Raw genomic sequence first — 144,179 nt, forward strand, 5'->3', positions numbered from 1 at the left:
CTCACTCAGAGCAACACATTATATAGATGTCAAAATGGTTATTATCAAGTAGAAAGATGTCTACATATTTGTTCTTAATAACTTCTACTATTTATTGAGCATTTACTATTAGGCACAATGCCTCACTCTTCATAAGAACTTTTTCAGGTAATCTGTTCATCAACTGTTGCCATTTTCACTGGAGGAAAACAAGTTTTAAAAGTTGCAAGAAATTGATTCAAGTTTATACAAACTTGAAAATTGAAGAAGAGTGGTCTGAAGCCAGTGTTTGTCCTGTCTCTAATCTATTCCTGTTTCAAAAAATTATAATACCATCCTAAGGATATGTGTTGGTTACATTTTATGTGTCAACTTGCCTAGGCTATAGTGCTCAGTTGTTTGGTCAAACAAGAGTCTAGATGTTGTCAAGATATTTTGTACATTTGATTGACATCTACAGTCATTTGTCTTTAAGTAAACAGATTACCTTTTAGAATGTGAGTGGGCCTCATTCAATCAGTCAAAGGCCATAGGAACAAAAACTGAGGTTTCCAGAGAAAAAATCGTGTTTTAAGATTGTAACAGAAATCCTCACTGAATATCTTGCCAGCCAGCCCTACAGCCTTCAAATTCAAGACTATAATAGCAACTTCTCTCTGAGTATCTAGCCTGTTGGCTTGCCCTATGTATTTTAGACTTGCCAGCTCCCGCAATTGAATGAGCCAATTCCTTAAACTTTATAGTGTACACACACACACAAACACACACACACACCCTATTTGTTCTGTTTCTCTGGGAACCCCTAACTGTCGTAGAGTCTATACAGTATCTTTTTATTAGGATAGCTTACTTTAACTTCCTCAAGGTATTATTTTACTAATTATTATTTATTTATTGATTTATTACAAAATTAATTATAACGTTACTTTTACTTTATGTTATAATGTTATAACATATGTTATAATTAAATGTTATAATTACTTTTATAATAAGTACATATAATCACTTGTAATTAACAAATAGAAGTATAAGAAACCTTACTCTCCCTCATCCAAAATATAAATATCCTGTTTATTTTGGGTGTATAGTTGAAGCTAGCTTCTGAACAGTTTTTCACTTCTATTTTGTTGCTAACTGACTTGTGTTACATATTATTTACATTGGAAATTGTTAAGACTGGGGCCAATAGAAATGTTTCTTACCCGCCCCCAAAACCTGTAGAATACTATACTACACTTGGAGCTATTTGATTTCAGAATAAGCTAATCTACTTATAATCTACTTCAACATTTTCCAAACTTCACTATTTGAATACTACTTTATATTTTTTCTATAACTGTTGCCACTATACTCTCATTTACTTAATATTTTTAAGTCATTTCACATTTTATGCACATAAACTTATTTAAACAGTAAACTTTATATCCTATCATAAGTGAAAATTTAAAATGATTTCCATAAATAAAAGGTAATGATGAAAACGAATATGAAGGTAACAAAACAACAAACAGGTACACCTTGTTTTGTTGTGCTTTGTAGAATATAGTGTTTTTTACAAATGGAAGCTTTGTGGCAACACTGTATCAAGCAAGTATATTGGTGCCATTTTTCTAACAGCATTTACTCACTTCATATTTCTGTGTCACATTTTGGTAATTCTTGCAATATTTCAAACTGTTTTCATTATTATTATGGTCTGTTCTGTGTTCATTGATATGACTTGCTGAAAGCTCAGATGATTATCAGCATTTTTAGCAGTATTTTTAAATTAAGGTATGTACATTGCTTTTTAGACCTAATGCTTTGGCACACTTAACGGACGACCATATAGAGTAAACATAAGTTTTATATGCACTAAGAAATCAAAATATTTATTTGTCTCACTTTATTGCAATATTTGCTTTCTTGCAGTAGTCTAGAACCGAACCGTAGTAACTCTGAAGTATGCCTGTAATTATATCCTAGTGAATTATAATTATCCCTTAAATACTCTGAGTCTGAGGCCTGCATTCTTCCAGTTAAAAATACTATGAATTATTGGAGTCATGCTAGCCCTGAATGGAATTTTTCTCTCCTTGGGACCTAGGAAGAGTGAAGAATAACTTCGTTATATAGTTAAAGTTCTTAATGCTACCAACTAAAATTATCTCATATTGTCTTCCCCATTGCTGACTTTCACTTGAACATACTTGATAAGTGGCTACCTATTCTAAGAACTTGATATTCCCAGAGTCAAAGGTTTCATGAGACATCACATTCCCTTTTACTAAGTTAGTTTAGTTGTGAGAACACTTCTGCTAGTGAACTAACATCTTTTCCTTTATCTATCAGTCTTAGATCAGCCATCTGTATCCAGAGCAAAGAGACTAATCTCTTATTCATAAAAGATTTTTTTCTTCATTATCACCTCCATTTTCTACCTTATAATTTCTCACATGCCGTGATGTCCCTCTTACTGAACTCATATGCACATGTACCACAGCATTCAAAATGGGTAAGAGGGCAGCTTCCTTGGCAAAGAGAAATTCTTTCAGGAGGTAAAAGTTAAAGAAGTTTCGTTGTTGTTGTTGTTACTTTCCCCTAGAAGAGATACCATGTTTACTGTTTCATAGCATTATTTTTAAGGTTTTAATTTTAAGAAGATGCAAAATAATAAACACAAAAAGGTAAAAAATACATACTTATGCTACAAGTAAAGGTAAGATAGGCCAGCAGGTGATATGATGGTATTTGTTACTCTGGAGTAGACATATCTTTGCTGTGGTGAGTAAATTAGGCAAGATTTAGTGTTTAATCCTTGCCACATTGCCTAGTATAGAAAACATGCTCAGTAAATTATGCTCTAAAACACTCATCAAATGAGTTTTTTTTTTATTTTTTTTAACGTTTATTTATTTTTGAGACAGAGAGAGACAGAGCATGAACGGGGAGGGGCAGAGAGAAAGGGAGACACAGAATCTGAAACAGGCTCCAGGCTCTGAGCGTTCAGCACAGAGCCCGACGTGGGGCTCGAACTCACGGACTGTGAGATGATGACCCGAGCCGAAGTCGGACACTTAACCGACCGAGCCACCCAGGCGCCCCTAAATGAGTTTTGTTTTATTTAATGAAGAATTTTACAATTTCCTTGTGTGAAATACTCTTAAATTTATCCTGTTAAACCCAAAGTCTAAGGTAAGTCATATATAGTTTTTTACTGTAGAAAACATGGCAACAGTGGACAGGTTTTTTCATGGATATAAGAAAAAAAAATTCACTGTGGAATCATTAGTCAAGAATTCTTGTAGTCTTATTAAGAAAGGAAGGGAAGAATGAAGGAACAGCCTTAATATTAGTGGACACTAGGGAGTTGATACAGACGAACTTGAATATCTATTTGAAGATAATTACTGAAACAAATCTCTAAGGTACAATTTGTTTATGTTTTCAAATGCCCTTGTCAAAATATGTAACTAACATAATTAGAATTATGGTGATGATTTTTAGATACAACACCAAAGGTGCAGTACAAAAAAGAAATAATTGATGAGCTAGACTTCATTAAAAAACAAAAACAAGGACACCTTGGTGCCTCAGTGGGTTAAGCTTCTGACTTTGCTCAGGTCATGATGTGGTTTGTGGGTTCAGCCCCATGTTGGGCTCTGTGCGACAGCTCAGAGCCTGGAGTCTGCTTTGGATTCTGTGTTTCCCTCTCTCTCTGCCCCTCCCCCACTCACGCTCTGTCTCTTCTCTCTCTCTCTCAAAAATAAACTTAAAAGAAACAAAAACAATAACACCAAACTTCTGCTCTGCAAAAGACAATGTCAAGGAAGGAGAAGCCACTTATTAACAGGAGAGAATGTTTGCAAAAGACACAAAAAGGTCCTCCTATCATATGTCATCAGGGAAATGCAAATTAAAACAATAGTGAGATACTACTATACATCTGTTACAATGGCCAAAATCCAGAACACTGAAAACACAAAATGCTGATTAAGATGTGGAGCAATAAGAATTTTCATTCAGTGCTGGTGGGAATAAAAATATCCTTCAGTAGGTGAATATGTAAGCTGTGGTTCATCTAGACAATGGAATATAATTCAGTGCTAAAAAGAAATAAACTATCAAGCCATGAAAAGACATGGAAGAACCTAAAATGCATATTACTAAATTACTAAATGAAAGAAGCCAATCTGAAAGGCTACAAATTTTATGATATTCTGGAAAGTTTAAAATAGTCAAAAGAGACACTGAAATGATCAGTGGGTGCCAAGGGTGAGGGTGGGGAGAGGGATGAACAATTGGAGCACAGAGATTTTTAGGGCAGTGGATATACTCTTTATGACCCTATAATGATGATGCATGTCAGTGTATATTTCTCCAAACCTAAAGAAATTACAACACCCAAGTGAACTGTAATGTGGACGTGGAGGTGACAATGATATGGTATAGGTTCATCAGTTCCAACAATTGTACTACCCTATGAGAGGTTATTAATGGAGGATGCTGTGCCTTTGTGGAGGCAGATGTCAAAAGGATAATACATTTTTCTCTCAATTTTTCTGTGAACCTAAGAATGCTCTAAATTTTTTTTCTTTAAAAAAATATAAGGGACCCTTACAAGTTGAGTTACAACCTAATATTTTTGTCTTGGTTTCACGCTAATTATTTGGGTCAAATAAAAACTTGGTTTGTTGATCTATTTGTACCTCGTGAATACAGCAGTACTGACTTGAAGCAAAGTGTTTTGTGCTGGAATAGAGGATGTTAATCACTTACTCTGTGATCCCTTTGGGTCCTACAAGTGTGAAATCAACAAAACGAGTCTTGAAAAGTGCAGTTGGTAGATGTAGCTTAAACAAGGCCTCTTACAACTCTTTTTGAGTTGAAGATGTCCAGGGCCCCAGGGAGCTCTCTGTACCACTCTATACAGGCACAAATAGTGACTAGCTGTGCTTTAAGACAGTCTCTAACACAGACCACTTTACTTCCCATTGGACAGGGGGCTCTTTCAATTGGACATGAGACCTCTTGTCTTAGTTTTAGTTAGTCACATTTCTAATGTCATGAAACCCCTCTTGTTTAATACCTATGCTCATGCACTATCACCCTGTCTTTGAAATGAAATACAAACCCTGACCATAATAATTTACATAGTGTTTATCTGTGATGCAGACATACAGGGAAAAAGTAGTGTTCTTAATAGCAAGGCTGGTTTCTTTCAAGGATACAAATTTTCCTTGATCAATGCCAAAGATTTTTCTAAAGGGTTTCTGATTTCTGTGACACCTTTAAAGAATCTTAGCAGGGCTTCACACGGGGGAGGTCAGCAGCAAATTTTGAAGGTTTTGATGTCTAGGTGCAAATAGTATAACACAAGTGTTTTAAGGTGGGAAACTAATTAGGACAGGACAAAGTTCCTAATATAGTAGTTTATCATGGGTGATCACAGCAAAGTGAGAGCCTTGAAGTGAATTTGACAAATGAGCTGTTTGCCCACATGAGCAGTCTAATGTCCCAATAGGAAGTCTATTTGCCCAGGTGAGCGAAGTGTTTGTTCAAGTATATTGGTTTATAGGAATTTACAGAAGCAAACAAGGAAGGTATCTCTTGATTTACAATCTTATCTTTCTGGGCAAGATTGCCCTGGAACAAATAGTTATGCTGATGGAGGTCTCCTCATTTCTCAGGTTTGTTTGGTTAACCTGAACTAAACTATGTAGATGCAGGTGGCCCCAGTTCTGTTACCTCTGCAATTTCTTCTCTGTCACTGCTCCCCATTCCAACAAAACATTTCTGCTGTTGGGCAGTGACTTTTTTTGTTTTTTTAGTAACAAGTTTCTTATCTTCTCTTACAGTTTACTTATGTGTCAAGCATTAGGTACACTTAGATTGTGTCTTCTTAGAGGATAGGGATAATGATTATTATTATTTTTTTGATCTCCACCTTTTAGATCAAAGTTCAACCTAATTCACAGAAGATTCTTCAAAAGTTTCCTATTGTATTTAAACTTGGTTACTTTTTTACTTCCTTATCAGTCCTTATCTTATGGTTGTCTCATATTCTTAAGCTAGGCTTTCGTTCATACAACAAATGCTTCTTGAGCATCTGTTTTATGCCAAATATTAGGTGAAGTCAGATTTTTTTTCAACCTTGAATTCCATTTGAAATGTGCTAAAAGCTTTACAAATAAAATACTAAGAAACTTTAAGTAAAAACAAAAACAAAAACAACTGATAGCCAGATCAGCACTCCGGGTTTCTGATTTATTTAATCCTGGGGCATGGCCCAGACACCAGGATTTTAAAAGTCTCTCCAGGTTATTTTAATTCGTAGCCAAGAGTAAGTACCATGTGATGAAAAACACACATGTGGGTTCAGGGAACTTGATGGAGGAAGAAACACATCACACAGATATTCACAGTTATAACTTTGAATAAAATTGTGGTAAGTGAGACGAAAGAAAACTTCAGAGTGCTATGAGAGCTTATAACATGGCTACCTGACTTGTTAGGGAAGTCAGAAGAGGATGCCCTGGAACAGAGACGTGTAGGGTAGACTTGAGGATGAGCTGGAATTAACTGGAAGACAAAGAAAAGGAAGGAACAACATGCTTTGAGACTGAAAAGATCTTATGAGTTAAAGGATCACTATGAGTGAATACGGAGCTGGTTGTAGTATAATGATCATGATAAGATAAATCTTTCAGGGGATTGCAGTGCAGTGAGTGATTTTTGACTTTATTCTAAGAGTAATGGGAAGCTGAAGGTGGATAGTTGATTCAGAATATACTTTATAAAACTCCCATAATCAATGAACGATATTAAGTGGTAGGTTTCATTGAGGGGAGATGGAACAGGAGGGGCTATGGAGCTAGAATTTGAAGATTGGAGGCTATTGCGGACTGTGTGGAAACTGCCAGATTTGGGTAGGAGTGGTAGAAGTGGTTATTGAGACAAATGGAAAGATTTGAGCTATTCTTTGGTGATGTAATCATTAGGACTTTTCAATGTCTTGGATATGGCTTTTGTTAATAATTGTGTTGATAATGTGAACACCACTAATTCTAGCACTCCTTTCTATAATTACATCATTTTAATTTAGTCAAAAAAATTTTGAGTCCAGCATACTAAGGCATGTTGAGCTAGGTATTTAGAAGTTCTTGAGGGGTGCCTGGGTGTCTCAGTCTGTTAAGCCTCCATCACTTGATTTCAGCTCAGGTCATGATCTTGCCCTTTGTGAGTTCAAGCCCTGCACTGGGCTCTGTGCTGACAGTATGGAGCCTGCTTAGGATTCTTTATCTCTCTTTCTCTGTCTCTGTCTCGAAATAAATAAATGAACTTAAAAAAATTAAAACAAAAAGTTCTTGAGCATTCCATATATTCCAAGCACTGGGTGAGTAAGTCAGTACAATTTTTTAGATGTATTGGGAAAAAAAGGAGCTTGAGAAATTAAAACTCCTTATAAATATCTGATAAAATTCTAAACTGTTCTTTTTAAAGCAAGCCAGTATCAAGAAAGTTGTCTCTTTTGGTACATTCATATATTCAAAGTGAGCTCACCAGTGTGAGCTAGATTGCTTAGGTGCATAAGTGGCCTAGCACAAGAGATTTTAAAATAATAAAGATCATTTTGCTACAAATTAATCTCCTTAGTTGAATAATAAGAATGAAAAGGTCATTCTTCCATTTGGAGTAAATACAAAATTTGATCTTTACCTTGCTACATTAATGTTCATAGGTCTGTAGTAAACAAGGTAATAATTACAAAAAAAATTAAAACTTAGCATAGAAACAATAGAAACAATGTAGACTCACTCTGGACTCCCATGAAAAATTCATTATTTTTATGTTTAAGTATGTGTACTTAATACTGGAACATCATATACATTTCCTGAAGCAGATTTTAAGACAGTATTTAGAAATGTTGTGAAGGTTGTCAAAGCTACACTGTTGCCTAGTACCTACTGCTCTTATGCCTTTTTATGAATTCCTACTCAAACATTTCATTAACTGTATGGTGGCCCAAGATTTCTATAGCATGTGAAGATGCTTTGTTTTCTAAGACAAACTCTAGTTTGATTTGCAATTGCTATCGAAATCTGACTCCGAGTCAGATTTGTAATTGCTAACTCAGAATCTAGATGCAGGCAGTAACTATAATGATAGATATGTGCCATTATATATTTGTGAAAAGTCACAAAAATATATAATAACAGTGAACTCTAATGCAAACTATGGACTTTGGGTGATAATGATGCGTCACTGTTGGCCCATCAGTCATAACATATGTACCATTCTGGTGGGGGATAGTAGGGGAGGCCGTGGGGGTGATAGGTTGGGTATACAGAAAATCTCTATACTCTCTGCTCAGTTTTGTCATGAACCTAAAACTTCTCTAAAAAGTAAAATCTATTAAAAATGCAGGAAATATTCAAATTCAAGTGCTCTATTGAAAAGAACAAACTGTATACAATGTATGTTCCCTAACTTGATAATAAATTATATTAACAAAAAAAAAAGAAAAGAAAAATTTGCTTAATGAAGCAGAAGTCAAGACTAGAAAACACGTAACAGAATGCAGGTATCCCAATCAAGAAGTTACAGGCTAACCTTGGTGTTATTTTATGGTATTGAAGCCTCATATAAATCTGTGTGATAATGGTGCTCCTAGCCTATCTCTAGTTGTTTATTTTTTGTCTTTGCACTGGATTTGTATCTAAAACTCTGCAAATTTATAAAAAAGATGAGTCTTGCCATTTGCAACATGGATGGGCTAGAGAGTATAACAGTAAGCGAAATAAGCTAGTCGCAAAAAGACAAATACCATATGATTTAAATGCAGAACTTAAGAAACAAAACAAACAAGGAAAAAAGAGCGAAACAAATAAACAGACTCTTAACTATAGAGAACAAACTGATGGTTACCAGAAGGGAAGTGAGTGGTGGGAATGTGTGAAATAGGTGAAGGAGATTAAGAGCACACTTTTGATCAGAACTGAGTAATGTATAGAATTGTTGAATCACTGTATTGGACACCTTTCATGCTGTTACAGAACCAGGCTGGAACGCTGGTGGAAAAACCAAGCGGCACTCGGAGATCTTGGTGGATTGGAGATTTATTTAACACCTGTGGGCTCAGAGGAGACCATTTCTCCAAATATCTGGGCCCCGAATGAAGGGGGGGAAGGTAATTTATAGTTGTCAGCTTCCATATCTGTGGCAGGTTTTCGTGCACACGGCAAACAGGGCAAGAAGAACCTGGAGGAGGGGTCTCTAAGCTAGAGACCAGAGCTTGTTTTAGTCCTGTACTAAAACATCTTTGGCACAGTACTTTATTCATTTTTCCAACATTCCCCCCTTTGATGCCTTTTAAAAAAACTTTTAGTAGGCATCACCTTTCAATTTTACAGGTTGGTACTCTCGGAGGGCTAATATATGTGCTGTAGTTTGGTGAGCAACAGTGTTTTCAATACAACGTACCAGGGTATTTAGTATACAGGGGCCAATGGTCACAAGTAAAATTATGGAAAGGAGGGACCCTGCCAGGACAGGGAGCCAGGATGCCCAGTCTGTGAGATCCCATCCTCTCCATTGACTGATATTTTCCTGTTGTCTACGTTGAATTCTTTCCTTGAGTTCCTTAACCTTAGTCCTGACTATTCCTGGTTGGTTTACAAAATAGTAACATTCCTCCCCCAGAAAGATACAAGTCCCTCCTTTTTCTGAAGTGAGGAGGTTGAGAGCTTGCCTATTTTGGAGGGACACTGCTGCCAGGGAGTTTATTTGGCTTTGTCAGGTTAACAGGGAGTCTGCCATCCATTCCATGTCCTAGTTTGTTGGTGCAGTCTCTATTAGCCCAACAGCAAGAAGTGAGATCAGGGCTATGACACCAGTAAGGGGTAAGGGCTGGCAGAGTTGCATCTGAACCTCTGACTGAAGTTGATTCTTCATGTTGATTCCTCAAGCTTCTGCCATGCACAGGCCAGCCAACTTCCAGGTTCTGGCTGGAGCAGGTCTGGAGATCTCAGGGGCTACTGTCTTTTTGAGGGTCAGTTTAAGTGGGTTGACTGGATCTGGGTCACTTCGCCAGGTTGAGGGTTCCTCTGAGTTGGCCTTCTTAACTCTGGAGTGATGGACCCATAGGGTGATACCTGAAACTGAGTCCTCTATTTGGTTGTATATCTGTAAAGTCTACCTCCAAGTCTTCGAAAGGGGTGGGTTTCTGGTAACTGTCAGATTAGGTTTAGAGAAGACATGGTTTGCATATACAGAGATCCATCCTATTTTCCAGTTGTTTAAATAACCATATGCCCATGGGGTCTTAATATTATCCCCACAGAATAACAAGCACAGAAGATTGTCTATACATGAAATACTGTGACAATTTTTCTGAAGTTTGCCTCAAGTTGTCTAGTTGAGGTAAACAACAAACATTTAAAGACAATCATAACTAGAATTTAACACCCATCATGGTGGATTGTTGAAACATAGTTTTTTTTTTCCTCTAAAAACCCCCCTTTCTTGAGATAGCCAAATTGAGACCAATGCATTTGTAGAACAAGTCCAGTGTTAATAAACCTTGCCTAATTTACATAAGCTCAGCAAGAATCCTGATTGATCATGAGGATCTTTTAAAGTTTGCTTTGCTGGAACCTTTTATAAGGGATCTCCGGGTTGAACTTATAGTAGCCTTTCCAGGCCAGAAGCCAAGCCAAATACTTGCCATCAGACAGGCCTGCAATACCTGTAGAATTGGGCAAATTCCTCTTCATGAGGTCCCCAAGATATCCTGAGGTTCCTGCACCTGCCAGGAAGTGACCTTGTTTACTCACCTGGTGAGGCTGCTGGGAACTCTGTAAGCAAGACATCGGGCCAACATTTCCAAGGGGCTTTATGGCTCCACATTTTACAAAGCCAACCCTAGTTCCTTAAAGCTGTCTGGTCATATCTGAGTCTATGAATATCACTCTCACATATGACATTCCAGTCAAAGCCTTGGTAAAATAACCAGTATTTCCAACAGGTGACCTGTTACAAGATGAACAGATTCTTATTGAACTTATGCAAACAATTATAATTGCCATGAAAGAAAGAATACTCACTGAGAGTTTTGGAATTTCAAGGGAGTTATGTAGAGAAAAAAGATAAGTGCTTCAGTTTACAAATGAATACTTTATGACATTTCTGTATATCATAGATGTCTTAAGAGAGTTTCCTTAATTTGGAAGAGCAAACATTAGAGAGCCAGCAATAGTTTCCATAAGAATCACAAAACTATAATCTTCCTCGGTTCATTTAATCCCATGTTCCTAATTCTTGTTCAATTTGAATGCAGCTTTTTAGTACCAGAAATTCTTACCCATTTTAGTATTAATTTTAAAGATGTCAAATACCTGTATTTGTCCCCAAAGTCCTTTTTATAAATCTTCTTGAAGAAGAAACATGTTTTGTGAGAGAATAAGAACAATTATAAATGACAAAATCTCACAAATAGACATTGTTAAAGATCTGATGAAAGTTCATTATGATGCAATTGACAAAGAAATTCAGTTATTTCTGTGACACATAACACTTCAAGTAATCAGAATACTAAGTGATGACCTTATACCAAAACATTAAAACTTTAGGAATTGCATATATATTTGGGCAGTTACAGCATTTACCTTTGCAGTACAACCTAAGGTTTACCACTGTACAACAATGCTTTTCTAAGTAACTTAGCATCCCAAATAAAAGGGCCTAATTGGTCAAAAAAGACTTCATTTACCATTTAAATCCTGGGAAGTTTGTTAAAACCTGAGGAAGTTATAAGTACATCCTAAATAGGATTACAGATCATTACAAATCTTAAAACTTTATTTATTCAACCAAGGTGGCAATGAAAAATCCTAAAGGTGAATGTATAGCATTATATAGTTGTTACCAAAACCTAGCTCCTTTAACATTGAGAAGTTTTAACTAAGTAATCAAAGACCTGATAAAGATGAAACCTAAGACTTTGGTTTTCCCAGAAGACAAACCTTTGTTTGCATTGTTTTATCAAGAGCAGATCAACAGTCCAAGAAAACTTTGTCATTTGAGCGAGAAAAGCAGAATTTCAACCTTATACCAGTGTACTTTAAAATTCCATTCATCTCAACCTTAGTCCGTCCTGAGCACACATAAAATTCCTTTCCAAAGATTTCCCTTCATGAACCTTTTACAACTTTACTTTGCCTTCAAACTTTGTCCCAAAGCCATTTCTCTCTAAATAACCAGTCTCATTTAGTATAAAATTACTTTCTTCTACCCTCAACAAAAAATGTATTTCCATTCCTTCTATCCTTCTATCTTTCTTACATACCTCCTATTTTCCTACATACAGGGTTGCTTTCCTTAATTTCCATCAGTCTTAAGTACACTTAACAGAATTTTAACTCTTAGGAAACCTTAGTCTCCAATTGAGGACCTAGTGACCAACTGAGAGGTGTTTACACCAGAATTTTTTAGATGGTAAATTCATGAACCAATTAAGTACAAATCGTGTTTTCCAATAGGTCCATATTGCCTTAATTTCTCTGCAATAAGAAGTTAAAAACACAAACTTATGTTCAGTAATCAAAGCTTTAGCAATTTATTCTATTTGGAAAAGACCTAGATGTCCAAGGGGGTGTACTTTACTCCTTGACCTTGAGGATGGGAGGAGGAGCCAATGGTGCCTGAGGCACTGAGGAAGGTAGAGGAACCAGTTATATAAACCACACCCAAGTTGGTGCAGAAACAGTAGGGGGAAGGGAAGGCAGAATAGGCAAGGTGCCAGTAGAAGGCAGAGAAGGAAAACCTAATTCAAAACCTTAACTCAGAAGAACAGACACCATGTTTTTTTCCTGCAAAGTGGAAATACGGAGTCCACATTATGCCAGAGAAGACCGGTAATTTCCCCAAAACAGATGAGTTTCAGCAACTGCTTGGGAGCATACCTTAAAGTCCCCATCCTGAGGTAGACTAACCACAGTTGGCTCCAATTATAGCTGTTAACCTGGGAAATGAGGGGAGAATCCCTCACATCTATTAGGCAGAGGAACAGGGAGAGATAGTGTCCCCTTCAGTCTGATTCTATCTCGGCCAGACCAATAAGGTCCCCTTCTCGAGTTTCCTCCTGATATCAGCTGGGTTTCTGGGACTTTCCCTGGTTGGGATATTTATTCTTTTAATGTCCTTTTTCCTTGCAGTAGGCTCATTGACCCTTTGCTAAGGAGGTTCTGGGCCTCCCCCCTTTTGGTGGCTAGATCTTCCCTGTCCTTTTGTCATGGCTCTCTTTTACCTCTGGAGCAAACAGGGTATAAGCCTTGCATCTCATAATAATCATTGGGGTTATCCCCTTGCTGCTGGTCGTATTCATGGGCTTCTCAGTCCCTGCTCTGATCCCCTGGAGGAGAGCCTCTTGGTATGGGCGGATGTGGACCGGCATCTGGAGAGTACCTGCGTCTGGCCGAGGGTACAATCTGGCTGCTGGTTCTTGTGGGGGAGGGTTCTCCGGGTCCAAGAGGGGAGGAAAGATGGCAGTGGTGTTGGCAGTAGTGGTGGAGGAGAAACAGACGGGGGAGCAGTTTCAAGCTCAGGGGCAGGGGTGAGGGAGCTCCGTGAGTCATAAAGTGGTAGAAAGAAGGGATCTTCCTCCGGGTCTGCTGCAAACACTAGGGGAGCAGTGGGTTGCTTCTTTGGCTCCCTGGGTGAGTCTCTGGATAAAGTGGCTAAAACCTTTGCCTGGCTCTGCTTGCTATGGATGAATTGCACCCAAGTCAGTGGATTTTGGGCAATTTCAAGCCAGGAGTCGATGTATGAAAATTGATCAGGGTGACCTGGGTCTCTGGAGACAACATGCCAGATGCAGCAGACCATTGGGACATCCACGGTTCCCTTAGCTCTCCTACACCAAAAGTGGGTCATTCTGACTCACATAGGGTCTTTAACGTGCTGGGGGTTATCTTAATTCCATAGTCTCCCCCAAAACCCTTCTTTGAGACCCCATAATGTTCCCATGAGGCAGAGTTGCAAAGACAGACAGAAGGATAGGGATGCCCCCTCTCGTGAGGAGACCAGTCAGATGCCCATCTGGCCGTGTCCCAAAGGAATATTGGTGATGCTTAGCCATAGCAGTCTCAGCTTTGTGACTTACGATTGGAAACTATTCCAATGCCACCATAGACTGTGTGCCATTCACCTTGGAATCACAGACGGGCCCACTCAGACTCTGTAGGCTTTTGGGGACCTTAAGGGTGCCTGCCTGTGGAGCCACAGAACCAAACTTGGCAGGCAAGCTAGACCGAGTGGCACATTCACACTCACATACACACCAGAGGTTATTACATTCCCTCCCACAGAATTCCTATCTCTGAGACCTCTGAGGTCTCCAGGGAGTGATCAGGTCCGTCTTCCACTCTTGCTAGTAGGCCTGACTGGATTGTGCCCTAGCCTTACTGGTTCCGATGTCAGGTCCAGGTCCTCAGCTGCCAAGTCTTCTCGAGTCCAGCAGGAACAGTGGAGCAGGGCTGGCCCAAGATAACTGAGAAGGAGACTGCCAAAATTCAGTCAGGGCACACCTTCTCCCTTGCGATTCCTTGTTCTGTCACTGCCTTGCAATTCTCCCAAGCTGGTGGCAACAATGGGCCAGCGTAGTTGGGTTTCCCAGTCAGGGAACCAAATATGTTACGGAACTAGGCTGGAATGCTGGTGGAAAAATAAAGTGCTCGGAGATATTGGTGAGTCTGAGATTTATTTAACACTGGGGGGCTCAGAGGAGACCGTTTCTCCAAAGATCTGAGCCCCGAATGAAGAGTGGGAGGGTAATTTATAGTTGTCAGCTTCCATATCTGTGGCGGGTTTTCGCGTTTGTGAAACAGGGCAAGAAGAACCCGGAGGAGGGGTCTCCAAGCTACAGACCAGAGCTTGTTTTAGTCCCATCAGCCATCTTTGGGACAGTACTTTATTCATTTCTCCAACAATACTGGAATTAAAATTTAAAAGCTTAAAAAAAATAATGCTCAACTGAAAAGAAATCCATAGTTCTTTTAACCCCTTCAGTGATACATTATGTAGTAGAACTATGTTATGTTCATGGAGAGTTTGATATCGGGTGTGTGTGTGGCATATGCATGTGTACATGCATGCACATGTGTGCATATGTTTGTGTGTATGGTATGTGTATGCATGTATGTGTGTGTATGTGTAAGACAGAGAGATTTTGAAAAAATTAAGAGAGAATGGACTCAGAATTCAGAGAGTTTCATTTCAAATCATACCTCTGCTATTTTCTACTCTGCTTCCTCAAGCAAAATTAGTTCACTTCACTTAGACACTTCTCTTACATATAAGATTGTGATAATAACATGACCTATAGGGGTTGTGTTGAGGAATTAGTGATAAGTGCTTTTATTTGACTAAGCACAGTGGGTGGTGCAGAATCAGTGTCATTCACTGTGTGACTTTTGATAAGCCCCCTAACTACTTGGGGTCTCCATTTCTACATCTGAAAAGAAGGTCATTGTATGAAATTATGGTTTGATCCCTTTCAGATGTAAAATGTCATGATTCTTTTCATTGCTAACTGGACCTTCAGGGAAACAATCCCGTGACCTACTTTCTCATTAATATCATTTGGTGAACAACAGGACTAAATATTCTACTAGGCTGGAAAAATCAAAACATCATTATTTTACAGTTAGGTTTTCATTCTCCTTCTGAAAGTCTGGCAGATATTGGAATACTTGGAATATAGAGAAGGCAATTTCTGTTACATTTCCTGTGTGGTAGTAGGAGAGCTTATTTTACTCTCAGATAATTGTGCAGGTATAGCTTCCCAAATCCCAAAACCAGACATGGTCCAAGACTTGGACTTCTGGATTAAATTCAGTATGCTCAGTTAAATTTGAATTTCAGATAAACAACACATCATTTTTTAGTACAAATACTTTCCACATAGTGCATGGGATATAAGTTAAATTTATAATTTGCTTATCTGAAATGAAAATATAACTAGGAATTCTTATTTTTATTTGCTAAATCTGACAGCCTTATAACAAGAAAATTCACATGACTATTTTATTAAACTTCTGCCAGAAGTAAAAAATTTACAACTACCCTCAAATCTGTCCCCTTCTCAGTATCCCTACTATGCCTCCTGGTTGAGACTTTTTGGATTGAATGTTTGTACTCCACTCCCATTCATATGTTGAAGCAATACCTGCCCCCACAGTTGTGATGGTATTTAGAGATGGGGCCTTTTAGAGATAATTAGGGTTAGATTAGGTCATGAAGTTGGGCTCTTCAGATGAAATTAGTACTTTAGAAAAAGAGTCTAAAGAGCTAGCTCTCTCTCTTTCCTGTTTGTGAAGCTCCAAGAAAGGAGGTTATCTGCAAAACAGAAGGAGGGTACTCACCAGGAACTTAATCAACTGGCATACTGATCTTGGACTTCCAGCTTTCAGAACCATGAAAAATAAATGTTGTTGAAGCCACACAGTTATGGTATTTTGTTATAGCAGCCTGAGCAGACTAAAGCTCACAGTATCATCTCTGAGGCTAAAATAGCCAGTGGCTTCCTAATCTCTTTGCTTTCATTTTGTCTTCTGTTTGCTTTGATGGAAGTTTCTAATAAAAAAATGCTAAGAGGATGAATTTTTTCACACCTCAGTAAAGTCATAGTTTTTGCGGTTTTGTATCCTCCAGTTCTTCATTGTCCTCCAAATTCATTAACATAGCATAAAGGTAGTAAATGGTTATAGGAGACAATCACATTTTGCAGTTTTATAAGATAGTCTCTGAAATGACAAGGTTTTTTTTCCAGGGTCTTCCACTTCCTACCTCTGGGGACTCTTTAATTTTTCTGAGCCTCAGTTTCCTTATTTGTAAAATAAAAACAACTGATACTGTCTGACATATATTCCTGTTACAGTGGTTGAATACATGAAATACATTGGTAGGTTGGAAATACTGAACACAGGGCTTGATAGAGAGTGAAGTGTTAGAAAATATTAGCTGTGATGTCATTTTCTTGATGCCCCTGCCTTTTCTCCCACCACATGACTGTACTCTCCAAGTTTATCTGTCATCTTATCTCCACTCCTGGAACAATTATACTTCTGCTATTCCTCTCATCCTTTTCACATGTTCTTCTTTCTGTCTGACATGCTCCTTCTTGTAGAATTCACTTTTCTAGGCTGGTAAAATATCATTTATTTGGGAGATCTTTCCTTGACCTTAATGAATATTAGTCTCTGTCTAGAAGTACACTACTCAAAATGTCTTATTGATCTCTAAAATCATACATGAGAGGAATAATTTGTTAAGTCTTTCCTCTAAAATGCTCATTCTGGCAAATCATCAGCAAGGTATAGCATCCTCATTTGAGTTCCTTAGGAACAGAGCTAGAGGCAGCCAGAGGCTGAAATTTGGGTGCATTATTACTATTGAGGAAGTGCTTTCCAGGAAGTGAGGAGTGAAGGAAGCAGGACAGGGAAGAAGTAAATCCAAAAAATTATGTGGACTCAAAGTGTGGGTTTAGTGTGATACTGTGGGAGTGAGGGGATATACTGGGACATAATTTGTACCAGAGTAAGAGGCTAGCTTGTTGTGTGCGACCATCACAGGCCGCCTCAATAGGTGAGGATCAGGAAATGGGACTTGTATAATCTCTCAAGGAGTGTCTCCCTTTCTTGGCCAGGGGTGATTTTCCAAAGAAGTTCACAGAATTACCTGCAGGTCATCTGGAGGATGAGTACACTGGTCTGAAAAGAGGATGTGGGCAAGGCACCAGACATCTACTAGAGTCTTTTAACTGGAGAGAACTTAAGACCCTCCAATTTAATACCTTTATTTTACTACCAAAGAAATGAAAAACTAGAAAATGATTTGTCTAGGTCCATTGTATATTAAATCTGAGCTGGGACTAGAATTTGGGTTCTCTGTTTTCTAAATCAGAGTTCTTTCCACTACAAAAAAAGAACATTTATTTCTACAGTATTTTCTATTAATGAACGGGACTTCATATCCACTTACTTATTGCCATACTTTTACCCAGACTCTAGGTCCCCAAGGCATGCTAGCTGACCTATTTGAAAGGTACAACCTTTGATCAAGGCAAGGAAACTAACCTGCCTGCCTTGAATGAGTCAAGTTCACAATGCTCATGGAGGATAGTTTCAACTTGTTGTTATTCCAAGGTTAATACCAACCAGGTTAATGAGGTCAAAATTGCATTTGTTGGGTCAGAGAATGAAGTGGTGTTTAGATGAAAAGAAAATTGTTAAAACTGACAAAGAGAGCTAGTGATAATGAGATGCTTAATGGTGTGATGGAGGAGAGAGACAGCTGTAACACTCTCCTAATGGAAGTTCAACTGATTTTTGCTGAACTTTCTCTTAATTCCTTTGCTCTTGCATAATGTATGATTTATCACAACTAAAACTGAGCAAGTGGATAAGTCAGGATTTTGAGATATGCCTTCAGACAGTCTTTAATCAGTTTCAAGGTTTTGTGATGTATAAGCTCCCTTTCCTCTTGAAAATAAACTTAGGTAGTACTTATAAGCAAGTACTGAGGAAATGTATTTGTGGAAAATGACCAATCCTGATTGTGATTATTAGGTTCATTGAAAAAAATTACTTTTCTAAATTATTGCATTGGTGGGCAGAAATATCCAAAACCAAACAATATAATATTTATTGGGAATTAATTTGTCTTACAGTGTCTCCTTTCTTCATAAAATGGCACAACCTGTCACTTATTTCCATTCATTACCACCTCAGTCTTATAAATTTATTCTTCTGTGTGCTTTCTAGAAAGTCAGCATCTTAATGCATTTAAGTACTCCAGAATTAAAGGTAGGCTATATTCATGGCTCTGCCACATTGCTGCTTAATAGCTCTTTGACCTTATAGCAGGTACTTACCTTCTCTGACCCTCAATTTCCATTTTTACAATGAACATATATATAATCTGCACCTTGGTATTGTAGTGAGGACTAAATGGGTTGTTCACATACAGTTGTTTGTACATAGTAAATTTGCATTATCATGCAAGAACATAATTGTTAGTATTGGTTTAAATGTGAAATATAAAATAATACTAGTATTAGGAAAAATGGGTAAATTCTACTATAATCTTGGAGGGGAAAAATTGTCTAACTGTGACCCAAAATCAAAAATAAGAAAACGGAGGGGCACCTGGGTCGCTTAGTTGGTTAGGCATCTGACTCTTCATCTCAGCCCAGGTCTTGGTCTCAGGTTGTGAGTTCAAGTTCTTTGTAGGATTCTGTGCTGAGCATGTAGCCCACTTAAACAAAACAACACCGACAAAAACAACAACAAAACAAAAACAACAAGAAGAGACAAGTTGAACTTAAAACAAACAAACTGGGGTGCCTGGGTGGCTCAGTCAGTTAAGCATCTGACTGGGTCTGATGATCTGGCTCGGTCAGATGAAAGCATCTGATAATTTCAGCTGTGGTCATGGTCTCACACTTCATGAGTTCGAGCCCCTTGTAAGGCTCTTTGCTGACAATGCAGAGCCTGCTTGGGATTCTTTCTCTTTCCCTCTCTCTCTTCTTCTCTCTCTGCCCCTCTCTTCCTTATACTCTCTTTCTCTCTCTCTCTAAAAATAAATAAATAAGCTCAAAAACAAACAAAACAAGCCAGCCTTTGCTTTGCTTAGCAATAATCAGCATAACTAAAGTTAAAACAAACAAACACCAATATCCCTGATGAGTATGGATGCAAAAATTCTCAATAAGATACTAGCAAATCAAATTCAACAGCATATAAAAAGAACTATTCACCATGATCAAGTGGGATTCATTCCTGGGCTGCAGGGCTGGTTCAATATTCACAAATCAATCAATGTGATACATCACATTAATAAAAGAAAAGATAAGAACCTGATATGATCCTGTCAATCGATGCAGAAAAAGCATTTGACAAAAATCAGCATCCTTAATAAAAACCCTCGAGAAAGTTGGGATAGAAGGAACATACTTAAACATCCTAAAAGCCATTTATGAAAAGCCCACAGCTAACATCATCCTTAGTGGGGAAAAACTGAGAGCTTTTTCCCTGAGATCAGGAACACGACAGGGATGTCCACTCTTACCGCTGTTGTTTAACATAGTGTTGGAAGTTCTAGCATCAACAATCAGACAGCAAAAGGAAATCAAAGGCATCAACATTGGCAAAGATGAAGTCAAGCTTTCACTTTTTGCAGATGACATGATATTATACATGGAAAACCCGACAGACTCCACTAAAAGTCTGCTAGAACTGATACATGAATTCAGCAAAGTCGCAGGATACAAAATCAATGTACAGAAATCAGTTGCATTCTTACACACTAACAATGAAGCAACAGAAAGACAAAGAAACTGATCCCATTCACAATTGCACCAAGAAGCATAAAATACCTAGGGATAAATCTAACCAAAGATGTACAAGATCTGTATGCTGAAAACTATAGAAAGCTTATGAAGGTAATTGAAGGAGATACAAAGAAATGGAAAAACATTCCGTGCCCATGGATTGGAAGGATAAATATTGTTAAAATGTCAGTACTACCCAAACCAATCTAAACATTCAATGCAATCCCAATCAAAATTGTACCAACATTCTTCTCGAAGCTAGAACAAGCAATCCTAAAATTTGTATGGAACCACAAAAGACCCCGAATAGTCAAAGTAATTTTGAGGAAGAAGACCAAAGCAGGAGGCATCACTGTCCCAGACTTTAGCCTCTACTACAAAGCTGTACTCATCAAGACAGCATGGTGTTGGCACAAAAAGAGACACATAGACCAATGGAATAGAATAGAAACCCCAGAACTAGACCCACAAAAGTATGGCCAACTAATCCTTGACAAAGCAGCAAAGAATATACAATGGAAAAAAGACAGTCTCTTTAACAAATGGTGCCAGGAGAGCTGGACCACAACATGCAGAAGAATGAAACTAGACCACTTTCTTATACCATTCACAAAAATAAACTCAAAATGGATAAAGGACCTGAATGTGAGACAGGAAACCATCAAAACCCTAGAGGAGAAAGCAGGAAAAAACCTCTCTGACCTCAGCCGCAGCAGTTTCTTACTTGACACATCCTCAAAGGCAAGGGAGTTAAAAGCAAAAATGAACTATTGGGACCTCATGGAGGTAAAAAGCTTCTGCACTGTAAAGGAAACAGTCAACAAAACTAAAAGGCAATCAATGGAAAGGGAAAAGATATTTGCAAATGACATATTGGAACAAGGGCTAGTATCCAAAATCTATAAAGAACTCACCAAACTCCACACCCAAAAAACAAATAATGCAGTGAAGAAATGGGCAGAAGACATGAATAGACACTTTTCCAAAGAAGACATCCACATGGCCAACAGACACATGAAAAGATGCTCAACGTCACTCGTCATCAGGGACATGCAAATCAAAACCACACTGAGATATTCCCTCACATCAGTCAGAGTGGCTAAAATGAACAAATTAGGAGACTATAGATGCTGGCGAGGATGTGGAGAAATGGGAACTCTCTTGCACTGTTGGTGGGAATGCAAATTGGTGCAACCACTCTGGAAAGCAGTGTGGAGGTTCCTCAAAAAATTAAAAATAGATCTACCCTATGACCCAGCAATAGCACTACTAGGAATTGACCCAAGGGATACAGGAATGCTGATGCATAGGGGCACTTGTACCCCAATGTTTATAGCAGCACTTTCAACAATAGCCAAATTATGGAAAGAGCCTAAATGTCAATCAACTGATGAATGGATAAAGAAATTGTGGTTTATATACACAATGGAATACTACGTGGCAATGAGAAAGAATGAAATATGGCCTTTTGTAGGAACGTCGATGGAACTGGAGAGTGTTATGCTAAGTGAAATAATCCATACAGAGAAAGACAGATACCATATGTTTCACTCCTGTGTGGATTCTGAGAAACTTAACAGAAGACCAGGGGGGAGGGGAAGGAGAAAAAAAAAACGTTAGAGGGAGGAAGCCAAACCATAAGAGACTCTTAAAAACTGAAAATAAACTGAGGGTTGTTGGGGGGTGGGAGGGAGGGTAGGGTGGGTGATGGGTATTGAGGAGGGTACCTGTTGGGATGAGCACTGGGTGTTGTATGGAAACCAATTTGACAATAAATTTCATATTAAAAAACAAACAAACAAATGAAAAACTGTCAAACTAGAAAAAAATTGAGTTCTGCTGAGGGAATACCTCTAGGTAGGCACATGCTTCACTTCCCTCTACTTCAGGCTTCTTCCTAACATCCACATGATTCCCTCTTTCTTGTTCTGTCTACCTAGAACAGTCCTGTACATTATATCCTTCTCTTTCTAGAAGATACTTGTATCCACCCCTGCTTTTTCTCTTTCTAAACCTCACCAGAATGCATCCCCCAGCTCCCCAAAAAAGAAAAACCTAAATGGGAGGTATGTATTTTATAAATAGCATACCCTTTGTCCTTGGCTGAGTAAATTTCCAAGAATATGACCACTCTGTGTTAGAACCTATTATCAGGGGTTGTGTGTCTTTCTTCTCATCCTGAGAATATTTACAGAGAAGTAAGAAAATGGTTAGAGGAAACGGGAGATAGATCCTAAGAATCCTCCTCCTTCCAGAAGTGGAATTTCCTGAAATGAAAGAGTAGTGAGTTCCCTGGGTGGATTCTAGCAACTATCTCCTTAATCTCAGTTGCTCATGGGTTGTCTTTCTGACTCACAGGATAATAAAAATTGGGCGCTCAGCTTAAATACTGATCAGATAGCATTTGTATCTATCCCATTTTAACTTTTTTTTTAAGTTGACCTCCCCATTTAACACTTGCATTTACATTCATATTCCAGCATGACTATCCTGTGAAGTAATCATGTGCTGGCTATTTCCAAGAACTAGTACCTACCCTTCACCCAGTCATGTGGGATTTTGTTTGCCCAAACACCAAAGATGGACAATGGTTTTAAATCAGTTAGGTACATTCTCCATGTCACATGGCAAGAAAGTAGAAAGATTGGAATTTAAATAAAAATTTCTTGACTCCCTAAAGGAAGCTCTTTCTACAAAGTTGAATCTTAAATATAATGTTACTCTTTTGTGTCAAGGAATTTGCTGATTCTAGGTTTGTGTTTGAGTGGGAAAAAGATGGAAATACTCTCACCAGACTGAACCTACCTTCAGATTCCTTTCATCTTGCTGCCACCCTCTCCTTTTCTCTGGCTTGATTCAAAGACAGGGCCATTGATATCTCTGGAGTTGCTTCTAAATGGATATACAATTACACTGTAAGTGAGATCTTGAGTTCAATTATCTTAGTCTTTTCCATTTCAGTCTGTGCTTTGGATGCCTATCAAAAACTTCCCAACCTGGCTGTATGTAATTACGTTTTATATTCAAGTATTGAACTTTCTATCAATTCAATTGATTTTGTAGAACCAAATCCATAGATCATTCCCAATGAGAGAAAAGTGGTCTGACTGGTATCAGGGTCACTTCCTTTGCTCTTATCCTTAGTGTTATGAAATAATTTAAAGAGAAATGTAAATGAAGCTCAGAGGAAAACATGGAACATTTCAGCAGAACATCTCTACTTAAAGCATTAATTGTAATGAAGCTTTGACTCAATTCTACTATAGCTTAGATGTGGGAGTTTGCTAATAGGATATATTCAGTAGAGGAATTCACAGAACTCACAGGTGGTTAACATAGTATATGGTTCTTCACCTCCTTGGTGACTCATGGGCCCATGGACCACAAATTAAGAACCAGTTCTAGGAGATCAGTCATGGAGAGATCATAAATGTCCTGTGAAGTTTGTTTATTACCTCCTTGAAATTATTTGAAAATTGCATACATGTGTATAGTCAGTATTTGGGGGGATAAGGTCCAAGGATTTTATCAGTTTCTTGACCTCGAAGCAAGTATCACAGATCAAATAGTTTCCTTAAACTCACAGTTTTATGAAAAATAGTATTTTAGATTTTGCAGTTTACAGTTTATTATTTACAAAATAAATAAAGAGATGTATTTGTTTACCTCAGTGTTCAAAGAACCCTTTTCAGACACCATATGCATATTGTTTTGGAGTGGGACAAATTATGAGTAGTAGAGGAAAGCCATGCAACACATGGCTACTTAGAGGTTTTCTTGAGACTGAAATGTTTGTTACTATGCTTAGGCTTCCCAAAATAGAAAAGCAGACTCAAAGTAGTTTTAAAAATGTAGAGAATTCGTTCATACAACTGAAAAGTACAGGGATAAGGTTTCACTGAGGTATAACGTTATCCAAAAGTTTATTTTGTGATTAGGGCTTTAGCTCAGCCACAATTAGTGGATCAGCTTTGTCCTCAAGCTGGCTTCTGTGTATGGACACAAATGGACATGGCAGGTCTATGTATCATGTTGTGTCAGCACAGTGAAGAGAAAGAGACCTCTTGATTGTAGCATTCCTTGGATAGTCCCAAGACTGTCTCTTTTGGGCTAGCTCATTAGTTCACATCCCAACTACAGAACTCACTCATTATGGACAGAGGTACCAAATATGCTCATTGTTTTAGCTTAGTCATTGACTGTTCTGGAGGAGCTGAGAGTAGAGTCATCCTCCCTGGGGCCTCCTGGACATCAAAATGGAAAACTGGCAGTCTTAGAAGAGGAAGGGAAATGTATGAATGGTAGAGAAGCAGGAAGGTGATCATGACACTGAGACCATAGGCACATGGAAGAGACAAAGGCGTTGACAACAAGAACAAGGAAAAAAACCTGGTGACATAAGTCGTAACAAGGCTATTTAAAATGAAGATGCAGAGGCTGAGAGTATTGGAATAGTAGCCAAAATGCATGCAGCTGGTCAGTGGAGGATCTGGGGCTCAAACCCAGAACTTCTAACTCCAAATCTATTGTACTCTCTACCATATACTGTTACTTTTACAGAGAACCTTTGAGTAACAATTTGCGAAGCCACTTTGGCTGTACCCCTGGCAATAAGGTGTGGAGTAATGTATTGTATAGACCAATGGCAGCTGCTAATTTTAGTTTCAGTTCCAAATCCAGAGAGTTCAGGGAGTGGCATGATTTTCACTTGCAGGGCACAGTAATGCTTTGCACTTCTCAGAGGCTTTTCAGCTGAGACTGTCAAAGGTCTCTGTAGAGATGAATCATCTCCTACTCGGTAATTGAGGAGCCAGAGGCAAAGGGTGGTGAATTAGCCAAGCCACCCCTCGAGCTACCCAGATGGCCTTGGTCTCCAATGAACGGTTTATGGTTGTTTTCTACTATAAATAAGTACACGCACTCAGGAGCCTTGAGAGTCCAAAGACCAAGGGTGACCCAGAGAACCTGTGATTAACTTTTCCCTGGCTGGAGAGAGAAAATGGAAAAATTAAGTAGGAAAGTATATCTTTGCTAACATGAAAGTGCCATGACTCAAGGCAGCAGATTGAATTCTGCTCCTGGCTCAGGAAGAACATGACCTTGGGCATATTACTATTCCCCTCACTTTCAGATGAGGTGGCTGGGTAGACCACCAGGGAGGCCCATTTTAGCTTTAATAACCTCTGTTATTCATTTTGGATCTCTTTTCCTATCTCAGCAGCTGGGGTATGGAACAAAATATCATTCAAAGCAAAGCAGACAGTGCTTAGATCAGTGCTGCTCATACCTAATGTGAAAATGGATCATTCAGAAATCTTGTAAAAATGCAGACTCTGATTGATCAGGGTGCAGGGGGAGCCCAAGAATCTGCATTCCTAAGAAACTTCTGGTTGATACCACTGTGGCCCATTCTCAGCCCATATTTTGTACACTAGGAATAAAAAGGCTTTAGAGTTTAGTATGCTTACAGCATATCCATCCAGAGAAGAAAACAGAAGATGAGAAAGGGGATAGAAGAAGTGGTGACTATCAACACAAAATTAAAGCATGTATAAGTCAAATAAGAGTTTGAGACCTACAGATGAAAAAACAAAACTATACTTTGATAAAAGTATTAATCCAAACCAAAAAACTCCATTGGAAGAAGTTAAATGAATTATTAATGTCTTCAGGATTGCTTGTAGTGATAGCTGATGAGGAGAACTGCATTTGGTTCTCTCTTCTTTAATTGGCATGATACTGAGAAATATGAAATAGGTTTTATTTTTTTTATTTTTAAAAAATTTTTTCAATGTTTATTTTTGAGACAGAGAGAGACAGAGCATGAATGGGGGAGGGTCAGAGAGAGAGGGAGACACAGAATCTGAAGAAGGCTTCAGGCTCCGAGCTGTCAGCAAAGAGCCTGACATGGGGCTCGAACTTACAGACCGTGAGATCGTGACCTGAGCCGAAGTCGGAAGCTCAACCGACTGAGCTACCCAGGTGCCCCTGAAATAGGTTTTAAAGGCTGCCTGCACTGAGCAGATGAGGGCATTCCCTATTATAGAGGTTTTATTTTATTTCTTAAGTGGCCTGGGGTTGTACTGCCAGGTAGACATGTATGGAAACTCCTACCAGGATCTCTAATTCCTGGTCCAGGATGATTCCTATTACATGGCACTGTTCCACAAGCTGAGTCATTTCCTCTATGCCCTACATTCTTTTTTTCTTTTTGTGTTAATGGAATTATTATATCCCTGCAATGAAATGCAAATCATTTTTTTTAAGTAATGACCCTGGTGATCTTGAAGCGTTTTGTGTGGACACCCTTCATTTATCTTTCACTGTAATTTCACTAATGAGCAGAAAAGGATCTGGACAAAAATTTGTGTGAAAATACCCAACATAAGATCTCGCAGTGACTCATTTCACAAGCTATCTTTTATTTCTCCTATTCTTGCTCCCTGGGTCATTGATGATCTCACAATGAGCCTAGTTGCAGGCCTTGCTTCATATGCTCCCTCTTGCATGTCTTTCAATAATAATAATTAGAGCTTCAAATAAATGCATATCCTAGAATGAATGGACTGTCCTTTATTCACCAAACCAAATGTAATTCAAGATTCTCAATTTTTTCATCACCATTTTTATTCTGCACATCCTCTTTGTTCTCTGCAGTGCTTTATCGACCCCTGTCAGGTTGAAAAGAAGCAGATAAGACAGGCAGCCAATCAGGATTTGGGAAGTATGTGCTGTGTGAATGCCACCTGGCTCTGAAGGAGCAGTAGGCTGCAAGCCTGGGCATTGCTTTCTCCCTGGTTTCAGTAGATTGCACAAGTACATTAGGTTATGTATTTACTGATAATAATATCACACTCACGCCCTTAATTTAGAAGGACACTGGGAAGAACATCATTCTGTTGGCCATTTTCGGGTATCCTGGTTACCTATTTCAAGTAAGTTTGATTCCAGGAGAATATTTTTGGTTATTAAAACCATAACATTTATAAGTCATAGGAAGATGGTTGGTAGTTCTCAAATACAACTCAACTCCATACACATGTTATTAAATCCAGTCCCTAAAAATAAAAGTATTACCTCATTTAGTATTCTTGGTGAAAGTATAAAGCAGTTACTAATCATTCATCATCATATAATAATAGCAATATTAATTATTATTATTGTTATTATTATCAGCAGCAACAACAGCATCCCTTGTCTATAGGTGAAAAATTTATAGCCTGAGGAAGAGTAAGTAACACATCAAAAAGTCAGGTACTTATTGGTTCTAAAGCCAGTATTGAAACTCAGCTCCAGAAATTTTGCTCTTAACTCCTATAGTTGGGCTTCCCTGGCTAAAGCCTAGTATTGCTTGTTCTGTTAAACGTTCTTCCTCATTAGAGGGACTCCCTGAGAACAGAGGTCCTGACTATCCTATTCCTGTAGTGATACCAGCACTTAGAATTGTGCTTACCACATAGCAAGGACTTAATGACTAACTGGAGAGACTGAGTTAAGAGGGTGAGATGAAGAGGAGGAGAAGGAAGGGGAAGAAGAAGAAACCAAACAAGAAAACATGTGAAGCCTTGAAAGACTTCACTGTTTTCTGTTTAATCTGCATCTCTCAGGAAGCCACTGAAGGAAGGGCAGAAAGAGGACATGATAATGATGTTTGAGGAAAATTAAATCAACCTGGCAATACTGTAGGTAAAACTTTCTGCAATATTGGGTTTAATGCAAAATAGTATTTTATAAAATATTCATTTAAAATCTGTCACACAGGGGCACCTGAGTGGCTCAGTCAGTTGAGCGTCTGACTTGGGCTTAGGTCATGATCTCGCGGTCCGTGAGTTTGAGCCCTGCATGGGGCTCTGTGCTGACAGCTCAGAGCCTGGAGCCTGCTTCAGATTCTGTCTCCTTCTCTCTGTGCCCCTCCCTGCTTGCCTTTCTCTCTCTCTCTCTCTCTCTCTCTCTCTCTCTCTTTCTCTAACGTAAATAAACCTCAAAAAAAAAAATCTGTCACAAAAATTGGGAAGATACCTCAAAATGCTTTATGTGGTATAAATATATTTATAAGTAGTATAAATATATTTGCAGATATATGTATATACACACACACAGATAGATATATATAGATTATATACATATATATACAGATATATATGTATATATATGCAGATATATATATTATATATATATATATCTCACCAAGAAATTTTGATTAATTGATATTTTAGAAGGGCAGATGAATCAGTTTATGTCATCAGTAGTTGCAGTTGTTCTTTTAAAAATATAATTAAGGGGCACCTGGGTGGCTCAGTTGGTTAAGCATCCTATTTCAGCTCAGGTCATGAGCTCACTGGTTGTTAGCTCGAGCATCGCGTTGCGCTCTGTGCTGACAGCTCAGAGCCTGGAGCCTGCTTCGGGTTCTGTGTCTCCCTCTCTGTCCCCTCTCCCCTGCTCATGCTCTGTCTCTCTCTCTCTCTCTCAAAAATAAAATAAACATTAAAAATTTTAAAAATAAAGATGGTAACTAAATAAAGTTATTTTATGTGACATAAAAGTACTTTTATTATTTGATTATAATGGTTTATACAAATGCTTTTTTTTTTTAACTTATTTTCTCTCCCTCTCTTAGTAAATTTTAGTGTCAATATAAAAGATGCTGAAGAAAATATACCATTTGACAATACATATTGTATTTCATTAAGTTATAATTGCTTCTCACCTCCCTGTTCCTCTTCCCCTTTACCTCTAAAATTCCAATAACCAGTGTTGGCATAAAGATTTGGATTTATCATCACCTAAAGCAAAGTGCAGTGAGATTGCTTACAATGATCCAGGAGCTTGGAAAAAGGAAAGGGGTAGAAGCATGCATATTTATATATTAAACCCTTCCCTTCTTTATGCCATTAAAATGTAATCTTTTATGTTTGTAAATTCACCAGAGAGGGTGATATTAACTTAGCTCCTCTCCCTGGGAATGTGATATCCAGCTGTGTTTTCATGATGAACTTCCATCACAGTAAACACTCCAGATGCCCTAAAGGTTTAGATGTAATGGGATTTGATCCATATCAATTTTTCATAATGTATTCCATGTTGAATTTTTAATCCTTCCCTCTTCAAAAACATTGGGATGTACTCCACCCTATATGGCTCCCTTCTGAGCCACTCTTTTGATAATTATAGAAAAAATTACTCATCATGTTTTCATTAACATAAATCTATCTCTGTTTTCATTACCACAACCAAGTGAAATTTGTCAGCAGTAAGAATATAGGTAAATAGAAACTTTTAAAGTCCTCCCAAAACCATATGCATTGTAATTTTGAGTTAAAGCCACATACAAAGTCAGTTTGAGATAATTCAATATAAAAAATAAAGAACTAGATTTAGCTGGAGAGCTTGAACTCAAAAGACACCTAGTCCTGCTAACTCAGAATGAATATAATAGTCTGTATTTTTATTCAATTTAACCTTTCATTGTTCAACAAATAATTGTTCCAAGTGCTGGGAACCTAGAAGTGAACAAGAAAAAAAAAACAAAAAAACAAAAACAAAAACAAAAACAAAAGACAACTGTGCCTGCATAGAACTTATGTTAATATTTGATATTATCTAAGAAGGGTGTGTGTGCATATAGATGGTCAGTAATGTTTGCACTCACTCTGCACATGCACACACACACAAATCCATTTGATATAAAAATCTCCTTTGTATCTTCAGAGGATATTTAAAGTATAATTCATAGTAGAAATATGGTTTCCAGAATTAACTCCAGAAAATATATTTTTGTCCCTCATATTTGTCAGGCAGAAAAGCAATAGGTTTATAAGAAAGGGAATGAAAAGGAAGTTTTGATAAAATTGTATAAGTGAACATAATTTGAGGAAAACTTATTTGGAGGCTTTATTAGTTTTTTTATTAGTGCTACAACAAATTACCACAAATTTAGGGCTTGAAACAAGATAAATCTAGTAACTTAACATTTCTGGAGGTCAGATGTTTTAAAATCAAGGTGTTGGCAAGGCTGTGTTCCTCCTAGGGACTGTAGGGGAAAATCTATTTCTTTGCCTTTCCAGCTTCTAGAGGCTGTCTGCTTTCCTTCGCTTGTGATCTCTCCCTCATATAACACCATTCCTACTTCTGTCATTATCTTTTGTGACCCTGCCCGAGAGGCTAGGCTAATTTCTATATTTTAAGATCTTTAACATAATAATGTGTACAAAGTCCCTTTTGCCGTAAAATAATATACAGATTTGTGGGTGAGGATACAGACATCTTTTGGGACCCATCATTCAACCTGGTACAGAGTCTGATGCATTCTATGAAATATTCAGGTTCTGACTTGAATATTTGTTCCTACGGTGCAAGTTTCTGGGGTCATAGATGCCACCTCTGAATCCTCAGGCTCCCTGGGTGTTATATATCATCTTTTAAACCACCTTCTGTTTGCATTGCTGCAGATAACATGACAATCAGAATTTCCTTGTTTCATCATTAGCAGGAATGCCATAACATTCATCAGTTAAAATCAACAGATGCCTGCTATTCCTTTAAATGTACCATTAGGAGTTGTATCTCTATAAACACACACATGCACATGCACACATTTTATTTTCTTAAATTTTTTTTCTATATAGTCCTTTCTGGTAGTGCTCTTAGGTTGCTTAGCTATGGCTATCTTTTAGAGTTAGTTAGAATTGTCAGTAATATAGGAATTAGTTGTATTTTATTTTGTATGTCACATTAACTTGTTACACACATTCATGTGTTTTCTTCTTTTATCTGAATTATTCTTTTAGCATCACTCATCTGAGACAATGCAATGCATATAGAGTTACATAATGACAGCGTTAAGTGCTTTTTGTAAAGAACTTAAAGATTCTGAATTGTGAAGTTAATTAAATAAATGGCCCTTTCTCTTGACAGCCCTAAATTATAATGGAAATGACTGAGAAAAATGATGTTATATAGTTTTTCCTATCCAACTTACATATCATGTTTATTGACATTCAATTTTAAATACTGAGAACAGTTTTCAGACTGGAAAAAGTAGTTTTGAAAAACATATAGATTTGTTAAGGTCAGGACAAGATGGTATAGAACCATGTCTTCCAGCTCATCCCCTAAATTAAAGAAAAAATAGGTGCAACTAAATATAATTATCAACCCTGAATGCAGCACAAGAGACAACCATCAAAGACCTCTGAAATGTGGTAAGAAGGTAAACTAAAATTAGGGACCTTAGGACTAGAGAATAAACACAGCTGCAGAGTATTTTATGACCCCCATTCAACACGAAGAAGGGTACTTAGATTGAATGTTTCCTGACACCGAAACCAGGAACAGAAAGTAGCCCAGATAGCCCTATCCCCCGTTCAAACTGAGCCAGAACCCCATGGAAAATACAGAACTTGCAGGATTGGAAAGAGGATCAATTTGGAGGTCCACTAACAATAAGCCAGAGAAACACTCTCCTTTTCATCAGACCCGAGGTGAGACTTCCTCTTCCAAAGAGAGATGCTAAAGCTGCTGTTGGCATTTGAAAGAGAAACATAAGAGATTTTACTCGGAGAGGAACCAACATGGCAGAGAAGTAGGGGTATCTGTACTTCCTGCATCTCTCAAACAAAGAAGGGCTAAAGCCAAAGGACTTTGAACCCCAAGAGTCTGGAAGGAAAAGAGAAAGAGTCTATCAGGGAGAAACTGGGACAACCTTAAGTAGGGTTACTTCAAGGAACAAATCAAAGCACACCTGGTGGAGGGTCCAAAACATCACTAGGAGTAGGGAAGTAAAATAACCAAAGTCACAACAACAGAGAGCAAGTAACACTCTCCAAAAAACACCTCCTGAAGGTGCAGGCCTTAGTGTATGGTCCCCCCTTTAATATAGCAGTGCTAGCAGTTTCAGAGTGTACAACAAGTTTTTAAAACTCATAAAGGACAGAAAACTAGCCAAAATGACAAAGGGAAGAATTCTGCTCAAAAGAAATTCCAGGAAGAAGTGACAGCTAAAATATTGATCAAAACAGATATAGGCAACATAACTGAACAAGAATTTAGAATAATAGTCACAAAATTAATCACTGGGCTTGAAAAAAGCATAGAAGACAGCAGATAATCAATTGCTGCAGAGATCAAGGGGCTAAAAAATAGTCATGATTAATTAAAAATGCTATAAATGATGTGCAACATAAAATGGAGGTGGCCACAGTGCAGATTGAAGAAGCAGAAGGGAGAGTAGGTGAATTAAAAGATAAAGTAATGGAAAAAGAGGAAGCTGAGAAAAATAAAGATAAAAAAATTCCAGGATCACGAGGGGAGAATTAGCGAACTAAGTAATTCAATCAAATGGAACAATGTCTGTATCATAGAAATTCCAGAAGAAGAGAGAGAGAAATGGGCTGAAGGTGTACTTGAACAAATCATAGCTGAGAACTTCCTCAATGTGGGGAAGGAAACAGGCATTGAAATTGAAGAGGCGGAGAGAACTCCTGCAGACATAACTTGAATTGATCTTATGCACAACATATCATAGTGAAACTGGCAAATACAAGGATAAGCAGAGAATTCTGAAAGCAACTAGGGATAAACAAGCATTAACACACAAAGGTAGACACATAAGGGTAGTACAGACCTATCTACGGAAACTTGGCAGGCCAGAAAGGAATGGCAGGATATCTTTGATGTGATGAACAGGAAAAGTATGCAGCCAAGAATCCTTCATCCAACAAGCCTGTCATTCAGAATAGAAGGAGAGAGAAAGGTTTTCCCAAACAAAGAAAAACCGAAGGAATTCATCACCACTAAACCACCCCTACAAGAGATCCTAAGGGGGAGTCTGTGAGTGAAACGTTGCAAGGACCGCAAAGGACCAGAGACATCACTATAAGCATGAAACCTACAGACATCACAATGACTCTAAACCCTTATCTTTCAGTAATAACACTGAATGTAATGGACTAAACGCTCCAATCAGAGGACGTAGGGTATCAGAATGGATTAAAAAAAAAAAACAAGACCCATCTATTTGCTGTCTATAAGAGACTCATTTTAGACCTGAGGACACCTTCAGATTGAAAGTGAGGGGATGGAGAACTATCTATCATGCTACTGGAAGTTAAAAGAAAGCTGGACAAACTTATATCAGACAAACTAGACTTTAAAAACTGTAACAAGAAATGAAGAAGGGAATTATATAATAATTATAGGGTCTATTCATCATGAAGAGCTAACAATTATAAATGTCTATGCACCGAATTCGGGGCACCCAAATATATAAAACAATCACAAACATAAGCAGTCTTATTGATAAGAATGTGGTGATTGCAGGGGACTTTAATACTCCACGTACAACAATGGACAGATCATCTAGACAGAGAATCTGCAAAGAAACAATGGCCCTGAACTATACATTGGACCAGATGAACTTGACAGATATATTTAGAACTCTACATCCCAAAGCAGCAGAATATACCTTCTTCTTGAGTACACACAGAACATTCTTCAAGATAGATCACATATGGGGCCACAAAACAGCCCTCAATAAATATAAAAGAATTGAGATCATACCATGCACACTTTCAGATCACAGTGCTATGAAACTTGAAATCAACCACAGAAAAAGTCTGGAAAACCTCCAAAAGCATGGAGGTTAAAGAAAATCCTGCTAACGAATGAACAGGTCAACCAAGCAGTTAGAGAAGAAATTAAAAAAAAAAAATACGGAAACATACAGAAATGAAAATACAACAATCCAGACCCTTTGAGATGCAGCAAAGGCAGTCTTAAGAGGAAAATACATTGCAATCCAAGCCTATCTCAAAAAACAAGAAAAATCCAAAATGCAAAATCTAACAGTACATGTAAAGGAACTAGAAGCAGAACAGCAAAGACACCCCAAACCCAGCAGAAGAAGAGACATAATAATGATCAGAGCACTAATAAACAACATAGAATCCAAAAACAAAACAAAACAAAACAGTAGAACAGATCAATGAGACCAAGAATTGTTTTTTTTGAAAAAATAAACAAAATTGATAAACCTCTAACCAGGCTTCTTGAAAAGAAAAGAGAGAGGACCCACACAGATAAAATCATGAATTAAAATTGATTTATTACAACAAATCCCTCAGAAATACAAGCAATTATCAGGGAATCCTATGAAAAATTATATGCCGACAAACTGGACAACCTCAAAGAAATGGACATATTCCTAAACCCACACAGTACCAAAACTCAAATTGGAAGAAATAGAAAAATTGAACATTCAGACCCATAACTAATGAAGAAATTGAATCAGTTATCAAAAATTTCCCCCAAAATAAGAGTCTTGGCCAGACCAGATGGCTTCCCTGGGGAATTCTACCAGACATTTAAAGCAGAGTTAATACCTATCCTTCTCATGCTGTTCCAAGAAATAGAAATGGAAGGAAAACTCCGGGACTTATTCTTTGAATCCAGCATTACTTTGATTCCCAAACCAGACAGAGGCCCGGCAAAAAAAGAGAGCTACAGACCAATATCCTGGATGAATATGCATGCAAAAATTCTGAACAAGATACTAGCAAATCGAATTCAACATCATATAAAAAGAATTATTCACCATGATCAGTGGGATTCATTCCTGGGCTGCAGGGCTGGTTCAGTATTCACAAATAAATCAATGTGATTCATCACATTAATAAAAGAAAAGATAAAAACCATATGATCCTGTCAATAGATGCAGGAAAAGCATTTGACAAAATACAGCATCTTTCTTAATAAAAACCCCCAAGAAAGTCAGTATAGAAGGAACATACTTAAACATCATGAAAGCCATTTATGAAAAGCCCACAGCTAATATCATCCTCAATGGGGAAAAACTGAGAGCTTTTCCTGTGAGATCAGGAACACGACAGGGATGTCCACTCTCACTTCTGTTGCTTAACATAGTGTTGGAAGTCCTAGCATCAGTAATCAGACAAGAAAAGGAAATCAAAAGCATCAAAATTGGCAAAGATGAAGTCAGACTTTCACTTTTTGCAGACAACCTGATACTCTACATGGAAAACCTGACAGACTCCATCAAAAGTCTGCCAGAATTGATACATGATTTCAACAAAGTCACAGGGTACAAAATCAATGTACAGAAATCAGTTGCATTTGTGTGCACCAATACTGAAGCAATAGAAAGAGAAATAAAGAAACTGATCCCATTCACAATTGCACCAAGAACCATAAAATACCTAGGAATAAACCTAACCAAAGATGTAAAAAATCTGTATGCTATAGAAAGCTTATGAAGGAAATGGAAGAAGACACAAAGAAATGGAAAACATTCCATGCTCATGGATTGGAAGAATAATTATTGTTGAAATGTCAATACTACCCAAAGTAATCTACACATTCAATGCAATCCCAATCAAAATTGCACCAACATTCTTCGCGAAGCTAGAACAAACAATCCTAAAATTTGTATGGAACCACAAAAGACCCCAAATAGCCAAGGTAATATTGAAGAAGAAAACCAAAGCGGGAGACATCACAATCCCAGACTTTAGCCTCTACTACAAAGCTTTCATCATCAAGACAGTATGGTATTGGCACAAAAACAGACACTTAGACCAATGGAATAGAATAGAGAACCCAGAATTGGACTTGCAAGTGTATGGCCAAGTAATCTTTGACAAAGCAGGAAAGAATATCCAGTGGAAAAAAGACAGTCTCTTTAACAAATGGTGCTGTGAGAGCCAGACTGCAACATGCAGAAGAATGAAACTAGACCACTTTCTTACACTATTCACAAATATAAACTTAAAATGGATGAAGGACCTGAATATGAGATAGGAAACCATCATAACCCTAGAGGAGAAATCAGAAAAAAACCTCTCTGACCTCAACCACAGCAATTTCTTACTTGACACATCCCCAAAGGCAAGGGAATTAAAAGCAAAAATGAACTACTGGGACCTAATGAAGATAAAAAGCTTCTGCACTGCACAGGAAACAATCAACAAAACTAAAAGGCAACCGATGAAATGGGAAAAGATATTTGCAAATGACATATCAGACAAAGGGCTAGTATCCAAAATTTATAAAGAACTCGCCAAACTCCTCACCTGAAAAACAAATAATGCAGTGAAGAAATGGGCAGAAGACATGAATAGACACTTTTCCAAAGAAGACATCCACATGGCCAACAGACACATGAAAAGATGCTCAACGTCACTCGTCATCAGGGACATGCAAATCAAAACCACACTCAGATACCACCTCACGCCGGTCAGAGTGACTAAAATGAACATATCAGGAGACTATAGATGCTGTCGAGGATGTGGAGAAATAGGCACTCTCTTGCACTGTTGGTGGGAATGCAAATGGTGCAGCCGCTCTGGAAAACAGTGTGGAAGTTCCTCACAAAATTAAAAATAGATCTACCCTATGACTCAGAAATAGCACTGCTAGGAATTGACCCAAGAGATACAGGAGTGCTGATGCATAGGGCCACTTGTACCCTAATGTTTATAGCAGCACTTTCAACAATAGCCAAATTATGGAAACAGCCTAAATGTCCTCAACTGACAAATGGATAAAGAAATTGTGGTTTATATATACAATGGGATATAACTTGGCAATAAGAAAGAATGAAGTCTGGCCATTTTGCAGCAACGTGGATGGAACTGGAGGGTATTAGGCTAAGTGAAATAAGTCAGTCAGAGAATGACAGATACCATATGTTTTCACTCATATGTGGATCTTGAGAAACTTAACAGAAGACCATGGGGGAGAGGAAGGGGGAAAAAAGTTACAGAGAAGGATGGAGGCAAACCCTGAGACTCTTGGATATTGAGAACAAAATGAGGGTTGATGGGGGGTGGAGGAGAGCAGAAAGTGGGTGATGGGCATTGGAGGAGGGCACCTGTTGGGATGAGCACTGGGTGTTGCATGGAAACCAATTTGACAATAAATTATATTAAAGAAAATAGAAATATTGAAAGAGAGACATAACCAGCTCACTAGTTAGAAGAGCCTTCTTGTTACCATGGGCCTGAGATACCTTCTTCCAGTGACATCAGAGCATCACACCACCTGTTCTAGGAAGCTCTCTCCAGATCCCTGCAGGCACGGGGTCCTTGCTATATAGCAAATCCCAAAAGAATGCCCCCTGCAGGCCTAAGAATGCCTACCTGTCCTGGGAAACACCAGTGCAGGCAGATAGACTGAAAGGAGAGACCTAGCCATGGAAGGTGTCCTGACCTACAAGGTCTTCTTTTCTATCCACAATAGAGACACTGGAGCATTTGGAGGTAGAGAAGCACAGATAGAGTGATCCAACCACAAATGGGCATCTGGCCATGGAACATCTCCCTGCTAGATCTGGCAATTCTTTCTTCACTAAGGGGATACCCAGTTCTCCCACCTGAGTAATTCTCCTAAATTCCTCCTCAGGCAGCACCATTAAGAGCCAGTGGGACCCCTAGGGGCACCAGACCAAAATAACAATAAAAGTAAAATAGTAACACCACAATGGCTATGAAAATTAAACTATTAAGGAACTCCAGTCCTCAAAATAGACTAGGATTAGCATGTTACAGTGAGACAGGGTGACTGCCTGCTCAAATGAAACATTTAAATAGGCTCCAGTATCTCCTAACCCAATAGACATTGTGTCTAGGATACAACTGAAAATTATCCATCATACTAGGAACCAAGAAAATGAAAACTTGAATGAGAAAAATACAGTCAAATGACAGATGTCATCATTGAGATGAATCAGATGTTAAAATTATCTGATGAGAACTTTAAAGTAGCTGTCATAAAAATCCTCAGCAATCAATTACAAAGTCTCTGGAAACAAATGAAAAAAAGAAAAGAAAAGTTTCATGTAAAATACAGAAGTTGTTTTTAAAAAAAAGGAAAACAATACAATGCTAGAAATAAATAATTCAATGGGCAGGTTCAATAGTAGAGTGGATATAATAAGGGTTAGAATCAGTGAGCCTGAAGATAAATCAATATAGTTCACCCCTTGAAAAATAGAAAGAGATGAAGAAGCAAAAGCAGAGAAGAAGGAAGAGGAAGAAGAATAAAAGGAGAAGGAGGAGAAGAGTTAATCAGTATAACCCACCATATTGACATACCACATTGAAGAAGAAAAATTACATGATCCTATTTGTTGGCACAGAAAAAGAAATTGACAAAATTCTACACCCCATTCATGTTAAGGAGACAAGCAAGTCAAAGGTAGAGGGGAATTAACTCAACTAATTCCCTATAACAAATTACTTACAGCTCATATCATATTTAATGGTAAAAGGCTGAATGTTTTCCCCTTAAGATTGGGAATGAGGCTAGCATGTTCACTATCACCATTCTTACTCAATATAGTACTGGAGTCTTTAGGTATTATGGTGAGGCATACAGATAAAAAAGGAATATATAAAAATGTCCCTGGTTGTAAATGACATGACTGTTTACATAGAAGATCCCAAATAATCTACGAAAAAAAACCCATCCCACACCTCCTATAATTAATATGTGAGTTCAGCAAGGTTTCAGGATATAAGATCAACACATTAAAGGAATCATTTCTATATACTAACAGTGAATGTGCAGAAACTGAAATAAAAGGAAATACCATTTACAGCCACTCAAAGATAAGAAAATAGGTACACCCTAAAACAGGTTCAGGTTCTGTTTGTTGGTTTTTACAAAATGTTGCTAAAAGAAATTAAAGAAGACCTAAACAAATGGAGAAACACTCTCTGTTTAAGGATTGGAAGATTCAACATAGTAAAGACAACAGTTATTCCCAAGTTTAGGTACAGGCTTAATGCAATCCCAACAAGTTTTGTTTTGTTTTGTTTTGTTTTGTGTTTTGTTTTGTTTTGTTTTGTTTTGTTTTTACAGGCATAGAGAAGCTTGTTCTAAAACGTATATGGAAAGGTAAAATTCCTAGAATACCTAAAACAGTCTTAGCAAAGAAGAAAGTGGGAGAAATCACTTTACCTGATATGTAGGGTTATTACATAACTACAATATTCAAGGCAGTTTGCTATTGGCAGAGGGATTGATGTATAGATCAATATAAGAGAATAGAGAATCCAGAAATAGCTCCACACAAATATGCCCAACTGATTTTTTACACAAGTGCAAAAGCAAATCAATGGAGGATAGATGAGTTTTTAAACAAATGGTGTTAGTGTAATTAGACATCCATAGACAAAATAATAATCCTCAACTTAAGTGTCACATCTTATACAAAAGTTAAAAAATGGATTGTGTACTTAAATATAAAACATAAAATACAAACCTTTTTAGAAAAAATATAGGAGAAAATATTCAGGATTTGAATTCAGGCAAAAAGTTCATGGTCTTGGTAATAAAATAATAATCCATCAAAGGAAAAATTCACACATATGACTCGATAAAAATTAAAAGCTTTTGTGCTATGAAGATTCATATGAAGAGGATGAAAAAACAAGCTACAGACAAGGAGAATATATGTAAAACTCATATTTGAAAGAGAACTAGTATCTAGAATGTGTAAAAAACCCTTAAAACTCAACGTTAAGACACAACAAAACCACTACAACAGAACAGTCTAATTAAAAAAAAATATTCAGACATTTCACTGAAGAGAACATATAGGGGCCAAATAAGAACATAAAAAAATTGTCAACACCACTAGCCATCAAATAAATGCATACTAAAACATTAATGAAATATCAGTACCGACCTAAGGAGATAGCTAATTTTTTTTTTTTTTAGATGACAATAATGTTGGCAAGAATGCAAGGAAACTGGATCACTCTATATTGCTAGTGGGAAAGCAAAATGGTACAGCCATTTTGGAAAACAGTTTGTAAGTTTGTTACAAAAATAAACATATAACCATACAATCCAATAATTGTACTCTTGGCATTTATCATAGAGAAGTAAAAACTTGCCTTCACACCAAAGCTTATACACAAATATTCACAGCAGTTTAATTTTTAATAGCCTCAAAGTGGAAACAGCCCAGATGTCCTTCAGCATGTGAGTGGTTTAAAACAGTATGGTACAGGGGCGCCTGGGTGGCTCAGTCGGTTAGGTGTCCGACTTCGGCTCAGGTCATGATCTCACAGTCCGTGAGTTCGAGCCCCACGTCGGGCTCTGTACTGACAGCTCAGAGCCTGGAGCCTGCTTCACATTCTGTGTCTCCCTCTCTCTCTGCCCCTTCCCTGCTCATGCTCTGTCTCTCTCTGTCTCAAAAATAAATAAACATTAAAAAAAATGTATGGTACGTACATTTCATGCAGTACTACTCAGCAGTGAGCAAGTGAGTTGTTTAACAACGTAGATGATTCTCCGGGGAATTACACTGAATGGAAAAGGCCAATCCCAGAAGGTTGGAAAAGTATGGTTTTATTTATATAAGATTTTTGAAATGACAAATTTGTTTTTAAATGGATAGAAAATGAGTAGTTTCCAGGAGTTGAAAATATTGGGGGGAGGGTGAATAAGGAGGGTAGTATTCTACATACAAGATATTTGGTGGTGATGAAACTCTTCATTGTCTTGACATTGGTTGTGGATAGACCTTTGTTAGTGATGAAGTTGTATAGAATTAAACATATACATGACGATAAGTAGAACTGTGGAAATCTGAATAAGATTGGTGAGTTATATTAATGTCAATAATCTGGTTGTAATATTATAGTATGGTTTTGCAAAATGTTATCATTGGGGAACATCAGGTTTAGTAGGCATAAAAATGTCCCCTGCCCATATCTGTGTCCTAATCCTGGAACCAGAATATGTCCCCTGAATGACAAAAGGGACTTTGCTTATGTGATTAAGGCTGTAGGAGAGGGATATTTTGCTGAATTAATTACCTAGGCCCAATGTAATCACAGTGGTCCTTATAAGGGAAAGAAGGAGATGGAAGAATCAGAGATTGGAGTGATGTAATTACTGTCTGGGGGTCCCTAAGCTAAGGAATGTGTACAGTCTCTAGAAGCTAGAAAAAGCAAACAGATTGTGCCCCAGAGTCTTCAGGAGGAATGCAGTTATACCATTATTTTGTTTTTTATCCCAGTGAATCTTCTTTTAGACTTCTGACCCCCAGAATGATCAGGTAATGTTTGTGCTGTCTTTAAGCCACTAAGTATGTGGTCATTTGTTACAAGAGCAATAGGAAATTCATATACTGGGTGCAGTGCATATATTCTCATGTTATTCCTCTGTACTATTCCTTATAACTTCATGTAAATCTATAATTATCTGAGTACAATTTTCAGTGAAGATAGTATGAATCAGATCCCTCTATTTTGAGCAATGCCACTTTGAGTTGTCTTCAACTTATGAAGGTTGGTTGTCATAAAACCAGGACAAAAAGATAATGAAGAGGCAGAAAAGAAATTTCTCCTGTTTTTTGATAAGATTTATAATATTTAAGCTTTTTTGGGGGGGGATATGTATTATTGGCAGTTGAATAGCTCCCTTTCTATAACACTTCCTGCCTTCTTCTGTCCAGTACAATAATTATGTTGATAAAATAAGGGTTTTGGGGTTCAAATGCCTTTGTTCATACTTCAGCATCACCCAAAGGCTGTGACTCCTTGGACGAATTCCAGGTTTGTTCATTGTAAATTGGAAATGATAGGAGTATCTCTTTCAAAGGACAGTTTTAAGCAAATATTTCTCGGAATGTGATTGTGGTATGTTGGTGGCCAGTTCTGTGTATTTTCCTAAATTCTCCACCAAGAGTCCACAACCACTCTTCTCCCTCTACGTCCTTATCCTCCAAAAGGTAACCATTTCTGTAGTAGAGGGCTCTGAAATGGCTTTCAGTGATACTCTCTCCTAATATCCATGCCTTTTTTTGTAGTCCACTCCACCAGAGTGTATGTCAGAGTTACTAAATTTTGTTGAATAGAATATAGCAAAATAGCAGGATGTCACTTGAAATATTAAGTTACAAAACAAACAAACAACAACAAAAAAAACCCTGGTGGCTTAAAACTTCGGTGCCCTCTCTCTGGATTTTCTCACCTGCTTGGTCTGGTAATTCAGGCTTCCATGATATGAGCTGCTGAGACATGCATCTAAGGGCAGTCTTCAGCCAGAAGCCAGCATGCACCTGAAGCCCTCAGTCCAAAAGTCCATAGGGAACTGAATCCTGCCAAAAATGACATAAGTGAGCTTGGAAGGAGACCTTTTGCAGTGGAACATTAGGATGAGGTGATTGCCATGGCCACCTCCTTGACTGCAGCCTTGCAAATGATCCTGAGCCAAAAGACCCAGCTGAACCACATCAGGATTGCTGATGTACACAAACTATAAGATAATACTTATTGTTGTTTTAGGTTTCAACAATTTGGGGTAATTTGTTATGCAGCAATAGATAGCTAATACAATCTCCATCTCTGTATTATTCACAGGCATTAAAAAAACAAATAATGACAAAGCCAGTTATTTTCCTCATGGAGTAGAGAGAAGAGTAGCAGTCTGAATGAGTCACTTCTTGTCCTATGCAGAAGCTGGAGGTTTCAGAAGTCTACATAAGCATTTATGGTAAGTAGCATGAATATGTGAACAAATGCCTGACAAAACTGCTGAAAGTGTTGTTTTTATTTTAAGAAACTCTTATTAACCCTTATTAAGTCTATTTTTGGTGGGTGTTTATTAAGAGTAACACAATAAAATATTTGAGGCAAGTTTGATGATTGGGAAGGATTGAAGGATAGCTAAGAACTGGCACATATTTACAGATCTGCCCAGAACAAGCCTTTTTATTCCAGCTTTCTTCACATTCTCAACTCTTTTTTTTAAACTTAAGAAATTATAGATATTTTCAAAAGGATAAGTTACTTTTCCTTCTGTATGGTAGTGGTATGTGTATTGGGTGTGGGGTATGGTATGTTCCTGAAGCAAGAACATTGGCTGCTTCGTGTGTAAAATGCATGCTGAAGTTAAATATGAGAGAGATTAAAATGTGCATTTTTTCATCTCCTTTGCTGTGTAACAAGATTTGTCACTGAAATACATAATGGCATTTGCTATAGGTATGTTCTCCTTTATCATGGGGGGAGAAAACAAGGTGATGTTTTTAGATGTCTAAACTACGGTAATTCTGATAGACCATTATTTTCTACCTAGGATCCCACAGACCGAAGTCTGATAGCTGGACAGGAACTCACTTCATTCACAGTTCATAGTGGTATCTACCTCCTTCAGGAAAAAAAAATTTACAAAAAGAAAAAGAAGGTTATTCACCCAAGATCCTTCTTTCTTTATTTGTTTTCTTTATGTTGTTAATATATCACTGATACCACTCAACAAGATGTTTTCTGAAAATAATAATGTCTACCAGTGCAGCAAACACTGATTGCCCTGACTACAAATACAAAGATGAAGATTTTGAAATAGGCTTAAATGTTAACCATAATTTGAGTTAACATCCAAATGTGGCTCTATGCCAATGGCAAGAAATATACAATCAATCGAAGACATCCATTGGATGGAAAATAAGCTGATTTCGTCCTTCATCTGTTCTCAGTATTTTTTCCTGATAGCCCGGTCAGGTCCCCAGCCTCTCACTGATTCCATGCTTGGGGTAGTGCATCTGTAACCTTATGTTAGTGGATGCCGTCATGAAATTTTGTGGCTGAAAGAAGAGTGTCTGAGGGGAGACAGGCTATTCCTTAGTATTCGTAAGACTGTCCCAAAGACCTGCATATGAACAATGTGAATCAGCAAACTGGGCAATTGCTAAGTGAATTTAGTAATAAAAGATCTCTGTAAAATACCTCCTATGGCTGAGGCTTGGAATTGACATTCTATCTTTTCTGGCACCATTGGCCAAACCAGATCCATAGGTAGAAGACAGTCTGAGCAATGAATCTGGAGAACAGAAGCTGAAACCTCTTTTCTTCCTATTTGATGGTTGGGTTTATAGGAATTTTAAATAGTTCTACAGCTATCAGCTATTCACCACTTACTTACAGGAACCATAGGGAAAGAAAAAGAAAATTAACAGTAGTAGCCAAAATGACATTTGAAATTATCTACCAGTTTTATTTACACCGTGTCACAAATAAGTGAGAGTGCTTCTTCAAGTTCCCAAATTTGATAGCAGCCTAATAGGGTAGAGAACATTTTTTAAATTGCCTAATTAATTTACTTTCAGTGCATAGTCTGTATACAGGAGAATCTGAGGCCTTGTTTGAACAACATTCTTATTAAGTGTGTTACATCACACAAATAAAATGGTGTGCTGATGATATAAAATTTAGTGCAACCTAAAGCTAAACTTTGTGTAGACATTTTGTCAATAAAGTTAAGCTAATGAAAATGAAGACAGATCCAATGTAAGTTAATTGAAAATTATAAAAACAATTTTAGTTTCTTCTAATTTATTGTTACTATTATCAGATTTACCTTAATGATGAAATTGTATATAAAGTGTTTAGAGAATAAAGTGAGCTTAGTGACATGTATTATGAGGCAGTATAAGATTTTTTTTCCATTTACACCAAAGGACTGGTGAATGGTATCCAATTTTATAGCCCCTACAAAATATTTTATAAATTGACTTTTGTCACCATCTTAATACCATATTAACATGATGTAATTATGTTAATCCCCTAATACCACATTAGTATATAATGTATGAGACACTTCCTGTCATTATCACAGATCTACAAGTTAATCTTAGAACCATCCATTTCTCCCTTTCCAGCCAGCCAGGACACAGTGTAGGCCCCATTGAAATGAATGAATGGACATTCATTATCATGACCATTCTAGATCATCAGAGCGGGAGAAAAGAGAGGGAAATGTTATTCCATTTCCTTCTCAATTCTCTTCTTCAAATCTCATTTTATAAATTTGAATAAGCACGCCTCTGAAGGCCAGGCAGTTATGCTGAAACGTGTTATTCCCAGATTACTTTCTGTGTGTGCAAAGGCATAGATATTCTATTTCCTATGTGTTTTCTTACGTACTCCTCTTTAAATATGAAGCACCCATCTTCAACATTCTCAGATGGCCAGGTTCTATCTGCCCATCATTTAAAGCAAAAACACCTGCAATACCCTCCCAAGGTGGGTGTAACTGTTTTCTAAATTTTCTAATTTTTTTTTGTTTTGTATTGGTTAAATTTTGTAAAAATAATACTGCATAGCAAACTTCTCCAATACTCAGTAAATTAAAACAATAATCATGTATTATTGCTAATGTGTTTATGGGTAGGTTGGGCTTCAGATGGTGTAGGTAGCATTTCTTTTATTGCGAGTCTACAGGTCAGCACATGTGGCTGTCCTCTTTCCCCTTCTGGGACTATAGGATTAACTATTGTGTGTATTCCTTGTGATGATGACTGAGTTGCCACCCAAATGTGGTTGTAAATGTGGCATAAAAGGCCAAGTAGAAACATAAAAGACCTCTTAAAGCCTTTTCTCAGAATTGTCACACTGTCATTTCTGCCCATATATCTTTGGCCAAAGTTGGTCATAGACCAAGTGCAAAGTGAAGAGCCCAAAGTCACATGGCTCCAAGACTATGATGAGGTAATGGCAAGGCTGTGGATTCAGGAACAAGTGACATTTTAATATATAATATAACCTATCACTTGCCTCTCTTAAGCAATATCACTGATTATATGTTATGATAGTTATCTGAATGCCTATTTTTCTCTGCTATGATAGTACCTAATTTCATTGATTATTTTATTTGCATGGTGTGTGCTCTCCATACCAAAGAAATATAAAAGAAAGAATGACTTTATTCTCTCTACACATAAACTCATATAACCTGTTGTTTCTACAAAGACAGTAATGGGAGAGCTTAAACTTTTTGCACAGAGTTGCTGTTCAGTCTCACTTCACGGAATCATTGTGTACAACTCAGTAGAATTAAAATGTAAGCAACTGTTGGGGCGCCTGGGTGGCGCAGTCGGTTAAGCGTCCGACTTCAGCCAGGTCACGATCTCGCGGTCCGTGAGTTCAAGCCCCGCGTCGGGCCCTGGGCTGATGGCCCAGAGCCTGGAGCCTGCTTCCGATTCTGTGTCTCCCTCTCTCTCTGCCCCTCCCCCGTTCATGCTCTGTTTCTCTCTGTCTCAAAAATAAATAAACATTAAAAAAAAAATGTAAGCAATTGTAACAAATGTAATAAATATTTATTTTCTTTCTTTTAAGTTTATTTATTTTGAGAATGAGAGAGCAAGACAGACAAATGGACAGAGTAAGCGTGAGTGAGGAGGGGCAGAGGGGGAGGAAAAGAGAGAATCCCAAGCAGACTTCACATTGCCAGTGTAGAGCTGGATGCAGGGCTTGAACCCACGAACCATGAGATCATGACTTAAGCCAAAATCAAGAGTCAGAGGCTTAACTGACTGAGCCACCCAGGCAATCCTAAATATGTATTTTCTGCGTTAATAAAGTTACACCATAAAGCTTGTTAAAATTTTTTAATTTAGTTATGACTAATGTCTACCTCGTATGGATACTTTAGCTCAGTTACTGTATACTTATGAATTTTGGTGGTGGACAGTGGAAGACCAACTAGAAACACTGAACTCGTGTAGAGTAAATGGTTCATGGCCATACTCTGGACTTTATTCTCATTAACATTTACCTATCTGTTTCCATTTACATACCTCTTAACTTTTAGCTCTCTTTTTCCCTTAATAGGTTGGTCATGGCTCCACGTAAAAATTGATTTATAATTTCATATATATATATATATATATATATATATATATGATACGTATGTGTGTGTGTATATATATATCGTGTATATATGTACATATATATGTGTATGTATATATATATACATGTATATATATATACATACACATATATATATACATGTATATATATATATATTGTATATTTATATATATATATATAAATTTTGTTTAATTTATTGTCAAGTTAGGTAACATACAGTGTAGTCTTGGCTTCAGGAGAAGATTCCCGTGATTCATCACTTACATACAACGCCCAGTGCTCATCTCAACAAGTGCCCCCCTCAATGTCCATCACCCTCCACCCTCCTCCCCTCCACCCCCCATTCCCATTAACCCTGATTTGCTCCGTGTATTTAAGTCTCTTATGGTTTTCCTCCCTCTCTGTTTGTAACTTATTTTTCCCTCCCTTCCCCTATAGTCTTCTGTTAAGTTTCTCAAATTCCACATATGAGTGAAATTATATGATATCTGTCTTTCTCTGACTGACCTGTTTCACTTAGCATAATACCCTCCAGTTCTGTCCACATTGTTGCAAATGTCAAGATTTCATTCTTTTTCATTGCTGAGTAGTATTTCATTACATATATACCACATCTTCTTATCCACTCATCAGTTGATGAATGTTTGGGCTCTTTCCGTAATTTGGCTCTTGTTGATATTGCTGCTATAAACATTGGGGTACATGTGCCCTTACAAATCAGCACTCCAGTGTCCTTTGGATAAATTCCCAGTAGTGACATTGTTGGGTCATAGGGTAATTCTATTTTTAATTTTTTGAGGAAGCTCCAGACTGTTTTCCAGAGTGGCTGCACCTGTTTGCATTCCTACCAACTATGCAAGAGGGTTCCCCTTTCTACACATCCTTGCCAACATCTGTTGTTTCCTGAATTGTTACTTTTAACCACTCTGACCGGTGGTATCTCAAAGTGGTTTTGATTTGTATTTCCCTGATGATGAGCTATGTTGAGCATTTTTCCATGTGTCTGTTTGCCATCTAGATGTCGTTTTGGAAAAGTGTCTATTCATGTCTTCTGCCCGTTTCTTCACCTCATTATTTGTTTTCCAGGTGTCTAGTTTGGTAAGTTATTTATAGATGTTTTATACTAATCCTTTATCTGATATATATTTGCAAGTATCTTCTCCCATTCTGTCAGTTGCCTTTTAGTTTTGTTGATTGTTTCCTTTGCTGTGCAGAAACTTTTTATCTTGATGAGGTCCCAGTAGTTCATTTTTTGCTTTTATTTCCATTGCCTTCAGAGACCTGTCAAGTAAAAAGTTGCTGCAGTCAAGGTCAAAGAGGTAGTTGCCTGTTTTCTCTTATAGGATTTTGATGGTTTCCTGTCTCACATTTAGGTTTTGCATCCATTTTGAATTTATTGTTGTGTATGATATAAGAAAGTAGTCCAGTTTCATTTTTCTGCATGTTGCTGTCCAGTTCTCCTAGCGTCATTTGTTGAAGAGACTATCTTTTTTTCATCAAATTCTCTTTCCTGCTTTGTCAAAGATTAGTTGGCCATATATTTGTGGATCAATTTTTAAAAATATATTTCTTTATTTTGAGAGAAAAAGAGAGAGAAAGACAGTGCAAGCACAAGCAGGAAAGGGTCAGAGAGGGAGAGAAAGAATCCCAAACATCCTCCATGCTGTCAGCACAGAGCCCAACATGGGTCAGTCCCATAAACCACGATCATGACCTGAGCTGAAATCGGGAGTTGGATGCTTAACTTGCTGAGCCACCCACATGCCCCATGATTTATAATTTCTTTACTGGACTCATAGAGATGTATCTGAGTGAAATCTCCAATTAGAGAATCTACAGCTAATCTTCTATGTACTCATCCAACAATAGGAGAAAAATTAAAAAAAAAAAAACATTATGAATGTTGAGGTCAGGATTTTTTTACTTCATTTTTTTCCAAAAGAAGTCTACATTATCTTTCACTTGTCTAATATTTTATCTTTGGCACACTTAGAAAAGTTGACAAATTTGAGTGGCTATGCTAATGTATTGGAAAGCTTTAAGATGAAAAAAATAAGTAGATAGAATGTTAAATTTAGAGAAAAAACAGGCCATTTGTTCTTTGTACTGGGTGGTTTGCAGTAATGGGAGTAATTTTTTTTTAATATTTTTAATGTTTATTTATTTTTGAGAGAGAGAGAGTGAGCGAGCATGAGTGGGAGAGGGATAGAGAGATACACAGAATCCCAAACAGGCTCCAAGCTTTGAGCTGTTAGTACAGAGCCCGATGCAGGGCTTTAACCCACGAACCATGAGATCATGACCTGAGCTGAAGTAGGACGCTTAACCGACTGAGCCACCCAGGTGCCCGTTATTTTTTAAGTTAATAGGAGGAGATTAAAAATGAAGTTTTGTCCATAAAGTATTTGTTAGTTTAATGAACAAACAATGAATATTATGAGGCCAAATAAAACTTTAACAACACAGAATATCCTAAGCTGTGAATTTTGATTCTTTTTTCAATTTTAGTGTCATAGTGGTGTATATTTATAAATATAGATGTAGATGTATAAGTGCTTAAGAACTGCATAGTGCCTCGATCTTCAAATTCTTTCCTTTTTCTCTCCTGTAAACCTATGTCCCTATTACCCTACTTACCATAAGATCAGACTCAATATGATATTCATTAAGAAAAACTGATTATTAAACTAAAATAAACTTTGTAGCATTTACAGGTATAAATCCTCAAATTAAGTTGCACTGTCTACAAATAGTATACCTGGCCAGTAATATGATCAAAGAGAAAGTTCCACCTGATTTTACTTTCTCCCAAATCAAAAATATAAAAGTTTTTCTTGCTGGATAAGATAATGTTCTCAAATCGTATTTGAGCAAATTCATTTATGTGGAAATTGGTTTGTGGTATAATATCCTTGATAAAATAAACAGGTTGGGCTTCTACTACTTAGTCCTCAGTCTCATAATTGTCCTGCACACTTCTCTATCAACCATAGGCACCTAAATGGCAAGGACTCTGCCTTACTTATCTTTATATTCCACACATTCAGCAGTGCCTGGTTTATAAAAGAAATGCCAGACAACACCTGATTAAGGAATATGTTCAGTGGTCTCTTGTTACTTTCTAATTCTTTTGACTCTTGTGTATCATTTAATCCTTCTAAGCATTTTAGCAGTCACTCTTAGTTCTTACCTAAAACCTTCCTTTGCTCCCACCTTACTTTTGGCAGAATCTAATTTATGGTTAATTTCTGCCAGACTGTGTGACCAGGAAAGGATCTTTATCAAGTTTAAGTGAATCATAGGTGAAATCTGTTCTCCTTACCATTGATTCGTTTGGGAATAAGCATAGACTATGAACATGAACAATGAGCAGTGAAACAAGGTGAGCCATTGAACCTGGGCAGTTGTCAGGGGATGATTGTGTGGGGAAGATTTTCTGTGAATAAAAGGAGGTATAAATGAAACATGCCTGTTGTTCCACTGGGCTTCATGATGTACACATGTTATATCTGGAACTGGGGCATCTGAAAGGCACTCACATGCTAAAGATGGTGGAGCAGAAATTTTGCAGAACTTGAATCTTTGCCACTTGTAAGCTATTTAAATGCAATCTATTGAAGAACTGACCTATGTGTAATTTCTGTAAAATTCCCTATGATTAAACTAATTTAAAGTTGAATTTCCATTTTCTTATAGTCTGATATATAACCATCCACTTGCCCAAACTCTTTATTCTTCAGGTTTATATGATACTGAGATTGACTGCTCTTTCTAATTCTTTAATTGAAGATTTTCTCTGTGTGTTTAATATTTTGTTTGTAGTCTTATTCCAAGATTTTCTTCTTGGTCCCCTTCTCTGCTGGGTGTTCTTGGTGACTTCATCCCACAGCTTTATTTATCAACTGTATTTTGATAACTACTAAATCTCTTCTAAAATTTGACCTCTAAGCTTCAGGGCAAATTTGCTTGAGGTTTTATAGATTTCCTCATATTCCTGAGTTATTTAAGAACTCAAGAATTTAAGATCTTCCCAATCTCATGCTGGTTCTGCTCTTGTCTTAGAGAACAGCTTCCTGAGTAAAATTTGGCAGTCATTTTTGGTACCGTCTTATCTCTGTCTTCACTCTCTTTTAGGTAATGAGCCTCTAAACCCTGGTATTTCATCTGAATTGTTTTCTGAATCACTCTCTTCATTTTCATTGCTACTGGTACCATCCAGTAGGTGTTTCAGACTTACCTTGTCTGGGATAGATGTATGAAATAATCTAAGATGAGTTTAGTTTTCTTGCCTTTCAAATTCAACTCTTATTTTCTTTGTACAATCCACAAGGTATTCTGAAGTCTCTCTATAATACAGAGCCTAGATTTGAATTACATTTTATTTTTCCTGCTTGGAATGTGTTTTACATCTGAATCATAAAATACATATTTTCACATCCATATGACTCTTTAATATTTGCTCTTCAGATTCTGCTTACCCTTCATTCTTTCTATTATCTTCTTTTTGAACAAGATAGTACTTGACAGTTTTTCATTTCTACATACCACTCTGAGTGTCCTTTTAACATTTTTCTCACAATAATTGTATTTCACTTAACTGAAGTAACTTTATAAAAGACTACCACAAATGGAAATGCAGTGTCAGAAGCCAAACAACCAATAACTGTACCAGGTACTGCTCTAAGTATTTATGTAAGTTAACACATTTTATTGTCACAACAGCCCTTGTAACACTGTTATTATAATCCCTGTTTTATAAATTAAGGAAATACGGCACAGAGGAGTGAAATGACTTTTATTTGGTCATAAACCTCATAAGTAGTAGAATTTGCATTTGGGAATAGGCTTCAGAATTTACTGTTTTAAATATTACATTCATTGGTGGCATGTTTCACTATCCCAGTGTGTTTCTCCTTCAGGGTTCTAAGATATTTCATTGTGAACTAAAAGAAATAATTTAGTAACCAGAATTCAGTGTCACTTAATTAAAAAAATATAAATTGAATGCATAGCAATGAACTAATGAAGAGTTTTAAGATAAATTGTATCAGTATAAATAAATAAAAATAACATCTAAAGTGAGGAAAAGAGATACGTGCAGGTAATATATAGTTTTAGGAAGTGTTTTAGGAAATTTTAACAGTGTCTCAGGAAGTTTCATACTATGGTGTCACTAGCACCCAGGCACTTAGAACAATAAGTTATTTCCTGCCCCCCTCAGCTGCATGATACAACTCAGTCAAGTAAGAAATATATTTTAGCATCTTTATATCTAAATTTTAAACATCACTGTGAAGTACAAATGAAGTGTTCTTTTAAGCTTATAAAAAGTAATGATCATTACTGAATCTGTTATGTGATGTTAACATGCTACATCTACTGTAAAAATACAAAATTATTTTCCTCCTTGGAGAAGATGCATTCAGAGCCCTGGGTTGTCTTTTATGTAATTTTTAGAAGATTGGGCACTTCTGCTTCTCCCATTCATGATAAGAGAGGTGGTAAGCTGACAGAAACAATTTCTTTTTATTTACTGGCCATTAAAGTTATAAAATACTGCAGACATGAGCCTACCATAAATCAGTTCCCTGCAGATGAATGTGCCTTCGGAGAGTCTTTCTGCCAAGGTTTCTCACCTTGGCCATATCTCTCTGGAGTACTCTTGGTCTGTCTTTGGCAGCCCTTTTGAATTTATTTTGCTTTTAATTCTGAATAATCCTCAATCAGGAGACAAATAAACAGAGGCTCAGGACTTGAGAGTTGAAAGGGACTTTAGAGGTTATACCAGTTAGATCATCTCTATCAGGACTCTTTCCCCTCAAGCAACTGAATACATGACTTAAACTCACTTAAGGAAAAAGGAATTAATGGTCTCTGTAAATTAGTAGTCTGAATATAAGTCAAGCTTCAAGAAAGGCTTGATCTAGTGGCTCAAAATCTCATAAGAACTGTATCACTTCCCATTACTCCACTCTTCATTTACAAAATGTACTTCCTTCTAAGTTTTCATATGGTTCCCATCACAAGGAGATGGAATGCATTGCTTTACCTTAGTGATTCAGAGCCCACCCCTTCATTTGGAAGTACAGCCAATACAACCCAAATGAGAACCCAAATGGCTTTTCTACAAATGGAAATTCACAATGCTAAAAGAGGGAAAGATGGATGTTGGGGAGGAAGTCAAAAGATATCTATGTTATCAACCCCATTATCTTGCAGATGAGAAAGAGAGGTCTCCGAGCTACCAAATGGGAAAAGAAAAGCATCTGTTCTATAAACTAAAGTCACATGACCAGAAGTAAATATTGATTTTATTAAGCTACTGAGATGTCGAAGTTATCCCCTAATAGTAAGGAAATGCAAATTTTGTCCATTTAGTCATCTTTTCAGCATTCATTTTGAGTTTCAGTCATTGAGCTAGGTACTGAGGATGAACATGCTCTCCAGCTGTTACTCATCCAGAACATATACTTTGAATCTTAATCACTTTAGACTCCTGAGTGATTGAGTTTTCTCACTTAGCAAAACAGGGACAATGAGCAATGTATGTAGTGATGAAATAAAACATTCAGTGATTAGTTGGATAGCACATAAAGACAGTTCCCGCTGCATTTCCTCCTGTGTTGGGCACATTACTTGGCACCTACTCCTTGAGGTGGTACAAAGAAGGCTTTTTGTTTGTTTGTTTGTACAGATGAGCAGTAGACTGATAAGCCTTTTCAGATGTTAGGTCACCCTCCCAGGAGATGTTGATCTAGTGTCTGACACTGCCAGATCTTTTGTATGGGACTCATTTACTCCATAATATTTATTGAGGGTCTTTTATATGTCAGGCAGTCCTCTGGATAATTGGAGATATGTATGAACAAAATGGAAATAAATTCCTGCTCTCATTGTATTTATGTTACATTATCATGGCACAGAAAGAAAATAAGCAAATAAGTAAAATACATTTACATTAAATGGTATGAGTGCTGTGGAAATAAGTAAAGTCAGAGATGGGGATAAGATGGGTGGTATGTGATTGATTTTGCCATGGTTAAAAAGCTAACTGATAGACATTTTCAGATTAATGCCTGGTTTTATTGTACGGTTCTATAATCGTAGGACATTGTCTCCATTGTTATAGGAATTGAGTACAACGAATTAAGACCTTAAGTATTGGTATGTCTCTAGGTAGCGCTGGTTTTTAAGAAGATGTATTCATGACCTCTCTCCCTCTTCAAGTCTTTTTAAGATGTCATTATTTCAATATGTGTATGCTGACCAATCATTTAAAATGGTATTACCTGCTTTCATACTCCTCATTCCCCTCCCCTTCTCCAAATTTATTCCATAGTGCTTATTACCTCCTAACATACTATATAACATATATACCTGTTATGTTTCATGGGTATTTTCTGTCTTTTCACATAAGAATTTAAGTTCCACTGGGGCACATGGGTGGCGCAGTCGGTTAAGCCTCTGACTTTTGATCTCAGCTCAGGTCATGATATCACGGTTTGTGAGTTCAAGTCCCACATCAAGCTCTGCACTGATGGTGCATAACCTGCTTAGGATTCTGTCTCTCCTTCTCTCTGCCCCTCCCCTACTTGTGCTTGCTTGCTCTCTCAAAATAAATAAATAAACTTAAAAAAAATTAAAAAAAAAGAATTTAAGTTCCACAAGATAGGGATAGTATGTCCCTTTTTATTTCTGTATCCCTGTACCTAGAACAGGTACAGTAACAATAAATACTTGTGGAAGGAAGACCAAGAGAAACAGAGGCCATGGAGTATGGTAGTTAGAGTGCATGTTTTGGAGATGCACTTTCTTGGTTCAAGCATGCCCTGAGTCAATACAACCTCTTTAAGCCTTAGTTTATTGACACTATGAAATGAAAGTCAGTAATATTATTGTCTTGAAAAAAAAATCTTTGTAGGAATGACACAAAATAAATATGTAAAGCTTTAAACCTGTTTCTTACCCAAAATAAATAATACATGTGGCTGTTGCTCTTGATCATATTGTGCTAATGTTATTGTTTCATGATTTGACAGATATCTGTTGGATACCTAATAATGTTCTAGGCACAGTGCTAGGCAAATGCTGAGATCAGAAAATTGTGAGATTTTCTCCTCTGGCCCTGTAGTGCTGGAGCTCACCCCATTCCAGAGTTCTGTTTCCAGTCATAGAATCTTTTGGTTATGAATTTCATCTGGTTATGAATCTCAAGACTTCAAAGAATTTGCTAAATACACAGGTCCATGGGGATGGAGAAGCTCACTTGGGTATTATAGCTCAGGTTCAGAATGGAGAAGGCTCAAAATGTGTTTTCAACAGTTTTGAGATGATCTGTTAAAAAAAACAAAAAAACAAAAAAACAGTTGCTCTTTAAAATGAAATTTTAGGAAACCAAGACCTACCCTGCAATATACCTACTAATTGTTTTAAAAATTATTTCAGAAAGGTATATTTTTACTGTGACCAAGAACTTCTAGATCTTGATGCTAATTATTAGAAGCAGGCAATCAGTCTTTAAGAAGATAAGTAGTAGTAATAGGGTGAAGTTTATAAGAAGGTTTGGAGTAGGGAGAAGTTTGGAGTAGGGAGAATCTTTCAAGTAATATTTGATAAAAGATCATCTCATGGGTAGTTAAGAGTTTCAAATGTTGGGGATTTTTGAACAAACGGGAAAAAGAGAAAGAGGGAGGCAAACCAAGAAACAGACTCTAAACTATAGACAACATACTGATGGTTACCAGAGAAGTGGATGAGGGTATTGTGAAATAGGTGATGGGGAATGTACTTGTTGTGATGAGCACTGGGTGTTGTATGGAAGTATTGAATCACTATATAGCATACCTGCAACTAATATTATACTGTGTTAAGTAATTAAATTTAAATAAAAACTTATAAAAATCTCTGGTTCATTTGAAAATTTGCAAAGAATTTGAAAACAAACCTTTGTGTTATGCCAAATGGGAATCTTTTCATGCTTAGGCACTTTGGCTCTAGGTCTGCAGAACATTCTGGGTCTTTCTAGAAACTGCTAAGATCCAGAGAAATGAGCGGTATAGTCTTTACTTTTCATATCTTGGACCTGGCACAATGCAGCCTTGGGGCAAAATACACCACAGTCAAGTTAGACGTTTTGGCCTTAACTTGGGCATCTTCTGAAATTCTGTATCAAAAGAGACTCAACTGGATATTTCTACTTAATTAAAGCTTTTATCTAGGAAAACTATGTGGAAGGAAATGTCAGCTCATAATTCTTTTTTTTAAATTATTTTAAAGATAAGTTACCTTTGCGTCTTTGTATCTGTGTGTGTACGTATGTGTATGTTATGTATATACCTATAGACATAGATATGAGGATGAGTTATTACATAATGAGGGAAGGTAGAAATTGGGCAGTTGGCTTTTTCAGAGGCAGGAAAGAGGTAATTTATTGATAGGGCAGGTACCTATGAACAGACAAAAAAAAATGAATATGGGGATTATTTCTCCACACAAAAAGAATCGCAGCTTTACAAAGAAAGAAGATGATGCAGGTGATGAAGAAATTAGGGAAGTTGACTTCTAATGCAGTTACAGAACCAAGAGAAATCCCATAATTGAGATAAAGAAGAATCTACGGAACAAAAATCTGGCTAACATTTAGAAGATTAAAAAAATTCCAGGAAGATAACGAAAAATCTAATTATCATCATTGTGTTAGAAGGATTTAATAATGATAAAGAAACTTGATGCCAGTTTGGAAAATGCCACTTACTCTGGGAGGTTATTATGCTGTGGAGATCCAGCTATAATGTTGTGCTGTATATCCAGAGATGAAATTACAGACCCACCATCTGTTTTACTGGTGATGGGGATTAATTTGGACATTTTAGTTTGTACCAATGCTACACATTTGCAAGGCAAGAGCCACTGGCTTCTGTCTGTTTCCATGGCCCATGCCAAGTTATACTTGAGAATAGAACTCATTTGCACTAGCTGCTTTTACCAGTAAGAGATAATGCACCATGTGATAAAGATGATGGCTTCTTAGCAAGGGGTTAGCAATTAATGATACGTGATAGGTCTTGAGCTATAAAGGCATTAAATTTGAGAAGCAGCTAAGTGTCTAGACAGAAAATTGAAAATACTGACTTCTGGCGTTTCATTTGCTATGTGGGTTTCAACCAATGGTTCTCAACTAACAGGGCACTTTCATCCCATTTAAAATATTTGGCAATGTGTGTAGATATTTTGATTTTCACAGCTTGGAGGAGATACATGCTACTGTGATATAGTATGTAGAGGCCATGAGTGCTGCTTAACATCTTAGAAAACACAAATTAGCCCTTCATACAGCAAAGAATTATCTGGCCAAAAAGTATCGATAGTGTCAAGGTCAAGAACCCTAGTTCAGACTAATATTTTACTTTTTCTGAGTCTTTCCCCTGCCGCTTTCTTGGTAATAGGATAATTTCTTACAGGTTAATGTAAAGAATTAATGAGATGACATATATACAAATGCTTGAAAAGTGGTAGATGTTTACTGAATTTTGAATATGAACATTTAAGATTGTCTAATTTTTTTAAATGTTTATTTTTGAGAGAGAGAGAGAGCACAAGCAGGGGGTGGGGCAGAGAGAGAGGGTGACAGAGGATCCAAAGAGGCCTTCGCAATGATAGCAGTGAACCTGACGTGGGGCTCAAACCCATGAACTATGAGATCATGACCTGAGCCGAAGTCAGATGCTCAATCAACTGAACCACCCAGGTGCCCCCAAAACTGTCTAATATAAATTCATTCTAAAACTTATAAAGTAGGTTAGGCTAGGATTTTGAGTGTAGAAAATGGGTTTCACATTGTAAGTGACCCTGAACTGCACCATTGGGGACAGGAGAAGTACATAAGATATTTATTTTATGTGTCTTATATAATTATAATTATGTAATTATTTCCTATCCTGTACAGGATTTAAAAAAAAATTTTTTTTTATAACATTTATTTATTTTTGAGACAGAGAGAGACAGAGCATGAATGGGGGAGGGTCAGAGAGAGAGGGAGACACAGAATCTGAAACAGGCTCCAGGCTCTGAGCTGTCAGCACAGAGCCCGACGCGGGGCTCGAACTCACGGACCGCGAGATCATGACCCGGGCCGAAGTCGGTCGCTTAACCGACTGAGCCACCCAGGCGCCCCTGTACAGGATTTTTTATAAGAACTGTGCATCCCTCTCCTATCATACTCCAAAATATTTTTTATCATATGTGAACGGACAATTTAATATGAATAGAATTATATAGTTTGAGAATATCATGTTTTTTTTTAATAAGCTAACTTGTTTTACAAATGTTCGCAGGAGGATATGATATTTCCTAAAAGACCAAGGCAGCACTATTTTTCAAAATCTTTTAACATCTCACATTAAAGTAAGTTATTTAAAAATAGTTTGGGAAACGCTGAAGTGAAGGAAAGAAGACGAGAAAGAAGAAGTGAGTGGTAAAAGGGGAGAGGGAGGGCAAGAGAGAAATTGAGAGGATAGAAAATATATATATTTGTGTCACCAGACAAATGATCAGTATTAAATAAAACCCTGGAACAGAAATCATTGAGGTATAAACACACGTCATCAAGATGTCAATAGACTCCCTTTGGAATAGGAAATAATGACAAGGTTAGAGAGTCAGTCATTTGATCAGGAAGAACTGATGGGACAGATACTGAAGTTGTCCTCACCTTAACTATGTTGTGCTATTGGAATTAAACACAGTCCTGAGAATTGGATTTGGAAACATGTTTATAGTCAGGGAAAGTTACTCATCACAGCTATAATATTCATTTTCTGTGACTCATGTGCACATTCAGCCATGCTGTTCTTTTTGGTCATAATGTGACGTCTTAAAGTCTTTTCTCAAGTGTGAGTCAGAGAAATCTGAAGGAGTTGGAATAGAGAAGGAACCCTCACACTCTGTTTAGTGGTTCTTCAACTTGGCTCCACATTGAACTCACCTGGGGATAATTACACAGTACAGAAGCCAGTTTCTCTGCCCCACCACCACCATCAGAGATTCTAATTTAGTGACTCTGGCTGCCTACTAGGCATCAGAGGTTTTCTATCACCCCTAGTGATTCTGGGGGCAGTGACCTAGTCAGTGTCTAACCTAGAATGCATTAAAATTAAAAAGCAAAAACAGAAGACTTTGTCTTTGTAAAGCATGTTAAGAAGCTATAGGGACATCATTGACAAACTGGATTGGAATACCTCCTGAATAAAGGGAGCAATAATGAAAACAATGCACTAATGGCTGATATTTACTAAATACCTACTCCTTTTCAACTTTGTCATTGTCCTTTACTTCCATGAATCCATTTAAGACCTCAAACCACTCTGAAGCAGGTGTTGAAATGCTCAGTGAGGGGATACTTCTGGACAGAGAAGTTAGCTGACTTGGCAGTGTCATTCAGTAAGAAACACAGTATTCTTCTAGATTCTGAGCTAAAAAGCAAGCAAACACAAAACACTAAAACTAAGCTCTTGGATTCACCAGAACCTGACCTTGACAGAAAAGTCTAGTTCTTGATTCTGGGTGCACACTAGAATCTCCTGGTGAGCTTTAAAAAACTTCATTCTAATTTTTAAAGTGGTAGAAATATTCTATATGATATTTTAGTGATGGATACTTCACACTGTGCATTTGTCAAAACCCACAAAATTATACAGCTCAAACACTGAAACTTACTATATGCAAACTTAAAGTGTCGATTAAGAGATCAGAGAATCCCAAGATAGAATGCTGACTGTAAACAAAGAATCTAACTATGTAATAAATACATAACCTTACTGAATAAGGTGGAGGGAAAAGGTGTTGCACTAAGTAACTTTAGAATTGAGTAGAGACTAAGGACTAAAGGTAATATAAACTCTCCAGAAACACTGTACTCTAGTTGGTAAAGTTAGTGTCTACAGAGGCACAGGTTCATAATCCTGAAGCTGCTATACACATATAGATAGAGTTGAATTGAACCATTAAGTAAATAGATGGTGAATAATTGAAGCTAGGTTTCTCATTACTGGAGGGAAGGTTTTAGATAAGGAAGGGCAGAAGTCTAGAATCATCCATGGGGTAATGGGTTAGAGCTGGTGACATCAGCATGAACTCATATTTAGTTTATTGTAGATACATGCTTATTTATGGGTTAGTAATGCACACATGTAATTTCTAACTCTATTCTTTGACAGAGTTAGAAGCAACAGTACCTCAGAAGCAGTGGGCACACCATACTCCCAGATACTGGCTTCTAATATCATGCTCCAATAAAAGGAACCAAGCAGGGCTTCTTGGAGAAATGGATTACTGTAAGGCAGGGGCAGAGAATATGCAGATAAGTCTAGAGCTCAGAAAACATAATGATAGGGGTATGTAAAGGGGATAGAGGAGCCACATAAAAGAGCTCTCAATAGTCTATTTTGCAACAGTTGGAATTACAAAATAAATAATATAATATTGGAATATAACCCAAAGTATAAACTAAATACCCATGAGTCAATACTAATATAAATAATATATAATATAATATAAATAATTAAATAAATGACTACATGAATAAATGAATAAGTAAGTACATACATAAATAAAAACACTCAAGTCTCCTGAGCAGAAGAATTCCAAGTAATTTATGTCATCATTCCACTTTCCAGAAGGATATAACATAACTACCTTCTCTGTAAGTGTATATAATGACTTCCTTCTGAAGAATGTAGTAACAAAGGTGGAAGAAGTTGTACTTTTACAATGAGAAGCCTGATAAATAGCTATTTTAGCCAAATTATCAAGGTCGTTTTCAACAGTAATATCGTGTTGATGACATGTACTCTCAATGTGATATGATGAGAATGGTACTTTATCTCTGTTTTTTTTTTTCCTCAAATGCCCCTAACTTCAGTTCATTCTTGAAAAAAAAAAATCAGGCAGATCTCAGTTGTTAAATGTTCTACAAAATTCCTGATCAGTATTCCTCAAAACTGTCAAAGTCATAAAACCCAGGAAAGTCTGAGAAATTGTCATGGCCAAGAGAAGCCTAAGGAAACATGAGGACTAAATGTGATGTGCCATGGCTGGGATCCTGGAACAGAAAAAAGGGCATTAGGTAAAAACTAAGACAAGCTGACTCAAGTATGGGCTTTATTTTTTTCTCTTAATGTTTGTTTGTTTGTTTGCTTGTTTGTTTGTTTGTTTTTGGGAGGGAGTGCATACCTGAGAGAGACAGCCCATGCATGCACAAGACGGGGAGAGCCAGAAAGAGAGGGAGAGAGAATGCCAAGCAGGCTCTGGAACTGTTAGTGTGGAGCCCAATGCAGGGCTCCTTCCCCTCAAACTGTGAGATCATGACCTGAGCTGAAATCAGGATCCAGATGCTTAACTGATTGAGCCACCCAGGCGCCCTTCAAGTATGGCCTTTAGTTAATAACCACGCATCACTTTTGGTATAATCATTATAACAAATGTATCATATTAGTGTTAAATGATAATAATAGGAGAAATTGGGTGTGGGGTATAGGGCGACTCTAAATTATCTTTGAAATTTTTCAGTTATCTTTTGCAAACGTGCAACTATTCCACAGGTAAAAGTTATGTAAACAAAACAAAATATGTCTTAGTACACCTCTAGAGACTCAGATTTAATTTGCCGGGATGGAGTTTGAGCACATGTATGTTTTAAAAGAGCCTCAGGTGATTCTAATAAGCATCAAATAAGCATTAAAATCCATCAAAAATTTAAAAATCCATCAAATTAGACAGTAACATGGCACAACTTTTCCTTTCCAACAGGTCCTAAAATTAGCCTTTTCAGTTCAGGGATCTGCCCTCTTCCCTACAGATTTTTTCACAAGTGATCAGTAAAATCATCTCTTTTGAGTCCTTTGAGAAAACTCCAATATTTCTAAATTTAGTAGTATGTCCTGATGTCACTTAACAAAAAAATCATGTAGCCTTTTAAATTAGAAAAAAAAAAAGACTTAAAATTTATTAACTGAGGTCATGGTCCAGGAAGATGACACATTCCCAAAATTATGGTGCCTCAAAAGTGGCAAAAGAATGACCAGCTGTTTTAGTATATATGTTACATGTGGCAGATTTATTTTTTTCTGTGCACAAGTTTGGTTTTGAAATCACAGCAGATCAGTATAATAAACATCACTTATTTTTTTTTTTCTTTCTTTCTTTTTTTTTTTTACTTTTTTATTTATTTATTTATTTATTTATTTATTTTTGGGACAGAGAGAGACAGAGCATGAACGGGGGAGGGGCAGAGAGAGAGGGAGACACAGAATCTGAAACAGGCTCCAGGCTCTGAGCCATCAGCCCAGAGCCCGACGCGGGGCTCAAACTCAAGGACCGCGAGATCGTGACCTGGCTGAAGTCGGATGCTTAACCGACTGCGCCACCCAGGCGCCCCAAAACATCACTTAAAGGGATACAATCATAACCCTTTGAGATTATCCAGTCTAGTGGTTTTCCTCTGTGCCACATATTTCTTTGGAAGCTTCCTTGGTGTTTCGGTGGGGTGAGTTCCAACCTCCGCTCTGTCTCGGTCAGACCAGCTCTAATGTAACTGGTGTTTTCTATGTAGTGTCTGATTTTAAAAAAGACTTCTGATGCCAAAAGAAAAAAATAATAATTCACCAAACTAGTCCAGGTACTTGCAGGTAAGTTATGTAAGACCCAAAACTGTCAAGGGCACATAGTTCTGATGCCCAGTTATGTCTCCAGTATACATGAAATTATGTGTAACCTTAATCTCAACTTGAACGTCAATGATGGCAACAAACCAGACTTTGTAAGGTCTTGTATGTATGTATTTCTGATAACCAGGTGAGCTCAGTTCGTGAGCTCAAAAATAGTCAAGCATTAGGGGCACTTGGGTGGCCCAGTCAGTTGAGTATCTGACTCTTGATTTCAGCTCAGGTCATGATCCCCTGGTTGTGATATTGAGCCCTGAATCTGGACCCATGCACAGCATGGAAACTGCTTGAGATATTCTCATTCTCTCTCTCTCTCTCTCTCTCTCTCTCTCTCTCTCTCTCTCTCTCTCCCTCTCTCTTTCTGGCCCTCACCCCAACTCATGTTCTCTCTCCCCCTCTCTCTAAAATAAAAAACAAAATTAAAAAAAATCAAGCAGTAATAATAAATAATGTTATTTATGACCTTTTATCTTCCTTCTAAGGTATCAGGTGATGTAGGTGTTCCTTTTAAAGGGCAGGTTCCATCATATTTGTTTGTTTGTTTGTTTTTAATTTTTTATTTGAGAGAGAGAGGGAACATGAGTGGGAGAGAGGGGAAGAAGGAGGGGGGGGGAAGAGAGAGAGAATCCCACGCAGGCTCCACGTTCAGTGTGGAACCCAATGTGGGGCTTGATACCACAATGCCAAGATCGTAACCTGAGCCAAAATCAAGAGTTGGACGCTCAACTAACTCAGCTACCCAGGTGCCCCACCTTCCATTATTATTTGTTCAGCTGTAGATACCTGTTTCAGTTGGATCTTGAGCCCAGATGAAGTAAGACATACCTGTCTATGTGTGACTCCTGCATATCTGACTTTGCTGATTCCCCCAGTAAAACATGGCTTAAAGTCTTCCCAGGCACTACTGGGAACTCCCAGGCCACTATTGGTGGGGAGTGCTGAGCTCAGGTTCTGTTCTCTCTAAGGGAAAGTTTTTGTAGCACCAATGGTTTTTAAGACACTTAGACTAGACCTAGGCCAGTTGGCTCCAAAACTGTCAGAATACATTGCAGGAAACTCTGGGCAAATGGCATCCTAGTAATATTACCTATTCAGCACAATAAAGTTTGAAGCTAATCAACTCCAACAAGATGATTCAACAGTTTACACTTAACTGTCACCTTGGCTTAACTTTCAACAAACATACCATTGCACAAAGAGCTTTGGCCTCTCTAGTGGGTACACTTCAAAAAGCTTTAGTGCTTGGGAAACTCAACTGCACAAACACAGGCATGCTTTTTATTAATACTAGTTTCTGAATATGGCTCAAGAAAGCAAATACCACTGTTATTTTCTCTTAAAAGCCTGTAATAAGGTAGAACTAGCAGATAGGATATGGCCCCTAGGTGACTTAACTGTATAACTCTTTTGAAAGTTCTCACGACTAAATTACCCTTAGTGTTTGACTCAGCATTTTACAAGCTAATACAAGAACATCTATTTAGCCTTTATTAAACACCCTGGAGAGAATGTTATCCTGTTTCTGGAAATTTTTAAAAGAATTTAAAGTGTTTTGAAAGAAAAATACTGTGTTCTGTAAGTACACTTTGTTGAAAATCTTATTTAATTTTATTCAAGGTGAATTGTGTTTTAACTTAGAAGTAAAAATTAGTGAATGGAGAGAAACACCAGCGTTTCATTGATTAGAAAACGTGTACCCATGTGTGTAAGTTTTCTGGATAACTGAACCTTATGTCCTTATGCATTACTTCTTTTTAACACAAGTCATTTTGTAAGGATCATTGCATATTTTATTACACAAAGTGTATTGATCACAGTTATACCATTAATATGTGGAAGGAGTGGATGTTTTGGTTTGACTTTCACTTCTGTAACTTGCTAGCTCTGTGACTTTGGACACATTACCTCCTCCTAGCCTTAGAGTCATCATGTAAAAAAGGGTAATAATTATTATACATATCTTACAGAGTTGTTTTGAGAACCAGAATAAAATAATCCATGCAAATCCTTAGTGACTTGCATATAGTGAAAAGGTATATAGTATAAAAGAAAGATGTAGTAAATATTGGATATTGTTGTTGTTGCTATTTTTTATGGTGATGATATAATACACAGCTCATTTCTGTTTTTACCTGTCTGCCAGACTGTCAGCTATTGCTTTTATTGCATTTTCACCATTTCCCTCCTCCACCTCATATTCCTTCCCCAAATCCTTCTTTTATCTATTTTTAATTTGCCATGGACTGGAAAACTAGGTAAGAAAGTTTATACAGTATAGTAAGCTACCAAAGAGTTAATAGGCTATAAAGTAATAGAGTTAAACCTTTGGCTTTAGCATGGGAATTCAGAGCAAGATTTGGATGTTAGTCAATTTTTTATTTCAGAGTGTGGGGATCTGTTATATGGAAGTTTCTAGAAATCTGATAAATTGTTAAATATGGTTAAATTATACACATATGACTAAATTCTACATGCTTTCTAATATACATAGCTCACTTATTTTAGTAATATAAAACAGCTTGTCATTTTCTTCTAGTATATAATAATTACTTAATTACAGTTTTTAAAAATGTTTATTTATTTTTGAGAGAGAGAGAGAGAGAGAGAGAGAGAGAGAGATGGTGCTAGCAGGGGAGGGGCAGAAAGAGGGAGACACAGAATCTGAAACAGGCTCCAGGCTCTGAGCTGTCAGCACAGAACCTGATGCAGGGCTGAAACCCATGAGATCATGACCTGAGCTGAAGTTGGATGCTTAACCAACTTAGCCACCCAGGCACCCCACTTAATTATATTTTTAAGACAATTGTATTATACATTTACATAAAATTACACCTAAGTGTTCAGCATTGAACATTTTTAGATATTTGAGTAATTACAAATAGTTTATTTTTCGTATCAATCAATATTCCAACAACTTTTAAAATGACTTGACAAAAGAGAGGGAAGACCTCTCACCAATTTCACCATTCAGACACATGTATTATTTCTAATTTTGTGCATTCTCCTTTAGCTCTTAATCATAAACACATAAATTCATATCATCATGATAAAAGAACATAAATTTATAAGGTCTAAGAATATCATGTTTTAATTATCAGGTCGCAAAATTTTAACCTGGGCATAATAGATCTGAAAGTACAGGATTCTCATCAATCATGAACATTTAACCAGCAAAGAAACCAAGATATTCCCTTCACAGTAGATGTGTTAGTCAATTTCAGAGAACAAAGTAAGAAAGATATATATTAATTTACAGATGATTATGATGATGGTAAGTATTTCAAATGAAAGCATGTTCAGAGTCTTTTTCTCTCCAATCATCTCGTCTATGCTTATGCATATTTTAATCACATACTGACACCCATTTTTGATAAAAGACCAGGAAATCATTTTTCTTAAAGATTATCAGCATCAAACAGTGTTTAACCGGATGATGAAATAAATTAAGATTCTGGAAAGTGATTATAGTCAGCACATATACACACATGGATTGAAACACTAAAATTTTAAATTATATAAAGATTTTATTTTTTATTAAAAATTTTTTAAAAAAATCTTTATTTTTGAGAGAGAGACAGAGACAGACAGAATGTGAGTTGGAGAGGAACAGAGAGAGAGAGAATCGGAAGCAGGCTCCAGGTTCCAAGCTAGCAGCACAAAGCCCTATGTGGGGCTTGAACTCATGAACTGTGAGGTTATGACCTGCTGAGCAACCCAGGTGCCCCAAGATTTTTTTAATCTAATGGAATTTTTCCATGGCTTGCTGAAAACTTTTTCCCCCCAGTAGTCATAGTTTATTGTCACTGAGTTGGGAATGGGTTTGGCTTGAGTGATCATGTTAATAACATCCTTTCTGAAATACTAAATATTCTAGAAGGACAAGATCCTAAGCTAGAAATTCTCATATATGTATAAAGTGGAAAGAGATTGGGGCATACTCCTATCTTAGTGTTACAAATATGTGTTTGTGAGAACAGGCAATGGAGGAAGTCTCATTTCTCTTCAGATCTTGAAGCTTTCTTAGATAGTTTGTGGTAATTAAATGAAAAAAGAGTATGATAACTTTATATAAAAACTATGAAGGATTTAGAAGAGTTGTTAAGTAAAGATTGCATCATATTACAGTTGGCTGTGTTTAAAATACATACTCAACATTTTTACACATTATATCATCTATACTTGGAATATCATTTGTTCTTGATTTAAATATATCTGTACATTTAACAGTTGATATTTAGGTGGTAAGTATGGATCACCAGTGAGATCTGTAATTATATAAATTGTGAATGTCCCCACCATTAGTGTTAAAAGTTTCAGGGTAGCACTTTGAATTTTTTTTTTTCAACGTTTATTTATTCTTGGGACAGAGAGAGACAGAGCATGAACGGGCGAGGGGCAGAGAGAGAGGGAGACACAGAATCGGAAGCAGGCTCCAGGCTCTGAGCCATCAGCCCAGAGCCTGACGCGGGGCTCGAACTCACGGACCGCGAGATCGTGACCTGGCTGAAGTCGGACGCTTAACCGACTGCGCCACCCAGGCGCCCCAAGGGTAGCACTTTGTATACCCTGACTCTTAGTGACCACAGAGGGTTTGGGACTGAGAAGTGCTTGTTTGTACTAGAAGTCTTAATCACACTTTTCCCCTGGCCTCTCCTTCCAGTTTCTGCCTTCTGCCCTTTTCCCACTTGTCCTCCATCTGTCTGACTCTGGCTAGACTGCATTGTCTTGACCATCTTGATACCTGACTGGGTCTTCAGTTAGTAGTTTTACTTTTCTGTTTCTGACTCTGAATTATTACCAAGTTACCCAGTCATCACCATTCAAAGAGAACAACTGCAGACCCTGTCTTTAGCAAATTTCTTCTTTAAATTGTTGGCATCAATCTATTTTCTTCTTTGGATAATAAATGCCATAACATTCACTTGTATCCCTGAAGGTCACATCAGTGATTTGTTAGTCCAGTTGAAAACGACTCTCTAGTTCACCATGATAAATCCATTAAGCAGGCCAATTTCAGGTCACAAGTTTCCGGTAAAGTGAGTTCACGCTGAACATATAATTAGTTCTAAATTGTTCAAACTCCTGAGCCATGCATAAATATAAAATAGCTGCTTTTCACAGCTCCCAGTCCTCTACCTTTCTATATTGGAATTGATGGCCTCCATACAAGCTACAAATGAAATGTCCAGTTCTTGGTAATATGTGTTATTTGAACCTTGTCCTAAGAAAGACTCCATTAAGCATTATCATTGGCTTGGCACTTACAACGGCTAATTTGATTCCCTTTTCCAGGTTATTTTCAGAATAACCAGGTATTTGCAGAATAATCATCTGGTCTCATCTTTGACTTGGGGTTTACTAAAGGGAGCCAACTACAAGGTTCCTTCCCGCTTACATTTTATTTTAGAAATTGTGGTTGGCAGTGATGCCATCAGCACACCTATCTCATGATTTCTTTCCATCCTCTGGACTTAATGCAGATTCTACTGGATTTTACTCTGTTGTCACTATTGAGCCATTAGTTTTATTTTCTGTCTGACTTCTCTGCCTACCACATCCCTGCATTCTTCATATTAAGAGCCATTTTAGAATCATTTATCGTATATATGATTTAGTGAGTGCCAAGATAGAGGCTCATCCAGTCATAGAAAGGGCAATGCAAGACATGACTGAAATGGAGAATAATGAGAAGGTCATTTGACCTGGCTCATTCAGGCTTAGAGACCAGTAAGTATGTGGAGCACAGTTAGAGGAGAATGCAGGAGTGTAAAATAATCAGGTGAAAATCTGACATCAAAAAGGTCTGGGGGCACCTGGATGGCCCAGTTGGTTAAGCATCTGACTCTTGATCTCAGCTCAGGTCATGATCTCTTGGTTCGTGAGATCAAGCCCCAAGTTGGATTCTACGCCGACAGTGCAGAGCTGACTTGGGATTCCCCCCATCCCTCTCTCTCTCAAAATAAATAAATAAACCTGGGGGAAAAAAAGGTCTGACATAAGTTATTAAAAGCAGAACATGGAGATTGTATTTGGAGGGTAGACTTTTGTATTTCGATTGAGCAACAAAACTTTGAAGGAGAAAATAGTCTCTCAGAATACAGTGTCAAGATAGGATCTTAGGTATGAAGTAAAGTAAGGAAGTGTCATGTGGGAATTGGTTGAAAAAATGACCACAGTTGTTTCTGTCTCTCTGTATACATGCTTGTCTCCTCAAGAAGTAGAGTTCTATCTCTGTCTTTTGTAGCTGGTCTGGCTTTGTGGGTTGGGACCTGCTTTGGGCAATAGAATATGTCTGATGTGACAGGGGGAGTTTTAAGCCTAAGCATTGGAAGACCTTGCATGTTTCCTCTTAATTTCTTGGATCTCTGCATGCTGTCAGGTGAATAAGCTAGAGGGTGAGAGACCATGTGGAACAAGGGAAGCTGTGCCTATTGATGTTGTCATAGACCAGCCAATCTTCGGCTGACCTGTAAGCTGATAATATACCCATCAGTGAATCTAACCAAGAGTAGAAGAACCACCTATTCCAAATTGCCAACCTGAAAAATTATATGCTTAATTAATAAATGGTACTTTTTCATATACTTAATAAATGGCCAGTAAATCACTTAATATAAGGATGGCTTGATAATACACAGGTAACTAACCACTGAAACTACATTTACTAAAACGGGTTTTATAGAGTTTGGATTTCATGTAAGAAGAAAAGATACATTCAACATCACTATGTGACAAAATTAGTATTGACCAACAATGATACTAGTCCAGAAGTTTGTTTATTTTTGCATAGCATGGGAGTTGTTCTAAATTTAGAATGGGCTTAAGTAAGAGCCATGGATCTAAATTCTAAAGTGTGGAAGCAAATATAGAGATTGTTACTGGAGGAAATATTTTGAAAATATCAAGTCAATTAAACTACCTTCATTTATTAAACACTATTAAAAAGGAAGGTGGCCTAAAAGAAGTTAAATAGTGAAATTTTTTCCCCAAAATTTTAAAATTAATTAAAGATCTTGCTGATCAAAAATTCTTAGAAAACAAAAGAGTGAGTTTTGGCAAGGATGTGGAGAAATTGGAATACTTGTACACTGTTGTTGGGAGTTTAAGTAACATATAGTGGAATATTATTTAGCCTTAAAAGAAGGGAATTCTGCTATACACAATGACATGGATGAACCAGGAGAACATTGTGCTGAATAAGCCAGTCACAGAAAGACAAATATAGCATGATTCTGCTTATATTAGATATCTGAGATAGTCAAGCTTATAGAAACAGAACAGGATGGTGGTTGTCAGAGATTGAGGAGAGGGGGAAATGGGGAGTTGCTCTTCAATGGATATATAGTTTCATTTATGCAAGATGAATAAGGTCTAGAGATCTGTACAACATTATGACACTTAACAGTACTGCATTGTGCACTTAAAAATTTGTCAAGAGGATAAAGCTCATATTAAATGTTCTTACCACAATAAAAAAATTACAAAAGATCAATAGGAACTAATATGATTTGCAGATTATTTTTTCCATATAAGCATAGATACATGAGATTTAACAGTTGGAACTACTTCATTAAATTTAGAAGAGAAAGGAGTCATAGAGATTATATAGTGCAGTTCTGTCATTTTTTTAAAAAAATTTTTTTTTCAACGTTTATTTATTTTTGGGACAGAGAGAGACAGAGCATGAACGGGGGAGGGGCAGAGAGAGAGGGAGACACAGAATCGGAAACAGGCTCCAGGCTCTGAGCAGTCAGCACAGAGCCCGACGCGGGGCTCGAACTCACGGACCGCGAGATCGTGACCTGGCTGAAGTCGGACGCTTAACCGACTGCGCCACCCAGGCGCCCCAGTTCTGTCATTTTTTAATTGTTATCAAGGGTCCTTGTTAGGTCCTATAAATAGTAAATGACAGGATATACTGTAGCATTCATTGATTTCTTCTCATCTGGTGCTTTGCCTATATAATCTAATGAATTCTTTCAAAAGTTATATTGTATAAAATATTTATCTCCAGGGCCAAACTGAAAACAGATGTCGGTTTAATTTTATAAAAACTGTCTACCTTGACTTTTTGTTTTCATTCTTCCTTAAGCACTATTATTATTGCTATTCTGGTAGCATATTCCATTGCTAAGACACTGTTTCCCTGCAATAAATTTAAGAGCCAAAGGATCTAGTAACTACTAGTGTGGTAGTAAAGCCACACTTAGATTGATCTTGGGTAGAAAAAAATTAGGTAGAAATGTCATCAGACTTTTTGTTTTCAACCTAAAGAAGAGAAAGCTGATGGAGTCATTTAATAATGTTCCTCCAAATCACAGAGTTTCTGCATAAGCATTGGTGACCAAGTTTTGCTCTTTTTTGTGTGGACATAAACACAGTGTTAAGCACAAAGAGCCTAGAAAAGAACAGAAGTATGAGACTTATTCACTGTTCTCTGGTAGCTTGTAAGTCAGTTACTGGCAGCATGAAGACATACACACAGGAAAAATGTGCTATTGTCATCAGTTCAGGCTGTTATAAAAGAATATCATAGACAATAAACATTTATTTCTCACTGTTGCAGGGGCTGTGATGTCAAAGATCAATGTGCCGGCAGATTTGGTGTCTGGTGAAGGCCTGCCTCCTGATTTGCAGGTGGCCACAAACAATGGAGAGCAGAGAGGAAGCAACCTCTCTTGCCTCCTTTTTAGGGTACTAATCCCATTCATAGAGGTTCCACTCAAGACCTAATCATATCCCAATGACCCCACCTCCTAAATGGGAGAGGAGGGTTGCTATTTCAACGTGTGAATTTTGAGGGAGACTCCTATAACAGCTACGCCATACAGCTTTATGTATGGTACATCTAAAATACTTTATACAGACAAAAAATGCCTTAGACAACATGAGATTGATGTAGTCTAGAGGCGCTTAGGAAATGCTTTTTAAAAATGTGAGATTTGAGCTTGAAGGAAGGATGGAGAGGAACTCTAAGGAAGAAGAACCAGAATGAAATTCCAGGAGAAGGGAAAAATAAATGCAAAAATTTTAGTTTGTCACTGCTGAAAATTTAGTGAGGTAATCTGGAGATCTATGTGATTAGAGCAGTATAAAAAGAAATAAAGTCAAATTAGCTAGAATAGACAAGATTAATGGGACTATTTCTATGCTAGCATGAAGAAATTAGAATATTATTCTGTAAGCAAATCTAATTGGACCAAATGGGCCCTGTAAACCAAATTAATCCAGTCCTTGGCAGACTACCATCTTCTCACCACCTCTTTTCATCAATAACTGTGGAAGACTATAGCAATTGATTTTTCCATTCTCATCAAATCTTATCAATCGAAATATATTGACTCAGTCAGAGGGTCAGGGCTCCAAGGATAACTGGCATTTTGACTAGCTTCCCATTTCCCACAGTGGACCATGATACTTGCTGAGAAAGAGAGTATTCCCCGATTTCTAAAAGGTCCCTGGTGAAATTCCCTTAACTTGGATAGGCTCTTAGCTTTGTCAGCCTAGGGAAGCAGAAATCTCACTTTCGACTTTCCAGGTATTTCATTGGCTCTTCCAGATATTTCACTGACCTGTCATTTCTTTTTTAAACTCTAGTTTTGCTTTAAACTGTAGCATTGCATTTGGTACAAAGGAGATGCATACTGTTAAATGAATGAGTAAATGAATGGACTTTGGTGATGATGCTTTACTAAGAGTAGCTGTTAGTAGTAACAGTGTTCTAATATGAGCTTCTTGAGGCAGGCATGATGTCTGATTTTACTCCTGCATTTTTCCCGGACACTTAGCATACCGCTGCATAAATGGTGGGAGCTTAATCTGATACTTGTTGAACTGAATTGGTTCAGTGACCATAGGATGTTAAAATTGGAAAGCAAATAAAATTCTGCCCTTTCCCTTATTGAGCTTTAAGAATAATGTGACACACAGCAGCATCATTATATATTTAAATTAAGTAAACACTTATTAAATAAGTGCTGATGAAATTTGGTTTATAATGGGTATTTATTTCCTGACCTTCTTTATCTTAGCTCTTTGGAACTCTTCATTAATTCATAAAGCTACAGGAACAACTTACTGGGGGAAAAATGCAGGTTTTATTGTGGTAAAGACAAAGAAGTGTTCTGTTGATTGTTGGTTTTCCTTGAACGTCTCTTCCCTTTGTGCTCTGCACCTCTTATTGCTCTCTCTAGACTCATGATTCAAATGTTCTAGATGATTTAGGCTACCTAGTGACTCTCAGTTTCTGAGACTGCTTAGGGGCAGCTGAGCCATCTTGTCACATTATGTCTTCATTATGTCCCATAAACTATAGGTGCCAGCCTACAAGTAACAACTCAAAGCTAGGTTCACTGTGCACTTGGCAGTTAATGCTCACTCTTGATCTCAGAAGAGCAGTCAAATTATACAAACAAAGCCTTCCCTGATAGTGCTGTGTGGCTACTGCAATGATATACAATTATTACATTGCTCGTTTTGTGTTAGACTTTCTTGGAAGCCACATCATAAGTAATATCTTCTAGTGGGGGCAGTATCATGTCACAGTTAAAAATGGCAACTCAAGAGTTAGACCATCATTAAAAATTGCTTCCAAAATATATTAGTTATGTGACCTTGAGCCGGTTGTTCAAATTTTCAGTTTCTTCATCTCTAGGATGGGTACAGTAATAATTGTTGTAAACACTAAATGAAGTGATTGGCATATATTACAGCTACTCCATAAATGACAGCTAGTCCTGTTTTTTTAATCTAATCTTTAATTAGAATTAATATGACTTAGAAATCAAAGAGGCCCAGATTGGAATCCTGCTGCTACTTTCAAACTTTATGATCATTTTTGCACTGATGGCAAAGGCAAAGGTGAACAGAGGATGATTTGTATAATGTTACCAGCTCTGATTTAGACATATATATATATTACATGGAGCTATCAGGGTGAATATTTTAGGCCACTGGATGTATGAGTAAACGTATTTACATTTAGCATCCATTCATTCGGGTTGCTAACTGATTATTTAATAGTTTGAATATAACACCAAGACACGAGTATCAAATTATTTGTTATTGTTTCTGTTGATGTATGGATTTAAACAGACATTCAAGAAACTTCAGAGGAAGAATAAGGTTACTGTGAGATACCCATAGATGAAAAGCTTTAGAAACTGCCAATTCTGTGAATCAGCTATTCTCATTTTTCTCTTGGAACACATGTGGATCCTTTCCATGGAGTTTCTCTATCATCTTGACACACTACCTTTGTGTCACAGCTTCCTTATAATTTTTCTTTCTTTTCTGTTTTTTTTTTTCTTAGTTTTCAGGAGTTTATTTTCTGTTCTCCCTTCTCCTTTTATGCATTTATGTTACTATTAATTGTTCCTATTACTTTGTGTTTCTTAGTTCAAATTCCTAAGGAATGATCAGATTACCCTACCTCATTTCTTTTAGATACTGACTGATTTATAGATAGCAGATCTTTTGTTAACTACTCACCTGAGCTCTATAGCTGAGGCCAAGGAATGGACTGTGACACAAGGTATAAAACATGGCTCAGATATGACAAGGGTAAGCAGAACAGTTTCCCTTAAAATCTGTGTGGCTCAAGCAAGCATGATGACTCCTGTAGATTGGTAATAACATCAAGGCATGCCATGACTTACTTTTGTTTGACATTTTAGTCAAACTGCTTGTTGGGGCAGTTCTGTTGAAGACAATGACTTCTGATTCTTTTTAAGGCTTGGATATTAGAATCTAAAATAAATTGAATCAGGCATAGTATAAATGGTGCAAAGGAAACATCTAAAGAGGATTTTGGGGGCGCCTGGGTGGCTCATTCAGTTGAATGCCAACAGGTCATGGTCTCATGGTTCGTGGGTTCAAGCCCTGCATTGGGCTCTGTGCTGACAGCTCAGAGCCTGGAGCCTGCTTTGGATCCTGTGTCTCCCTCTCTCTCTGCCCCTCCCCACTTGTGCTCTGTCTCTTTATCTCTCAAAAATAAAATAAACATTAAAAAAATTAAATATAAATAAATAAATAAATAAATAAATAAATAAATAAATAAATAAATAAAATAAAGAGGATTTTGGCCACTTCTTTAAAAAAACTGTTATATTTAATTAAAAGGAAACATTAGTCTAAGAATGGGCCTTTTAAGCCAAAATGGTATAATGTCAGTATTGTTCATGGTACGGTAAATAAAACAAAATAGAATGAACACACAAAAGATTATTAGGATACACCATCAGATACTACAATTTTTACCGCACATATTTATTTACTGATCATTAAAGAACATTTTCAGCTGTCCAGAAAGATTTAGCTGCATTTTATTTTAGCATGTCTGGAGGATTACTTTTCTTTAACCGTGGCCAAGAAATGCTGCTAGAGTCATATGCTAATGTACCACAGGATAATCAGTAGTTAGAAATATTTAATAATGAATACTAATAAAAGAAATTTTGTTTGAGCTGTGGAAGAATGAGAATCAATTATTTCATTTCTGTATAATTCCTTGGGCAAGGCATGCTAATTTGTTAACAAATTTACCCCTATCTTTTTTAGCTTTAAATAAACATTAGTCACCAAAGTAGGTTTTGGGGAATTATCAGAATACTAAACATCCCTGCTTGACTTCTCCAAATTCAGCAAAGCCCCCAAGAAAGGCTCATATTGTTTGTTAATAAATGAATAAATAGTTGGGGTGCCTGGGTTTTCAGTAGGTTAAGCATCTGACTTTGGCTCAGGTCATGATCTCGTGGTTTGTGACTTTGAGTCCCACACTGGGCTGTATGCTGACAGCTCAGAGCCTGGAGCCTGCTTTGGATTCTGTCTCCCTCTCTGTCTGCCCCTCCCCCGCTCATGCTCTGTCTCTCAAAAATAAACACATGGTAAAAAAAATAATAATAAATGAATAAATAGCTCCATGTTTTTCAAATATGAACTTAACCATGTATCGATTTCTTGCATGTTTAAAAACTACAGCTAAAGCCTAATGCTCCTAAAGCAGATGGAAGAAAATAGTCGGTTCTGTTCGCTATGTCAAATTGTATAGGTCTTGGCCATCAATGATCCTGTTTTAAAGGTTTTTTTTTCCTTCTTAGAATTTAATTTTCACTTATTCTAATTACAGTACTAATTACTTCATAACATCAGTATTTAAGATGAGCTTCCTTAGTGTGAGGGACTGACGTGAGTTTTGTCAGACTCAGCAGACAGCCTTGGAAAACAGCACACTTCAGTAGAATCGCTTTTCCCATTTAGATCGTAGCTGACTGTAGGTAACACTCGATTGGTTAGTAATTTTTGTGCTCCACACACTGATCTACAGAAACGTAGGTTTTCTTATACATGTTAATTTAAAAAAAAATTAAAATTAAAAACAAAATGCCTTCAGCTAGTCTGTTTGTACATCTTAAAAACAAAGCTTTATGTACTTTTATTTCACCATAAGTCACTTGCCTTCATTCATATGCACTTGACACTTTGCCTGTTTAACTTTTTGAAAACGTTATTTTAATACTGTTTTTGTTACCCAAACAAAAAATAATATATAAATCATTCTTACTCTTTATATATCTGCTGTTGAAATAGGAGATATTTAAGTGCTTTCAAATGTTTTAAGCAAAGAAATCATCTGGCCTGTGCCATAAGGATCACATGAGATTGCTGTGTGTTAATAGTCTAGGGCATAGCATGGGTATCGTTCAGTGGAGTTACGGAAGACTGGAAGCATGAAATACAACCAAGAGGCTTTTTCAGACATGATTTATTTGCGGTTTGGAATAGAGTGAAGACACATGAATCGGGAAGAAATGAATCCTTTTAGAATCCTCTAAGTCTCTCTGTAGAAAATTTAGCATCATTTGCTGATGGGTTGCATGACCAAAGGACGTGTAAAGACTGCTGTATTTCCAAGATTCCAGGGTAGGAAAAATCTCAACCAGTACCCACTTACCACTTAGCAGTAAATGCGTGGTGTGTGTGTGTCTGTGTGTTTTTGTCTGTGTGTGTGTTTTATAAGATGTGATAACTGATGAAAAATAGCACTCTAGATATATCTTAGTTCTGTCCTATTTAGATTCTGGTGTTTCACAATCAAAAGAGAGTCATGCTCCTGTGAGATCCTTTCCCTTGAGTGTGAGCAGACCTGTGACTCACTTGCTTCTAACCCCACACATATATATGTATGCTGCATCTGAGCACCGCAGAGTGAGAGGTAAGGTAAGTGTCCTCCCTTGCTGATTCTGAAGAAGTGAGTTGCTGTGCTGTGAAAGGAACTGTGAGTGCCCTCGAAGAACGGAGAGCGGCCTCCAGCCCATACACAGCAAGAACACAGAGGCCTCAGTTCCATACATACAAGGAACTGAATTCCACCACCAACCACATGAGCCTGGAAGAAGACCCAGAGAAGGAGTGCAGCCCAACTGACACTCTATTTGTTGCCTTGTGAAACCCTGAGCAGAGGATTCAGCTCAGCTATGCTTGGACTTCTGGCCCATGGAAACTGTGAGATAATGCCTGAGTGTTGCTTTAAGCCTCTAAATTTGTGAAATGTGTTAAGTAGCAATGGAAAGGAATATAGATGGGTAAGAAAAAAGATGAGTATGTTCTAGATGTGTAGAGCCACACGCACTAAGATGCAGAGATCAAAATAAGATTGGTATATCCTTCATCTACTCGTAGACTGAACGAGCATTTCCTCAGTGCTCACTGCGTGCTACAGCCCTATCAGGAAATGAATAGGGGAACTGAAGTTAAGAGATTCAATGACTTGCCCAAGGTGACAAGGAGAAATGTGTAAGAATATAAGAATTCTGTGGGGGAAAATGAAAGCATGTCCATGTAGCATCACGACTAGTAGGGTCTCTGAGCACTTACTTTCCATCTTCGGGTATATCTTGTTTTGAGTTATTTCCTTTGCACTGTAGTTGAAATTTTGCATGCAATCAGCCTCAAAGCACTCATTTTCCCTAGTGTCCAGGGAAGCATTAGGATAATTAAACAATAAATAACTGGGATTATCTCTGTGAAATATTTAGAGTTTTCTAAAACAAACTTACATTATTTGTTTACTAAGTTTCCCAGACGGTAGAATAGAATGCTGACAATTGAAAAAATAAATCGATCCTGAAGAAAAAGTAGAAATAGGAGCTACTGTTTCAAAACAGTAGAAACTGTTTTGATCTTAGAACTGGAAAGCTTAAGTCCATGAAATATTAAGAACTTTGAACTTTGGTCTGACTAAATTGGAAGGTGTTAAATTGTTTGCCTTTCTGGGAATTCTTAGAAACCTCCCTAAATTAGAACTGCTGCTTCTGCTGCTTTGTTAACTGGTAGTTTTTGAAAAAAAAAAATTTTTTTTTGGCCTGTTGTGCAATAACAGGAAAAAAGTCTTTTGTTTAACTCGATATTTTGGACAAATGAAGTATTTGTAAATAAAATAAAATTCTTTCTGAAATGGGTACCCCTGTGCTCTGCCCAGATGTCCTTGGATCTCTTTCTCTCTTTAGGTGCATCCCTCTCCTGCCTTAGGGCTTTGGAATCCTTTACCCACATGCTGCCTAGTTTATTTCCCACCTACCCCCAGCTTCAGCAGTGGCCCTTAGTCAACTAATAACTGAAACCCAACCACTTTGTCTGGAGCTGGATAACTGAATTTAGTTAAAGCTCCTAAGATCTCTTGCTGGAATAGACTTAGAAACTCCAGAGAGACATTGTCTGAAACCCCCTCTTTATTGGGCTTTCTTCCCTTTCCTGTTCCTCTTCTCCCCACATTCCCTTACTGATATCCTGTGGGAGCACTTAATAAATAAATCACTTTCACCCAAATCAAACCCTGATCTCAGGGTCTCCTAGGGGACTCTCCCTAAGACAGGTACCTTCTTAAGTGTTTGCTGAAGTAACAAATTAAGTCATCAATTCAAAATTGCCTAAGGATTAGGTACAAAAAGAGATATTTTAAAATAGGTAGTTGACTTGAATTTTTGTCATTTTAATAGCATTTTTTTTTCTGGATAATAAAAGTAGTCACATCAGTGTTGAGTTAGAAATAAGATTAAGTAAACTAAATTATCCATAGCAGTTATTCATATGTTGGTCAATTCCCCCCTCCCAACTGCAATCAAGACTAAATCTTTGAGTGTGTTTACTAATTTTCTTAAACAAAATTGTGATTCTAATCAGCATACAGGATTACACCCTGCTTTGTTATACAAAGATGGTTTAGTCATTTAACATGTTATAAAATAAATAGCAGCCCTTTTCATGTTTTAAATTATGAAGAAAAGGAAGGGAAAGAAAAGGAAAGGAGGATGGAAGGAAGGGAAGGAAGAAAAATAAAAAAAGTAAACAATGAAAAGAATGAAGAAGGCATAATTAAAATAGTAATTTCTCCTTTCCATTTTTACTTCCTAAATGTAAACACCGTTAAAAGTTTGGTGAAGATCATTCTAGATTTTATATGCATATACAAAACACAATCACAAATATATATATATATATACGTATATATATATATATATATACGTATATATATTATATATATATATATATATATATATATATATATAATGGGTTTTTGTATTGTCACCTTTTATGAAACTATTTTATACTACATGTACATTTCTACAGTTTACTTCCTTTAATCTGGGAACATGTTACTGAACTTTGTCCACATTAAACCATGGAAATCTACCATAGTTTTACTCAGTAATAGGTAACTGCTATTTTTCCTGTTAAACAGTACTTCACTTCTTATCCTTGTGCATATCTGTATGCATTTGTAGAGACATTTGTTCCATGTGACAAAAACCTAATAATGTATGTACCTACTGATTACTAGTAGGAAATATTTATTCATTTATATTAGTTTTTTATTTTTATTTTTTGTTTAAATTCATGTTAGTGAACATATACTATAGTCTTGGCTTCAACGGAAAACCCAGTGATTCATCTCTTACATATAATACCCAGTACCCATCCTGAAAAGTGCCCTCCTTAATGCCCATCACCCACTTAACCCATCCCTCCCCCATCTCCCCTCCAGCAATCCTCAGTTTTTTCTCTATTTAGGAGTCTCATACAGTTTGCCTTCCCCTCTGTTTTTGTCTTATTTTTCCTTCCCTTACCCTATGTTTGTGTTGAGTTTCTTAATTTCCACATGAGTGAAATTGTACAATATCTGTCTTGCTCTGACTGACTTATTTTGCTTAGCATAACACCCTCTAGTTCTGTCCGTTGTTGCAAATGGCAAGATTTCATTATTTTTCATTGCCGACTAGTATTCCAGTGTGTGTGTGTGTGTGTGTGTGTGTGTGTGTGTGTGTACATGTGCCACATCTTCTTTATCCATTCATCAGTCGATGGACATTTGGACTCTTTCCATAATTTGGCTATTGTTGATAGTGCTGCTATAAACATTGGGATACATGTGCCCCTAAGAAACAGCATTATTATATTCTTTGGATAAATTCTCAGTAGTGTAATTACTGGGTCATATGGTAGCTGTATTTTTAATTTTTTGAAGAACCTGCATACTGTTTTCCAGAGTGATTGCAGTGGTTTGCATTCCCACCAACAGTGCAAAAGTGTTCCCCATCACAAAACACAAAAGTTCTCCACATCCTCGCCAACATGTGTTGTTTCCTGAGTTGTTAATTTTAGCCATTCTGACAGTTGTGAGGTGGTATCTCATTGTGGTTTTGATTTGTATTTCCCTGATGATGAGTGATATTGAGCATCTTTTCATGTGTCTCTTAGCCATTTGGATCAACAAAACCAAAAGGCAACCAATGGAATGGGAGAAGATATTTGCAAATGACATATCAGATAAAGGGTTAGTATCCAAAATCTATAAACAACTTACCAAACTCAACACCCAAAAACCAATAATCTAAGGAATAAATGGGCAGAAGACATGAAGAGATAGTTTTCCAAAGAAGACATCCAGATGGCTAACAGTAAGAAATATTTAAATCAGCATGTAATTCAGTGCATTTAGGAAAAAAAGTCTCTTTTGAGTGTAAATCCCTAGTTTCTCACAAATACCTCCCTCCCTAACATCGTCCCTTCTTTCTCAAAGTATTGTCTTGGTGTAAGTGAATGGGGCAGTTTATGTATCCTCAATTAAAATGTTAACTATTATAACCAAATTGTCCTACAACAAATTACACTAATAAATACTCTATCTAATAGTTTTTATCTGAGTACATCAGTCTTTATATTTGTAAATAATTTTCTGATTCATCTGTGAGTTTAAAGTTATTTATAGTGTCATTTGCCATATAGGAATTTAATTTTTGTTTCTTAAAAATTATGTTTTAATTAAATTGAATATTAATTGTTCAATTAAAATGAAAATTATTTAATTCTTTTATAGCTTGTGGCTTTTATTTTATTCTTGAGGAAGTATGCTTTCTCCAAATAATATGTGTATGTGTGTGTGTGTTTGTATATATGTATTTTTTTCAGTATTTAAAAAATTTTTTTTTTACTGTTTTTATTTATTTTTGAGGCAGAAAGAGACAGAGCATGAGTGGGGGAGGGGCAGAGACAGAGGGAGACACGGAATTGGAAGCGGGCTCCAGGCTCTGAGCTGTCAGCACAAAGCCCGACGCGGGGCTCGAACTCACAGAGTGTGAGATCATGACCTGAGCTGAAGTTGGATCTCAACCGACTGAGCCACCCAGGCATCCCTTTTTTCAGTATTTTAAAATGTATTTTCTGTCATAAATTCCATTTGGAAGGTGTGTCTGTGGGGGAGGGGGATGCCAGGTAGTCATCTAACATTTTTTTCCACACAAGATGATAACCTCTTATAGATACTCCTACTACTGAATGGTTCATCCTCCACTTACTAATTTGGAATTCTATATTTTCATATAAGAATTTGTATATATGTGGAAATTCATATATATGTATGTCTATTCCAGACTCTACTCTGTTGTCCTGATATCTCATGTCTACTTCAGCACTGTACTGATGTAATTGTTGCAGCTTTATAGTGTGTTCCCATATGTGGCAGAGCAAGATCTCAGTCTTATTCTTTCATTTCAAGATTATTATAACTAACCTCCCCCATTTATCTTTCTTTCCTGCCTCTCTTGTTTTATGTAGCCTCAGACCTCTTGGCAAAATCCACATTTTCTAGCTTGATAATCTGATTCTAAAGTCAATGTATTTGGAGGTGTTTTGTAAATTCTAGGAGACATGCAGATGTAAACAGTGCACAGCTCATGGGTAGTAGCATTTCTCAGATAATTCTTATTCATCTTAGCTATGGAGAGAAAAATGCAACTTTTGTCTGTGTTCTGTAACTATTTGTATTTGCCTCCTCTAACCTGATCTACAAGTTATTAATACAAATTTATTCAAGGTATTTGGAAATTGTTTAGATTATTTGAACATAATCCCTTACTCTGTCTCAAAGACTGCTCTACCCCAAATATCCCTGCTTCCTTCCTAAAGAAGATGTCTGGGTACAGGAGAGGGATTGCTTATGCTTCTTCTTGCCACTGTTCTGTTGCCCTGGCCTCCAGAGTAATGTCCTTTGTCCATTTTGGAACTGTCAGCCCTGTTGGCATTTAGGACTATAGCCATCATCCTTTCTCTGGGTATAGACAGGGCCCTGTGATACTTTCTGCCTACCTCAGAAACATGTGAGCTCTTGCTGGTGCTATCCATGCCCTGATTGTCTAACTGTCAATCCCAGTTGGTCTGCAGTCCTGGGAACAGAACCCCTAATCTGCTCAACATCCCACCTGTTCACCTGCTCTAGATATACCTTTGCCATATCAGATCTGAGGGCCATCCGGGAACCTAACTCTCTACAGCCTTCTTTTTTTTATGTGCCTGTCCTCCACATGGTTGTGGGAGCACTGCACAAGGAAGTCCCCTTCCAGATTAATAGGGCAATCATTCCTATCATTCATGATTTCCTGAACTATCAGATGCATTTTCCCATCTGGGACACCTGATCTATTCCCTTCATGAACAACTCTGCCCTGACCTTCTCCTTTGCATCACCTAAGTGGACAGCAGAAGTTGTTTTCCCTTCATTTCCCATCCATCTTCTTGACTCTGGTCTAAATCCATCTGACTTTATGTGGGATAGAAGTATCTCCTTGCATTTTATGTTTTCTATGTAATGGCATTCTTTGGAGAAAACCATTGACTACTGTGAGGATGATACCTTTTGTAGTTCAGCAACTAAGAGGTCTTGATCTCTACACAATGAATACAGTGAGGATGGTACCTTCTGTAGTCAAGCAATTTGGAAGGTCTTGGTCTCTACACAGTGGGTGAATTTTGCAGTGAGTCTGACTAGGTCAGTCACGTGAAATGAAAAGACAGAAAATAATGTAGCAGATCTGTTATGAGGACGGTAACATATTTTTCAAGGCTGTTGTCCTACTGAATTTTGACTGTCAGCAATAGTGTCTCCTTTTGGCATTTCTTCTATAGTAAATTCTATCAGACAGATAGATACCTAGAAATTCTGGCAATAAGATGAAAACCAGGTACTGTAAAAGTGTAAGAAAAATTAAACAATTTTTAAACATTACCCTCATTCATAACAGAGCATGTAAGACAGTATTAGTATGAGAAGGAGAACATTAGTCTTAAAGTCATTGTCACCTACAGCCTCAGGTTTTGTGTATAGAAGATGGTATAATATTACGGTTTCTAACTGTTCATGAGATTTTGAGATGGGCCTGAAAAGCACCATGTAAACTATAGTCTGTACCATTAATCCATGTTTCTCATCACCTCCCCCTCCCTTTACATTTCATCTCAGAAACTGATTTTATCCTCAAATTAAAGACAACAGTTAAATTAAAATCAGTTCATATTTTTGCAGCTTCTAGAGGTTAAAGTGTGGCAGGAAAAAAGAGAAATTAACAGTTTGGGGGAAGTTAACAGACATTATGCTTATATTTTAGCTTGGTTAACATTCAGAAGACTTATCTCCATTTTACAGATAAGGAAACTGAGGCACAGGGGAGTCTGTAAATTGTTCCAGCTTACCAACCAGCAAGTAGCAAAGACAGAGCTGAAATCCAGCCATGACAAACTGCAAAGGTATTCTTCTTTCCAAGGCACTTTTTACTACCAAGGGAGTATGTTTCAAAAAATTTTTAAAAAGTGCCTTTGTGCTTGTTAAAGAGTTATGTGAGTAAGTCAGAGGTCTTTGTGGGATAAATGTCATGCTGCTATGTGATTCATTGTCAGTAGTTTTTTGGCAATTTGAATTCCTCTGGGTTTTGCCATAATAATTTCAAGGTTAGGTGTAAGAGTAAGCCAGTAAGTCAGACTGTGTTTTATAAGAATAAATATCTGTTGTTCTCTAAACCCTGTTTTACTGCTGCCAATCACCCCATCTTGTCATCTCTTTCCCCTCAAATATACACAATGCCATCATTTAAATTTCATCATATCCATGTTCTCACTTTAGTTTTTATTTAACCTTGGCTTAGATCTTAGTTATTTCCAGGGAAAAAGTGGCACACATTTTAGGAATACCTAGATAGATTTAGGAATGATGTATGGTGTGTTCAACCTCATTTAATATTCCACTTTACTTGGTATTTAATTCCCCTGTCACTTCCAAATACTTTGGGTGACTAGGACTATGCAATTTGTGTGTTCATTTCACATTTTATATTGATCCTTCTGACCTTATGTATCATGCTTCATGTTTTTATTGCATCTTATCAGACTGGATCTTATCATCAGATGTTTCACTTTCTCCCATAACTAAGATTTACTGTGTCCAAAGGCTCTCAAATTTTAGAAGCTATTTCATTTTAATTTTGTGTCATTGTTTTGAAATTAGCTCCATAATGTATATGTACCTTTGACTTGCCTCAAATTGAAATTTATTATTAATTTCCTTTTGAAATTGGGGACAGTTTATGTGACACCAGGTAAATGGTTACTTGAACAGTGAATTGGAACATCTTATTTGTGTCCTAAAAGCAAAACCATTGCTATAAAAAAAAATTGTAGGTACCAAAGGTCATAATGTTTTCGTATTATCTTCTGGGGTCATGTTCCTTATGTACAATAGAGACTCTATTTTTTAAAGTTTTTTTTTTTTCTGTTTTTGAGAGAGTAAAAGAGAGAGAAAGAATCCCAAGCAGGCTCCACACTGTCAGTGTAGAGACTGAAGCAGGGCTTGAACTCTAACCACGAGATCATGACCTAAAGCAAAATCAGAGTCATGCACCTAACAGACTGAGCCACCCACACACCCCATGAGATTCTATTTTTATCTGAATTAATTTTTAACAGTTCTTTCATTGGCCTCTGAACTACCCTGAACCAGATCATGGCTGTTCCAAAGTTGAGCAGCTGCTGAAATAAGACTACTTATAAATTTAACAGATATATTTATAGGTCTATTTTAAGGTCCTAGTGAAAATAATTTCCACTGAAGGTTTTGCTCTTAGCTAGTCTCAGGAGCCCTAAGAGTCACCTGCTTTAAAAACAATGACAGGCTTTAAAAATAGATAAATCAAGAGGAGATATAGTCATGTTCAGAATGAACCCTTTGAGTTCAGAATGACCTCAGAATCTCATTTCTAGGAATTTAACTCAAGGGAATAATCAGACATTCAATGATGTATTAAGTATATTTCTTTTTTATAGTAGCAAAAACATGAGAAACAAAGTATCCATTAAGAAGAAATTGATAAATATGGATTTTCTATAGTAAGCTCCACAGTCCTTAAAAATTATGAGTTTGATGACAAGAAGTGACATGGGAAAATTTGCACAAACTGACGTTAAAAAATAAAACAACATGGGGCACCTGGGTGGCTCAATCGGTTAAGCCTCCGACTTCGGCTCAGGTCATGATCTCACGGTCTGTGAGTTTGAGCCCCGCATCGGGCTCTGTGCTGACCGCTCAGAGCCTGGAGCCTGTTTCAAATTCTGTGTCCACTCTCTCTCTGACCCTCCCCCGTTCATGCTCTGTCTCTCTCTGTCTCAAAAATAAATAAACGTTAAAAAAATTTTTTTTAAAAAAATAAAAAAAATAAAATAAAACAACAAAGTAAAATATGGAAAACTATTAACATTATGTACAGATATGATGTCAATGAAAACATCACTTTTATATACATATAAAAAGAGATTAAAGAGTTCACCTTAAAATTATAGTAGTGTGGTAGACAGATTGGTAGAATTAGGGGCAACTTTTATTTACTTATTATAAATTTTGGCAGAAAGAATCTGTAATTTTTTTAGCATTAGAAGCATACTGTACACTTTCCAAAAAACAAGGATGATTCTATCAGAATGAGTTCAATTCTTGGTTTAAAATATGTATTATTTTTGAGTATACATGGAACTTTCTCCAGAATAGATCACATACTGGGTCACAAATTGGGCCTTGACAAGTACAAAAGGATTGAGATCATACCATGCATATTTTCATAGCACGATGCTATGAAACTTGAAGTCAACCACAAGAAGAAATTTGGAAAGACCACAAATACATGGAGGTTGAAGAACATTCTACTAAAGAATGAATGGGTTACCTGCTTCCTTAGTGTAGTAGGCAGCACATCGGTCTCATCATAATCTGAAGAATGAATGGGTTAACCAGGAAATTAAAGAAGAAATTAAAAAAATATATGGAAGCAAATGAAAATGAAAACACAACAGTCCAAGCCATTTGGGATGCAGAAAAAGCAGTCCTAACAGGGAAGATATATCAATAAAGGCCTACATCAAGAAGCAAGAAAAGTCTCAACTACACAACCTAAGCTTACGCCTAGAGGAGCTAGAAAAGGAACAGAAAATAAATCCTAAAGGCAACAGAAGAAGGGAATTAATAAATATTAGAGCAGAAATAAATGGTATGGAAAAAACAAAACAGTATAACGGATCAATGGATAGGAGGAAGAATTAACAAAATCGATAAACTTCTAGCCAGACTTATCAAAAAGAAAAGAGAAAGAACCCAAATAAATAAAATCATGAATGAAAGAAGAGAGATCACAACCAACACCACAGAAATACTAACAATTATAAGAGAATATTATGAAAAATTATATGCCAACAAACTGGGCTATCTGGAAGAAATAGATTAATTCCTAGAAACATGTAAACTACCAAAACTGAAACAGGAAGAAATTGAAATTTTTAACAGACCCATAACCAGAAAAAAAACCTGAATCAATAATCAAAAATCTCCCAACAAACAAAAGTCCAGGGCCACATGGCTTCCCAGGGGAATTTTACCAAACATTTAAAGAAGAGTTAATACCTATTCTCAAACTGTTCCAAAAATAGAAATGAAAGGAAAATGTTCAAACTCCTTCTATGAGGCCAGCATTGCCTTGATTCCAAAACCAGAAAAAGACCCCACTGAAAAAAAATTTCAGGCCAATATCCCTGATGAACATGGGTGCAAAAATTCTCAACAAGATACTGGCAAATTGAATCCAACAGTGCCTTAAAGGAATTATTCACCACTATCAAGTGGGTTTTATTCCTGGGCTATAGGGGATATTCACAATCAATGTGATATACCACTTTAATAAAAGAAAGGATAAGAACCATATGATCCTGTCAATAGATGCAGAAAAAGCATTTGGCAAATTACAGCATACATTCTTGATAAAAACCCTCAACAAAGTAGGGCTAGATGGAACATACTTCAACATCATAAGGCTATATGTGAAAGACCCACAGCTAATATCATCCTCAATGGGGAAAAACTGAGAGCTTTTCCTCTAAGGTCAGGAACCAGACCAGGATGTCCAATCCCACCATTGTTACTTAATACAGTACCAGAAGTCTTAGACTCAGCAGTCAGACTACAAAGAGAAATAAAAGGCATCCAGACCAACAAGGAAAAGGTCAAACTTTAACTATTCATAGATGACATGATATCTATGTAGAAAACCTGAAAGACTACACCAAAAAATTGCTACAACTGATACATGAATTCAGCAGGCTTGCAGGATACAAAATCAACATACAGAAATCTGTTGCATTTCTATACACCCGTAATGAAGCAGCAGAAAGAGAAATCAAGGAATAGATCCCATTTACAATTACACCAAAAACCATAAGATGCTAGGAATAAACCTAACCAAAGAGGTAAAAGATCTATACTCAGAAAACCATGGAATACTGATGAGAGAAATTGAAGATGACACAAAGAAATTGAAAAACATTTCATGCTCATGGATTGGAAGACCAAATATTGTTAAAATGTTTGTACTACCCAAAGCAGTTTACACTTTTATTGCAATCCCTGTCAAAGAATTTTTCATAGAGCCAGAGCAAACGATCCTAAAATTTGTTTGGAATGACAAAAGACCCCAAATAGCCAAAGCAATCTTGAAAAAGAAAAATAAAGCTGGAGACACCATGGCTCCAGACTTAAAGCTATATTACAAAGCTGTAGGCATCAAGACAATATGCTACTGGCACAAAAACAGACAACTTAGATCAGTGAAACAGAATAGAAAACCCAGAAATGGACCCACAACTATATGGTCAACTAATCTTCAACAAAGCAGGAAAGAATATCCAATGGAAAAAAAGACAGTCTCTTCAAAAAATGGTGTTGGGAAAACTGGACATTGACATGCAAAGAAAAACTGAACCACTTTTTTTTTAAATGTTTATTTTTGAGAGAGAGACACACACAGAGTGTGAGCAGGGGAGGCACAGAGACAAAGGGGAGCACGCAGAATCTGAAGCAGACTCCAAGCTCTGAGCTGTCAGAGCCTAACGCCGGGCTCGAATTCATGGAACTGTGAGATCATGACCTGAGCCAAAGTCAGATGCTTAACCTACTGAGCCACCCAGTTGCCCCAAACTGGACCACTTTCTTGGACCATACACAAAAGTAAATTCAAAATGGATGACATACCTAAATGTGAGACAGGAGTCCATTAAAATTCTAGAGGAGAGCACAGGCAGTAACCTTGTTGACCTTGGCTGTAGCACATCTTAATAGCACATCTCTTTAGGCAAGGGAAACAAAAGCAAAAATGAACTATCGGGACTTCATCAAGATAAAAAGCTTCTGCATCACTAAGGAAACAATCAACAAAACCGAAAGGCAACAGATGGAATGGGAGAAGATATTTGCAAATGGCATATCTGATAAAGGGTTAGTATCCAAAACCTATACAGAACTTACAAAATTCAACACCCCCCCCCCAAATAATAAATAATCCATTGCAGAAATGGGCAGAAGTTGTGGATAGACATTTTTCCAAAGAAGACATCCAGATGGCTAACAGACACTTGAAAAGATGCTCAGCATCGCTCAGCATCAGGGAAATACAGATCAAAACCATAATAAGATACCACCTCACATCTGTCTGAATGGCTAAAATTGAGACTACAAGAAACAACAGATGTTAGCGAGGATGTGGAGAAAGGGAAACCTTGCACTTTTGGTGGGAATGCAAACTGGTGTAGCCATTCTGGAAAACAGTATGGAGATTCCTCAGAAAAACTAAAAATAGAACTATCCTATGACTCAGCAATTGTATTACTCAGTATTTACCCAAAGGATACAAAAATACAGATTCAAAATGTAGATGTTTATAGCAGAATTATCAACAATAGCCAAACTATGGAAAGAGCCCAAATGTCCATCGACTGATGAATGGATAAAGAATGGATAAAGTATATATCCATATACTTATGTAAATGTATACACACACACGCACACACAATGTAATATTGCTCAGCCATCAAAAAGAATGAAATCTTGCCTTTTACAATGATGTGGATGAAGCTAAAATATATTATGCTAAGTGAAATAAGTCAGCCAGAGAGAGACAAATACCATATGATTTCACTTATACGTGGAATTTAAGAAACAAAACAGATGAACATAGAGGAAGGGGTAAAAAGAGAGGGAGGGAAACCATGAGAGACTCTTAACTAGAGAACAAACTGCAGTTGATGCAGTGGAGTTGGGTTTGAGACGGGCTAAATGGGCGATGGTATATTAGGAGGGCACTTGTTGGGAGGTGCACCTGGTTATATGTAAGTTAAGAATCACTAAATTCTACTCCTGAAACCAGTGTTACATTGTATGTTAACTAACTAGAATTTAAACAAAAACTTTAAAATAAAGGCAGGAAACAAAGGCTAAGAGAATACCAAAAGGTTGTTACATTATACCTTTGTTGTTTACTCAAAGTAATGCTTGTTTCATCCTCTGTGAGATTCCTTTACCACACACACATATCCTTTCTCCCCCTGCCCCCAACTCTGTCTCTCTCTCTGTCTCTCTGTCTCTCTGTCTCTCTCTCTCTCTCTCTGTCTCTCTCTCTCTCTCTGTCTCTCTGGTCTGAATCTCTCTTTGCCTAAGTAGAATCATATTTTGCTCACCATAATAGTCATTTGTGTCTGGGAGGGAATTTGGGACTTTTTAAAAATCATTCTGTGGGTTCATAGATAAGTGGTCATGATATTCAACATTAGTCCATTTAAGGCGGCTCCACTAGGCAGGTTCTTCTCTGTTCCTTGGTACCATTATTTAAACTGTAAACTGACAGTGTTTGTGAACCCAGAATTCTCCCAGAAGCCTGGAAAGGTTTATTCCTCATTGCATTTGTTGCATAAAGGGGAATTTATGTGTGTAAGAGAAGTATGCACCATTCCTGATGCAACTTCCTTGAGTAAATTCGTAAGTTGCAAGCTGTTAATACTGTTTTTCAGATCCAGTCTTCCACACCTCTATAGCCACATGGTCCTTCCCCTGTGCCCATTGGCACTCACAATCTGTCATTGACAAACTTGCCTGTTTTGCCAGTTACATTTACTCCAACTGAAATCTGCTGTCCCTGGGTCTCTCTCCTTTCTCCATAGTCCTCTACAGTGGAGCCTGTTTGTCCACCTGATGTTTCACAGCACAGGATCTAGAAGTGGGATGAATATCCAACTTGCCTCCAACTGATGGCTGGACCATGTGCCACCCTCTCAAAGCCATTGCTGGTTCTTTTTTGTTTTTTTGTTTTTCTGTTGTTGTTTTGTTGTTGTTGTTGTTGGTTAAGGGCAGTAATCTGTCTACGGTACCTGCTCCACCAGCAAAATGTTTCATCAGAGGTTTTATCAGTTGCTTCTCATACTTTTCTTGCCCCTTTCCTTTCCAGTACAGATTTCATGGTCTTTCAGATAAACATTTGTTTGTACACACCCACAGTTCCCTCGTACCCCTCTTTCTCTGTTGTATTCACTCAGCAAGATTTCAACCCTCACTGCTTCTAGATTTCTGCTTGTGCTGCTAAACATCTGAGGGAGCGAATGACTTGGCTGATTGATGCCATTTACATTTCTACCCACAGATCTCAACTGGGTCTTTAGCTAACATTTTTCTGATGGTCTCCTGCTCTCTCAGAGGACAATTTTGTATCTTCCTTCTCCTTCTCTGACTCATTTTTATAGAGAAATAGTCATTTTATTCCATCTTCTTTGTCCCTTCTTCCACTTCTTCCTCACCATCCCTTTCCCAGATCTGCTCCTGAACCTGTCTCCCCTCCTGTTATAATGAATGGATTTTGCTTTGTCCCCAAGTACAGCCAACATTAACACATTGTTCCAGTCCATTGTGCTTATTCACAGAAAGCTTTAGACTCTCATTCTTTATTCCTTTTTCACTCCCATCAACATAGAATCATACAAAACTACCTCTCATATTTAAAAATAAATCCCATCTTAAACCCTGAAACTTCTTTCAACTGTTACCCCTTTTCTTTGTTTTGATTTGTAATAAAACTGTCTGAAAATGCTTTCTATACCTGCTATGTATGCTCATCTCTCCCCTTTTATTTTTCAGCGCCCTCCAGCTGAAACTACTTTTGACAAGGCTAATAAATTAGTTTTTTAAAGGGAAGTCTTTCTGATGGTCTTCAGGAACAATGTTTTTTTTCCCCCTCATTATTGAAAAGAGAGAGTCAAGGTATTAAAAATTAATATTTTCCTTGACCTACTGAACGCAAAATAAATATGGGTACCTGGTGCTGATTCATTGTATGCTTTGAGTTTGGTGGTAACAATCCAGAGAGGACCACAGTGTTACAATGTAAAAGTCACTAGAATTTAAAGTTTTCTATCAATTACAATTTGTAGGCCACAATATTTTTTTGTCATTGTTTTTGTTTTTTGAGAGAGAGAGACAGAAAGAGAGCATGCACAAGCAAGGGAGGGTCAGAGGGAAAGGGCAGAGAGAGAATCTTAAGAAGCAAATCTCCATGTTGGGCCCCATGGGGCCCGACCAGGGGCTCCATCTCAAGACCATGAGATCATGACTTGAGCTGAAATCAACAGTCCAAGAGTCAGACGCTCAAGATATTGAGACACCTAGGTGCCCCTTATAGGCAGGAATTTCTAAGTTTCAGTTTTATTTATAAGTTGTAAAATCTATTTCCTGATTTCTGGATTGTTTCATTTTTAATTTTAGTGATATTCCATTTTTTAGAAGTTATATATTGGCAAATAAGATGCTTTACTTAAATTTTATCCAGATTAGAAGATTTTATAAGCTGAGAGATGTTTCTTGAATCATGAAATTATAAGTGTACACAACCTTTAGACATAACATTATGATTTTTAGTCTTTTTAGTTTTCACTAAATCTTACAAATATAATTTTAATATTTTGATGAGTATTAATATATAATTTATTATTTCAGTTCTTTTGGTATGAGCTCCTCATCCCCCAACCCTCTCGTAGTCAGGTTCAGTGCACCCACTGGATTTGGGCACTTTGACTATTTTCAGTGGATGATGTAATCCAGTATGACCCTTATCCATCTTTAAATAACTGTCTGTTTTAAAAAGTTTGTAGGAATTAGTAGTGCTGAAGAAATATCCTGAAGCAATGTGTGTGTGTACACACATTTGTATAAATAACTTATTTCCCAGTTGATTTTAGTGTTTTGTTGTGTATTTTTCTATTGATGGTTGTTCAGCAATTTTTAATGTTCATGTTAAGATTACTTATTTGTGAATGACACCTATGAGTTTTTATTTAAAATATCAAATGCTATTGGGGTACCTGAGTGGCTCAGTTGATTAACCATCCGATTTCGAATCAGGTCATTAACTCACTGTATATGAGTTCGAGGCCTGTGTTGGGCTCTGTGCTGACAGCTCAGAGCCTGGAGCCTCCTTCAGATTCTTTTTTTTTCCTTCTCTCTCTGCCCCTCCCCCGTTCATGTTCTCTCGCTCTCCCTCTCTCTCTCTCTCTCTCTCTGAAAAATAAACATTAAAATTTTTTTGAAATACCAACTGCTGTGGTATTTCAGTACACTTTTATTTCATCATTTATAACTTCTTTATTTATATTTTGAATTCTATGATTTTGAAACTAAGCCATCTTTAACTGCCAACTTAAGTTTTGACCAAAACAACCTGGGTGTAGAACTCATGTAATTTAGTTGCAATTTAAGTGTGTGTGAAAATTCTTGGAAACTTGTGTGTGTTACATTTGAAACTATTTTCTATTGTGCATTATCATAGAAGCTTTATACAGCTTTGATTTTCAGTTGATTATAATAATTAAATACTTAATGTTTTTCATTGCTAACATTTGGAGAATGAAAGCTTTTTTGAAGTCAGTTCTTTTGTTCCTCTACCACGATTTCCACATATATTTTAATTTGCTTTTGTTTACTGCACTAGGTCTATCTTGAATTTTCCTATATCCCCCAAATTTCCCACAGCCCTAGTTACTTTGACTGGTTATTAATATACAGATATTGATCTATGTGTTAGATATGTATATTACATAATTTCCTATGAGCACTATATGTAAGTTAGGTAACACAGACTCCTAACAAATTTATGGCAGAACAGAAAAATTACATTTTTGTTGTTTGTTTTTGACAGTGTGAGCATCTGTTGATATTTTTAATTTATTTGAATTTTACCAAGTGCCTTTATATTCTTATATCTTTTTTTTTCTAGCAGACTCATCTCTTTTTTGTGTAGTCATCTTTGTGTTATATATACATTGTCACATATGACACAAAGTCATACTGTAACATAAAACATACTACAAGATAAATAACACAAAATACTTAAAATTTGAGAAACAATTTTCTTTTTTTTTTTTTTATATGAAGTTTATTGACAAATTGGTTTCCATACAACACCCAGTGCTCATCCCAAAAGGTGCCCTCCTCAATACCCATCACCCACCCGCCCCTCCCTCCCACCCCCCATCAACCCTCAGAGAAACAATTTTCTACTACACAATTGAACTTTGCTTAAGCTAGATGAAATAATGTCACTCATGAATAATTCATATACCTTTAGTTTTTAAATTTTAGGAAAAATAATCATGTATGTAAAAATCCATAAACAAAATACACATGGGAATCATCTAATAACTAAACTACATAGTCTTTTAAATATTTTGTCTGCCCTAATGACTAGAAATTATTTTTGTAATACATATACCCAGATGATTTACATTAAGCTGTTAATGTAATTACCATGTATATGGTAAACATGGTGCTTTTAAGCAGTGACTGTAGCAATGTAAATTAGTAAAATATTTGTCGTAAGCAATTAAGAAAACTATATCAAATCCTTAAACTTTGGTTTATCAATTTTATTTCTGGCAACATATATATATTTTCCATGTGGAAAAAGTTAAACAGTAAGTTGACCTCCATTTTGTGGTTATGTTGTAGAACGTTATCTCCCAGCTTCGAAAGTAGGCACGGGACCAAGTTACGTGAATCATAAAACTTTACTTTTACTGATTATGCCAGCTGGCCTAAGAGATGGACACCTGACCCAAGACAAAGGCCAAAATAGGTTTCCATATCAAAATAAGCACAGGAAATTTCTGTTTTGAGCATTGAGCTCTTAAGATGGGAGCCTGTAGTTCTGACCACATGGAAATCATGGGAATAGGAAGTCTGAGAGGCAAATTCAAAACATAGCAAGAAGCGGTGTGAGAAAAATTCAGGGGGAAGAGAAAATAACAAAAAACAAAGACAGCAAATCTGATGGTGTTTTGTCACTGAATCAGTTTCACTCTGTTCTTTCTGTGGTATAGTACATTAACCAATATATTCTCACTTTTATAAAAACCAATTCCAATTGGATTCATGTTTTCTTAACAACTAGAAAACCCTGACTGATGCAAGCTTTATAAGGACCATAGTTATCATACAACTACTTATACTACAACATTAAATACAGAAATCAAAAATGTCTTATCTAGAACATTATTGTAGATGGCATAAAAGAAACAATAAAAAATATATACTTATACCTAAAAAGAAGAAAACATATCAAAATATGAAAAATAGCTGTCTTTGAGTGGTGAAGTTAAAGGGAATATTTTTTTTGAGATTTTTAAAATTTGTCTTGTCTTATATTTTAAAGACTATTTTAAACTTAGTTGAAAAATGAACTCATGTGTAGAAACAATATGAAACTTTTTAAATTATAGTGTTTAGTTCAATAAAGCTATTTCCTAAAGCAGTGGTACAGAAGAGAATTATCTGGAGGTCACAGACAAATGGGCTCCCTCCCCATCCTGCCAAGTCAGAAATGCTAGAAATGGGGCCCAAGCATTCATACGCTTTCCCAGTTTCCAGAGTGACAATGTCTGGGACTAGAACAGAGGTGGTATAAGGTAAAGGTTGGGAGTGTGGGGTTGGGTATTTGACAAACCTGGATTTGAACTTTGGTTCTGCCATTACTAACTGTAACTATACAACTTTGAATAAGTTATTTGTTTCCTGTAAGCTGTGACTTTTTTTAATCTCTAAAATGAGGTTATTTTCATTGTGAGAGTGGATGAAACAATGTTTGTATGGCATGTAATATGATAATTAGACACTGTTAGCACTGAAAATAATAAAATCTTATTTAAAAACATGAAATAACAAATAAAAATTTTAAATGAAATAAAAAAAATAAACCCCACCACCATTATTATTAGTCTCCTGTTAGCCTAGCATGATGATAATGCAAGTCAACAGAAAAAAAAAAATTAAATTGCCTGAAGTTAATTTATGTAAAAATTTCAGATTTAGTGTGGGGGAAATTTTCTATCATCTTCTCTCCAGGGCATACTTCCAAATAGCTTTATTCTCTGTCAAAAATAACTTCCATGCTTTTTTCTTCTTTTTAATTTTATTAGAAAAGGAATTGAATTTTAAGAATCACTAGTGCTGTACTAGTTTCAAAAATAAAAGCAAACAAACAAAAGTCACCTCCAGTGTTCTTTAAGAGGAAAAAAGCAGAGGGACATTACTAAGGTTGAATTACCAGAGACATTTACTTGCATCCCAGGTGGTTGGTTCAGGCTTGATCCCCATGAAAGCCAATGGCAAAACTGAGTTCATGGAACTACAAGGAAATTTCTAGATGAGGCCAGGTAGTTCAACTCACAATCTGAATTCCAGCCAGTCCTTTAACTGGCAGTAAAATTAAAATAATAGGCAAACAAACATTTGTGAAGTCATCATAGGGAAATCTAAACTAGGGTTTTGTATCCTGGAGCTTTTACAGGTGACACATCAATAAAGTCCATTAATACGTGGTATGAAAAAAAAACTAGAAGATACATATTACAACCATTTAAATATAAGATGCTTGAATATATTTCTTTTTAAAAAAAAACATTTATTTACTCCTCCACTTCTATTTTATTATTCTTCCTCAGGAAGAAATAACACAGTTTTGATAATTATTTTATTTTTTTTTCAACGTTTATTTATTTTTGGGACAGAGAGAGACAGAGCATGAACGGGGGAGGGGCAGAGAGAGAGGGAGACACAGAATCGGAAACAGGCTCCAGGCTCTGAGCCGTCAGCCCAGAGCCTGACGCGGGGCTCGAACTCACAGACTGCGAGATCATGACCTGGCTGAAGTCAGACGCTTAACTGACTGCGCCACCCAGGCGCCCCTTGATAATTATTTTAAATGTATTTTACACAGATAAACAAACGGTATGATAATATATTTCTGGCTGTTATTTCAACGATGGATTGGGGGGGTGAAATTAGACTCAAGGACATTAATTTGAAAGTTATTAATGTATTTTTGATAGAATAGTCATTGCATGGGTGTGTTTGCAAATCTTTCTCCACTGAAATTATATTTTATGCAAGCCAAATGAAATACATGCAGGGCAGAGGGCACTATGTAATTAAATGATTGATTTATTTGTATTAATTAGTTATTCTTAGTTCATTGGGGCAGGGATAAGGGATATGTGTCAGTTGTGTTCATTTGTTGGTTTTGTTTTTTTCCTACTGCTCTGCTATCAGCAGCGAAGATACTCAGTGATATGTGTTGGGCATTTGACATAGAACATCAATAAGATAATGTATAGGGTGGCAGAATGAGGATACCTCTATTCTTTTTTATCTGGAACAACTCTGAAAACAAAAGACACTAACAAAAAACAAACTAATAGATACCTGAACACTTCAAATCACAAAAATCATAAATGGTTAGGAAGGAGTGCCATGGGAAGAAAGGATCTGATGGGGTGCCAGGATAGGATCACTCTTGGAGCAGAATGCAGCAAAAGTTAAAAAGATACAGAGGGGCCCAAATAGCAATACTTTGTAACAAGTGATTGAAATGCACAGGTTGCTACTAAGACTCATCTAATTAAAAGTAAGCAATATTGTAAAAGGAATATCTGTATAAAGATATTATAAGGAGCAGGCGTAGGTTGTGGGGGAGGTTAGAGAAAAGGAGGAATGGATCTAGAAAAGCAAAAGGCAAAAAGAGAACATACTTCAGAAAAATGTTGCCATTGGGATGGCAAAATCCCATGAGTTGCAAAATATTGCAACCAAAGTTATTGCTATGAACCCAGAAAAATTTAAAGAAACAATCCTAGATTAAAAGTAAGTTGATGCATAGATGATTTCTAGGAAGAAATTATAATTATGCCCAACAGAAACAGATGAAAACTGAGTTGGCAGAGCTCAGGAAATAAGTGAAAAATAAAACTATCTCAGAAATTAAGACACTATCTGAAAGCAAAACAAAATCAAACTAATGAGACTTCAGGGACTTTTTAAAACACAATACAAATATAGAAGACAAGACACGCTAAAGAAAGTAAACACATAGAGTAGAAACTGATAATGGATTTAATAAGGAAAAAAAAAAAGATACCAAAAACAGATAAAGGAGTGTCAGTATACATTTTGTATCCTTGAATAAAAACCTCCTATCAAGGTGGAAACTGAAAACATATTCTAAAATACCATTTAAGAATACAATCTAGAAGTAAAGATTGGAAAACACATGATGACTAAAGAAAAACGAGTTTAAGGTATGTTTAAAATTGAAATACAACTTAGTAAAGTTATGACTTTTAAAGATAAGTATATAATTCTTTGAGCATTCTGGCAAAAGTCAGATAATTTATAAGGGAAAAATATCAGGCTATCCTTAAAGTTCCCAACAATATACATCATTAAAAAACAGTGTTTGGATAAATGCACAATCATCCAAGAAATAAAGTTGAGCAAAACGTTATATCTAGACAAATTGTTTCAATAGAAAGGGAAGAGTAGATACTTGCAGGTACTATGAGAATTTATTTCCTATAAATCTACCCTGAAAAGACTGTTAAAGGATTAAACCTCAGCTGAACATCAAGTGAATAGAGATATGTAGCAAAAATAAACAAAAGAAAACAAAAAACCAGAAGTGAGCATAAAAATGCAATTAACTTTAAAACTAAGTAAAGAATAACCCTTTGAATCAGTTTCAGTATATAATGTGAATAGAATGACAACAAAAAAACAACGTGACTGGTAAAAGTTCGGACGGAAATTAGACAATTATGTAAGAATATTGATTTTTTCATCTTTTATAATCAGAAGTTTAAAAGTATCATTTAGCAGATTCTCTTCTATTGACCACCTGAGTCTTGCTGTAAGAAGCAACCACCTCTCCTCTTTCTTTCCACCATCTGCTTGGCAGCTCCAAAGCAGCAACCGGATTGGCAACGCCTCCTGGGAGCTCTGTTGCCTGGAACACGGATGGCATCCAGCCCAAGGGTCAGTTGCCAATTGACAAGACCATTGGGGGAGATGACTCCTTCAACACCTTATTCAGTGAGACAGGTGCTAGCAATCATGTGCTCAGTGCAGTGTTTGTAGACCTGGAACCCACAGCTATTGATGAAGTTTGCACTGCCACTTACTGCCAGCTTTTCCACCCTGAGCAGCTCATCACAGGTGACGAAGATGCTGCCGGCAACTGTGTCCAAGAGTGCTACACCATTGGCAAGGAGATCACTGACCTTGTCTGGGACTGAATTTGGAAACTAGCTGACCAGTGCACAGGTCTTCAGGGCTTCTTGGTTTTCCACAGCTTTAGAGGGGGCACTGGTTCAAGGTTCACCTCCTTGCTGATGGAATCTTTCTTTGTTGAGAAGAAGTCCAAGCTGGAGTTCTCCATTTACCCAGCGCTTCCCCACCCCCAGATTTCCACAGCTGTTGTTGAGCCCTATTACTCTGTCCTCACTACCCACACCACCCTGAAGCACTCTGTGGCTTCATGGTAGACAACAAGGTCATCTAGGACATCTGTTATAGAAACCTCAGTATTGAATGCCTAACCTATACTAACCGAATTAGGTTGATAGGTCAAATTGTGTTCTCCATCACTGCTTCCCTCAGATTTGATGGAGCCCTGAATGCTGATCAGACAGGATTCCAGACCACCCTGGTACCCTATCACTATATCCATTCCCTCTGGCCACATATGCTCCTGTCATCTCTGCTGAGAAAGCCTACCATGAACAGTTTTCTGTACCATGAAAAGCCTACCAGTACATGCTTTGACTCAGCCAACCAGATGGCAAAATTTGACTCTTGCCATGGTAAATACATGGCTTGCTGCCTGTTGTACCATGGCAGTGTGGTTCCCAGAGATGTCAGTGCTGCCACTGTCACCATCAAGACCATGCATACCATCCAGTTTGTAGGCTTGTGCTCCACTGGCTTCAAAGTCAGCATTAAATAACAGCCTCCCACTGTGGTACTTAGAGACCTGACCAAAGGTCTGGAGAGTGAGCTGTGTGCATGCTGGGCAAAGCCATACCCATTGCTGAGGCCTGGGCTCACCTGGACCACAGATTTGGCCTGATGTATGCTAAATGTGCCTTTGTTCATTGGTATGTGGTTGAGAGCATGGAGGAAGGAGTTTTTTGAGGCTCATGAAGACATGGCTGCCATTGACAAAGGATTCTGAAGAGGTTGATGTGGATTCTGTTGAAAGAGAGAGTGAAGAGGAAGAGGAATACTAAGGTTAAAATGTCAGCAAGGTACTGCTTTTGCTGGGAAGTTTATTCTGTTTTGAATGTTGAAAAGTTGTGCTTTGATCATTTAATTTGTGTATAGCAGTGTATACTCTCATATACAATTACTGACATGTGCTTTAAAACACAGCACTTTGTTACAGACCCAAATTGTCCATTTCTCTAATGGGTTTATAGCTGGTAACACTTGGTATTTGAGTATAGTTCAAGGCATAGAGTAAGCATTAGAAGAACTAATGATTATAGCAATACCTACTAAACTGGTGTTGGAAAAAAGGAATTGGATATATCAATCCATCATTGTTTCTAGTGTCTACAAAATAGGAGATCAAGTGTACAAAATAATGTTTTAGATATAAAATAAAACAATAAAATGACCCAAAAGAGAAAAGAAAATTTCCAAAACATAGTATGCCACCCAAGTCACGCACAACAAAGCAAAGAAATACACAGAACACAGAAAAAGCAATAAAAGAGGAAACATATCATAAAATATGATGCTGGAATGAATATAAATAATATATTATAATATAAATGGGACACACTTACTGAAAGGAAAGAGTCTCAGGCTGTATTACAAAGCACAAGCAAAACAGTACTGTATGTATGTGATAAATCCAAAGCAGAAAGATTAAAAATAAAAGGACTGTAACAGCATACTGAGGCCACACATATAATACAATATTTATGCTCTTAATACAGACAAATATAAATCACAACATTGAAAAGCATTGCATAATAAAGATGATGTAGGTTGAACTGTGTTCCTATGGAAGACGTTAAAGTCCTAATTCCTGTACCTGTGAATGTGACCTTACTCATGGGAAATAAGGTCTTTTAAATGTAATCAGGTTAGGATGAGGTCCTACGGGATTAGGATGAGCTCTAATCCCATGACTGGGTTCTTAAAAGAGAGGAGTTTGGACAGAGCTATACAGAGGGAAGATGGATATTTGAAGATGGAGGGCAGAGGTTGGAGTTTAACTGTCAGAAACCAAACCACAAACAAATATTACCAGCAACCATGAGAAGTTGGAAAGAATCAAGGAAGCACCCTCTCCTAGAGTCTTCAGAGCAAGAGTGGCTCTGTTGACACCTTGATTTTGGACTTCTAAACTCCCAAACTGAAAGGCAATACAGTCATTTTGTTCTAAATGACCACATTGTGGTCCTTTGTTACGGCAGCACTAGGATTACACCGGGGAAACAAAATTCTGATTAATACAATTCATAAAAAGTACAGCAGTTCAGTGGAAAATTAGGAAAAACACATTGGTCATAGGAAACAATCAATTATTTATCTCAGGCCAAGTAAGATCAAGTATACCAAAGGTGAGTTCACAGAAAAATAAATGACAAATTGAAGTAGATGAAGTAGATGTAATTTAAATATATCAACATCCATACCCTGAAAGAGATAGTACCTAGTATCCTAGTGCCAATTAAATTACTTATTAAAAGAATAAATGACAAAATATTACAGACAACTATAATTCCAATGCAACAAAACTAGAAATTAAGATCAAAATTGTAAATCATGCCTGACAACCTGGTAAAATAAATGAAAGAGTGAGGGGGAGAGAGAGGAAAAAAATCAAGGATAACTGGCAAGGATACGATAGAGATGAATGAAGAGAAAGAGATCAGGTGAGCATATTACCTTAATGTTGGTTTAGCAAAGAAATCAAAGTAAAAAATTCAGTATGTATAAAAAATGATAAGGAAAGTAATACATATAGAATGTATGAGATGCAACTAAAAGAGTGCTCAGAGAAAAATATATAATCTTAAACATTTACATTGTATACAGGTGGAATGAAAATCAAAACGCTTTGAATATGCAAGTCAAAAGATAGAATTAGTATTTACAACTGTATATTCCCCCAAAGTCTATATTTAGCCTAATTGGAAAATATTGTAACTTTTTCTGGAAGTTAAGATATAAACAAGGATGGTTCTGTTTATTTTTTTTTAAAATTTTTTTTTTTCAACGTCTATTCATTTTTGGGACAGAGAGAGACAGAGCATGAACGGGGGAGGGGCAGAGAGAGAGGGAGACACAGAATCGGAAACAGGCTCCAGGCTCTGAGCCATCAGCCCAGAGCCTGACGCGGGGCTCGAACTCACGGACCGCGAGATCGTGACCTGGCTGAAGTCGGACGCTTAACTGACTGCGCCACCCAGGCGCCCCAAGGATGGTTCTGTTTAGAAGTATCAATGTGGCATTAAAAATTGGAAAGAAGAGGATGGGGCGCCTGGGTGGCGCAGTCGGTTGAGCGTCCGACTTCAGCCAGGTCGCGATCTCGCGGTCCGTGAGTTCGAGCCCCGCGTCGGGCTCTGGGCTGATGGCTTGGAGCCTGGAGCCTGTTTCCGATTCTGTGTCTCCCTCTCTCTCTCTGCCCCTCCCCCGTTCATGCTCTGTCTCTCTCTGTCCCAAAAATGAATAGACGTTGAAAAAAAAAATTAAAAAAAAAAAAAAATTGGAAAGAAGAGGACAAGAAATACAGCATGCCTGAAAAACATAAGAAAATCAGCTGGGAACTTATACCAAATGAGAGAATACAGAAAATAACAAAATTAATATTAAAAAATCAGTAGACTTGCTGTATGCAAACAGCTGTATTTTAAAGTGGCAGAAGAGATCCTACTTCTAATAGAAATTGAAAGATGAAATCACTATGGATAAACCAAAAACTACTGAAGGTATATTTTTTGAAGAAACTATAAATGTTAGTGATACCTAAAAGGAAACTTGAGTGGAGGGAAAAGCATACTGATCCTGAGTAGGTGGACTCTATGCAGTGAGGATTTCAATTTGCCCTAAATTAATCTATACATTTAATGCAAATCCAGTAAAAATAACAACAGGATGTTTTTCCCTTTGGAATTAGACAAACAGATTCTGTAGATCATATTGGAAAATAGTCATTAGATAATAGAAAAGTTCTAAAAAAAAAAGACTAGAAAGATACGAGAATCAACTCTCCAAATCATACTATAGACATTATCCACCTGAAGTAATGTCAGATGAATTATTGGAGCAGAATAGAGTTCACATATAAACCCATATAAATAGGGGATTTTTTTGTATTTCAAAAATGGAGCATATATCAAGGAAGAAAAGATAGATCATTTGATAAATACCATGGAGAATACTGGGTGAAATATAAAAAAGATATAAATGAAAACGTGGTTATACTTGATGCAAACACGGAAGCGTTATTGTTTTGGAGTGAGGCAGACTTTTCTTAGAATGGCTTAAGTAGTAAAAACCATACCCCAAAATTGATACATTCAACTATATCAACATTTTGCCAAGAAAAACAGAAGAAACTCCATTAGCAGTGTTAAAAGGCAAGAGTACAAACTAGGAAAAGATATTTCCAATAAATAGCATAAATACAGATAACACTCATTTTTACTACATAAAGATTTTTTTTTATGTATTGGGAAACAAACCAATGGGAAAAAATAGGTGTAGGATGAAAAAATGTTTACAGAAAAATAAATTATGGCTTTTGAATACTTGAGAAGATGCCAAGCTCTACTTACAACATAGAAACATAGAAAGCTGCATTGACCACCTTTTTCCATTCATCCATGAGAGGCATAGAAAAAGAAACATTCTCTTTCATTGTTACAATAGTAAATTGTGCAACTTCTGGGGCACCTGGGTGGCTCAGTCAGTTGAGCTTCCAACTTCAGCTCAGGTCATGACCTCATGGTTTGTGAGTTCGAGCCTTGTGTCAGCTTGCTGCTGTCAGCACAGTCTACTTCAGATCTTCTTTCCCTTTCTCTGCTCCTCCCCAGTTCATGCTCTGTCTCTCAAAAATAAATGTATATATATGTATATATATATACATATATATATATAAAATTAAAAATAAACTGTAAAACTTCTGCAAGAGGTCAGCTTGATAATAAATTTAATAATAGTTACCAACATTTAAAATGTACCTATGTTTTGATTTAATAAATTCTATTTTTTTCTTCAAGCACTCTAAAATTTAAAATTTAATAGGTAATACAGAAAGACATATGTATGAGAATCGTTACTCAAACATTTGTTGCAATAGTTAGAACTACTTTCAATGTTGAATAAGATCCTGGATTCAGTCTTGTGGTATAGCTTGATGATATCACTATTTGTGGTGGTATAGGCTTAGATTATATCTGGAAGAATTCACACAAAAAGGGTAATAGTGCTTATATATAAGAAAGCTAACAGGAGAACAAAGAAAGAAGGCATCTTACTTTTCTTGGATGTTATGTTTGTAAGTTTACTTTTTATTTTTAGACATTTATTCATTTATGAGAGACAGCACGAGCAGGGTAGGGGCAGGGAGACACAGAATTTGAAGGAGGCTCTAGGCCCTGAGCTATCAGCATAGAGCCCCACGTGGGGCTTGAGCGCACAAGCTGTGAGATCATGACCTGAGCTGAAGTGGGACGCTTAACTGACTGAGCCACCCAGATGCCTCGTGTTTGTAAGTTTTGATGGTATACTATGTGCATGTGTTAGTCATTCAAAAAAGAAATGGAAGAAAACATAATGGAACTGCAAGGGCTGTAGGAGGCCCTTCATAAGTAGTGTTTATACTGACTGACTTACAGTATGAAATTTTCCTTTAAAACTTTAGTGTTATATGATTTTGTTTATTGGAATAGTTCTATTTAATTTTTGGAGGCTAATATACATATTCAATTGTCTGACTACACACAAACTTCCAAAATAGTTAACAAATCAAAAAGTTACCAGTTTTTCCAGCATTGATTTGGTGGCCTATTTATACTTAGTAAGATAGGAAAAAAATTGAAGATGATTTTTTCCCCCAAACTACAGTTATCCAATCACCATTTCCTGCAGGCTTACCTGTTTATATTTGACTCAGAATTGTTGAATGCAGCCCATTTGCATAGGCCAGTTAATAAATCCTCCAAACATTTAATTTGTATGCAAGATATATCTAACCCACAGGCTCTCATCTATCTGGATTTAATTTGATACTCTATTTCTTTATTTTAGAACAGTCTGAATATTTACTACAAAGATTTTAGTTTCCACTAAAATTCTATCATGGACCTTTTCATTCACTTCACAAATATTTACTTAAGCTCTGGGTGTATGCACTATAGAAGATAGTGGAACAGAGAATTACATGTAAATATCATATTCTGAAGTGCCTTACAAGCCTCTGATTTTTTTGCTGTAATGTGAAATATTTATTTACATTGACATTCAACTTACATTTATTAGGTGGCACACACCGGGTTATAAAAATAAATGAGCCATGGTCTCTGATAATCTAGAAGTATAGAGAGATACATGAATGATTAGTTATAATACAGTGTGGCAAATGCAGTATAGAAAGCAGAAGAATATATATATGGCAAAGAAAAAGACTATATACCCCCATGTGGAGAGTGAAAAAGGGGAAATCTTGCTGGAGTTGGTGACTCTGAGTCTGAAGAGATGGGTTGTGCTTAAGGGAAAATAGAAAGAATATTGCCTAGTGGTGAAGCACTAGTTTTGAATCTCGGTTTCTAAAACTAACTACCTTCATGACCATGGGCAAGTTATTTAAGTTGTTCAAAATAGTAATTATAATAGCCCATACCTGTCATTGTTGACTGAGGATTAAGTGAAATAATTAGAATAATATCTGAGTGTAGTGAGTACACTATAAATATAAGCTAATATCTTATTATTAATTGGGGTAGAGTGGTAGGAAGAAGAAAAGAACCTCGTAGGTAAACAAGTTTACTGAGGCAGGAAAAGAAAAAGAGCTCTGTTACTGGGTGAAGTTCAAGGGAAGAATGACAAGTGATGATCTGGCAGGGACCAGATCACTGTGACCTTGAATGTCATCTTTAGGCACCTGGAAATCATGCTGATATGGGGATATTCTTTGCAGGGGAATATTGCAGAGATGTGATCCATGGGTCATGTGGATTCCTGCTTGAGACCAGGTTATCAGCAAAGAAGAGAGCATCCAAGGTAGGGAGATGGTAAGTGAGCAAACAAGTCATTATTCACGATGCTTTTACCCATTTTTTTGAAATCCAGAACCTCTCTTTAAACAGTTAAGCCTTTCAATTTGCTAAAATGTCAGTTCACTTGAACATTATGGAGAATAAGGAAGTAAGTAAGAGTCTCCCCTGACAAATTATGCCCTCTCTCTGTCGATGTAAATGCTCCTTTAAATCACCCTTAAATTTCTCCTGTATTCCTGAGGAACTGGTTGGGAACCGAAGCAGGCTGTAATAATTTAATCTCCACATAAATTCATAAAGTGGAAGTGACAGGACAGAGTTTCCCCCTACTATATTCTGAATGTTCACATCTCATTTCTGGATGCCATTGAATCTTTGCCCATTAAAGGAACATCAGATTCTTACAAATCTGGTAACTTTCTTCTTATTTGATTTGATGTGGCATTCTGAAGAAATTCAGGACATTTTCCTTCTTTGCTTTTACACATTTGAATTCCGTATAGATGCTTTCAAGGTCTTAGTTGCTGAATCTGCATTGTTGGGATGAAATCATGAGCCTTTTGATTTAATGTAAGAGCTTCATTATTCTCAGCTATGTCATTTGGTGCCTGAAAATGCCATTAGGATTCATCTAAATAAACAAAACTCTCCTAAAATTTACTTTCTGTCTGAGAACAATAGGAAAAGTAGTGGGAAGGGTAAAGGAAGTTTAAAGAGGATGCACAGTGTAAGTGGGGGAATTGAATGAGAATAAAATATGTACATATTTTCTTGCCTGAAAACTTTGTCTCATGCCAACATTTTGAAAATTTCAGATAAGTTCAGAGAGAAACCCCCCTTTCCTTCCCAAAAAGGAAAAGTTAATATTAAAGATGTTAAGATATTTTCTCTTTTAGCTTGTGTTTACCTTGTATTTCATAAAGTTGAAATGGATGCTGATTCCTGTGACATTCATATTTTTATTTATTATGTACTCTTTATGGATCAAATTTAGTGTATCAGAGAAGGTGGAACGAGTATCACGTACAATCTTACCTGTGAAATCAGGCTTTGAGATAAAAAAACAATTACCTTTTCCAAAGAAAGATCTTACTATTAAAGTGCCTCAATGTAAATAAATAAATAAATAAATAAATAAATAAATAAATAAATAAAATAATTGAGAAGTAGAGCCTGGAAGGTTACCTAAGACTTCTGTTTTCTAAAGCGGTGATATATAGCAGAGCACTAAATATGATCTTGGGTATAACACTACAATGGAATTCAATTAAATGGAAACAAATAATCAGGAAAATGTTACTGTTTTAATTCTCTTTTTGGTTCTTCTGATTATTTGAGGACAGCGTTGTGTTAAAGCTGCCTTGTTGATGTCTTGAGAGCTGATGCTTTGCTTCTCTCCTTTAGTTCAGTGATGTCACCTTGAGACCTTAAAATTACCCATAGTAGGAGTATTTACACCACAGAAATCATAAAATACTGTAAGTCACCCTCCTTCCTCCAGTTGTTGTTAAGCATTGACCCCTACATCTCTGGTGAAAGGGGATGGTTAATCCTTTAAAGACCCAGACCTGAGGCTCAGAGCCTTCTGTCCACATGTAGACTCTCTGAGCACCATTTTCCTTTCTTTGCCTTTAATTTTAGAGGTGTATTCAATTTATACCAGAATGATGGTGGTTTTGCCTTTAAAGTAATGAAATGTATGAAGATATGAAGTATCTTTCTATAAATATATTTATTTAAATCAATCTAGTAAGAAGGCTCAGCCCAGATTTTAGAAATGGTAATAATATAGGGGCACCTGGATGGCTCAGTTGGTTAAGTGTCTGACTCCGGCTCAGGTCATGATCTCTTGGTTTGTGAGTTCAAGCCCCGTGTCAGGCTCTGTGCTGACAGCTCAAAGCCTGGAGTCTGCTTTGGATTCTGTGTCTCCCTCTCTCTCTGCACTTCCCCCGCTCGTGCTCTATTCTCTCTCTCTCTAAAATATATAATAATTAAAATTTTAAAAATTAAAAAAATGGTTGTAATATAAATCGTATGTAAGTAAAGCCAAATCAAGAAAGTAGTACTGGTAAATCTAAATTTGGAGGCACACTGGTCTGGAAAGATTTCCAGTATTTATTACTATACAGTCAATGAGTCTTAGTCACAATTTTTACCCTGATAAACTAGCTTGGAGGAGTAAGGCCCAAGTATCAAAGAAGTATGCTTGCTTTCTCTCTCTCTTTCATTTTCTCTTTTTCTTCACCCAGTTCATGTTTCTGTGGAAACTAAAATAAGAATTTCTCTTTGTCTGAGCTTCGCCCTCTCTTGAATGGTTAGTCCTGTTTTAACGTTTGTAGTGGTCCTGTAGTTTTCTGCCTTATACATGAAACTTTTTCCTCCCGGTTCTTCTGTTAGGTCTCAGATGTCTTCCCAGGGCTCATGATGTGAATGTTGGGAAAAGAATTGATGGCTGGGGCAGGGAGCAGAGCAGGGCTGAGACACATGTTGGAAACTTTGTAGTTTCAGAGGCTTTATTTGTGGCTTGTTTTCCTCTGTGTTTGAGAGGAAAGGGGAACAGATAGCATAGGTGCTGGAACAAACTGTGGCAAGTATATTATCACTGTAATGTTGACTTTGATTGCCTCCTTTTGACTGTTTTATTGATATCTAAGATATATAAACAAGACCAACTCCTTCCCATAACTCAAACCAACAGCTGATTTATACAGCACTATATAGTCTCTTCCAGACATGAGCATCAGCATTTGGAAAGAAATGTGCTATTTAATCCCTTTTCTGACTGTCATTCTCTTCAAAGACACTATTTCTGGGAAGATATAAAGGTGAAAATATAAAGTGATGTGGAAAATAGTTTTAAAATTTGCCAGTGTTCAATATTTAGAAATCAGGAATTAGTTACTTCTCCTTGCTGGGGATTTTTCCCCCCCTTCAGTGTTCAGTCTTCTAGACAAGCCCAGGATGGAGACAAAATATTTTAGATGATTTGAAATAGAGGATAAGATTAAACCATCGTTCAAGTGATTTTTCAGTATGGTTTGCTCAAACATTTCATCTTGATTTCCATTTGCTCTTTATATAAAAATAAATCTAGGTAGATAGAAGCTGAGTCACCACTCGAGCATAAGACATTTTACATTGTCTTTCAAATACAAATGCTATTGTAATGACAAATGTGCACATAGAAAATGTCCACGTTTCCTTTTGTTCTCACACAACAGCTGCTATGTGCGTGCATTTGGATGTGTGTCTCTGCTCATGTTTGTATGGTACAGAATTATAGCATCCATTTGTTTTTCTGTTATATGACCTTCTATGATCCTCTGTCTTAAAACAGAGCAACTTCTATTTCAAAATAAATATTTTGTTGAAGGAAACTTCATGGACTGGAGAGCCTGTGGGGTTTCTCTGGAGAAACTTGTACAGGAGGCTGCCATGGTAAATCTATACTGTAGGTTCATTTACCAGCAAAATAATATGCCAGACTCAGTGAGAGAAACATCTGGGCCTGTTGGAAAAGGAGGTTGACAGGTGGCAGGAGGCAGGCTCAGACCTGTGAGTACAAGACTTTATTTGATGCTGAGGACAACTATGGGTGAGAGAGACCAGCATTGCTGGGAGAAAGACCTATGCCCCTTATGAGGCAGGCCCTTCTTCACATACTGACACAGGTAGCATATACACAGATAAAAAAAAACATAATTGAAAGGCCCTTGGCTTTGTCAACAGCATAGCCTCAGAGACTCACTGCTGTATGAATGAATGAATGAAAAGAAAGAAAGAAAGAAAGAAAGAAAGAAAGAAAGAAAGAAAGAAATATATGTATATATATAATCAAAATATTTTATAAATGAATGTGGAGAAGTTCTGAGTGGGCATAATTTTCAGACACCAAATATTTTTTCTAAAGCATTATCTAAAAATTCATACACAGGGATGAAAATGTTGTTTAGGAAAGGGGGAATGGAGACTGAACAAGAGGGAAGAAAATAGGAATTAACTCTCTGTTTCTAGGATCATTACATGTTGCATCTGACTCCATGCATAATAACATGTTGCTAAAAGAATATCAAGTCATAGGTTCCTCTTTTTATAGAAGAAAACATCGGAACCCAGAGCAGGACACCCAGTTTTGATTGGCCTTAGACTGGAATCCAGTTTCCCCATATGCTCTCCCTGTGGACATTTTGCTATTCCTATATGTACAACAAAAATGTGACCATAGCAAACATTAGTTATATATATTATGTAGTCATCACCAAAATATATTCACTGTATTTATCTAAGGGAGAAATTTACTCGATTTTGTTTTATAAACCTTTGCACAAAGGAGTATCAGTTGGAACATATATTCAAAGCTTTCTCTCATGCGTAGTTTAAACTATTAGATGTTTAAAAGAATTCACACATTAGGGTGGCCTTTCTGCTCTTTACTTTCTGGAGATTGTGGTAAGTGTGAACTTTAAGGGGCATTTCCAAACTGTGCAAGTTTGGGCCCATATTCTCCTTCTGTACATCTTGGAGAAGTGGACAGAAAAGCACTGAAGATAAGGTGAGGCTAAACGGAATCTGTCTCCAGCCAAACACACTTCATCCTGTAACTACCTCTTTCCCAGCTTCAACTGTAACTCCCTTGGAACACTGTTTCTTGCCAGATCAACACTTCCAGGCAGGTTAGATGACCCCTCCTGTTCCCACAGCATCTTGTGCCAGACTCTGTGTTGAACGAGACTCCAAATTCTTTGAGTATGGCCCAGTAGCCACTGTAGTTCCAGACACAAGGTGAAGCTCAGGTAGTGTTGGTAAAATAATTGTATCTAAACAATTTCCCCCAATATGAAATTCCCCATTCCCTGCCATCGTTTGTCATTGCCTTAGAGAGAGCCACTTGCATTTTCTAGCTTGATTGCCCAATATCCATTCTTTAATTACATGAGTTACTTGAGATTGAAATCTTCATTTGAATAATTATGGTGAATATTTGTTTGAGCCTGACAACGTAGACTAGAAGTCAAAGCCTTGAGGTTACCAAGCCCCAGGGTCTAGAGCCACAAAAGCCTGTTTTGTTATCCAGGATCAGCTGCTTATTCTCTCAGAGCTTTGGTTTCTTTGCATGTGTAAAAGAAAAATCCATTATTTCCTCATAGTGTTGGGGTGAAATATATCCACACAAGTGTTTCATTAAAAATACTTAGGATGTATTTAGCTGTTACTGTGACTTACCAGTCACAAGTTAGTTTCTTTACACCTGTTATCCCGTTACATAGAACCGTGATTCAAACTGGGCATTTTGATTCTCATTCTCACTCTCCTCAATTAACTCTCCTCTCCAATACTCTTTGCCATCAATTGAGGTAAAATATCTAAGTATTTTGAAATATAGCAATATTACTTATAAGGCTACAAGTACAGACTTGTAAGCCTTATAAGGCTTATAGTACAGACAGTTAGTGTTCCTAAAATAGATGCGTAGCCTGAATCTTTAATTAATAAGCAAGACAAGAGTGACATGGGGAAATCCAAAGGTATATTCTACCCATGGAAGAAAGAGGAAAAGTGGCCCAGAGACATATGTCAAAGGGATGGGGAGAGAAGTTGGGATTGGCTAACAGAATTACATCCTTTCCTACTTACCTGGCTTTACTTCAGGTGGTTTTTTCAACCTAGAATTCCCATTCCAACCTCCCATTCTTCCACTCTCCCCACATTCACCTCCCACTACATTCTCTTAGCTGGTAGAAATCTGCTCCTTTAAGGTTCTGTATAAGATCCACCTTCCCCTGATTTATCCTTGGGTTTCTCAATTACTGCCTAACAATTTAATCATTTCTTCTTCTCTGCTCCCACAACTCTCTTGTTTTACTTCTATTTCAGGGTTTCTTAGTTTGGCATTCTTGATATTTTAGACTATATAATTATTTTTTTAGGGCTGTTCTGCATTAAAAGATGTTTAGCAGCATCTCTGGCCTTTACTCCTTGGATGCAGTAGCACTCCTTCCCCAGTAGTGACAATCAGAAATGTCTTCAGACATTTTCAAACATCCCCTATCAACCAAAACCACCTCTGGTTGAAAGTTACTGGTCTTTTATCTATTGTAACCCAGTTTTAATGGTAGTCTTATACCTGAGCACATTGTTCCAGTTTTTACTTTGGAAATTATTCTTCTGTATCTCAGTGTTTCTTAGGTTTTATGAGCATTGTAGTCATCTGTGTGTGTGTGGGGGGGTGCTTATTAAAACCCCAGTCACTGGCCCCCTCCCACTTTTCCTCAAGTTTCTAACTCAGTTAGTCTGGGTGAGATCCCAATGCATCACCTTTCTAACACATTTCATAACGTGCCACCAGTGATGTGTCTACTGCTGTTCTGGTGACCACACTTTGAGAATAATTGTCAATATCACGGCTCAGCACTTCTGCTTCAGCTTTTGCTAGTTAGATCCCTGTTAAGCAGGACCATAATTTCTTTGTTGTTTCTCTCTGCGCCCAGCCCTGTGCTTTGCACATAGTAAGCCTACGTTGAATTGAACAAATAAATCAATGAATCTGAAAGTACTTTGCTAAAGATTAAAGGGATTTACAGATATAAAGTGTCATTAGTAAGGTACTGGGATATGTGAGAATTTGGGGTCAGGTGAAGATAGTTCTGTTTCCAGAAGTGTTTTGACAGAGTGTTAAATCAAATGCCTCCACTGAATTTGAATTCATTGTGAGTCAGACAAAGGATTGCTGTAAATTATTCTGTTGTCATGGCATATCAAGGAAGTTGATGGATAAAGGGACATGCTAATGAGACTCTAAGTGACAATGCGAAATGAAATCAATGGTCTCTGAGAGACTTCTTTTCAACAGCATTGGGAAAGCATCTATTCTCATCATTGCCAATTATCAGGATCACTAAGCTTTTTAAAGATGTGCATTAACTTGCAAAGATCCTGTTCTTCTGGACCATATCTGCCCAGATATTGGGAGGAAAAGTGGTGAGGGACCATTTTGGGAGTGTAAAAAGGGAGAACGTTTTCACTTCTATGCATGCTATAGCCATGCTTATATTTTCTAAAAGAATTCACACCTAATACCTTCTGCAATCCCTGTATAACCCCTTGAAAGTAAGTAAGACAAGTATTTTTTCACATGTTTAGAAAGAGAAACGGAGGCACACAATCTTTACTGACACAGAAACTCTTCTAGATGAAAAAGAGAAACAGAGGCATAGAATCTCTAATGAAGACCAAAAGTAAACCTTTAAATGAAATACAGTGTTTAAAATAGAGCTAATGTGGGGCGCCTGGGTGGCGCAGTCGGTTAAGCGTCGACTTCAGCCAGGTCACGATCTCGCGGTCTGTGAGTTCGAGCCCCGCGTCGGGCTCTGGGCTGATGGCTCAGAGCCTGGAGCCTGTTTCCGATTCTGTGTCTCCCTCTCTCTCTGCCCCTCCCCCGTTCATGCTCTGTCTCTCTCTGTCCCAAAAATAAATAAACATTGAAAAAAAATTTAATAAAATAGAGCTAATGTGAGAAGATAAGTAGAGTAAAACCTTGGTTTGTGAGCATAATTTATTCTGAAAATGCTTGTAATCCAAAGCATTTGTATATCAAAGCGAATAAGAAATAATGGAAACTCAGATGATTCGTTCCACAACCCAAAAATATTCCTATAAAAATGATTACAATACTGAAATAAAATAAAAAATAATAAATAAAATACAAAATATAGTATGAAGAAAAATAAACAAATTAACCTGCACTTACCTTTGACTTGTTTTATTTTTATTTTTTTAAATTTACATCCAAATTAGTTAGCATATAGTGCAACAATGATTTCAGGAGTAGATTCCTTCGTGCCCCTTACCCATTTACCCCATCCCCCCTCCCACAACCCCCCAGTACCCTCAGTTTGTTCTCCATGTTTATGAGTCTCTTTTGTCCCCCTCCCTGTTTTTATATTATTTTTGTTTCCCTTCCCTTATGTTCATCTGTTTTGTCTCTTAAAGTCCTCATATGAGTGAAGTCATATGATTTTTGTCTTTCTCTGACTAATTTCACTTAATACCCTCCAGTTCCATCCACATAGTTGCAAATGGCAAGATTTCATTCTTTTTGATTGCCGAGTAATACTCCATTGTGTGTGTGTGTGTGTGTGTGTGTGTGTGTGTGTGTGTGTGTATACACATTCATACATACTGGAAGTCTTACCCTCTGCAAGACTTTCATATATATATATATATATATATATATATATATATATATATATATACACACACACACACACACACACACACACACACACCACATGTTCTTTATCCATTCTCCATCAGATGGACATTTGGGCTCTTTCCATACTTTGGCTACATATAGTGCTGCTATAAACATGGGGGTGCATGTGTCCCTTTGAAACAGGACACCTGTATCCTGTGGATAAATGCCTAGTAGTGCAATTGCTGCATCTTAGGGTAGTTCTATTTTTAGTTTTTTGAGGAACATCCATACTGTTTTCCTGAGTGGCTATACCACCGTGCATTCTCACCAACAATGCAAAAGAGATCCTCTTTCTCCACATCCTTGCCAACATCCATTTTTGCCTGAGTTGTTAATGTTAGCCATTCTGACAGGTATAAGGTGGTATCTCATTGTGGCTTTGATTTGTATTTCCCTGATGATGAGTGATGTTGAGCATTTTCTCATGTGTCGATTGGCCATCTGGATATCTTCTTTGGAGAAGTGTCTATTCATTTCTTTTACCCATTTCTTCACTGGATTATTTGTTTTTTGGGTGTTGAGTTTGATAAGTTCTTTATAGATTTTAGATACTAAACCTTTATCTGATATGTCATTTGCAAATATCTTCTCCCATTCTGTCAGTTGCCTTTTAGTTTTGCTGATTATTTCCTTCACTGTGCAGAAGCTTTTTATTTTGATGAGGTCCCAGTAGTTCATTTTTGCTTTTGTTTCCCTTGCCTCTGGAGACGTGTTGAGTAAGAAGTTGCTGTGGCCAAGATCAAAGAGGTTTTTGCCTGCTTTCTCCTCTAAGATTTTGATGGCTTCCTGTCTTACATTGAGGTCTTTCATCCATTTTGAGTTTGTTTTTGTGTATGCTGTAAGAAAGTGGTCCAGGTTCATTCTTCTGCATGTCACTGTCCAGTTTTCTCAGCACGACTTGCTGAAGAGACTGCCTTTATTCCATTGGATATTCTTTCCTGCTTTGTCAAAGATTAGTTGGCCATACGTTTGTGGGTCCATTTCTGGGTTCTCTATTCTGTTCCGTTGATCTGAGTGTCTGTTCTTGTGCCAGTACCATACTGTCTTGATGATTACAGCTTTGTAATACAGCTTGAAGTCTGGGATTGTGATGCCTCCTGCTTTGGTTTTCTTTTTCAAGATCGCTTTGGCTATTCCAGGTCTTTTCTGGTTCCATAGAAATTTTAGGATTATTTATTCTAGCCCTATGAAGAATGCTGGTGTTACTTTGATAGGGATTGCATTGAATATGTGGATTGCTTTGGGTAGTATCGACATTTTAACAATATTTGTTCTTCCTATCCAGGAGCATGGAATCTTTTTCCATTTTTTTGTGTCTTTTTCAGTTTCTTTCATAAGCTTTCTGTAGTTTTCAGTGTATAGATTTTTCACCTGTTTGGTTAGATTTATTCCTAGGTATTTTATGGTTTTTTGTGCAACTGTAAATGGGATCAATTCCTTGATTTCTCTTTCTGTTGCTTCATTGTTGGTGTATAGGAATGCAACCGATTTCTGTGCATTGGTTTTATATCCTGCAACTTTGCTGAATTCATGAATCAATTCTAGCAGTTTTTTGGTAGAATCTTTTGGGTTTTCCATATAGAGTATCATGTCATCTGCAAAGAGTGCAAGTTTGACCTGGCTGATTTGGATGCCTTTTATTTATTTGTGTTGTCTGATTGCAGAGGCTAAGACTTCCAGTACTATGTTGAATAACAGTGGTGAGAGTGGACATCCCTGTCTTGTTCCTGACCTTCAGGGGAAAGCTGTCAGTTTTTCCCCATTCAAGATGATGTTAGCATTGTTCATATACGGCTTTTATGATCTCGAGGTATGCTCCTTCCATCCCTACTTTCTTGAGGGTTTTTATCAAGAAAGGATGCTGTATTTTGTCAAATGCTTTCTCTGCATCTGTTGAGAGGATCATATGGTTCTTGTCCTTTCTTTTATTGATGTGATGAATCACGTTAATTGTTTTACAGATATTGAACCAGCCCTGCATTCCAGGTGTAAATCCCAATTGGTCGTGGTGAATAATTTTTTTAATGTATTGTTGGATCTGGTTGGCTAATATCTTACTGAGGATTTTTGCATCCATGTTCATCAGGGAAACTGGTCTATAGTTCTCCTTTTTAGTGGGGTCTCTGTCTGATTTTGGAATCAAGGTAATGCTGCTGGCTTCATAGAAACAGTTTGGAAGTTTTCCTTCCATTTCTGTTTTTTGGAACACCTTCAAGAGAGTAGGTGTTAACTCTTCCTTAAATGTTTGGTAGAATTCCCCTGGAAAGCCATCTGACCCTGGACTCTTATTTTTTGGCAGATTTTTTTTATTACTAATTTGATTTCTTTACTGGTTATGGGTCTGTTCAAATTTTCTATTTCTTTCTATTTCAGTTTTGGTAGTATATATGTTTCTAGGATTTTGTCCATTTCTTCCAGATTGCCCATTTTATTGGCATATAATTGTTCATAATATTCTCTGATTATTGTTTTTATATCTGTTGTGTTGTGATATCTCCTCTTTCATTCTTGATTTTATTTATTTGAGTTCTTTCCTTTCTCTTTTTGATCAAACTGGCTAGTGCTTTATCAATTTTGTTAATTCTTTCAAAGAACCAGCTTCTGGTTCCATTGATCTGTTCTACTGTTTTTTTTTTTTTTTTTCTGGTTTTGATAGCATTAATTTCTGCCCTAATCTTTATTATTTCTTGTCTTCTGCTGGTTTGGAGTTTTATTTGCTGTTCTTTTCCCAGTTCCTTAAGGAGTAAGGTTAGGTTGTGTATCTGAGATTTTTCTTCCATCTTTATGAAGGCCTGGATTGCTAAATACTTTCCTCCTATGACCACCTTTGCTGCATCCCAGAGGTTTTGGGTTGTGGTGTTATCATTTTCATTGACTTCCATATACTTTTTAATTTCCTCTTTAACTGCTTGGTTAGCGCATTCATTCTTTAGTAGGATGTTCTTCAGTCTCCAAGTATTTGTTACCTTTCCAATTTTTTTCTTGTGGTTGATTTCAAGTTTCATAGCGTTGTGGTCTGAAAATATGCACGGTATAATCTCCATCTTTTTGTACTTACTTAGGGATGATTTGTGTCCCAGTATATGGTCTATTCTGGAGAATGTTCCATGTGCACTGGAGAAGAATGTATATTCCACTACTTTAGGATGAAATGTTTTGAATATATCTGTTAAGTCCATCTTGTCCAATGTGTCATTCAAAGTCATTGTTTTCTTGTTGATTTTTTGATTAGATGATCTGTCCCTTGCTGTGAATGGGGTGTTGAAGTCCCCTACTATTATGGTATTACTATCAATGAGTTTATGTTTATGATTAATTGATTTATATATTTGGGTGTTGCCACATTTGGTGCATAAATGTTTACGATTGTTAGGGCTTCTTGGTGGATAGACCCCTTGATTATGATATAATGCCCTTCTGCATCTCTTAATACAAACTTTATTTTAAAGTCTAAATTGTCTGATATAAGTATGGCTACTCTGGCTTTCTTTGGTTGACCATTAGCATGATAGATGGTTCTCTATCCCCTTGTTTTCAATCTGAAGGTGTCTTTAGGTCTAAAGTGGGTCTCTTGTAAACAGCATATAGATGGATCTTGTTTTCTTATCCATTCTTTTACCCTATGTCTTTTGATTGGAGCATTTGGTCCGTTGATGTTTAGAGTGAGTACTGAAAGATACGAATTTATTGCCATTACGATGTTTGTAGAGTTGGAGTTTCTGGTGGTGTTCTCTGGTCCTTTCTAATCTTTGTTGCTTTTGGTATGTATGTATGTATGTATGTATGTATGTATGTATTTCTCTCTCTCTGTATATATTTGATCTTTTCTCCCCTCAGAGAGTCCCCCTTTAAATTTCTTGCAGAGATGGTTTAGTGGTCACAGACTCCTTTAATTTTTGTTTGTCTGGGAAACTTTTTATCTCTCCTTTTATTTTGAATGACAGCATGGCTGGATAAAGAATTCTTGCCTGCATATTTTTCTGATTTAGCACACTGAATATATCCCACCACTCCTTTCTGGCCTGCCAAGTTTCTGTGGATAGGTCTGATGCAAACCTGATCTGTCTTTCCTTGTAGGTGAGGGACTTTTTTCCTTGCTCGTTTCATGATTCTCTCCTTGTCTGAGTATTTTGTGAATTTGACAGATATGCCTTTTTGATGGTCGGTTTTTGTTGAATCTAATGGGGGTCCTCTGTGCTTCCTGGATTTTGATGTCTGTGTCTTTCCCCAGGTTAGGAAGGTTTTCTGCTATGATTTGCTCATATAACCCTTCTACCCCTCTTTCTCCCTCTTCCTCTGTTGGGACCCCTATGATTCTGATCTTGTTCCTTTTTAATGAGTCACTGATTTCTCTAATTCTTAAATCATGCTCTTTTGCTTTAATCTCCCTCTTTTTTTCTGCTTTGTTATTGTCTATAAGTTTGTCCTCTGTATTGCTGATTCTTCGTTCTGCCTCATCCAACCTTGCCACCACTGCATCCATCCATGATTGCGGCTCAGTTATAGCATTTTTAATTTCATTCTGACTATTTTTTTACTTCTTTTATCTCTGCAGAGAGGGATTCCAATCTGTTTTTGAGTCCAGTTTGTGTTCTTATTATCGTGATTCTAAATTCTGGTTCAGACATCTTGCTTGTATCTGTGTTGGTTAAATCCCGGGCTGTTGTTTCTTTGTGCTCTTTCTTTTGGGGTGAATTCCTTCGTTTTGCCATTTTGAATGGAGAAAAGGAATTAATGAAGTAGAAAAATTAAAATTAAAAAATTAAAATAAAAAATATTAAAATTAAAAAATTAAACACACACACACACACACACACACACACACACAAAACTAATAAATGATTCAAGAGCCTAGGTGTGTTTTGGTCTGGATGTTGAAAGTGGTTTGACAGATAAGGGGGAAAGAAAGGAAATCTTTTGGGAATTTGAAAAAATGAATATACTGAAGTAGACTAAAATGAGATAATGGGAGTAAAATAGAATTTGAAAAAATCTACACAAAATAAAGAATATAGTAGGAAAAAAATAAAAATATTTTTAATAAAAATTTTTAAAAAATGAATTTTTTTCTCTTATTGTATTCAAGAAAAAGAAGAAAATGAAAAAAAAAGAAAACGAAATCATTTGAAAATTTGAAAAAGTGAATACACTGTAGTAGGCTACAATAAAATCATGGAAGTAATATAGAATTTGAAAAACTTTACATAAAAGAAAAAAATATAGTAAAAAAATTGAAGAAAAATATTTTTAATAGAAATTGAAACTAAAAATGAAGTTTTTAACTTTCTGCATTCAAGAAAAAGAAAAGAAACAAAAAAGAGGAAAAAGGAAAAGCAAAAAGAAAACAAGGAAATCATTTGAAAATTTTAAAAAGCGAATACACTGAAGTAGTCTAAAATAGAATGATGGAATTAAGATAGAATTTGAAAAAATTTATACAAAAGTAAAAAATATAGTAAAAAAATTAAAGAAAAATATTTTTAATAAAAATTGAAAATAAAAATGCATTTTTTCTTTCTGTGTTCAAGAAAAAGAAGTGTAAAAGAGAAAAATTAAATAAAGAAAGAAAATTGAATAGATGAATCTGCTGACAGATTGAAGTAGGACTGAAATTACTTCATTTTCCTCTAGAAGTCTGTCTATGGTAGCGCTTTATAGTCCATAAACTCTAAGCCGGTGGTGAGACTTGTGTTCTTGAAGAGCAAAGTTGGCCCAGTTGGGCGGGGCTCAGTGTAACAGGTCCGCTCTCCACTAGGTGGCGCTGCTAGCCTACTGGGGTGAATTGTTACAGTGCTGGTAGGTGCGTATGCGCACGTGCAGGAGTGCTGAAAATGGCGTCACCCAGCTACCCAGTCTCTAGTATGGGAACTCTGTTCTCTCCGATCAGCATTGAGGCACCCGTCCTCTGTCTTCAGCTTTTGTCCACTCCCTGCTTCTTCACTGTCTGTGACCAAGCCCCAGGCAGTACCTCTCTACCGAGTTTTGTCTCAGATGCGCTTGTTTTCCCCAGCCCCTTACTTCTGAAGGACTGCGGCTTTGACCCATTCTGCCCCTCTGTGGGAGGGTCTCACCAAGCAATGGCCAAATGCTGGCTGCACCCAGGAACACCTGCTGGACTCTGCTGCCACCGGTGCCCCAAGACTGTGGCCAGGTGCCAGCCAGCCCCAGAAAAAGTTCGCGAGATAGTGTAGCAGCAGCTTTTCAGGGATTATGGAAAATCACAACACACATCTGGCATCAGGTTTCACCCTTAACATCATTGTTCCAGCACCAGCAAATGTGGCCATTTTCTGGGGTCTGCTGGGACCAGGTGGCTTCAACGGTCTCTACCAAATGTCCTTCCAGCAGTGGAACTGATTTTTCCCTGTGGCCTGAGAACCTCCCAGACCCCACTCTGTTCCTGGGGATTCGCCCTTCCTACCAGAGCACCACCAGGTATGGAGCTGCTCCCCTTGTTTACAGTCTTATTGGTATTTAAACCCTCTCCTTTCTCCTTTCCCCCTTTTTAGTTTAGTCCCTGTGGCTGTTTCCAATTTTCCACTTTCTCTCCAGCTGCTTTTGGGGAGGGGTGCTTTTCCCGTATTCTCCCCCGCCCTAGTCTCCATCCTCTCTCTGCCTGCAAAGGCGGCTCCCTGCCCACCACTGGCTTCTTTCTCCCGAAGTTCACCTCTCTGTGCCATGTACCTGCTGAATTCTGTGGTTCAGGTTGTGCAGATTGTTGTGTTAATCCTCCAATCAGTTTTCTAGGTGTGTAGGATGGTTTAGTGTTGGTCTGGCTGTATTTCATGGACTCGAGACACAAAAAAAACTTCCATGCTGTTCCGCCATCTTGGCTCCTCCCCAACCTGCACTTACCTTTGAAAACCTTTGTGGCTGGTGTGAGGGAGACAAGAGAGAGGAGGGTTATTGTGTAGGACGACTTTCACTACCACTAACGGAATCACTCCTGTCTCCTGGCTCAATGGCATCATTTTCTGCATGAGAGTCATTGTATACACTTGCGCACATCTTGACCAACGTGCAGTAATAATCAGCTCTTGTCATATAATGTATTTAATGTAACTGGCAATAAGTTGGGAGAGGAAAGGGTCTATATATGCAGGCAGCCTGACAAAGAATGAAGCAAAACATTCCTAAGCTTACTCTTGTATGGAAAAGCAAAGGACTGTCCATAGGTGCTTGGAAGTGACAAAAAATACACTAGTGCCAGTTGTGGGCACCTTCCAATATTCTGAAAAATCACTGAGATCCGCCAGACACCATGGCCTGAGACTGAGCATCCAAGCATGGGAGACTATTACCCACAATCCCGCAGAGAGAGACAGAGACAGAGAGAGAGAGAGAGAGAGAGAGAGAGAGAGAGACAAGAACCATTGGCTCACCTGTGATTATGTGACATCTGGCATCACGTACTACTCATATTGCAAGACATTGCTCTTTTATCAAGTTAAAATTGATACTCTTCAGGTCTGCTGAAATGTCATCTCTTCCAAGAGGCCATTTCTGAGTACATACTCTCTTTTAAGTTATACCCTATCCTCTCAGACCTGTCACCCTGCTGATTTCATTCATGGAGCTCATCACCATCTGATACTGGCTTGTGAATTTTTTTCTCTCTCATTGGGATGTAAATTCCTTAAGGGTACAGGCATCTGTTGGCTTATCTATCCTAACATTGAGAGCACCTTAGCACAGTGCTTCAAAATAACAGAAATTTAGTGCGTATTTGTTGACTGAATGGATTCATCCTCCCTTTATTGAGTTCCTGCCATGGGCCATGTGCCAATAATAATATTAAACACAGCTGTTGCCTCAAATAAACTAATTCTTGATGCCTTGAGATCATACTAAGCAGGGCCAATCTCTGTTTTCCCCTTGTAGCACATTATTAGTCTTTTACTGATCTTGCATTAATAATATTGCAGCTGCTAAAAGATGCCAATGATCAACAGATCATTTAATTTAATAAGAAGAAATAGAGCATAATTATTAACAGAATGGGTGTTGGAGCCAGATTTCATGGTTCATTTCCCAGTTTTGCCATTTACTTCCAGTGTGGCTTTGGGCGAGTTACTTAACCTCTCTGAGGCTCACCTTCATTATCTGAAATAGAGATAATAATATTCATCTTTGTTCTAAAGCCTTAATAAGTTTGTGTGTGTAACGTGCTTAAAAGTAGTGTCTCATCTATACTGAGTACATTATTAATATTAATTATAATTACTATATATAGCCACAGATGAGAATGCCACTTAAAAATGAGATTCCATATAGATTAAGTTATTGAAATTCAGGAGATCACCCCAAAAGCCATGATCACCATTGAGAAATATTAAGAGACGCAGGGTGAGGATATCTTAGACTTATACATGTTAAGCCAATATATTTTGCCTTAACTTTACTCTCAAACCCATTTAGATTACATGTGGAGAACATATTTCAATTTCAAAGTAAACGGAATGAACTTAAGAAAATTAACAGCTCTCATAAGATGTCATGTAATAAAGCATAAAGCCACCTTTGATAGTTTGTGCTGAAAAGAGTGATGTTCCACACATTCTAAGCATGCTTTCATTTAAAGGGACTTATTCTCTTTCTCCCTCTTTCTGCCCCTCCCCCCCCAGGCACGCTCCCTCACATGCATGCTCTCTCTCAAAAAATAAATAAATAAACATTAAAAAATTATTATAAAAAAAAGGGGGGGAGTGCCTAGGTGGCTCAGTGGGTTAAGCATCCAGTTGGTAATTTAGGCTCTGGTTATGATCTCAAGGTTCCTGATATCTGTGCTGAGATCTGAATCTGTGGGATTCTCCCTCTTGCCCCTCCTCTTCTTACACATGCTCACTTGCTTTCGCTCAAAAAATAAATTAACATTAAAAAAATCATTATAATGGGACTTAGAATGTTTCCACATGGCTCCAACAGCCAGGGGAGGAATAAATACAGAGATGGGCTACATCTCAAGCAGGGGTTATGGGCATATCATAAGTACTGCCTTAGCAGCAATAGCTTTTGGCTCAAAGGATTAGTCTAGAATCACTGAACAGAGATGAAATCAAGGTAGAAACTCAACATCTGAGCAGAAAGCAATTGAAAAGTTTAAAGAAAACACACAGCAAAAGATTGGTCAATATAAACACTAATAACCCCATGCATGCCAAAAATGATTGCATGTAAACAACTCACTTTAAAAATGGTAAAAATTTTTTTTGACCTTTATTTTGTTAATGTATCACTTCTGCCGTGTGAAAATGTTTGACATCTCTAACTGAAAATTAAGGTTCTGGAAAAAGATAACAGCAATAATAATTTAGGTTCTACAATGCAGTAACAGACCATTTGAAATGTGTATGTTCATGTTAACCAGAAAATAGGTTTTCTGATCTTAATTTTGCAGATAAAGTATGTGTCTTTGGTTAAATGTTTCCCAAACCTTTTCCAGATTGTTAAAGAAGTCATCATGCTATAACTTGATCTATTTAATCTTGTTTATATTCTCTCTATATAGCAGCCACTAGCAGTTCCCACTTACTCATTTCCAGACTTTTCACAATTACTGCCAAAAAGCATATCCATTTGACTGTTCTGTTGCAATTTTGCTACTTCTTTTATTATACTTCTCAATCTTATTCCTGCTCCTGTAAAATTTAGACTGTTAATCTGTGTCTTTTAGATAATCTGTTAACCTGCAGATGACATGATGTCTACTTTATATCTAGACTTCACCATCTACCATTGACTTCCAAATGTCATCTTACTCACTGAAAATCCCCTATTTGTCACTTCTGCAATAATTTCACCTATAAATGTCCTAATTAATAGGACAATTATTTTCCTTGTTAATTTTTCAAAGGCAAAATCTCAAATTATAAATTCTTGTCATGGACATATATCAGAGACCTAGTGTTAACAACAATGACAACGAAAGGTCACAAAGCATTAAGGCATTATGGGGACTATGATCCTGTTTTTATTACAGTAAAAATGATGTAATTTGTGCATAGAAAAACAATAAAGGGCTTGGTCAACTCATTTACTGATTGTCTCTTAGAACTGAGAGTTTAGGGGAGTTTTAATTTGTATATATTTTGTTTCTGTACTTTTTCTTAATGGACAGTATGCACTAGTTTTATTATCAGGAAAGAAAAACAATAAATACTTGTTTTCCTAGTAACAAAACAAAGAAACATATCTGTTTTAGTGAAAGAAAGGAGATAACTGTGAGATATGCTTGATGGGTTTAATGGTGATAAACGTTTAGTACCAATTATGTGTAAGTAATAAGAGTAACAGAATAGAAAGAAATGAAAGATGGGTCTCAAATCTTCAGGTGCTTTGCATTAACCTACATGATGCAATAAATGATTCAAAAGTCATATAACTCTATTTTTTATTTAAAAAATATTATAGCCCTTTTTATTCAGTGTCAGGAACTCTTCTCGCGTGGAGGTGTCTTCAAACTATCAAATCCTTGTATTTTTGTAGCTAACATGTTAGTGGAGGAGATACGCTACCAACAAATGAACATCCTACCTGGCAGTAGTGACTGTGAAGAAATACAATGCAGGGTAAGAAGAGAGAGGGTGACAGAGCAGTGACATTTTAGATACGGCATTAAGGAAAGACTTCTCTGAAAAATAAAGATTTTAGCAGAGACAAATGTGAGGTGGCTCTTTCAGAGGACAGCAGAAGAGAACACCAGTGCAAAGGCCCTGAGGCAGAGCATGCAAATAGCATTTGAAGTAACTCAAGAACCAGTGTGGCTGCAGGATGAAATTAAGAGGCAGTGTGATGGAGAATGAAATCAAAGAGATGAGGTGGGAGATAAATCAATAAGCTCTTAAAGGTCAAAGTAAGGATTTTGAATTTTGTAACAATTGTTACAAGAAGCTGTTGAAAGGTTGAGGGAAATGGAGTTATATAATTTATTTTCATTATAAAAGACTCATCCTGCTGTCTTGTAAAGAATAGTGTTTGTTGGAAGTCAAAAAGTAGGAAAGATGACCTATGTGCTGAGAGATGATAGTTTGGGCTGGTAGTTGGCAGACTACAACCCGTGACCAAATCTATTCATTGACTGCTTTTGCCATTTAGTCTGAGAGCTAAGAATAATTTCTGTGTTTTAAAATGGTTACGTTTTAAATGATTCTATAAGTACCTACATAAAATCCTTGATTTTGCCTCTTGCCCTGCTAAGTTTAAGATATTTACTATCTAGGGGCGCCTGGGTGGCGCAGTCGGTTAAGCGTCCGACTTCAGCCAGGTCACGATCTCGCGGTCCGTGAGTTCGAGCCCCGCGTCAGGCTCTGGGCTGATGGCTCAGAGCCTGGAGCCTGTTTCCAATTCTGTGTCTCCCTCTCTCTCTGCCCCTCCCCCGTTCATGCTGTGTCTCTCTCTGTCCCAAAAATAAATAAACGTTGAAAAAAAAAAAAATTAAAGATATTTACTATCTAGCCTTTTAAGAAAAAATTTGCCAGCTTCTGGCATAGGTAACAATGTTAGCAATTGGGCCCAAGCAGTGTAATCATTTGTTATTTCTCAGTGCAAATTGTTACTCTGGAAAGATGGCAGATGGAATGAAGGGCAGAACATGGGGAAGAAATAAATAGTTGGATTCAGGAGGCCAAGTGACAAGATTTGCTTTTGAATCAAATGTGGTGTGTGAGAGGAGTGAAAGATAATTCCAGAGGTTTGGGCAACTGGATTAGATGATGGTGCCCATTTTTGAGATGGCAGTGACTGGGAAGGAAGATGTTGCCAAGTAGACAGAATTGAAGGTATTGTTTTGGACATGTTAATTTTGGGATTCCCATGAGATGTCCTTGTAGAGATGTCTAATGAATGTGAAGAAGGTGATGCAAACAGTATGTGCTATAGAATTTCAGAAGAGAGCCAGCACATGGGGGCGGCTGCACAGCATAGCTGGCATATGAATAAGACTAGTAATTATAATGAGGATGGTAATAATTAATAATAATAATAATAATAATAATAATAATAATAAGACCTTAATCTGTTTGAAGCATTATGCGTAATACATGGCATCCATGAACATGAATCTGGCAGACCTCTAATTATGAGGAGCGTAACTGATCAAGGGCTCCAGCTGGTAAGCTCTGAAATCCTTCACTGTGGGTGCACTGGAGCTGCATCTCCCATGGATGACTCCTGGTGAAGGACTGAGCATGGCAGAGATTCTAAGGCAGATGGGACTCCTTTAATGACTGAGTATAGCCCCAGGACACTCCCTCAGCCTGTTGAAACTTTGTTAGACTGTATGGCCGGTAAGGGCACTCCCACGCAACCTTCCTTCTAGAGTCAAACTTGCCTCATGGTCCTTTGGCTCCAGTTTTTCAAGTCTCATCCCTTTATCTCTCACATGACCATTTTCTCCAATCAAATATTTGTGAGTTTAATCCCACTTGATTTCTGCTCCAAACTAAACCCAGGAGCTGACATATACAGTTGAACCCTAAATGGTAGAAGGGTTAGGGGCACCGATCTCTGTGCAGTCAAAATTTTGCATACAACTTTTGATTCCCTTGAAACATAGATACTAATGCCTATTGTTGTGCAGAAGCCTAATCAATAACATAAACAGTTAACACATATTTTGTATGTTCTATGTACCATATACTATATTCTTACAATAAACTAACCTAGAGAAGAGAAAATATTATTTAAAAAAATCATAAAAGAAAATATACATGCAGGACTCTGTTGTATTTATTTAAAAAATCCACATATTTGGGGTGCCTGAGTGCCTCAGTCGGTAATCGTCCGACTTCAGCTCAGGTCATGATCTCATGGTTCATGAGTTCGGGCCCCACATCGGGCTTTGTGCTGACAGCTCAGAGCCTGGAGCCTGCTTCAGATTCTGTGTCTGCCTCTCTCCCTGCTCCTCCCCCACTTACACTGTCTCTCAAAAATAAATAAACAATAATAAAAAAAAAAAAACATTTGTTAAAAAAAATCCACATATAAGTAGACCCATGCAGTTCACATATGTGCCTTTGGGGTGCCTGGGTGGCTCAGTAGGTTAAGCATCTGACTCTTGATTTTAGATTAGGTCATGATCTTACAGTTTATGGGTTTGAGCCTGCATTGGGCTCTGTGCTGACAGCAGGGAGCCTGCTTGGGATCGTCTGTCTCCTTCTCTCTGTACCCTTCTCTCTGTACCCTCCCCTATTCACACACGCTCCCTTTCTCTCTCAAATACACGTTAAAAAAATTACATGTTGTTTGAGGGTCAGTGTATTATCTCATTTAAATCCCATTAGGGGTCATTCAATAAACTCTTCAAAACAGATTCCTGTATTATTTAGAGACCAAGAAACTAAGGACTGGAAAGGTGAGGTGATTTTTTGTATACTTTTCAACCATTATTTTCACAAGTTATTACTGAATGCCTGCTATTGTCTAAAACAGGGAAAGGAGCTGACTTTCCTACTCTAAAGCATGTGGCTAACCAATGTTATAGTAGTGTTTCTCAGTTGGGGGTAGTTTTTACATGAGATATTTAACAATGTCTGCAGACATTGCTGATTGTCAAAAGGAGGCGGGGTGCTGCTTAGCATCTCATTGGTGAAGGCCAGGAATGCTGCTAACCATCCTGTAATGCACAAGATTGCCTCATCAACAAAGGATTATCCAGCATCAAATAGCAATTGTACTGAGGGCAAGAATCCCTACATGCTACCACTAGAGTCAGACAGGGTTAGAAAAAGAGGCAGATCCCTGACACTTAGGAGTATTAGGAGACGCGGGAAAGTGAGGGTAGAAGAGTAAAAACAAGTAATTGAATAAATGAATAAGTTCAGTCTTCATGTCTAAGTAAAGAAGAAGCAGCAAAAATAACTGTAATTAATTAAATTTTAAATGTCTACTGTGTGAAAAATCTCACACTCTGCATGGCCAAGTAGAATGGGAGCCAGGAAAAAATAATTGGTTTGGGCTAATTTTAAAATCATTTGACTTTTGCTGAGCAAGTAGCATTTGAACATTGCCTAGAAAAACAAAAAACAGTTTGTATGTAACATATGTATTTGTATACTTAACTATGTGCAAAGCATTTACGCTAAGCATTTTATAAGAAATACACTATTATTGACCTCACTTTAAAGATGAGAAGACTGAGTCTTTGACCTAGAAAGGAATTGAGCTAAAAGAGGAACTAGAGCCTGAACCCAGAACCGTGTGCTCTACAACTTTATTCTGAAGACCTGTGAGAGATGGAAAGAAGTGACATGGTTAGCAAGAACTTCTGCAGATTTTAAGAGAGCTGATAATAATTCACAAGCAAACAGTCATTGAACAGATAGCTATCCATTAATTTGATTTCTCTTTACATCACCATTTTCTTTCACTTTTTTTCATACATAATCCTAGATAGCTCTTGTACTTGAATGCAGGGTTTTATCAAAAACAAACAAGCAAGGGGCGCCTGGGTGGCGCAGTCGGTTAAGCGTCCGACTTCAGCCAGGTCACAATCTCGCGGTCCGGGAGTTCGAGCCCCGCGTCAGGCTCTGGGATGATGGCTCAGAGCCTGGAGCCTGTTTCCGATTCTGTGTCTCCCCCTCTCTCTGCCCCTCCCCCGTTCATGCTCTGTCTCTCTCTGTCCCAAAAATAAATAAACGTTAAAAAAAAAATTAAAAAAAAAAAACAAACAAGCAAACAAAAAAGCAAAAGAAACAAACAGCCCCAGTAGCTTTTTTTTTTTAATATGAAATTTACTGTCAAACTGGTTTCCATACAACACCCAGTGCTCATCCCAACAGGTGCCGTCCTCAATGCCCAAAACCCACCCTTCTCTCCCTCCCACCCCGCATCAACCCTTCTTATGGTTTGGCTTCCTCCCTCTCTAACTTTTTTTTTCCTTCCCCCCACCCCCACTGCTGTGATCTTCTGTTAAGTTTCTCAGGATCCACATAAGAGTGAAAACATGGTATCTGTCTTTCTCCGTATGACTTATTTCACTTAGCATGACACTCTCCAGTTCCATCCACGTTGCTACAAAAGGCCATATTTCATTCTTTCTCATTGCCAAGGAGTATTCCATTGTGGAGAAAGAAATTGTGGTTTATATACCCAGTAGCTTTCTTTATTTTGACATGCATATGTGTTGTGTTGTATATACTAAATGTGAATAATAATATGCTCTGGGTTGAGACGTGATACTAAAGTATGATGAAGGTACATTATAGCGATTAACTTGACTTTTTTGTACCACATGGAGAATACACATTGGCAGTTACTCTCATTTTCGTTTGCAGATATCACTTGGTTAACAGGAGCTTCACATTTAATTTATTACTTTTGTAGAGATAGGTATTTTATTGATCAAATCCTTACTTAAGTTTTTCAGGAAACCGTCACTTTGCAGGATATAGTTTCCCTAGAAGTTTCTAAAACTGTTTTTTCAGAACGGTAAACAATTGCCTTATCATTTCTTGTTACAGTATTTATATAGTAATTCCATTGTGGAGAGAAGAATTTGCTAAGACTTTCCTAGAGATCTTAGGAACTGTGGTGATCAATATAAAGTAGTGAGGAAAAGATTTTGGCCATTTTTTGTTGGTGCGTTTTCCCCATTACATTGGTACTTAATTATCTTGCATGAGTTTTATTGGATGTTAGAAATGTTTCTTGGAAAATACACTGGAAAAACAATATACACACACATACGCTTGGAAAATACACTTGGAAAAATATATATTCTGGAGAAGAAAATAAGAAATAAAGACTGGCAGTTTACACAAAGGACAGAAAATGTTCTGAATAAAGTTCTATTATATGCTATTTTATCTATCTATCTGTCTATCTGTCCATCCATCCATCTACTGACTTATTTAGAAATATACTGGACAGGGGCGCCTGAGTGGCTGTCGGTTAAGCGTCTCACTTCGGCTCAGGTCTGATCTCATTGTTTGTGAGTTCGAGCCCCGCATCAGTCTCTGACAGCTCAGAGCCTGGAGACTGCTTCAGATTCTGTGTCTCCCTCTCCTTCTGACCCTCCCACACTTGCACTCTGTACCTCTCTCTCTCTTTCTCAGAAATAAATGAACAATAAAAAAAATATACTGGACTGATAGTGATAATACTAATCACAATGTCTAAAATTTGTTGAGTACTCTCTGTGCTATGCATTTCATCTTTACTAAGTCTTCACATTACACATCTTAAGAGGTTGCTTCTAAATTTCTCATTTTACAAATAAGTAAAAAAATATATAATTAGTATAATATAAATAAGCCTCTGACTCTTGATTTTGGCTCAGGTCACGATCTTGTGGTTCGTGGGTTTGAACCACATATTGAGCTCTGTGCTGAGTGTGGAGACTGGTTGGGATTCTCTCTCCCTCTATCTCTGCTCTTCACCCCTGCCCCCACTTTCTTTCTCTCTCTCGAAATAAATAAATAAACATTTTTAAGTTAAAAAACCCCAAAAAACCAGTTAATTGGACTCCAGATAGGAAGATCTTGACCAGAAGACCTGCAAACAGCATTGTCCTTTGTGTACTCCATCTCTCATTGAACCCCATGCGGTGACCTTCATTTAGCAAATAACAACTGGGCAGAATGACACACACTATACCAACTATTTGGAGTTACAGACTCAAGCCTATAGGATTAAACATTTTGGAGTACAATTAAGTCTACCTCTTTGGGTCTAAAGAATATTCATCGTAAAACTTAATGGACTACATTATATAATCTCTGCAGTCCTTCTTCACAAGCTCAAAAAAAAAAAAAAAAAAAAAAACCTCCAAAGGAAAATGTCATAGGGTTTAATATTCATGTCTCTTTTAGGTGTATTCTCTTTTAGGTGTATTCTTCATGTCTCTTTTAGGTGTATTTAGGTGCATAGATCTACAGCCATTTCTTGAAACAAAAGTGTGAAATAGGTATGAAGAGCTTCTTTTATAGATGGGTGCTCTTCTGTGCCTTCTCATTAAAAGTGCAGAAATAAAATTAGATACCTGCTCTGTGGGTCTCCCATGGTTGACTTGATACCAAAAGAATAACTTAAATATGAGTTAGTAGGGGCAAGGTCAATAAATATAATTTATTTTAGTATAAACTATTTCTACTTCTCTTTAAAATTTTTTTTTAGTTTATTTATTTATTTTTGAGAGAGAGACAGAAAGAATGAATGGGGGAGGGGCAGAGAGAGAGGGAGAGAGAGAATCCCAAGCAGGCTTGGTGTCAGCACGGAACCCGTTGTGGTTCTTGAACTCACAAACCATGAGATCATGACGTGAACTGAAATAAAAAATGGGACACTTAACCGACTGAGCCACCCAGGCACCCCCTACTTCTCTTTCAGGAACAGTGTCAGCAAACATGAATGAGGATGGCTATAGCATCCTCCTGATAAGGTTTATCATGTGAGAGAAGGTTTATCATGTGAGATAAACCATCCTGATAAGCTTTATCATGTGAGAGAAATTTTCTTGTGCTGAGCACCTTAACCTGTCTTATGGTATAGCCATATTTCTCCAAATTGAACCATGCAAATTTAAAATAATGAACTAATAAGGATATCAAAAGAGTCTTACTTTACTTACAACATTTGAATAAGGAAAATTCCTCCTCAGTGAAAAATAGTTAAAATCTTGTTATTTAAAAACTGTTGGGTCAAATACACTGGAAACTGATTGTGTACTCCATATGGTGGAGCTAGTTTAGCCGGTAGAAAAATACCCATCTTACCGCCTCACAATTAGCCTTGATTTTTTCACATTGTTTGGACCATATCCCTCTCTCATAAGTTAATGGTTTTGTATCTCTTTCAATCATAACATGAGCTCCTGACTCTATGCCTAGGAATTCTCTTGTTACTATAACATTATTGTTTCCATCTACCTGTTATAATACTAATTTCCACCTGTAAATGAAAATGTGTTTAAATTCATGTATGTGAGCATGAGGTTTATGTGTGTAGGACTAAAACCCAACACTTGGCATAGCCCAAACTGACTACTTGAAGCTTCTTTTGAGGCTTGTACAAAGACGCTTAAAAGCTAAAATCTTACAGATAAAAACGGAGCTACAACATAGATTATTTTTTTTTAAGCATAATCATGAACAACCATGTTCAAAATCACATAAATTTGTTAAGTGAGAAAGAAATCCTGTGGCAAAATTCTCATACAGCTTCATCTGTTAGAAACTTTTCTCTTTAGGATATACATTTATCAAAGTATACCTGTTTCTATAAAAACTACATTGCCCTTTAAATGTAGCTAATTAAAAAGAAAGAGCCTTAACTTGTTATTTTTTCCATCTTCAATATTATTGACATAAAAATAGTCATTCAGAATGCTCATAAAAATCGCTTTCCATGTTTCTTATGACTAAAAACAGTTTTTCAGCAATTGGATTAATCCTCAGTCTCTGTAATGTTTGCCAGAACTCTGAGATAAAAAGAAAAACATTCTTGTTATGTACACTTCTTGAGAGAGCAGTAGAGGCAAAATCAGAGTCCAAAATTATTCATTTCTGCCTCAAATCTTTCTTGAAACATTTTCCATGACTGTGATGTGCAACAAATAGCTGGAGAATTTTTATCTCCACCCCCTCAAGAAACACAAATCATCTGCTCCCCTTTTTCCTACAAATATGAAAGAGGGAAGCTGTCCATGATGATTTGTGGAGAGTAGGTGTGTGTGAGATCTGCTATTTCCATGGTTAGTTCTGAAGCTGATGTCACGAATGCTTCCTACACAACAATATGGGAAACCACATTAGCAGCAGGAATCCCAGTTGGCAGAATTGCCAATTGTACCTGTTAAACAGACAGTTTTTTGGGGGTGGAATCCTCAGGACACCTTAGAGAAGTCAGTCAATGTTTTATTTAGAAATTAGAAGCTTCTAAAATGGATCATATATTTCAGTCTTTTAGAAGTAAGTACAGTGTGACACAGCAGTGTTATTAATATTATCATGTTTGTTATTAACTTCTTATAGCTGTATGCAAGTCTTCCAACAGACACAAAATAAGTTTGTCAGAAGGCAAGAGTTGTGTTGAATAGGAACGAACCTCAGTATTAAAAATTAAATTAAACATTTCAGAAATTGCCTGGAAGAAATTTGGAGTGGAAATGATGATTTGGAGATAGATTAGAAAATGATGGGCTGAGACTGTGAGAGAACCAAAAACTGAGCATTACTTGCTAGGAGGTCATTTTAACAGTATCGCATTAAGAGTAAAATACCTACCCTAAATAGCTGGTACTATGAGACTGAACAACGGATATTAATGTGACAGCAGTAGGGGCATTGCTTTGAACAATTCCAGGGGCTTGTTCATTCATCCATTCATTTATTCCATAAAATACCATGGAATAGAAGATGCTAGGAAGAAACAGTAATTTGGAAAGACCATCTTGAGAGATCCTACATAAAATCAGACTCCTCATCTACAAGGTATACATTGAGATTGATGTCATTTGGTTCTTGCTCTCCAGACACCTCTGTGCTGACGTCTTTTCTCTTTTTTTTCTATATTATGACATCAGAATGGATTTTCCAAGATACCAAGCTTCTCTATACCTGTGGAGGCTGATCTTCTCTTCTTAGAAAGGTGGCAGTTGTTCTGATCCAGCCAGTGTACCTGTTATAACAAGAAGTTGTTGCTAAATTCACTTTCCATGTTATTATTTCAGTGGTTCATTTGGAGGCCTCCTCTGGTACTGAGCATGGCCTGAACTTGGGAACTACTCATGTTCCAAATATAATGGTTTTCAAACTTCATCTTGACTGAACAATTCTTTGTTCAAAGAAGAACTTAGAAAGATGCTCAATAAATAAAGAAGAGGAACTGTTGTTATTTTGGGAGCCTTATCTGCGCACTGCTTACATTCACCTGCGGTCTCTGCTTATTCCACAGTAGCCACTGAGATAATTCCGTGGACCATCTATGTGTCTGCCATATCCAATGTTAAAAACACTGCTTGGACAAAAATCTGTTTCATTGTCTTTACCTCCATTTCTGAAGGTCTGTCATCATGTTACTTGAAAATGTTCATTTCCCCACTCTAAAAGTAATCTTGGATTCTATTTCATAATCTAAAATAAGGATTGTGATATTGATCTGTGTCTGTAGGGCTGTATTATTAAGAAGTCTTTTGGTTGCAAGTGGCAGAAAACCCTACTCATTCTGAGCTAAAGGTGTTCTATTGGCTGATATTTTTGAGATGCATAAGGATAGGGCTGAGTTTACGCACAGCTGCCTTCCAAAAGACTGAGAAGATACAAGATTCCATGTCATTCTCTCTCTCTGTTTTCCTGTCATTCACCTTGTTTTACTGATACTGGCTTTGTTTATGTGTAAGCTTTCTTCCCGCGGTAGCCCTAAGTAGTCTTTAATCGGCTTTTCTTTTCTCCAGTAATTCTAACAGTTTCTGGAATTGTGATTCATTGTATCAGTTGTTTTTAATGAATAGATTTTTTTTTTTTGTTAGAGAAGTTTAGGTTTACAGATAAGTTGAACAGAAAATAGAGTTCTCGTATACTATTTCTCCCTACATGCAGTTTCTGCTATTAATATCTTGCATTAATGTGGTAAATTTATTACAGTTGAGGAGTTGGTATTGATATATTATCATTTACTAAAGTCCGTAGTGTGTTTACATTAGGATTCACTCCTTCTGCTATACAGTTGTATGGGTTGTGACCAATGCACAGTGTCACATATGTGCCATTACAGTATCACAAGGACTAGTTGTACTGCCCTAAAAGTTCCCTGTGATTCATTTATTTATCCTTCCCTCCCTCCTGCTGAACCTCTGGCAACCAGTGATGGCTTTGCTTCCTACAGAATGTTGTCTAGTTGCGATCATAGAATATTTAGTCTTTTCAGACTGGTTTATTTCACTTAGCAATATGTATCTAAGGTTCTTCCATATCTTTTTGTGACTTGATAGCCCATTTCTTTTTATTTTGGATTAGTATTCAATTGTATATACCAGTTTGTTTATCCATTCATCTACTGAAGAACTTCTTGAATGCTTCTAAGTTTTGGCACTTTTGAATAAAGTTACTATAAACATTTGTGTGCAGGTTCTGTGTAGACATGTTTTCATTTGGATAAATACCAAGGAGCATTATTGCTGGCATATTGATCATGTTGTAAGACTATGTTTAGCTTTGTGAGGAACTGCTACGCTGTCTTCCCAAGTGGCCATACCTTTTTGAATTCTCAATGGCAATGAATGACAGTTCCAATTGATCCACATCCTGGTCAGTATTTGTTGTTCCATTGTTTGAGATTTTAGCCATTCAAAAAAAATGTGTAGTAGTATCTCATTGTTGTTTTAATTCTCAGTGCTGTAATGAGACTGAATCTATTTTAATTGGTCATTGCTGAACCAATCTTTGCAATAAGAGGCATGTTGATTAGCTAGGTTTATATCTTTATCACTCAAGCAAGGACCACAAGGGTTGATAGTGATTTTCAGTTACCAGTTTCACAATGAAGAGATGATTTGCAGTTATTTGAGAAAGAGAATTGGATGCCACACTAATAATCACTTCAGATAAACACACACACACATATATGCACACATACACAAATCCCCTGACAAAAATATAATAATGTTAGAGGAAGTGTTCATATTTAAATAATTGTCAGATGAAAAACATATGGTGAATTTCAAAGGTCAGGAGGTGGTGTCCATATGAAGTAAAGGTTGGGATAAGTGGCAATGGGAATATTGGACTCAATTTCTACAATTTAAAGAAAAAATAGAATAAAATGCATTTATTTTCAGTATTAATTTTTGGTTGTGCATATTGATTCATGACTATGTATAACTCCTTTCTGTGTGAAACATATCACATAGTGGAAAAGAAATAAACAATCCACTAGAGGTCTTTTATGATTTAAATTAAGCTATTATTCAATGTAATTACTAGTCTGAATGTTTTAAAGTTTCCCTAAATAAGAAGTATAGAGGTTGTTTACACAATGGTTCATTGCACAATTATGAATAATCAGCAATGACTGTGAGTTGACGATCATAGTGCGTGTTTTACTTGAGAACATATTTTTAGGCAATGAATACAGTGGCTATTAATTCAGTCATAGAGCTTTTTACATATGTTGATTCTCTGAAAATGACTTATCTCGGCCCAAATAACAGGTTTCCAGACCAAATCCAATTGATGAGTGGTGCCTAGGTGGCTCAGTCGGTTAAGTGTCCAACTCTTGATTTCGGCTCAGGTCCTGATCTCATGGTTGGCAAGTCCCCACCTTGTAGGACTGCACACTGACAGCCCGTGGAGCCTGCTTGGGATTCTTTCTGCTGTTTCTGTCCCTCCCCTGCTCGCGTGTGTGTGTGTGTGTGCTCTCTCTCTCTCTTTCAAGATAAAATAAATAAACATTTAAAAAAAGCAGTTGATGAGATTGAATCATGCAGTAGAAAGGAGTGAGCATGGGTTAAATGTAGATGAATATTGGCACAAGTTAGTGATGGGACTTCAAGAGAATATAAGGAAGTTAGTGTAGAAATTTCATGGTTTTATAGTATTTGCACAATGATTGATTTAATCTTGGGATTGATCATTAGCAAAAGTGTAACCCATATGGCCACTGACATTTACAAATGTACTTTTGTCTGTTAGTTGTATTCATTGGGGACAACAATTTAAAGAGTCAATATTCTGTACTTTTTTTAATGCAGTGTTCTGAAGACTTCATTCAGTAATAAGTACATTGTTGGAAATCTTTGTAGTATCATGGAAGAATGGTGTTAGAAAAGAATTTAAGTCGATAGACTGCTTTTATTTCACCCAAAGACCTGTGTTTATTTCATCCAAAGTTCTGAGAACATCAGCCATTGATGTTTTCAGGAAATGCATTGGCAAAAAAAAAAAAAAAATATATATATATATATATATATATATATATATATATATATATATATATATATATATATTTACATGGGGGATGTGGATTTTTTATATTATCTGTGAAAAACTACATTCAACTGAAGTCAAACGACCAAGAGATTATGTAATTTCCTAAAGAAATAAAAATCTTAATATATTTCTATGAATTTCATCAATTCCCATCTGTTTTTTTAATCTATTGAGATGATAAGATTTGGGAAAGAAGATAACTGATTTAGCTACCCATTCCACTAAAATCTGTCATAATTGCTATAGGCCTAATCAGCCCACCTTTGTATTTGAAAGGAAATAAGCTATCTTTGCCTCTATAACAGCAGGTAGAAGACAAAGGACCATATTTCCTGACTATGAATTGGAGAACTTAATTCTAAATTAATTCATTTATTCAGGTGGTTTAAGATTAAATCTAACTGTAATTTAAGATAGCATTTAACTATCAGCTTCTAATAATATAGGACTTTATCATAACATTTCATTTCACGACTGACATAATCATAAATATTACTGTTATCATTTTCATCATCATCAACATTTAATTTCTATAGCATTTTGTAATTGTCAAGTGGCACACTGCCTAAAATAATCAAATCAAACATGGTGCCATATTTTGGTCGCAATTATTTTTGGTTTTGAATTTATAGGAAGGGAGATTAAAAGAGAGTCTATCGAAAAGAATGCATTTAAAGATGAAGTCTATCAGATAGATATAAAACTAACAGCATAGTTAATTTGGATCAGTACATTTTACTGCAGGTACAACACTGGATTGAGGGTAAGAAGGTATGGCTTGATTATTAAATGATTTCCCAAAACACACTTACTTATTCTGAGCCTTAATTTCCTCAGCTGCGAAACTGGGAGAGGAGAGAACTTGAAATCAACATAGATACTTAGCTTATGTAGCCACTGTCTTTCAAAATATATTGATGTTTCAGTGAAATGTCACTTCACTTCTTCCTGGCATCTTTATCACTGTTGCAATTTCTGAAAGAATTGCCATCTCTCTACCCAGCTCATTCTGCTCCACTCTGGGTTATGTAGCAAACTGGCTTTTGGTTCTCTGCTCAGGGTAAGATCAAACTTGCTTCTTGGGTGCTTTATTTTAGAAGATTTCTCCTGTGGCAAAAGACAAATATAAACAGACAAATCAGATAACATCTGAACATTTTTTAAAATGCCTTTGATCTTGAATGTTTCTAGAAAAGAGTGCTCTTAAAACTTGCTGCTAGTATTTGCCCAAATTCATTTATTCAGTTTGGTCCAGAAAGAGGGAGGTAGTTATTTTAAGAGCAAATATAGGACTCAATATTTCATTTATTCAGAAGGGGGCACACTTGTGCTTTTAATAGCAGATGTATTTAGATTTGCTAGTATGTGAAATTTATACATAAACTTTTAGGAAATGATAGAACCATTCCTCATTATCAGGGTTTCTGCCATATATATACATATATATGGCCACATATATATATGGCATACCAATTTAATCCTCCTTAAATATGGAGAGTGACAGATTTCAACATGAAGATTTCTTTTGGGGGATGTATTTTTTTTTTAAGTCCAGAGTCCTATCAATTTGAAAACTTTATAATTTGGTCTGATAATTATTCATAGTTATTAGATTTACTGTTCATAAATACTTATATGACCATGGAAATAACATGCTTTTGACAACCTCTGATAAATTTTAATTTCGTTTCTGAATTTTGGAAAACATATAGCCTTAAAAATATTTTCCACATTGGTCTTTATTAATAATGTACAATATTTTGTATGTGAAGATGACACAGGCCCACTTGGAAGAAGAAGACTTATGCAGTGAGGTATGTTTCTATAGTTGGGCTAACTCGTACTAAGTCATAATCATCTTTTTCAAGAATACAGGTCCCTGGTATGGTGTTTGTCTAAGATGAGTTCCCTCTGAAGTTTTTGAAAATCATGTCTAGCACCCAAACTTTGACTTCATGATTGGTATGCTCTTCCCAGTTTAAGTATTTGGTCAAGAATGATGAAGCCCAGACAGTTTAAATCATACAGGAATATTTGTGCTACACACAGAGAATACAAGAAGATAGGATATAACAAAATTTTGCTTTGAGGTCTTGTTAAACATTATGTTGGTTGTTTCTTGATGACAGTATATATGACAAAGGGGAATGTATTTAATATATAAAGAGCTCTTACAAAGTATAAAGAATATTTAAAATTTAGTATAAAAATGAGCAAAAGTAAAAGATTATCATTAGACAATTTACAATAAGAAGGATGAATGGAAAATTGTTACATATTTAATGTCTATAGGAGAATAGACATTAGTCTAGATTACAATATACAAATTGTACAATACAATGTGTTGTACAAATGTACAAATTGTACAATAGATACAGTATACAAATTACAATATAGAGTATTGTATTATATTGTACAATATAAATTGTACAATACAATGTGTTGTACAAAATGTACAAATTGTACAATAGACACAATATACAAATTACAATATAGAGAATAGTCTATATTGTAATTTAAAAACTGCATGCTACACAGTAACATTGAGTTTGGACCTGTGTGAATGTCTAAGATTAATATTAATAACTTATGTTGATTTACATGTTATTAAGAGGTATATGTATAAATGTCTATATACCTATACAGAAATACATATTATAAATTAAAAATATATCTTTTGTGCATATAACAATCAAGACTTTTTAATTATTACATGTGACAAAAAAGAAAAAAGAGGTAAGAATAAGATTGCATAGCTTTTGGTTCCTGGCTGAGTATGAGCTCTACCTGAGTTGTCTTTCCTTTTCAATTCCTAGGGCTGGTGTTTATTACCTCTCTCCTTCCTTCAACATTTTCTCAATCTTCTGCATTCACAAATATTTCTAATAATGATAATGTTGTTGCAGATGGAAATTGGAGCTGTCTTCCTAGATGATAATCAGGCAGTATGTATCACCAATTTGAATGAGTATAACCCTTGACTATCCATTCAACACCTCTCTTAATGGAAATAATTGAGCATTTTAAAGAGATAACTGTACACACATTTTATTGCCATGGTGCTTAAAGTAGTGAGCAGTTGGCAACCACATAAGTGCCCACCAAAGTGAATGAGTTAAGTATGTTGTGATGAAATCCTTTCAGTGGTACTTTGTAAGTATTAATACCATGAAGAGGATCCACCTATATTAATTAAAAAGTATATATGTATATATATAATAAATGTTTATTTATATACATTTATATAATATAATAATATAATTATTATATTATAATAATATAATAAGTGTTTATTTTTGAGAGAGAGAGGGGGAGAGACAGAGAGAGAGAGACAGAATCTGAAACAGGCCTCAGTTTCTGAGCCATCAGCACAGAGCCCAATGCAGGGCTCGAACTCATGAACTGTGAGATCATGACCTGAGCTGAAGTCAGATGCTTAACTGACTGAGCCACCCAGATGCCACCATATATTTTGATAATTGAAAAAGCAGTTTAAAGCAGAGATTATAGAGTGATTCCAATTATATGAAGTACAAACATATAATTTTGTAGGTATTAAATAAATACATGAACTATATACTCCAAAATTTTTTAAATAATTATTCCCTTGACATGGTAGGATTACATATGTTCTTTATAATATGTTTTATAGTATCCGATATTTAAAATCATGTTCTTAACTTATATTCAGAAAATCACAGAATTGTTGCTTAAAACACAAGTAGTCTTAAATTTTTTTTTTCAATGTTTATTTATTTTTGGGACAGAGAGAGACAGAGCATGAACGGGGGAGGGGCAGAGAGAGAGGGAGACACAGAATCGGAAACAGGCTCCAGGCTCTGAGCCATCAGCCCAGAGCCTGACGCGGGGCTCGAACTCACGGACCGCGAGATCGTGACCTGGCTGAAGTCGGACGCTTAACCGACTGCACCACCCAGGCGCCCCAAAACACAAGTAGTCTTAAACTCAAATTACTTAAGGTTTCTTTGAATGAAAAACACACCAAAAAATTTAACTTTGTAGTGATAAGAGAGATGAAGAGAATAGCAGTCAGAGAGAAGAGGGGAAATGTAAGTACATAAGGATTGAAAGACCAAGTTTCTAAACCTTTCTCTTCTATCAGATGGTCTTCAGTTTTCTCTAAACTCATACAAAATGAGAAGGTTGATTGTATGATCTCTAGGTTCTCTTCCAAGTTTTAACTTCTGATGACTTCATGTACAGAAATTAGTTTAGTTCATGCAGATTCAACGTTTGTAATGAGGTCTTTTATCTGTAAGATAAGTAGTAAAGATCCTTTGGAGGTGAGCATTGGTATCTACCCTAGCCATAAAATTTAAGATACGTCCCAATCTTTTAAGATCCCTTCTTAAATCATTTAGGTTTTATACATATTCTCTTTTCCTACATGAAGACATGGGGAACAGCCTCAGCTGAGGTTAAGGAGAATCAGGAAAGTATCCATAGGTGGCATGATAGAATCTTCTGAGATACTTTTTGAAGGAGTTAGTCCATTAATGTGAAATATTGAAAGTCTTATGGTACAAGCAAGGTGGTTAGTATGTGGTCTAGGTCAGCAACTTTCTAGCTATTGGCCTCTTTTATCTTTTCCAACCAGGCTGTGAGGTCCTTAAGGGAATGACAGTGCCATATGCAAGATTGCATCTCTCACCATCATCTTCCTCCAGTATTAGCACACTGTGGGCTAAGTGTTTGTTCAAGGAATGCTTATTGAGTGAATAAATAAGTGAAAGATTGAATGCTTAGGTTAATGAATGATTCATTGGACCGATGGTTGAATTCATAGATAGATGGATAAGAAGATACATTAAGTTGGTGTGTAATAAACATATGTAATACTAGTCACGGCATTCACTGCTTGTATGCTGCAAATGAAATCACTTTCTGCTCCTGAACTTCAGCTTCTTCACATGTAATATGGAGAGCTAGGACTGCATAATTTCTAAGCTCTCTTTTAATTTTAAGATGGCAAGATTCTATAAATATATGTGTACCAGGCAGTTTTTCTGATATGTTTTCTTTTTTTTTTCATTCCCCAAAACCAGTTCATCATCCATTTCTGTTTTGTAAAGGGGCCTGAATATTTCCCACTGCTGCCACCATCCTAGTCTGTACCACCACCATCTCTCACCTGAACTCTTGCAGTTCACGGAACTGGTTTCTCTGCATTGTTACATTTGTTCTCACACAGTCTGTTCTTGACAACATAGCCCACAGGGTAGCATGTTTTAGAAAACATCTTGGATCATGTAATTCTCATGTTCAAAACCTTCCAAATTACTGACCATAGAAATTTTAATGATATTTAAATTTTACCCTGACTTGTATGATCTAGTTCCTGTTTAGTTACCTCTTCTCAGATCATTCTCCTCCATTGTTTAGCATAGATCTTTCTGGCAACTGGACCTAGCAAACTAACTCCCTCCTTAGGGTTTTATAGTTGATTTTCACTCTGTCTCCAAGTCACCTTTCTTAGAACTGTGCATTCCTCCTACATTTAATCATTCAGAATAGAAAATAAATAGTACATAAAAAAAAAAAAAGCTTTCCTTGATCATCCTAGTATTGTATCTCCAAGACACCATCCAATAACACCCTTAAACTGTGTTATTACCTTCATGGTGCCATTTACCTCTCCTAATGACCTAATTTAGTATTTGGTTTCCTAGTGTGTGGTCTGTCTCCACTCTCAACTCGCATGTAAGTTTGCTAAGCACAGGGAAATGTTCTGTTTATTCATTGCTCTGTCCTGATTGTGTAGAGAACATTGTTAAACATGTAGTAGGTGCTCAAGAAATATTTGTTGCATATTAACAGGTAATTTTCCCTCCAGACATAACCAGTCTGAATGTGAGTTTTTGACTGGTGCAGTGATTCATATTCACCTCCCTATGGTATTTGTAGGATACCATTCTAAAATACTGCTGAGTGTGTTATCTCCTTCACAGGGAGAGAGGGTGTTATAAGAATTAAGTGAGATATTGTAGATGAAAGTCTCTTTGTCAGAGAAAAAAAATGAACATTGTTCTAATAGTATTTATTATCACCACCCTGATTTCACAGTTGAGGGACCTAAATCTCTAATGGGTACATAACTGCCGAAGGTCACAGATAACGAGCTCATCTGTCTTTTGAAGAATACCACAGATGCACTTTTACGTAGTTTGGGGGGGGGGGGTTCTTTTTTCTTTTTTTTTCCTTTGACCTGAATATCCCTCATCAAAAGGTCACAAATATCACAAAGATGTTTCCTGAAAATTGGGAAGGGGAAAATAAAGCTACTCTGGAAGAGAAATGGCATATATATCAATAAAAACAGCCAAAGGGGATATAAGAATAAAACAAAAAAAATCAGGGCAGAATTAGGCCTACTGGTCCAGATGATAAGAGAATAAACTACTTGTGATGTTTAATGTGAAGCCTAGAAGAGTTAGTAGATTTGTGAACAAATGTCCCAAAATCTCAGTTCAGGGTATTATTTCCTAATTCAAGAAACTTTTCTACCTTGAGGGTAACAATTTTTACTCAGCTTTTGTGCAAAGAAACCACCTCTATTTCATATTTTCTTTTCCTCTTTCCTTAATAAAAGTGTTCAGTATTGCTTGGTGGAATTCTGCCCTATTGTTTGATATCATGACACTTCCAGGCAGTGCAGTGTGTTAGAACCATTGGTGCTAACCAGAATAGTGTGTGATACCAGGGACTATGCTAGTATATTAAATTATATCTCATATTCTTTTATAATTCACAAACAAGCTATTTAAAAGAAATCACTTTCAGAGCTGTGGGATTTCATTTGTAGGATACTTAAGTCACATTTCAATGTGATACATGGTCATTAAAAACATGAATTATCTTATTTGTTTTTACATCACACAGCTAGTAAGTGAAGGAACTAGACTTCCAGACTTCATTATTTGAATTTTTAAATTCTTTAGTATT

General features: G+C 36.9%; 1 pseudogene; it reads left to right on the forward strand.

Annotated features, from left to right (window-relative positions):
- Window positions 1–13,397: 13,397 nt before the first annotated feature.
- On the forward strand, window positions 13,398–99,713 carry LOC124523362 (putative tubulin-like protein alpha-4B; annotated as a pseudogene).
- The last annotated feature ends 44,466 nt before the right edge of the window (window positions 99,714–144,179 follow it).

Source organism: Lynx rufus, unplaced genomic scaffold (assembly GCF_022079265.1).
Source record: "Lynx rufus isolate CCGP_SWC_20201006 ecotype Redwood Valley unplaced genomic scaffold, mLynRuf1.p SCAF_4, whole genome shotgun sequence".
Lineage (NCBI taxonomy): Eukaryota > Metazoa > Chordata > Mammalia > Carnivora > Felidae > Lynx > Lynx rufus.